The following is a 144179-nucleotide window of genomic DNA, read 5'->3' as shown; positions in this document are numbered from 1 at the left end:
TATGATGTGGGTGATAAGGCTGGTAAACTGCTTGCATGGTTGGATAAAAAGGAGAGAGCGAGTCGTGTGGTCCCGCTGATTGAGAGGATGGATGGTGTGCGTGTCACCGAGCCAGAAGACATTGTCTCTTGTTTCGCGGATTATTTCCGCGAGGTGTATTCCCCGGTTTCTCCCTGCTCGGAGGAGGACTCCCATGCCCTGCTTAGGGATATCGCGCTGCCTTCCCTTTCGGTGGAGGACAGGGTGTCGTTAGATGCCGCTCCTACCTCCGACGAAATTGCCCTCGCCATACGCTCGGTCGCCTCCGGCAAGGCCATGGGCCCGAACGGCATCCCTATTGAGTTGTATAAGCTGGGACCGGATGTACTGGCACCCCACCTCCGTGCGATGTTCCTGGCGGCCCACTCGCTGGGCTCCCTCCCGCCGGACCAACGTCTGGCTACAATCGTGGTGATCCATAAGGAAGGGAGACCTCGAGACCGGGTTACATCCTACCGGCCTATCTCGCTCTTGAATGCGGAGCCCAAAATCCTCGCCAAGGTGCTAGCCAACCGGCTGGTCGGCGTGGTGGGCGATTTGGTCCACCAAGACCAGTCCGGCTTTATTCCCCATCGCAACACGGCCCTTAATCTGCGGCGCTTGCACGGGGTGCTCGCGCGTGTCCCGTTTGTGCGGGAGCCGGCCATATTGGCGTCCTTAGACGCCACCATGGCGTTTGACACGCTCGAGTGGCCGTACATCTGGGCTATGCTGGCGAAGTTTGGATTTGGCCCGGGGTTCATCAGCTGGGTCAAATTGTTGTATTCGGGCCCATTGGCACAGGTGGTGGTGAATGGAAGAGTATCGGTCCCATTCGAGCTGGGACGGGGCACGCGACAGGGCTGTCCCTTGTCGCCGCTCCTGTTCGCGCTGGCCTTGGAACCCCTGGCGGAGTGGCTGCGGTGGCACCCTTCCATCCGTGGTCTCCGTTGGACCCCCGAGTATGAGGACCGCGTGTCCCTATACGCTGACGATATCCTATTGTACCTAGCCTCCCCGCGTAAATCACTGATTGTCCTGGTTGATGTTTTGCGCTCATTCGGCCGCAACTCAGGCCTTGTCATCAACTGGGCTAAATCATGTGTGTATGTGCTTTCCGGGGAGGCTCCCGTCCTCCCGCGGGGCTGTCCGATCCAGATTGCCTCGCAGGGGTTTCGGTACCTGGGGGTTTACATTACTCTGGACCCGGAGGCCCGCTACGAGCGGAATTTGCTTCCCCCCCTCCAGCGCTTGAAGGAGGACGTCGCGCGCTGGCGGCGCCTGCTGCTTTCGCCGCTCGGCCGGGCGGCATTGTTTAAGATGATGTCGTTGCCACGCTTCCTGTACGCTCTCCAGAATACTATGGATTTAGTCCCGGCGCGCTACTTCCGTGAGGTGGAGAGTCTACAGCGCCGCCTGTTCTGGGACGGGAGGCCGCGTATTGCCCTGGCGAAGTTGACGCTCCCATGGTACGACGGGGGGATTGCCCTCCCGGATATTAAACGGTATTACTGGGCCTCCCAGCTAGCTGCAATTAATCATGGCCTTTACGGGCCCGCCTTAAACCCGGCATTTGAAATGGACAAGATGCTCCTGCCTGGTGGCGACTATAATCGAGCGCTCTACTCTGGCGCGCCCGAACCCCGCCTGACGGGACCTACGCGTGTCATGGTACGAGTATGGCATGCGGCTAACGCAGCTATGGGGTGGAAGGACCGTTTGACCCGGGCATCACCGTTGTACGCGTCTGAGAGATTGGGCTCCCTGTGGACCTCGAAGGGCTTCGAGAAGTGGGACACGATCGGCATCAGTAAAGTGGGGGACCTCTGGACGAGGGGGGGATTTAAAACATTCGAGACGCTGCAGACGGAGTTTCAGCTGCAGGGCAGTGAATACTTTCGGTACTTGCAGGTCCGTCACGCGCTGGGCTCAGTCTTCCCAGACGTCGCCTCCATCCCGGAGTCTTCCCCCCTGGAGGATAGAGTGCTGGATGGCCATGTTCCGGACAGCACGATCTCCCTCATTTACAAAAAATTGATTAATGATCGCTCGGGCTTGCTGACTGGCCTCCGCGAGGCTTGGGTTGCCGACGGGCTGGAGTTGGACGACGAAGACTGGATTTCCGCGGTGGCCTCTCCGAAGGAGGTGGCCATACCGGCTCGCCTTCGCTTTGTCCAGCTTAAGATACTCCATCGGGTTTACATGACGGGGCCAAGGCTTCTGCGTATGGGCTATGCTGAGGATGGATTGTGTAAGCGTGGGTGTGGTGCTTTGGCGACCTTTTTGCATATTTTGTGGGAATGCCCGAAGGTGGAGCGATTCTGGCGTGGTGTGCATGAGGTCCTGCGAGTGGTTACGCATGTCGCGCTGCTGCCTGAAGCGAGGAGATGCCTGCTGAATGTGTGGGAACCAACTGACTACTCGGTTCCGCAGACGCGATGGGTGACTCTGGGATATATGATAGCTAAGCGTGACATTGCTCAACTGTGGGGATCCCAGAGGCCCCCGGCGGTGTCGGCCTGGAAAGAACACATGGATTGGTGCATGTTCCGAGAAAAGGTGGTGTATGTGGCGAGGGGTAAGCCTGGGGCATGGGTGAAAGTATGGGGCCCCTGGAACGCCTACCGCGGGGGTATCTGCGCGCCACCACTGCTGCCTGCGGCCTCACCAGCCCCGTCCCCTTAGTTGACTCCTTTCCATAGCCCCGAGCACGGAGTTCCCCCAGTCCTCGATCTGTTCCCTTTCCCCTCTTTAGACTCCTGCTGATGGCTGGGGTCCCCCATTCGGGGAGCACGTGCTGTTACTTTCGATTGCGGGTTGCCTTGCGGGTGTGGTTTTTGTGTTGTGTGTATAAAATGAAACCGTATTGTGGGGTCAGAGTGATGTGGCCCACGACGCCGATACCTCCTGATTTTGCTTCTCTGCACCGCCCAGTGTTCTTATATGAATGTCATATGCTCCTGTCATTCTAGCGGCCGGCCGGAAGGTTGTAGGCCCATACTTGTATATTTTTGAGATTGCAATAAACGGTTTCACAAAAAAAAAAAAAAAAAAAAACACTGGAAAGGAAGATTTTCACAATTTTTTGGACACGCTTGGTTGTTTTGACTCTAATTGTAATGCTTCCGATTCATGTTTCAATGATGCTAATGTTGAAGTAGATCCTGTTCTAGATGCTAATGTCGAGCCAGGTCCTGTCCCTGACATGAACCAAAGTATTGTTTCTGAACAATCTACATCTTTATATGACAAAGAGGTGATTGAACCAAGAAGAAGCTCTCGCATGAGACATTCACCTGTTAGAATGAAAGACTTTGTTCGATTTTAATTGTTATTTAAGTATAAGTATGAGCATACTTTAATGTAGTATTTACTTAGGTCTATGTTTTTTTTTTGTCCTTTTCCTCAAAAAGGGGAAGGTGTGTAGTGTTCTTCATACCATGTGATCCTGGAATGCTCCTGGCATTCTTCGGTCTGTGTTCTACTCCAGGCGATTTGTTAGATCTTTTCTTGACAACCGTCTGGATTGGTTGTTAAGCTGTCTTCGCATTGTAATAAACTTACCTGCATCTTACAACAACGTCTGTGAATTATTACTTCATATCTCTTATGCTGCCTGTGTCATTGTAAATTCTTTGGGTAACCTCACACTCTGTTGCTATGCTGTTAGTTTGCTATAACTCAATGCTTCAGGTTTTCTCTTCTTTTTCACTACAATGAATCCGAGTTGGGTGGTGTGGCTTCTGACAAGATTCATACACGCTGGAATACGATTCAGTTGAGGACAACAGACGTTTATTGTTCTATCCATTCCCATTTTACCCGGAGTGTTTCTTCTCAGAGCGGTGTTGTGGTACACTGTTGGAGCTTACATTAAAGGGAATAGAGGACCTTACATCGAACCATCATCCCCGCTGGTTGGCATCTCAAAGGTCAGTGACATTCTTCCTGTCTGGCCAACCCTGACACATTGTGAGTTACCTGTTTGAATCAGGCCTATTGACATGTATGTTTGAAGTATTTACAGATAAGTGATGAAAATAACGGTTTTAGGTGATTTGGCTTATTTTTGTACTGGCTGAGACATTAATATACTTGTGGTGCAGGTAGAAAACAAGCCAGGTGGCAACACTAGGGGTGACTGAGGCACTCTGAAGCCTACCCTCCCACAGGCCTCAGTAATGTTTAATTCCCAGTCTCACAATTTCAGACTGCAAACATTTTCAGTATTAATTATTTTCAACAAAATCGTTGTTAATTCATTTATCTTTACCAGCTCACAACTACTAACAAAGCCAGTCCTGTCTAGTGTTAGTGTGTATGAGTTGTTGTGTTAAATATGTGGATGGAATAACAGAAAGCTCAGAAAGGAACCACAATACTCGGCAAGTGGCACACTATAGGAATCACAGCAATTTCACTTTTTTTCCAAAAACAAATATATAGAGGGACCACGATCCGAAGGTATAGAAGCGCTTTACGATGAGCACCAGTTACAATAAAGAATAACTCGTACTTCAAAGGGTCCGCTCCCCCGCTTGGAAAGCGCTCCCCCGCCAAGCGCGCGCTCAAATTTACTTTCACTTTACTGCAGTCTATTGCCTCCTGTCACACGCGTCCTCCTTTCTCAGCTCTTCTCCTCTGGTTAGTGCGCTGATCTCGTCACACAGTGCAAGCCAGATGTGTTGGCTTCGTCAATGGCTGTTTATTTTACCTCTACAATAAAATAAACCGTATTCTGAGTGTTGTCGCTCTATTAGATTTAGATATTCTAGGGCACAGCAGCTTCAAACCTCATTGTGGCCCCAAAGCAGTTTAATATTTTTATGTTGAAATCCACTTTAACAGTGATGTGTCCAGGGTTTTATCAAATGTTTTTGCTGGTTTTGATAGATTTAGACCTAGCTTTTTGCAGAGACAGTTCTTGAAGAAACAATTTATAACTGGTATGAATAGTTTTATGGTGTTGCTTGCTGCCCGACTCCTAAACGGAGCGCGTGCACACCACTCGCGGGTGCACCCCACCGCTGCAGTGGAAGGCGCGTGCGCTTGTTTAGCAGAGGTTGCTCTGTAATCCATGTACAATATCTTTGTCTGCTTCCTATCATGTAACGCAACCAGCTGTTGAAAGGCGAGTCCCTCGCACTGCCAAAGAGCGATAAGCAGCCCTGCAGACAGCTGTTCTCAGCTTGTTGAACTTTCCATGAGTTCGCGTTTTGTTTAAACAGCGTGCTCTTCTCCCGACCGTTTGTTGACTTTTTTTCTTTTTTTTTGCATCTTTGATATAGCGTAAACTCGACCCGAAGGTATTGGAGCGCTGTACATGAGCACTGTTAGGATCCGCAATCAAGGCGGGGGGGGGGATACAGGCATGCAGCGGTGACACTACAAAGGAGACCACACAGACACTTGGATTGCTGGTGTGGACCGGAAGTCACCAACGACTCCGGTCCGTTTATTTTAAACCTTCTGGCCATGCCTGGCCAGCAGGTGATACATTGTTGATGTGCTGTTCCGGGTTGGGGTCTCCGTCCAACCCGCGCGGCCAACAACTAGACCGCTACATCCCATCCCAAATCAGTACGAAAAATCACCATAAAATTAACATACATAGTCATTGAGCCTTTGGTTGGGCTTCGGATGGGGTCGCAGGTTGTACCGATGTGGCTGGCTGTCACATCTTAGGTTCTCCGGCTCTTCTTCCGGTGACCCGTCTTCCGGTCTCAGATCCGGCATACTTTCTTGACTCACTACGTTCCTGCTTGGGCTACTGGTCGCGCTCTGGCTTCCACCTAGCTGACCCTGGCCTCTGCAGGGGACCTCCTCGACCATTGGTCTCTCTGTTCCGGAGTCAGGCACCTTTTTGAACCAGGATATGTTTCGAGTGATGACTTCCCCATCTCTCTCGGCCGTTATCGACGTGCCCTTCACGCCTTTGACTATCAACAGCCCTGGCTCATATGGAGTGCGGAACTTCCCTCCGCTACGACGATTTCTCAAAAGGACGGCGCACCCTGGTGTTATCGGCCGAACTTGCGCTCTCCTCCTTCTGCTCGCTCTTTCATTGTTAGCTAGCCTCCTTGCTTGTGTACCCGCTGGGTCATAGGGTTCAGGTTCCCAGTTGTCCGCTACGGGAATGTTTTCTCGCCTCTTTCCCGCTAGCATCAGTGACCACGGGGATCTTTGCGTGGTGCAGTGTGGAGTGCTTCGATACTCCTGCAGAAACCTCTGAAGCGCGACTTCCGGGTTAGACTGTTCAGCTACCGAAATGCGCAACACTTTGTTCAGCGTCCGCATGAACCTTTCGGCCTCCCCGTTGGCTTGGGGCCACTGCAGCGCGATCCTGTGATGTCTGACGCCTAGGCGCGCCAGAAAGTCTCAGAACTCACGCCCTTGGAATGGGGGTCCGTTGTCTGTCTTGACAACGTGCGGCAGTCCAAAAAGCGCGAATGTCTTGTCCAGCATGGGTAGGAGGTGGTCGAATGCGGTCGAGGGTAACACTTCCACCACGGGGTACTTCGTGTATCCGTCTATCAGCACGGCGGTCACCCGTCCATCGGGGAAGCTTCCGAAATCGAGGCTGACCCATGACCAGGGCGACGGGGCAGGCTCCTCTGTGATCACCGGAGCTGGAGCTTCCGAGCCTCCCGTCAGTTGACATGCCCGGCACCTGCGTACGAACTCTTCTACCGGCTCTTCGAGATTTGGGAACCAGACCATCTCCCGCAGCCTTGCTTTCATCCATCTAGTGCCCTGATGGCCCTCATGGGCTAGGGCCGTCAACTGCTCCTGGAGCGTCAGGGGCTTGACGATGCGCGACCCACGTAACACCACCCCGCTAGCTGCGGCGCTTAGTTCTTCATGTACTCGCCACACCTTTCCGAGGCGAGCTCGGTCTGTTTCGGTCCAGCCACTGATGTCCTGGAGAAAACCAGCCCACGAGCCTTTTCGTATTGCTTCCAGCACCTTCTTGAGGACCTTGTCAGACTGGGTATGCGACTCAATTTCTGGCACGGTCAGGGCTTTTGGGCACGCCCACTGAGTGTCCATGCTAACGAACACTTCCGTCCGTTGTTCTTGGTCGTGGGTTTCCTCTGGGGCTACCGCTGGGTGGCGGGACAAGAAGTCCGCCGGATTTTTGGCACCCGGCCTGTGTACCAGATCAAATTGGTAGTGTTGAAGCTGAATCGCCCACCGTTCGATCCGTGGCGGGGGGTGGGGTGCCGTCCCTTTGAACAGCGGGACGAGGGGCTGGTTATCCGTTACCACCCGAAAAGGGTGTCCACTCAGATATAGATGGAAATGGTTGCAGGCCCATTTTATGGCCAGCGCTTCCAGTTCAATTTGGGAGTACCTGGTCTCCGTCGCCGTCAGTGACTTGCTGGCGAACGCTAGTGGGACCCATGTCCCTGGGCTTGTCTCCTGGGCCAGCAGCGCTCCAAGGCCGACGGGGCTAGCGTCTACGATCAGCTCCGTTGGACGCTTTGTGTCAAAATAAGCCATGGTGGTCTTTTCTAACAACGTAGACTTCACCTTGCTGAACGCTTCCTGCTCTTCCAGGCCCCACTTCCACTCGCTGTCCTTTTTGGTTAGATTTCGCAACGGCTCTGCGACTGTTGCGAGGTTGGGTATAAACCTTCCGCAATATGTTGCCATGCCTAGGAAGCTCCGAACTTCTGACGCCGTTGTGGGGGCTGGAGCTAACTGCATTGCCTATGACTTCCAGGGATCCACTTTGACACCTTCCTGGCTGAAAATGTATCCAAAGAATTCAATAGTCTTTTGGAAGAATTAACACTTGTCTTTATGGAGCGTCACGCCATGCTCTGCGAGGCGGTGGAGGGTGGCTCTAAGCCGTCGGTGATGGTCTTCCAGAGTTGCTGAGTGAATGAGGATGTCGTCGCTGACATTTAAGACTCCTTGGAGCCCTGACAGGATTTCCCGGACTGCGTTTTGGAATATCTCGGCGGCTGATGATATTCCGAAGTTTAGTCTCTTATACCGTCTGAGCCCCAGTGTTGGACTTGGCCCTTCTGGCAGGTTCACTCCTGAACTTTTTGCTTTTATTGGTGACCTGGTGGTAGTGATTTTTGGTTTCTGCGCACTCTCCCTGTGTCCCAGAGTAAAGTGCGTGCGCACTCTGAGTGCATGTGGTGAGATAGGCCTGCCCTCCCATAGGAATGCATGGGGAATGTATGTGTCCCTGGTAGTTCCTGATGCGTGGGGTGTGCAGGCTCGAGTTTGGTATGTGCGGACTCGTGTGATCGAATGCTTCGCAATTATATATAATGCGTGATTATGTCATGTGCAGAAGTGCCACTTCTAGGAGTTGGCATATTAGTGTAAAAGGTGTCTGGCGTGTGATTGGCTGGAGCTGGCTGGTGAGCCTGGCTCCAGGAGTCTGGGTGGGTCTGCCCCAGTGGTGAGTGTGAGATTAGCATGCGGATGGCTAGGGAGGAGTGCATCTTGGACCTGAATAGGGCAGGGCTTTCCCCACACAATGCTGGCTCCACCCCCTGTGGTGCGACTGATGACCCTAGCCCTGCCAGTGAATAGAGTGAGGGGCTGAGCACATCAAGGGTGCTCCCCAACCAGCTGCGACTGGTTTTTCCCCTCACCCTAAACCCAGAACAAAGGGAAAAGGTGTATAAAAATGGGGCTGCGTCCCCACAGAGTTGTTCTCTGCCAGGATCCTACCTGAGGGGGGCTGCTGCTGCTGCTGGACCAGAGGACCGGCACTTGGACTACCTCCCTGCCTGGAGGCCCGGTGAGCTGGCTCAGGGTCCAGCCTTGCCCCCTCACCCCTGCCTGGCTACATGCAGGGGAGAACTTTGCTGGACTTTCGTTATTTTCCCCTAAGCGCTGGGAGCGCTTCATTTGTAAATCTCTAAGCGCCTGGAACCGCTGGACTGGTCTTCAGCGCTGAGAGCGCTTTCACTTCTGCCCTTAGCGCTAGGAGCGCTTTATTTCTGCAAGCCGGTGCCCACCCGGGGTTTGCCCCGTCTTTAAAGATTCTGAAGTCCCCTGGCAGGTGCCCACCCTGCCAGGGACGTTGCCGTGGTCTTTGGCGGGTTCCCACCCCGCTTATTTGTCTTAATTTCACGGCGGGTGCCCACCCCGCCGTATATTTCCTATTGCGAGGGAGCCTACCCCTCTTGCGGCCCGAGAATCACCGCCGCGGCCGGGGAAGCCCAGGAAGTCAGGCAGCGCTGACTGGGACGTGGGCGTGGTCTAAAACAGGAAGCGGACGGGAGCCTACCCCGCGCTCCTGCGACGGAGATCAGGAAGTGGCGCCAGCGTCTTGACGCTGCGCAGGGCTCCCGTGTGTCAGAGGTTAGCCCTGCGCCGGAAAGAGGAATGCCGCCGAAAGGAGGTGCCAGCGGGAGCGGGCGGGAGCCTACCCCGCGCTCCCTCGACCCAGAAGGACTGCCGGCCAATGAGAGCCTCCCTCGACGAGGTCTGGTGAGTGGGGCTCTGGCCTGGGGGGAGGCAGTGCTTCTCGAGCCTGTGAGGCTCCGACGAAATCACCGCATCGAGGGTGCCAGAGCGCGAGTGCGCTTCAGCATAGAGGGGGCATTTGTTGGACAGGAAAGAGCGGCCCCGGAAGGCAGCGGGCCGCTCCTACGTGGCCCCCACCTTTGTAAAAGAGCCGGCAAGGCTCCAACGGTTGTGGGCAGTGCATACTGTAGAGCGCTGGGGCGCTCCAACGCTCAGGGGGCATATTCGTTTAAAGAGCCTGGAGGGCTCCAAACTACGCAGCATTGTTTTGTTTAGAGCCAGTTGAGGCTCCAACGACGGGGACCAGGAGTATTTGTTCAGAGCCCCGTGAGGCTCCAGCAACTCGGGGGCGTTCTTGTTTTCAGAGCCCACGAGGCTCCAACGTTACTTGGGGGCATCCTTTTTGATGGAGCCCAGGGAGGCTCCAGAGGCACGCCGGTGCCCTAGCTCAGTTTCTCCAGTTGCCCAGCACTTAGTGGGCAACTGCCACATGTAGGTTGCGATTTGTGCTCCTGGCTTGCGCAGCCTGCCCTGCCTGGCCCTGACTCTTCTGGACACAGGGCGTTCTAGCCCCATGAGAGGCCGGTTGGCCTAGGGACTGCCACAGGTGGTGGCTAATGTGAGTTTTGCGCTATTGTTCCTAACCTGCACCTCTGAATGTGTCTTTATGCATCATGTGCCGTGTTCTACACCTCTGAATGTGATGCATCATGTGTAACGTGCTATTACCCCTACGGGTATTGTGATACTCAGGTGGTTGTTTGTTTTCTCCTAGTACAGGTGGTGCTAGTGAGGTCCTAGTTCCCTGCGTGACATTTTCCTAAGGTGTTTAGGGTTGCGTAGGTGGTGATTACCTGTTACCAGTGATTACTGGTTGTGTGCTACATTTTCTAATTTGTACTGCAATAATTTTATATCCTATGTTCTAAGAGTGCTAATTCCTGACAGTGGTCCACGTGGCCCTGTCCCCTGTACATATAATCCCTTGTAAATTCTGCACGTGCCTGTTGGCACATTGTAGAGTGTGTGTTCTTATCTAATGTGTTGGTATAATACAAAGGTTATTTTTATATAATACCTTGTGTGGAGTTTCCTTTGTGGTGGGCCTTGGGTTTTGTTGCTGGGTGCGCGCGCAAACGCTTTACACATCGCCTCCGGGATAAGCCTGACTGCTCGTGCCAAGCTACCAAGGGGGTGAGCAGGGGTTATCTTTGGCGTGTAACTCCCCAGCCCTGACTAGAGTGGTGGTTTCTGCCTGGCTTTGGCGCAAGCCCTAGCCAACCAGAAATCGCCATTTCTAACACCCAGGTGTGTTGAAAAGGTAGTTATGTACCTGCTTTCCTCGGCCAACCTTAACTGGTGGTACCCTGCATTGAGGTCTAGTTTCAAAAACCACCGGGACCCATTTAGATCCGCCATAATTTCATCCACGGTTGGCGTCAAATGTCTCTCCCGTCGGATCGCCTGGTTGGGCATGCGCATGTCTATACAGAGCCTGATTTGCCCCGGCTGCTTTGGCTTGTCCGCAATCACCATGGGCGACACCCATGGGGTTGGTCCGGTTACCTTCTCTATCACGCCTTGCTGTTCCAATTTGATTAGCTCTTGCTCCACTAACGGTCGTAAATGGAATGGGATGCGTCTGTGCCTTAGGGCCACGGGCTTCACCGACGGGTCAATGTGTAGTCGCACCGGAGGTCGTTTCATGCTCCCTAGCCCTTTGAACAGTTGTGGGTATAGTTCCAGGATATCTTCGGTCTGTAGTATTCTCACCGCATTTGCAAAAGTTACCAGGCTTAGGTCTTCCGCGGTGTGACTGCCCATGAGGATGTCCGCTTCTCTATCGACCACGTGGAACGTAGTCGTCACTTCGCGATTTTCCTTTTTTTTTTCTTTTATTCTTTTTTATTGAGAGTTCATAAGAACAAAATCATCAATACAGAACACATTTGTAGTAAGATTAGTACGGTACAAGGCACATAGGTGAAAAAACATTTTCCAAATTCATCAGTTCAAAACTTGATTATAAAATGCAAAGTGTAAAACCAAAAAAAAAAACAGACGAATTTCGACAATTCAAATCTCAATTGTAAAGTGTAATGTGCAATTATAAAGTGCGAAATGCGTAGGGAGAAACAATCTAGCAGACTATTAGTTAAGAAGATATAATTAAAATTAAATGCAGTCAGAAAATACAGTAAAAAGGACTACATTTCAAACACACTCCAGAACTTCTCATATTTCTTGAGTGCCCCAGATCTCAGTGCATATTTTCTTTCCCTGCCCTGGATTCGTAATAATTTTGCCTTCCAAGCCTGAAAAGTTGGGACTTGATCGGTTTTCCAGGACTGTAAAATAAGAGATTTGGCTATTAGAGAGGCTATGAAAATGGACTCATCATATGGAGTGTGGCTCATAGAGCAGCCTAGTACAGGAACTAAGTCATCGAATATTATAATGGCTTTAAGCTCAGAGGAGAGGTATTTTTCAATTTCCTTCCAGAATGGCTGGATTTTAGGACATTCCCAGACAATATGTTTCCAGTTCCCTTTCTCCTCACACCGAAAACATTTATCAACAACTAGGGGAAAGATACTATGGAGATAAGCGGGAGTTCTATAGATCAACCATTTATTTTAAAATTGCATGCGTCTAAAATTAGCGCCACGGAAAATTATTTTATTAAATTTATTTATCTTATCCCAAACAAACTTGTTGATTTCAATATTTTCCCTTCGTGATTTTCCGACTTCACTTGCACCGTCATCTTTCCTTTTAGTGGCAGGGGCGTCTGACTTCCATATGTGAGGATTTTTACCTTGGACGGTGTGAGTTGGGGTCTCGGGTTTAAATTCTTGTAGTGTTGGTTCCCCATCACATTGACCGACGCTCCGGTGTCAATCAGGACTGTGATGGCAGATCCTGCAATCTCAATTGCACACGTCGGTTGAAGACGCCGCCTCCGTTTTAGGTCGCTTGCGAACGAAATCAGTAGGCACTCTTCTTCTTCATCAGTAGACGGGTCTTCAAGGTATGCTCTGTGTTGTGGGGACCCCTTCAGCGTCCGTGCCGCGTAGGGTTCTTCAAGCGAGAGGTGTCTCACTGCTTTCGTCAGGGACCGTCGTCCGGCATTCCCTCTGCCTCGTATGCACCCTCGGCATACACTGGAGAAATGGTTCGGAATCCGCACTTCGAGCAGGCCTTCCCTCGGGCAGGGCACTCGTTCGGGGCGTGATCTTCTATTCCACAGTATCCGCACTGCGACTGACGCGGTCTTCTTGTGGGCCACCGCCCCCTGCTGCCACGCCCTGGGGTCTGCACTGCATCCACCCGTTCTGTCTTAATGGCCACTGCTGGACTTGCTGAGGGCATGAGTGGCGCTTCCATCGCTGTGGACCGGACCTCGGACAGGTCGTGTGACCGCGCTAGGACGAGCATGTCTTCTAGCGATTTGTTTCTGCACCCTTGGATGAGTTGCGCGTGCACCTCTTTGACAGGGTCATCTTCCGTGCAAGTGCTGGCTAACTCCCTCAAGCGTGCGTGAAATGCATCCATCGATTCTCCTTCTCTTTGACGGGCCTGCCGCAACTTGAACCGTTCATAATCGGGGTTTAATTGCAGGTCAAAATGGGCATTGAGTGCCCTTACTGCTGCGTCGTAATCCGTGGGGGCCCCTGTGTTTGGTAAATGCTTGAATAGTTTATATATCTCGTCCCCTGCGAAGTGTAGCAGCAGTGACCTCTTGACGGCGCCGTCCGTTTCTCTGGTGGCGGTGAAATAATTGGCCAGCTGCCCAACCCACACGTTCCACCTGGGAGATGCCGTGGCGGGATCAATTAGTTCGCTGAACGGCGGAAGCGTGCTGACCTGAGAATGCACCGGCGTGGGTGGGACTGCCGCTGCTGCTTGCAGTGGGGCTGCCGCTGCTTGGTCTGTCATCGTTGTGCCTGGCGATGCCCCCTTCTGGTTTGCTCGCGATCCTCAGTGCTTGTGAGGCTATGCCCGTGCTTGTGGGTGACGTGGCCTTGCTATTTACTGCTTCCCCCTCTTCTTTTCTACTGCTTTGTGGATGCGCTGCCCCCAAACTGGCTGAACGTCAGTGGATTGTCTCATTGGCCAGGGGTAATGCCTCAGCTGGTGCACTGGCTGTCGCCTTGCAGGTATACTCTCTGCATCGGCAGTTGCTCCCCCACTTATTGGGCTCTGGTGGGCCCTCCTGCAGCCTTATAAGGTCCCATACAGCTGAGAGGGATCACTTGACTTTGCCAATGCTTGATTGCCGCCTCTGATGCAGCGCATGCGCGTGAGCACTGCTGGGGTTTCCTCCCTCTCCGACGCGCTTCCCAAGGCCGGTGCAGGATCCTCAGCGCATGCGTGCTCTCTTCAGAGGATGGCAGGCTATCGCGCGCGTCAGGACACTCTGCAGGCGTCGTAGGGGCGCCGACTGGAGGGGCGCCGCCTCGATCGTCGCTGCAGGGACAGCGTGGACACAGGGCACACTTTCAACTGCACGCGGGCAGCGCCACACACGGCGCTTCGCTAGCGATGCGGCTCCACGCGACGTCGATCCTCAGTGCAGCCAGACCAGGGACCTCGGCGAGCACAAGTATGCAGCAGAGGTGAGGGCTGTGATCATCGCCACCCTCGTCGCCAGTGTTAGGATCCGCAATCACGCGGGGGGGGGGGTACAGGCATGCAGCGGTGGCACTACAAAGGGGACCACACAGACACTTGGATTGCTGGTGTGGACCAGAAGTCACGAGCGACTCCGGTCCGTTTATTTAAAACCTTCTGGCCACGCCTGGCCAGAAGGTGATACATTGTTGATGTGCTGTTCCGGGTTGGGCTCTCCATCCAACCCGCGCGGCCAACAACTAGACCGCTACAAGCACCGTATTTACATACATATTCAGGCACAGGGAGATTAAGTGATTTGCCCAGAATCACAGGATGTGGACACGACCTTGAGGCTCGAACCCTGGTTTCCTACACCAAAGTCGGCAGCGCAGCCGATGGACCACATACCCTCCCCCTCTCATGTTTGCATAAATAAACTACGGTAAAACCAACTTCTCAAGCCCGCCGTTCCTTGCTTAATGCCATTCTCTGAAGGACAGTCAAGCCTACTCCTGCCCAGACTCTGCCCCTGTAACGCCCCAGCAAAAGAGCAGCCGTCCCGAACACTGGCACTTCCACACAAACACTGACACCCCTCATTAAACACACACACACTCACACACACACACCAAACACACATCACACACACATACACATCACACACATACACATATCACACACATCACAAACACACACATCACAAACACACACACAGATCAAACACACACACCAAACACACATCAAACACACATACACATACACATATCACACACATCACAAACACACAAACAGATCAAACACATCAAACACACACACATCAAACACTCATAACTCTAAACCGTCACAAACACGCACCCAAAATCATTCTCGGACACAAAATAAACTAGCAGACACACACCATGAACAAACACAAAACTTCTTGGAGTAGCAAGTTCGTACAGTGATCTCGGAGACGGGCTCGTCTCCAGACCTATAGCAGAAATACACTGGCAGCAATTACACTTTGCAAGGAGAAGAGGCACGCTTGCGCCTGCTGGAGCGGGTTATGCAAAATTTTGTATACCCACCCCATTTTGCATGTCATTTTATTAAATAGATTAATTAATTAATTATAATCGTACTAATGGTTTGGAGTGATGTGAGAATAATTAACCAACCTCATTAATGACCGAAATACACGTGGAATTTGCATCTGCATGGCCTAATTAATTACGTGAATTAAATTCCTTACGCATACTAATGATAGATAAATAGAATGTTGCATGTTATATGTTGCTTTAGTGATGTAATTGTGATTCGTGCTTTATTTTGTAAGTATAAACCGCATTGAGTGTTGCTTTTGGCTAGATAAATACACACACATATGGGTATTAGCGAGGGAATAACATTTAATTAGTCATTTCTATGTATTAATTACGTTTTTGTGTTTCTTTGCTTAAGTTGACCATTTTGGCCTATCGAAAGATGGCTGACTTTGGTGCCTAACCCGACTGCCAACGCTGAACAAGGCTTGGGTGAAGTGCGCCTGCGCTGATAACAGATACACAGTGGCCTGGACCTGACCCCAGATGAACATGTACCCTTAAAAGTTGCTCTGGGATACAAGCCAACTTTTCTGAATAAACAATAATAATGCTACTAAAAAACCGGATAATTCAAGAACAATGACATCAGAGACTTTAGTTGATGAGAACCCTGTCAGACGATTCCAATGGACCAATCAGAACATTTGAAGGCCCGTTTTTGATACAAATTGTCAATGATTTTTACTATAAATTATGGTAGAATAGAGAGGTGTTGAGCGCGTTTTTCGATTTCCTGATGATATGCTGACGGAGAGGACGGTGACACTGCAGGACAGCTGTTAGCCTAAATCTCTGACGGACTGAATTTAATGCCCAAAATCCTGATGAACTCAACCTGCTAAATTGATGGGCATAGATTTGCGAGACTGCCAGATTTGACATAGAGGACGACTTTAGCCAGAATAGGTAAATATGAATGGCAACTTGATCAAATGAATGATTTAATCTGCAATATTAATATAAATTTGGATTTGAACATCTACAGAAATGAGTTGGGTTGTTTATTCATTGAAATGTGTTAATGTAAAGGTTAATTAGAGAATTAGGATTTCACTAAAACTACAACTAACAGATCCGTCCCGGTTGGGAGGATAATACCAAATGTGGAATCTAGGGCCTAATGAGTATTAGAAGGGTTTGTAGGTGTGTTGCTCATTAGAGTAAAGTGGTATCTTCCTCCCTCATTATTCAGCGCTTGGAAGGATAATCGCCTCTCGCACGGACTGATGGTGAGTGCGTGTTGGTGTTATGGGCCCCACCAGCGAATGAATGGATAGTATGCATGTGTGAGATCATTTGGTCCGTGGCAGTAGGGAGGGATTTTGCACTCCGCGCTGCATCAGTTTTTCTGGTAGCAGAATGATGGTTTGTTATTGTTTGGTTTAGTAATTATTGCTTGTACATTGCTTATTGATTTTGGTAAATTGATTGGAATTGATTTATGTACTAACACTCTTTGTTGAGTTGTGTTGAGTTTAATGTTGTTGGTATGGCTTCTGGGATGTAGGAAGTCGGAAGGTTGTAACGGTTCCGTAGTAGAGCAGAGGTAAGCACTGCTCTCGGGAAAGACGGAATTGTTGTTGCCCTGTAGGTACACAGGGGAAACGTGTGACAGTAAAGTTGCACGGGGCATTGTCTGGGTTCGATTCGGTGACATCATCGTGTGTTGCCATTAGAGACATTATATAGTGTGAGAGAAGTGTGTATGATAGCGAAGGTTACCTGTGAAGTTCTGGTCTTAGGTACCAGGGATCCAACTGGCATTCCTAAAACGCTTATCACTGGAAAGGTAATAAGTACTCTCTGAGCTTGTTAGAAGGACAAAGGAGAGGTAAGCGCTGCTTTGTTAACGTATCTCATGATTCTGTAGTAGGACAGACTGTTCGCTGTTCTCGGGAAAGACAGGATTCTGTGTGAATGTACTACATTTTCTGGTGTAAACGAGTGTGAATGTAAAGGCATTTGGGTTGATTGCGAAACTCTGGGTTTATTTCTCAGGAGCATTGGGTCTCCAGCTATGTGTCTTAAATACTAGAGAAACAAATAGCTAATGTTTGTTAGAAGGGTGAAGTAGAGGGATGTGCTACTTTATCAATGGAAGTAATGATTCCGTAGTAGGGCAGAGGTAAGCGCTGCTCTCGGGAAAGACGGAATTCTCGTGAGAAAGGTCTTTTTGCTGTTCTTTGGTTAGCGAAGCGGACAATGGAGATGTTTCTATGTTGTTACTAACAGAAGCGTAGAAAATTGAAACAAAAACTTACTGAGCAGATTTGTAAAGGAGGGGTAGACAGAAGCAGGAGCAGGAGCTGCCGCAGCGGCTGCTGACGTCAGAACGACCGCGCTGGGATTGGACAGTCGGTCAGAACTGTGAAACGCCCCAGATTGGTGTGTTAGTGTACGCCGCGCTAGGATTGGAGAAGAAACAGGGTGACGTAGACGCTCCTTATTGGTGCGTTAGTGTGAGTCGCGCTAGGATTCGAGGACTGTGACAGTGACGTAGACGCTTTGAATTGGTGCGTTAGTGTGAAGTCACGCTGTGATTGGATAAGATTAGCGGTACAGTTGTAAAGAGGGACTAGCGTTGCGCGAAAAACAAGAAAATGTATTACGACCCTCCAGAGAAGGAGAAGAAGACCTGGTTAGGGAGAATTAAGAAGTGGTTTAAGAAAGACAAACCAGTTAAGACTAGGGAAGGACAGTTACTTCCTCCTCGGAAAACCCCTGCATCCTTTATGATTACGAAATATGGGTATCATACTTGTATTTGGTTGGATAACTGGGTGAGATACACCAAGGATGACGGAGTATTAGCTTTCCCAGAGCATGGTTCATTTAATTTGGCTGTTTTAAGAAACCTGAGGGAAAGGATGATGAATTTGGAACCAAGACCTAGACCGACACAGTTTGAGGCTTTGACAGAATGGGAAGACGAAATGCATGAACGAGAAAGACAAAGAAGTGGTAGAGGATATAGGTATTGGTTTGGAAGGCCATACGGACACGAAACGCATAGTGATCGAATGAAAAGATGGCGAGATGCGAGCATGACTGAGGGTGTGTTCCCTGTAAGAACTGTAGGAGAGAATGAAGGTCGAAAGTGTGTAGAAAAGAGGCATAATTTGGAGTCGAGAGGGTATGGAGCGAATGAGTCTGAGGATGATGTTCTTGATGATATGTTTTATAAAAATCCACCACCGTATAGATCAGAACCAGAAATGTTAACTCCAAGTCCCCCAATGAGAGAAACAGTGCGAATTATAAAAACGAAACCAGAATCCCTAAGCTTGAGTAAAAACAGTGGTACCGGGGAAGTAGGAAAGGGATCAGAAGGAAGAACAGATGGAGAAAATTCAGTAGAATTAGCAAAAACAACTCTGGAATTAACTGAGAAAATAAGCGAATTGACCAAGAATCTAGAAGCAGTAACTGTTCCAGTAACAATAGGTCCAGTAATGCCCATTTTTGAAAAACAGAAGGACAGTGAGCATTGTTTGACAGTCCCTTACAGAAATAGTAACCCTGTAGAACAACCAAGAGTGAGACAGAATGAGAATCCATGGAGGCAAACTATGAGTGTAATGGAACCGAATTTTACAAATAATCCATTTGTAGATCAGAATTGTGCAGAGAGACGTATGACAATGATAGAGACAGTGTCAGAAACACAAAATGATTTTGGACACGGAAGTGTAGAAAAACCAGTAGGACCATCAACAGACGAGTTAAGTGAATGGTTAAGAAGCTTGCAGAAGAAAGACAAAGAATCCCAATCAATTGATGTGGCCAAGTTACGAATGGTATTGGAAGAGTTTATCGTAGGGACTATCCCGACAGAAAAATTGAAAACCTATCAGGATGAAGAATTATTATTTTTGTGCAAAAGTGCAACCTGGAGGGCGAAAAACTTGCATGAAAGGTTAGAAGAAGTAGCAAATGAAATGGGTATTGATATGGAAAAGGTAAAAGCTTTACAGAAACCTTATCGAGTAGAATTCACTGAAAAGGACATTGAGAACATGAACACCACAGGACGCATAGGTCAAATTAAGGACATAATCATTTTGCTGAGAAAATGGGGAGACGTGGATAAATGGAGAAGCAGGTGGTATAGAAAACACGATGATGCCTCAGATAAGACATTTTCAGCCTTTCCTGTGAGAGAAAAGGAGAAGGTAGTGACAGAGTGCCCTATGAGAGAGAAACCAGGAGGAGGATATGTACATGTTCCATGGACAAGACAGGATATGTTGTCATTTACAAATGACTTCCCTCGACTACGCGAAAAGCCCGTCGAGTGGTACAGACAGGTAGACAGATTTGTGAAATTGTCTAAAGTACTATGGATTGATTTGAATAGTCTATTTGACATAATAGTACCAGCAGACCTATGGTCAGAGTGTAAACTAATGATAAAATGACCAACCAAGGAATATCCAAGGGATCCTAAAACAGGAGCACCAGACCCCGAGGTAATGAAGAAGTATGAGCAAGTTCTGGTATTTTTGAAAAATAAAGTGCCCCCTAAAGAAACAGACTGGGTAAAAATTGATCGAACACACCAGGAAAGTAAAGAGTCAGTACATGCATACTATGAGAGGCTAATACAAGCTTTTAAGCAGTTTAGCGGAGACGAGAATCTGAGTGAAAAGGATTTGAGCCATTTTGTATACAGATTTGTATATGGTTTACAACCAGAAATTGGTGATATGATTAAACAGCATACGGTAGATTGGCAAAACAAGAAAATAGATGAAGTATTGAGACATGCTAAATACTTCAGTGATGAAATTGAAGCAAAACAGCGAAAGTTAAAGGAGAAGGCAATGTGGGCACAGGTAAAGGTAGCGGAGAGACAGGAAGCACAATTGGTGGAACAAGCAGGGACCAAGCCAAAATTTAACAATGGGAAGAACAAAAGGGAACATTGAAGAAGCTAAAAAGAAATTTCCGTGTCATAATTGCGGCAGGATAGGGCATTGGAAATCCGAGTGTAAGTTTCCTCCGAGTACTAACAATGAAAATCCATCATTGAACCCACAGGTGCAGCATGAGGTGAGTGGTCAACTGCAGCAACAGCAGCAAGTTGTTCCCCCACAGAATCAGGTGCCAAAGCCGCCTTTTCCACAGAGCAGAAACACACAGAAGTATAGTAGTGAATCGGGATTCTACAATGAAGAACAGGTAAATAAACTGCCGCGCGTTAGCGCTGTTTCGCAGTATTGGCTGCAACGCGATGAGAGTGACGCAGAAGAGAGCTATTGATGGTGCCGAAGGGAGGAAGAAGAGTGCGTACTTGGCGCAACTCTAGAAGTAGCCCAGACAGGACCTTTTGTAGATGGGAGGGTTAATGATGAAAATATTACTTTCCAAGTGGATACTGGTGCTACTCGGTCAACTGTTAGATCAGCTGATGTTAAGAATCTTCCTCTCTCGGATGAAACGATACAAGTAGTTGGTGTGTCCAACAGGCAAATTAAGACCTACCTTACAGAACCAGTGAAAGTCAGCATAGGGAAATTTTCAGAGATGCACCGATTTGTGGTGTGTGACACCAGTCCTGTGAATTTATTAGGTAGGGAGCTGTTGTGCAAAATGAATTGCACTATATTTTGTACTCCGGATGGAATAGCTTTTGAAATACCAGATGATGATGTATTGTATAAGATGACCCTAGCTAACAGAGAAAGTGAAGTTAGTGAAACATATGCTGTATTCAACCCTGACGAATTACCAAAAGAACTGAGAAACTCTGTAAAAGCAGAGGTTTGGGATTTCACTGGAGAAGATGTAGGATTGATGAGAAATGTAGATCCAGTCAAAATAACTGTAAAAGAAGGAGTAACGTATCCAAATGTTCACAGTACAGATTGACACCTGAAATAATTGAAGGTGTAACTCCTATAATAGAGAAAATGATCAGACAAGGAATCTTGAGAGAAATAATGAGTAGTCCATGTATTTCACCGATAATGGGACTGAAAAAGCCAAATGGGAAATTCAGGATAGTGCAAGATTTGAGAAAGGTGAATACAATTGTGGTATCATGTTGTCCCATTGTACCAAATCCATCAGTGATTTTGTATCAGATTCCCCATGATGCAGAATGGTACACAGTAATTTATCTGTGTCATGCTTTCTTTTCCATCCCATTGCACCATGACAGTCAGCAAATTTTTGCATTCCGGTTTGGTGAGCGTATTTTGGCATGGTGCCGAATCCCACAGGGGTATACAGAGAGCCCCTCAATATTCAATCAGTTGTTAAAAAGATCTTTGGAGAGTCTAGAAATGCCAGAAAATTCTGTACTGGTACAATATATTGATGACCTGTTGGTGGCGTCAAAAACACGTGAAGCCTGTGAGGTAGATACAATAGCCTTACTGAATCATTTGGCTGATGGAGGACCTAAAGTGTCACCTGCAAAACTACAGTTTTGTAAAAAGGAAGTGCAGTATCTGGGACACAACATTGAGAAAGGACTAAGGAAAATAACCATAGACAGAATCAGAATAATAAAAGGAATGAGAGCTCCTATGACTCAAAGTGAAGTAAGAATGTTTTTGGGAATGGTAGGGTACTGCCGTCAGTGGATAGGGAACTTCTTCTTGATTGCAAAGACTTTGGTGCGATTGACGAGAAGTGATGTAAAAGATCCCCTTGAATTAAGCAGAGAAGAATTGGCTGCATTTAGACAATTGAGAGATGGTTTGTGTGAAGTACCTGCATTAGGCATGCCTGACTATGAAAAATAATTTGAGTTGTATTGCAGTGAGAGAAATGGGTGTGCACTTTCTGTGTTGACCCAGAAACATGGAAAATTGAGAAGGCCAATTGCATATTTTTCATCAATGCTAGATCCAGTAGCTCTAGGTTTACCTGGATGTCTGAAAGCAGTGGCTGCAACATGTCGAAGTTTGGAGCAGAGTGAAGGAATTGTGATGGGTTATCCATTGAAAGTGTTTATGCCCCATGATGTAGCAATTCTGTTGACAAGGAGTCGTACTCAGTATATGACACACAGTCGGCTGACTAAGTATGAGAAGGTCATATTGGGTGCCACTAATGTGAGTCTTGCAAGATGTGTGAATGTGAATCCAGCAACATTATTGCCTGATAATGAGATTGTGGAGGTAAGAGATGAAGCTGATCATGATTGTCTGGATGTACTTGATTTTTGTACCAAACCACGACCAGACATAAAAGATGTACCTTTGCCAGAAAGTGATTTTGTGATGTTTGCGGATGGGTCTTGTCCGAGAACAGATGAAGGAGTGCTGAGTGCAGCGTATGCAGTATGCACAGTTGCAGCAATAATTGAAGCCTCATATTTGAAAGGAGTGAAATCAGCCCAGGTAGCTGAACTTGTGGCTTTGACTAGAGCATGCAAGATTGGGAAAAGTGTGAGAGTGACTGTGATAACTGACGGCCAGTATGGCTTCGGAGTCGTCCACGACTTCGGCCAACTATGGCTACAAAGAGGTTTTCTGACCTCGAGTGGAACTCCCATTAAGAATGCAGAAGTGGTTGGAAAGTTGCTTGAGGCGATACAGCTGCCTAAACAATTGGCTGTTGTAAAATGTGCTGCACATAGTCAAGGTGGTGATTACATTGCCACTGGGAACAGGTACGCCAATGACATGGCGCAGTATTGTGCACGAAATCAGAATTCGGTCAATCGGGCTAAGGAAAGAGAAATGTCTTCTTGCTCATTGATGTTCACTAACATTGTGGGAACTTGAGAAGAGGTAAAACAATTGCAGGATGAGGCAGGAGATGAGGAAATGAGACAGTGGGTAAAAGCAGGATGTGCCCCAAGGGAAAAGGAACATGTGTGGGTCTATAGAGATGGAAGACCAGTTGTGCCTGATAGCATGATGTCTACCATGGCACGGATGTATCATGGCCAGGGACATATTGGACGAGATGCTATAATCAGGTCATTTAAGCAGACCTGGTACAATGCAAAATTCAGACTTGTGGCAGAGAGTCTTTGTCAGAGATGCTTAATATGTCAGCAGTACAATCCTGGCAGGAAGACAGTAGTGAGTCTGGGAACAATAGGTCGAAAAGGAGGGCCTTTCACCAGAATGCAAGTAGATTTCATTGAGATGCCTCCCTGTAACAGAGTGAGGTATGTTTTGGTAGTAGTCTGCCTATTCTCCAGGTGGGTGGAAGCATTCCCCACAAGAAGAAACGATGGGTTGACAGTAGCCAAGCTACTGTTGAGAGAATTCATCCCCAGGTTCGGGTTCCCGGTGACAATTGAATCAGACTGAGGAGGACATTTCCATAATGAGATTGTAGGATAAATTTGTGATGCATTGAATGTACAACAAAAACTACATTGTGCCTACCGACCAGTGGCTTCTGGTGTGGTTGAACAGATGAATGGTACTATCAAAAATAGAATAGGGAAAATGGGTTTGGCCACAGGTATGAAATGGCCTGATGTCTTGCCTCTAGTACTCATGACAATTAGGGCCATTCCAGACAGAACCACAGGATTGAGTCATCATGAAATAATCATGGGACGTGCAATGAGACATGTGTTTATACCAGTCAACAAGCTGATGACAATTTCTGATGACATGGTGTTGGAATACTGTAAAGGCCTGGCTGACGCAGTTCATTCTGTGTTACATCAGGTTGGACCAGATGCCACCACACTTGAAAAGAAGCAAGCCCATGATCTGAGTCCAGGTGATTGGGTAAGGATAAAGGTCCACAGAAGAAGAAATTGTCTGGTTCCAAGGTGGGGAAAACCACGACAAGTCATTTTGACCACGACCACAGCTGTGAAGTGTGCTGGACTGAAAAACTGGATCCATGCCAGTCATACCTTGAGAATTCCAAATCCAGTGGACAGCACAGGAAAAGAATACTTTGATGAATCAGAATCAAGCACTGAATCAGATGACGAAGGGTCAAAGACACAAGGAAACTCTGAAAGGGGGGAAACAGAACAAAGATCAGCTTTAGTCCCCAGAAGTGTCGCTCTGAGAAGAAGATTGCAGATTTCCGAATCTAGTGATTCTGGAAACAAGCAAGAAGCACAGGGTTCCAAGAAGGAACACAGGAAAAAAAGAGGAAAGAGTACTGAAGACGCAACAAAAGAAAATCGTGAAAAGGAAGTACCAGATGAGAGACTGAGAGAAATTCCACCTGAAGTAACAAATCTAAGTGAACAAGGGACAGGTACAGAGAGAGAGGGACAGATTTCTGCGGAAGACCCCGAGGAGGTGTAGGGAACTGCAACATCAAGTTAGGTGAAGGGACAAGTAGCCAGCAGGAAGATTGCGTGCTGGAGACAAGAGGAGTGACAGAAGTAGGGAAAACAAAACAAGTGGTGGAAGAAGAAGTTGCTGAAAAGACAAAGCAAGTTGAGACAGAGTCTGAAGAGAGTGAAAATGAAATACCTGAAGGTCGAGTTCTAAGAAAGAGAGCTTGGAGGAATGAAAAGAATGACAAAGGAAGTAAAGTAAAAAGAGTTGCAAGAGATGATGTTTGGCCCAATAAAATAAGGAAACTGAGATACAGACTGACGCGAGTAAATTCACCGAGAGCTGAACAGGTGAATGAAGTGACAAGTCCAGAGAAATCAAAAGAAGACAAATTAACTGAAGACAAAGAGAGTAGAAGAACAAGGAAACCTAACCAGAAGTATAAGTCACCAGAATGGACGTACGTGGCTCTGCCTGAACAGGGAGAAGAGGCAGATAGTCAAGGAAATCCAGAGGAGGCTGTACTGAAAGTGGTTGAGGATGAAATAGAATCGGAAATCCTGAGAGTTCTCTTGTCCGACATTGGAGAAGAAGAAATGGAAGTTCAGGAAAATCCATATTTGAAAGATGAGAGGAGAGTGAAGAACGATGAGATGCCAAACTGAATAAGTTAAGAAAACTATTGATGAAGAAAACAAGATATTGAATTAAAAATAGTGACTGGTAGAACCAAATAGGTGTTAGAACCTTAGGTTAGAGAAACTAGTTGTGAAGTAGAAGAGGCTAAGTCAAAAGACACGGTCCATTTTAACAAGATGGCTAACATAGAAAGTAGTAAAGGTAGATGCACATTCATGAAAAGATGGTGTAAAATGTGTTGTTGTTGTACAGGATTATTAATGCTTTTATGGAGCTTCCTTGCTCTTGTCATTTCTTTTAAAGCCACTATAGACACTTTAGAAGGACATAGTGAGAATAAAACTAATATAGGGAAGATTCCAAAAGTAGTTCCAACTAGAATAGACAAAAATTATTTGCATAAAGACAGGTCAATAACAGATTTTTCTAATAATGTGTTTTCAAAATTATTGTATGAATATGTAAAGACAATGGACATACGGGTCTGCTACGTATGATTGCAGTTACCTGCATCTGTTTCTGAGGGAGTGACATATCATCACCTTCCAGCAACGTATGGTATAACATGTAGTGTGATAGCTAGTTTGTTTTATGAGACAGGGAAATTAGAATATTATTTTTCAGATGTAGATAACATTTTTGCGCAAGTGCCTTCTTATAATAAATTGAACAAAGTAAAACCTGCTAAGGTATTAGGTGAATTCTTTTTAGAAACAAATGAACTAACATTAGAGTATATTTTTAGAAACAATTTAACATGCAGTTTGAAGAAGGAGATAAAGACATTCTTAGACATGGTCGAGGAAAGGAGATTGAAAGTGCAAAGAAAAGCAGCAGAAGGGAAAGTGTAGAAAACAATCTGGGATATAGAGAAAGAAAAACATTTGAAAGGAGAAGCTAGTCCAACTATAGCTTTAGATTGGCCTCAGAAAGGGACATTTTGCATTCGAATGAATCAAACTGTGTATGATAATTATTTTCTAGGTAATAGTGAGTGCCATGTTACATATTGAATCATGGGTGGATGGGGATTCCAAGGTGGAAGAGATCCAGTCTTTCCTGGATTATATTTTATTTGTGGGAACAGGGCATATTATTGTTTGCCAGACCATTGGTATGGCACATGTTACGTAGGCCTGGTGTTTCCAAAAATCTTTCATATGGATAGAGGAGAAGATGGTGTACATAGCTTAAGTAATCATTTAGCTAGGACCAAGAGAGATTCTTGGGCAGAAATTGTAGGTGATATTTTTCAGGCATTGATACCAGCAGTGGGAATAACTCTGAATGCAAACAAAATTAGAAAATTGTCAACAGTAGTGGATCGCTTGTCAACAAGCACTGCTGGAGGATTTTTATTGGTTAATACTGAAATGGTTGCCATGCGTGCTATGGTAATGCAAAATCGACTTGCCCTTGATATTTTATTGGCAAAAGAGGGTGGAGTCTGTGGAATGCTGAAAGTTCAACATTGTTGTACTTACATTCCTGAAGAAAGCAAAGATCTGAAAACTTATATTAAGAATATTACTGAATTGCTGAACTTGCACCACTGGAGGTTGAAAGTGTTTGGGATAGAATGGGAAAGAAAATAGCTGCTATTAAGAATTTCTTAGTGAAAATAGGTAGTACTCTTATAGGTAAAATATTGTTTCCGTTAACATGTGTAATCTGCATAGTTTTAATGATAAGATTATGTTGTATCTGCTGTAGAAACAAGAAAAAAAAGAAAAGAATAAAAAGTGAAAATATAAAAAGAAAAGATAAGAAACAAGATAGAGATTTGGAAGAGATAACATTAGAAGAATGGAAGGAGAGTATGTATAAAATTGCAAAAAGAGAAGAAATGGGTGAAACTGAATTATGATTAAGAGCAAGAAAACATTTGAAAGATTCCGTAAAGACAGAACAAAATTTTGGGTGGTGTGGTGATAAAATCACCAAAGGGGGGATTGCTGGAGCAGGTTATCCAAAATTTTGTATACCCACCCATTTTGCATGTCATTTTATTAATTAGATTAATTAATTAATCATAATCGTACTAATGGTTTGGAGTGATGTGAGAATAATTAACCAACCTCATTAATGACCGAAATACACGTGGGATTTGCATCTGCATGGCCTAATTAATTACGTGAATTAAATTCCGTACGCATACTAATGATAGATAAATAGAATGTTGCATGTTATATGTTGCTTTAGTGATGTAATTGTGATTCGTGCTTTATTTTGTAAGTATAAACCGCATTGAGTGTTGCTTTTGGCTAGATAAATACACACACATATAAGTATTAGCGAGGGAATAACATTTAATTAGTCATTTCTATGTATTAATTACGTTTTTGTGTTTCTTTGCTTAATTGACCATTTTGGCCTATTGAAAGATGGCTGACTTCGGTGCCTAACCCGACTACCAACGCTGAACAAGGCTTGGGTGAAGTGCGCCTGCGCTGATAACAGATACACAGTGGCCTGGACCTGACCCCAGATGAACATGTACCCTTGAAGGTTGCTCTGGGATACAAGCCAGCTTTTCTGAATGAACAATAATAATGCTACTAAAAAACCGGATAATTCAAGAACAGTGACATCAGAGACTTTAGTTGATGAGAACCCTGTCAGACGATTCCAATGGACCAATCAGAACATTTGAAGGCCCGTTCTTGATACAAATTGTCAATGATTTTTACTATAAATTATGGTAGAATAGAGAGGTGTTGAGTGCGTTTTTCGATTTCCTGATTATATGCTGACGGAGAGGACGGTGACACTGCAGGACAGCTGTTAGCCTAAATCTCTGACGGACTGAATTTAATGCCCAAAATCCTGATGAACTCAACCTGCTAAATTGATGGGCATAGATTTGCGAGACTGCCAGATTTGACATAGAGGACGACTTTAGCCAGAATAGGTAAATATGAATGGCAACTTGATCAAACAAATGATTTAATCTGCAATATTAATATAAATTTGGATTTGAACATCTACAGAAATGAGTTGGGTTGTTTATTCATTGAAATGTGTTAATGTAAAGGTTAATTAGAGAATTAGGATTTCACTGAAACTACAACTAACAGATCCGTCCCGGTTGGGAGGATAATACCAAATGTAGAATCTAGGGCCTAATGAGTATTAGAAGGGTTTGTAGGTGTATTGCTCATTAGGGTAAAGTGGTATCTTCCTCTCTCATTATTCAGCGCTTGGAAGGATAATCGCCTCTCGCGCGGACTGATGGTGATTGCGTGTTGGTGTTATGGGCCCCAACAGCGGATGAATGGATAGTATGCGTGTGTGAGATCATTTGGCCCGTAGCAGTAGGGAGGGATTTTGCACTCCGCGCTGCATCATGCCAACCACCATGACACTATAAACACAAAACAATTACGGCAGCGAAGACAAGCCTCTCAGATTAGCGGGGAGACACCCCCATCACCCTACTATGCTAAACATTAATACTTTTATTTATACATATTATTTAACCATGATTATATGATTAATTATTGAGTGACTAGCAACTTAAAAATGTTAATTAATCGGAAGGTAGATCTATAGAATCAGAATTCATGTGGCATCTAATTACGAAATTCCGCAGATACTGACAAATGAACAATGTCTAAGCTAAGGCATCTATTAAAACGTTTAAACATTTAAAGTTGCAACCGAACCTGCACAGAGATGCATTTTCATTATGGCCCAACCTGCACATACTTTCGAGTTTGGCTAATCCCTCCCAGGCTTCCGTGCTTCATTTGCAACAAAAAATAAGCATGGGCAAAGCTGTGGCAATGTACAGTGGAGCTAACTGGCCTAAGGTCAGAATGTGGCATGGATTCCAATGTGGAATCAGAAGGGCTATCGTGGGGTTCTGGAAGTGGGAGTTGGAGAAGAGCGGTTGATGGATGAGGTGCCAATAAACCTACTTGCCTATTCTTTTGTCCTGCCTTCTACTTATTTGTATTCACAAGGACACCACATTTATTTGGCGACGAGCGGGAGTAAAGGCAGGAGTAAAGGCACCTCAACATCGGTTTGGCACTAACCTGGAGGGTTCGGTGTGGATCCTGGAGCTGATATTCGTGATCTCTGCGAATGAGGAGGCGTTGTTGGAGGCCTTCGAGACTGGTGACGCTCCGGGTGTGGCGCTGCGGATCTTCGTATGGTGAGAGTTTCTGGAGGAGGAGAACAGCTGGTGGCATCGGGAGCGCGAGACGTCTCCGTAAAACTGGTTGCTGTGAGCGCAAGACTTCAACGCGGAGCGCGAGACTTCAGCGCGTTCACCGAGGAGTCATGAAGGGAGGCGCGAGGCTTCTGCGCATGTGCAGGTGAAGTCATAAAGGAGAACGAAGGCTTCAGCGTGTGTGCCAAAGGGAGGCGCGAGGCTTCTGCGCGTGTGCGGTGAAGTCATAAAGAAAACAAAGGCTTCAGCGCGTGTCCCAGCAATTCCCAGGGGGAGGCTTGAATCGTCAAAAGGAGGCTTGGAGACAGCCAATGAGAACCTTGTTGGGGGCCATTTTCAGTTGTTGGGAAGATCTTCATTCATTTGTAAGGAAATACGGTGTTCAAAAAAAAAAGGAAAATACTGAACTTTGTTTTTTTCTTTTTGGAATCAGAGGGAACGTGCACAGAAATCATACTTCATTGGAAGTGTGTTTATAACTCTTTCTTCCCGTATGTGAGCCAGCTGGTCACAAGTACTTTAACAATTGATCGAAATTTTAGAGGTGTTTTGTGCTACTAAAGGTGGAGTTGGTCATATGTTAATTTGTTTGTTATTTTTATTTATTCTGATTTCATGTTGATATTGATAGCTTGGTAATGTTTAAGATTTAAAAAAAAAATCTATCGTCATGCAGAATGTAACGCAACCTCCGTTTTTTCTAACTAGTCCAGGTGAGCCGAATGTTAAATGGCAAAAGTGGAAGAAAATTTTTACGAATTATGCGAGGGTGTGTGGCACGAATCTCAGTGCCGAACGTAAACATTCCTTATTGTTGCATTGTCTTGGGGGTGAAGGTCAAGAGGTGTTAGAACATTTACCTGAGTTAAGTGCTTCTGAACAAAGGAACCTCAATGAATATGAAATATGTATTGAACAATTGGACCGTCATTACCTACCAAGGCTGAGCACGATAATGGAAAGGTACCACTTTGGTCTAAGGGGACAGAAAAAAGAGGAGTCGGTGGAAGAGTATGTTTCGGCTCTGTGCTTCCTCATGCAAATTTGGTCCTGCTGTGGAGGAGAGGATTAGAGATCAGTTTGTGTTGAGGTGTGCGCATGATGATATCAGGAAAGAACTCTGGTTGAAAGATGAACCTCCGCTCGAAGAAGTGATTACTATTGCCAAGCAAGTAGAGCATATGAGGAAGTGTGTTGATGAGTTGAATGAAGAAAAGGCTAAAATTGAAGAAAAGAGTAAAAGTACAGTGGTTGAAAATAAAGTAGAAGAAGTGGTATGCCAGGTACAAAAGAGGGAGATTAAGGGAAAAGATGCTAGTATGTCTATGCCTAGCAATGTAACCAGTTTTCCTGTTGGAGGAAAACCTGTGTGTTTTAGGTGTGGACGTTTTGGGCATTTTGCTAATTCACCATATTGTCCTGGACTGAGAGCTATCTGCAACATGTGTGGTCGGAAAGGACATTTCGCTAAATGTTGCAAGGGTAAAGGCAATAAAGATAACAGTATGACTGCCAAGCACCAGCCTGAAGTAAAGGTGGTCACATTTCAAGTTGATGCAAGCAAAAGTGATCATCCATCTCATGTGGTGGATATAGAAGGGGTACCCCTTAATTTTAAGTTTGATTCCTGTTCTCACCTGACAATAATTGGAGAGGATGTTTTTATGCAACATTTTGTCAACAGAGTGAAATATTTTAAGAGTGATCTTTCTCCCATGGGTTATGGAGGCTTACCTATAAAAATGTCTGGATATTTTGTGGCCACCATTGAACTTTGTGGGAAGATGATTGCGGGGAAGATATATGTTGCTAAGCAGGGTGATTCCCTTATGGGTTGGCCTCATCAACGTTTATTGGGGGTGTGGTTAAATCCCAATGCCTCTCCACAGGTTCAAGTACAAGCGGTTGGGGACACGTCCCTCAGGTTTGTAGAACAGTTTGCTGACATATTTAAGGATACCTTGGGGTGTCTTAAGGGATATAAACATCACATTAAAGTAAGAGTAGGAGCGGTACCTGTTGTGGCTAGAGTAAGGAGAATTCCGTTGAATGAACAAGCTGGCGTTCAGAAAGAGATAGATAAATTGATGAAGGCAGGCATAATTGTACCAGTTGAAGCTACAGAATGGTTGGCTCCGATAGTCGTGGCCAAGAAGGCTACTGGCGAAATTCGCCTTTGCATTGACTTGAGGGCTTTGAACAAAGAGGTCATAGTAGATAAGTTTCCCTTACCGAACATCGATGAGATGGTTGGTACGTTGGGTGGTGCGAAATACTTTTCAACTCTTGATTTGGCCTCAGCTTATCATCAAGTTGAGTTAGATGACTTCTCCCAGGATCTCACTGCTTTTGTTACCCCCATGGGTACTTTTAAATTTTGTAGAATGCCGTTCGGGCTTGTCTCGGCGGCTTCTGTGTTTCAACGAATAATGTCGCACATTCTCAGGGGCCTTGTTGGAGTTAAATGCTATCAAGATGATCTTTTGATTTTTGGGAACACCTTACAAGAGCATGATAGTCGGGTTTTTGCCGTCCTGCAACGTTTAAGGGAAGCGGGTCTTACTCTTAGGAAGGATAAGTGTAAATTTGGGTTGCAGGAGGTAAATTATCTTGGACATTGTATAACTGGACATGGGGTTTTTCCCAAGAAGGAATTGGTGGAATCCATCATGAATGTTTCGGTACCGGTCAACAAGGAAGAATTGCTTTCTTTTCTTGGTATGGTAGAGTTTTACAGTAAATTTATCCCTGGCTATGCAAGTAAAACTCATTGTTTGAGGAAATTGACTGTAAAAAATGCAGTGTTTTTGTGGTCAAGTGAGTGTGAGGAGGAGTTTGTCTTGATCAAAAAGGAGTTGAGTAAAGCGCCAGCCCTTCATGCGTTTGTGCCTAGCGATCCGACGGTTATCATGACAGATGCTAGTGAAAAAGGATTGGGGGCGGTGCTGCTTCAGAAGAAGAATGGAGTGGATTGTTTGATCGCTTGTGCTTCAAGGTGTCTAAGAGGGTCTGAAAGGGGTTATTCGGTTATAGAGAAGGAGTCTTTAGCCATATTTTGGGCTTTAAGGAAGTTTAAAAATCTGGTGTGGGGTGTGAAGGTTAGTGTTTTGTCGGACCATAAGCCCTTGAAGGAGGTGTTTTCTAAGAAAGGTCTTGACTCCATTTCTTCTAGAATAAGGAAATGGATCATTTCTTTACAGGAATTTAATTTTGAGGTTGATTACATTCCGGGTGTGGTAAATAGATCTGCGGACTGTCTTTCTAGGTTGGTTGATCTCAAAGAAAGCAATGAGGAGGATGGTGAGGATGATAATGAGGTGGTTAATGTGTGTGAAATCACAGATGGTACTGTTACCCAAGAGGATTGGATTTCAGAAATCAATAAGGATGATGAAATTACAAGAGTGATGGTGATGTTGGGGGAAGGTAAACAGTTGGAGAAACCCTGGAGATTAGTTTCTGATGAGCTTTCTGTGGTGGACGGCATACTTTCAAGGGGCACGAGGTTGGTTCCTCCGGTGGGTATTAGAGAGAAGTTGCTCAATTTTGCTCATATTGGTCATCTTGGGATTGTCAAGACCAAGGAACTGCTGAGGTTGCAGTTTTGGTGGCCTGGCATGGATATGGAGATAGAGAGGTTGGTTCGAGAGTGTCCTGAATGCTGTGCTAGTGACAAGATTTTGAAGACTAAACAAACTCCAATGGTGTGCAGGAAGTTACCCGATCATCCTTGGGATGAGGTTTCGATTGACATTGTTGGTCCTTTGCATGGGGTATGTGATACTCCATATTTAATAGTGGTTCTGGATTTATACTCAAGGTGGATAGAGGTAGGTGCTGTTAGGGATGTGTCTACGATGTGTGTCATCAGGTTCTTGCAGGAAATTTTCAAGAGAGAGGGTTTTCCTAACAGCATTCTTTCGGACAACGGACCACAATTTACCTCTAGTGAGTTCAAGGATTTTATGGTGAGATGTGGTATTCAACATAAAAGGTGTGCCATATATCATCCTGAAGCTAATGGTGCAATAGAAAGGGTCAACAAGACTCTTAAGGAGAGTATTCAGTTGGCAAGAGCCAGTGGGTTGAATTGGAAGGAATCACTTCAAGACAGAATTTTGGCTTACCGAGTGTCTCCTCATTCAACTACCGGGAGGGCTCCTTTTGAATTATTTAAAGGAAGGATACCTAATACTTTGTTGTGTCCTGGTTGGATGAAGTTAAACAAGGGTTTTGTTGATAATCAGGTAGGGAGGTGGAGGGATAGAGAGATAGAGAAGCAGGCTTTGAGGAAACTTTATGTTGATGGTAAGAAAGGTGCCCAATTTCAGGTGGTGAAGGTTGGAGATATGGTTAAGATAAGAGCTCCTGTGGGATGTCAACCTTGGTCAAAATTTACCAATGTAAGATCTGTGATTAAAGTGTTTAATAACGCTGTAAAAACAAGTGATGGGAGGATTTGGAACAAGAGTCGCGTGGTAGTGGTCAACCCTGTTGCTTCTGTTGGTCAGGCGGATAGCAACAGGTTAGTCTCTGGTTCTGGGTCCTCTGGTCTCTTGTCCTCTGGTTCTAATCAGTCTGGGGTCTTGAGGGGCATCCGGGAAAGAAGTCAAAGGGTGCGCAGACTTCCTGTTTACATGAAGGACTATGTTAGGTTATAGGTTGGTCATGCTAGAGTGTGTGGGGTTCATTTGTGCTTCGCCATGTCACATGTTTATTTTACTGTGATGCCTTTCTGTTCATTTTAGTAGTATGTTACAGGGCAGCTTATGTTTCTTTGTCCTGATGCTGTATGATGATTTTCTTGTTTTATGATTATTTGCAATTCTGTTATTATTATTGTTGAGGGGGAAGATGTGTGGCAATGTACAGTGGAGCTAACTGGCCTAAGGTCAGAATGTGGCATGGATTCCAATGTGGAATCAGAAGGGCTATCGTGGGGTTCTGGAAGTGGGAGTTGGAGAAGAGCGGTTGATGGATGAGGTGCCAATAAACCTACTTGCCTATTCTTTTGTCCTGCCTTCTACTTATTTGTATTCACAAGGCAAATATCTGGCTCTAATGTTCCAACGTAAGTAATATACACAGGCATTTGCAAAAGTTGCTTACTTGCATTGCATGGCCAAAATGCAGTTTATTTCATTAAAGCATGTCCCACTGGCTTCTCCTTTACCATGAAACATGTAATGAAACAAGCATTTGCAATGCAATAGGTCTCGCATATGAGAGAGTTTGAGCTATTGGCATTGTAAATGACAGTGCCTTTTATTTATGTTTTGAAAACCTGCAAGCGGTGCCTAAACACTTTGTACTTATAGTTGTTGCTTACGAGAAGCAAGGCGGGCAGTAACTGCGCCTCTTCTACTGCCAGCCTTACTTCTCGTAAGCAATGATTATAAGTACAAAGTGTGTGTTTAGGCACCGCTTGCAGGCTTTCAAAACCTAAATAAAAGGCACTGTCATTTACAATGCCAATAGCTCAAACAATTGCAAATGCGAGACCTATTGCATTGCAAATGCTTGTTTATTTAGGCATGTGAAGATTAAGCAATCGTTTTTTGTCTTTTAAGCCACGCCCTTAATTACTTCGCCCACGCCGTTTTTAGAGATCCCTCTGCGTCCCGTGCTACTTTTATCATCTAATTTAGAGCCCTGATTTTAGTTAAACGATTTAAATCGTTGCCTACGTGTAGTCCTACTTCTATGTCCGTTCTCACTGTGTTTACTTTTCAAAAAAATGACACTTTAGGTGAGACGTATAATAACATCGCCCGAAGAACCACAAATACACAATACGTCTACAGGGTGACATATCCCAGTGCGCGCTGGTTACAGCTAACATTAGCCATTGTGGGTGGACTAAAAATAGTAATCCATAGCATGGCCATCCATCACGGGCTAGCCTTCCCAGCATTCCAAGCCGACCGACAGCGCTGTTCCTGGATTGGCGGAGCGGTCCTTAATGCGTGACTACACCTACCATCAGGCTCCGGGAGCAGGCTTCTGCTTATGGAAAAGGGGACTTATTGTCGCCTTTTCTGTCTTCTCGGTATGCTTAGCACTCTGGTTCTGTGGCTTGTTCTCATCTGTGACAGTGTCGCTGTCCCTTTTTTTGTAGTTTATTTTTTTAGCGCCGCGACTATTGGAGCGCTTTACATGAGCACCAGTTATGTTACTCAAGGACACATTCAATTTATTTTTGGTATGTACGGGGAGATAAAGTGATTTGCCCTGAATCACAGGATGTGGAGTCGACCCGTAGTCTCGATCCTTGGTTTCCCAGCTCCAAAGTCGACACTCTAGCCGTGAGACCACATCCTCTCCCCAACCCTTCCAGTGGTTCTTGTCGCACTGCAACCTCCGGAAGCTTGACCCGCTATTTCCACAGTTTTGTCAGTGGACATTATTACCCCCACCCCCCAACCCCCACTATACCGGAGCATCAGCCATTGCGAGAATCCGGGTCCCGGAATACGAGCCTGAAGCCCCCACGCACAGCACCCGGACCCCTGCCGCCTGAGGAGCACTAAGAGGCAGGAAGGAGGAGCAGCCGTGAGCCTATGCACAGGTGAGAGGGGCTGATCCTGAGTGCCCTGGTAAATTGGTTTTTACTGGGGATATGTTCCTATCACTATCAGATGTTCAGAACGTGAACGTGGAGACTTTGGCGGACATGCTCAATTATCATGATCTCTAATTCTCAACGGAAGTGGCTTGTTAAAGAAGAAGCGGGCTTGCTAAGGCTCTAGCGAATGGCACCATCCTGAGGAAATTTTGGGGGTGGCGTGGGGAGCTATTATTGCATTTATTAATCACTGTTTTGTATTGTACTTCGTCTTAGTCTGAGGTTGCTTCAGATTCTCACAATCTAGTGATAGGTGGTTATTGTTTCCAGTGCGCACAAACGATGTGTTAATGTTTGAAAAGGGTACAGAGGAATCCAGTGCATTTGATAGGCGTTGGACTTTATTAATTACAGTGGAGCGAGAGATGTGTTTTTGAGCTGTTCTCATGATGGAGGACAACTTGATTGACTTGCTGACAACTCCAGGAAATATGTACGTCTTTTTTAAACAGAGGTTGGATGCGTGAGTCTGACGGAGTTTCAAATACCGTATCATACACTCTGTGCGTGAAGTAGAAAAATAGAAGTGTCAGTACTCTCCAATTAAAAGTATTATATTTCTCTTGAGAAGTGCCGGTACTCCCTCTCAAAATAAAAGTGCCGGTACTCCGTACTGGACAGTACCGGCCCATTTAAAGCACTGCCTAAACTGATACTCACAACTGTCCAGCTAAATCCTGAACTAGGCAAGTTTAACAAGAGAGCACTACCTTGTAATAGCCCTGAGGGGAAGTGGCCGCTATAATGTTACAGCTGACATAACCATGCCATATATAACAACAAGTGTGGTTGGTAGGTACATCAATGCACTAATGCGTAATTCGATGAATGAGTTCCTTGATTTCTGGTAAGTGTACGTCCAAACAGCTGCCCCGTACGGGGTCATAATGTGTGACATACACAGCGACGGTATGGGCCCATTCTGATGGATGACGCGCCTCAACATCCGCTCAGTTTCTTGGGGTGGCATGCTCTCTCTTTCTCGAGTTTGCAGACCCCATCAGGCGAGGCGGTGAACAAACAACAACACGTAGAAGGGGTAAAATGCCGCTTTAATTGAACAGATCTGGAAAAACCCTTACAAAACTAACCAACCTTACTAATACATTATAACAAACCTAACACGCAACCCCACCCCTCTAAGAAATCTTACCCCAAGCTTTGACTTTTCCCACCCCAAATCCTGTACCCCTCTGCCATGCCCTTCACGTTCCGTTGCTCCTCTTGTCCCTCCATCCCTTTTTGTCCTTGATCAATATCCCTGACCTTTCATTGTTCTGCCTTTCCGACCCTTCCCATCCAACAAATGCCTACTAGCCACTAACCAAGAAAACCCAAAGGTGTTTTCCTGCCCCACCAAAAAACCCAGTAGTACCTGCCTTGAAACTCAATACCACAGTTTCTAACCCAAAATGTGAGCGATATTCAAACACAACTCTGATGTAAAACTCATCCCCTAATAAATATAAATTTACACAATCCTGCCTAAAAAAAGGGAAACGTCCTGCACTGTCAGCATGCTGGAAAACAGAGATAACCGAAGACCATCAAAAACCTCTTTTCTCCCTGTTTACTTTCTTCCTCTGAATTTCAATTGCCCCTTGATTCTTGCTTCCTTGCTTCTCTCCAAAATCTCCTTCACAAGTAACTTACTGTAAATTGGCCTACGTCTGCCCAAATGCGCACCCCCTTCCCTCGCCCTAACCAGTCACAATTCTTCTACAAACCTCCCCTTCCATAGAGTCGTATCCCCAGAAAAACTTACTGCATAAGGAAATGCCAGTTATCTTACCAGAGATAGTCACTGCTGAAAGACCTGCATCAATCTGTCCCATTATAAAATGTACCTCATCATCTCTCTTTTGCCACAAAACCAAAGAGCATTCCCCTGTCCTGTTGGCACCAGATTGTACAAATTCGAACCAATCCTGTGTATAACCCCTGCGGATGGACAGAGAAATTTCAGAATCATTGCAACATCCTCATTCTTCCAGCAATCATAGATCCAGCGGCATCACTGTCTTTAATTCGTCCGCTCCTGGTGCAAGCCCACAGAATCCCTGCCACTATGAACAAGATAGCGCACCAGTTGTATAATTTTACACCCCCAAGACGTATCTTGCTTTATACTTTAGCTAACCCAAGAGGAAAATTCTCGACAGCTTCAACACTTTCTCATCCTGAGCTGTCTGAGAATTCACCAAATTAACAGCTGTCTGGTTATCAACGTGACAAATCACCCTTCTGTTGGCCAGCGCCACCAACAAAGTAAAGAATTCCAAAAAAGCAATGTCATGTTTTGCCGCCAACCAAGCCGTGGGCCACTCTTCTGCTGCCCAAAACAAGCCAAGACAACTCACCTGATGCATTAGAGAATGCCTGCATCTGCCACAGCCAATCCTCATTCGCAGACCACATGGTGACACCATTGAATTCCTTTAAGAATGAAATCCACATCTTCAAATCAGTCCAAGTGTTTCCTCGCAGCCAAACCCTATGATGGGGCAAAATTGCACCTCTCACAGTGAAATCAAGTCTTCTTGCACAAGACTGTTCCAACTTCACCACTCGGCATGCAAAGTTCAAATGCCCAAAAGGCACTGGACTTTTCTCCGCAGGCAATTGTACTTTCATCAACTGAGAATCCAAATCAATACCCAAAATGGTAGTACACATACTTAGACCTGCCATCTTTTCTGGAGCTAAAGAACCCTCAACTCCTACTTTGACGCTTGGAAAAGCTGCAACGTTTTCAAACAAACAACCACCAGAACTACCTCTGCCCACCATTAAAAAAATTGTCAAAATAGTGTGTGGCCTGACTCAAAACACTCCTGTACAAAACATTGTAAAAAAGTACTCAACTTCTCAAACATCCTATCCATGTAAATAGAATGATCACATTTTAAACCCAACAAAGAAAAGTCATCAGGATGCACTGGTAGCAAAAAAAAAGCAGACGGGATATCTAATTTCACCATTTCATCCTCCAATCTACATGACTGTACCAAAACAATGGCTTCATTCACTGAGGCGTAATGCATAACTTGATCTTTAGAAGCTATGAAGTCATCATCTGATTCACCCATGGGCCAAGATAAATGGTGGATTAAATAAAACTCGCCCCCAGCTGTTTCTTTGGAACCACACCCAAAGGAGAGAGAGTCAAATGAGGGAAAGGCCAATAATTAAAGGGTCCCACAATTCTTTCATTCAATTGTAGTCTGCGACCTCGGCCTCTGCACCAACTCCCATTTTTCCTCTTTGGACTCTTCTTTTGCTTGCACTTCTCTATGTAATAATTTAAAGACCTCAACAAATTCACCTTTGCAAATCCTGTCTTTCATCTGTTGTGTAATATGTGCTCCCAAAAGGCATCGAAATCCCAATGAATGGTAACTTTATTTTTTCACTACCCCCCCAGAAACACCCACTGTCATTAAGTGCCTTAAAAAGAGCAAAAGAATGATGGATTTACCCAGATCTCTTGACTGGGTGTGAAAAGTTGGCCTGGCATATGCTGGTCACTAGTTATAGTGGCCACCTTGTACCAGTCCAATTCGACTCTTATGGTGATGGGTTTAAAAGACAACCTTTAAAGAAAGCTATCCTAGTGGTAGCTGTGGAGAGCAGCCTTCAGGCTAAGTCTTGAAGGAGTGTTAAGCTTATTGTTTTACAATAGATAACCTCTTCTATGACCAAATGAAAGAGTATTCCACACAGGTATTTATATAAAATATATGTATTTATTCTAGACAGAATCCCACAGTCTCTTTATGAGGCTAAGGCAAAGTTACAATTCAAACAAGCATTGATAGATACAATAAATAGCACTGTTAACATTGGGCCCCAGGGGGGGACCAAACCATATACTAAAAAAGTGGTATAAGGACCACGACAATTCTACAGACAATGCCTAGGGCATTTAGGATCGCTGGCCCCTTTAGAATCCACCCCAGGTTATGAGGAAGGGCACCCACTGGAGGCGCGTGCAGTGGAAATAGCTGCTATCGGGATCTCCATTATATCCTATGGAGAATGTCGCGGTTGAATTTAAACAGATTAAAGACACTTCTAGCAGGAGTACAAAGGTGAAAACTTAGAGTTAAGCTTTTGAGGAGCCCACTACCACGAGAGTACCATGTACCACAGTTACCTGCCCCAGGGAAGCCGGGTGCATAGGTCGTTTTCGATGTCGGGTCGCGGGCTGATTTTCAATGGGAAAATGTACAAAACTGCTGCTAGCCAAAAGCGTTGATGATGCCGTGAAGATTGAAGATGTAGAGAAGAACCTGAAAGCAGAGGGGACAGAGTCTGGGTCACGGCAAAGTGACCAGGGAGCTCAAAGGAAAGAGCCCTTCAATGTCGGGTGCTTCAAGTGGAAAGAAGGGTAGCTTGGATCTGCAGCCACGGGCTCCGGGAGGCTTCAAGGAAGGCCAGCTTCTAGAGGGCGACTGTCCCACGTCGGATGAGGGTCGCTGCGGTGTTAATGTCCGGATTCGATCCACTAAGCCTTGGCAACCGCAACCCACGCAAGATGAACAAATCAGCTACTGGTGCAGACCCACGCGGTCTGTGAGAGGTCTCCTTTGGAGAGACTGTAGAGCAGGCCTGGAGCAACCAGGGGAACTCTTAAATGTCGAGATTGACCTCCGCTAGGGCCCACAAGTCGAGAGACAAGGGACCGCGGGAGGCGGCAATTTGGCGTGCGTAAAAGGGCACCCACGGGCCACCGGAGGGGGCTAGGGCGCTGGTCTTTGGCACAATTGCTGTAGAGTGGTTGGCTCGATAATGAGCCAAAGCACAACTTCCCCACTGGTCAGGGTCGTGTGCTATGCAAGAGGTGGCCGGTGTCCTGGGGTATTGGAGATCTCGGCACCCACGCGGTACACAGTGCTCAAACTTGTTGAGCACACTCACTGGCCTCTGGGATGCTCAGGAAACCCACCTCAAGGGCGCTGGAAGTCGACGAAGTCCACAGGAGCAGCGAAGTTCCAACCGGGTCACTTGCAGTGTTTCAGGTGCCTGCCAAGCCGGGGGGTAACTCCTTTAACCCAAGGGAGATTTCTTCAGTCAGCTGGGCAGCAGCTCGTCGAAGGTCAAGTCTGTGAAGTCCAAGATTAATCTGAGGCTCTGGGGCCACGTTATTCACCTTTATCCCCAAGATTAGGGGAGTGTCCAGAGTAGTGTCCACCAATGAGTGGTGAGGCGGGAAAGGGTGGCTACACCCTCTCCCCTTTGTGCGTTTCCCGCCTGGGCGAGGGGCAGGATGCCCCTGAACCGGTTCCAAGCGGTGTATGCAGAATGCAGGCGCTGTAGCTGCCTAAGTGCAACTCTGAAAGGACATTTGGTGCACCCACCCAGTTCCAATCCACATATCCTGTCTGGGGAGGTGCTGGCACCTCCCTGCCACAGGAGCCCTACTGTCCAGCTGCCGAGGCTGGGATTTTCCCCAGCAACAGGCAGCCAGAGTCGTGTGGGTGGCTGGTAGCATCCATTTTGTACTACATGTGCACTTTTAAATTGGTGTCTAAATTCTGCCGCTTTTCCCATATCGCCCCTCTAGCAGGGGGGAATCATGCCCTCATGCCCATGGCTGGACTGGGGGTATGATTCCTACATGTTTGACACCAAACACGATATGGTTCTATGTAGCCATTCTTGCGTTATCGCGATAGACTTATAATGCAGTTAAGAGTATATGGTATGGCTACACTACAAACAACCCAGCAATGGTTTTACGAAGGTTGCAGAGGGGCCCTACTCAGGTAGGGGTCCCCCCTCACACATACCTCAGCACCCTGCCTTGTAGGATTACCAAGGCCTGCCATAGGGGTGACCTATGAGAGTACATGTGTTGTAATGGGGTGGGATATAGGGTACCTATATCCCTGTAAGGGGTGCTAGCACCACCTCACCCAGACTACAGTAGTGGTCTGGTGGTGTCATTTTGTATGGCTGTCCCAGGGTGGCACAATAAGTGCTGCAGCCCTGGTAGGCCTACTGAGGGACCCATGCCCTGGGTACCTAAGGTACCATCTACAAGGGACTGTCAGGGCATCCTCCGTATCCAATTGGTTTGTACCTAGGGTACTCACATTAGTTTTAGGGAAAAAGCAGATAGGCTGGGGTCCTGGATAGCAGGATCCCAGCCAGACTAGTCAAAAACCACTCGAATACCAAGCAAAATGTTGGGGGCAACCATATAGTCACATTCCACCTTCCTACACTGGGGGTAAATGTTTTGATTTGTTCTGCATTCCGTCTATCAATTGTGTGTCTTTTGCTTTCTCGCCCTAAGTGCGCCAGGTATGCCCTGACGTGGGTCCTGGGCTCACTGTGCCACTGGAATCAAGCTATCCTGGCTGAAAAGGGGTGAAACCCTGAAACCCGTCCTAGGATGCTTGTTTCCGGCCCAGGGAGGACCTGGCTTGGCAGTTCAGGCTGGACTGTTTCCATGAGGCACAGGGTCAAGACTGATTTGTTTATGGCCAGGTTCACACTGGGGTGGCATGGTGAGCAAAAGAATGATGGATTTAACCCAGATGTCTTGACTGGGGGTGAATGTTTTGATTTGTTCTGCATTCTGTCCATCAATTGTGTGTCCTTTGCTTTCTCGCCCTAAGTCAGACCCCCCAGGATATAGCGGCATGGATTAGCAAATTTAGCGGCACAAATATGGAAATTTAGCGGCACAAATATGGGAATTTAGCGGCAATTTAGCGGCGTTTTATTTGGCAGTTTATCCTACAACAAACACAGCTCTTTGTTTTTTGAGTTATTTAACACCATGAAGCTATGTATATTTGGTTTATTTACAATGTAGAGACTTTATACACAGGAGGCATGTAGAAGGGAAGGAGAGAGCCATTCAAAATAAATTAAATAGGAGAAAGTTGAAAATTTAAGTCAAGGTTACATTTTCGTGCAGCGTTTTAGGAAGTTAGTGAATAGTTATTTTGCGATAGCCTACAATCTGTGGATGCGTAAACCTGTAGAAAGAGACAACGAACCATCTGCTGAAGGGCCCAATTCCATTGTTAAATTATGCTCTAAAAGAATGCGGGGCTACCAGCATGCATGATAATCTCCGTCTTGTAATGAAATGGCGATTTTCCAAATAAAGTGCCATGAGAATCTGAATTCTATTTAAGACACCGAGGCTAACATTATCCTACCTGCCCTCCCTGTGTGGGCATAAGGGATAAAAATGAAAAAAAAAGAGAGATATAAGTGGAATTATATATTATAAAATCATAAAATGTGTAAGATTATTTCACTAGCACCCTTTGACCAAGTCACCATAACCACACTCTCTCAGATGCATTGAATTAGTTATATAGCGCCACTCATACCAGTGTAGGGTGTCCGAGCACTTTACATCACACAGAGACAATCAATCATACGTGTGTAAATCAGTGTATAGGAAATGTTACATAAGCCAAAGGACTAAAAGTGTAGGAGTCACATGTCATCCATACTCGTAGGCAGTATAGTTTAAGAGTGCTTGGTGCGGAGAAGCACAAACGCAGAGTCGAAAAAGAAACAGCAGAGTTGGGAGTTTTCTTTAATAATAGCCAAATTAACTCTTTTTGCAACATTAATCAATGTTCTATTAATGTATACTTTGCGGTGTGTATGCAGTTCTGGGATGAAAGGTAATAGCTCGCTGTTCTATATTAGGACTTTAAGTTATAAATTGCAAGTAACAAAAGGATGTCTCTTTTGAAAGCAGTAACCTGCTGATCTGTTTACATCCTACGCATTCTGTAATCTACTTGGTACACATTCTTTGCAGCAGGCACATTAACCCTCTGCACTAACTTCACCCAAGTCAAACCCTGAACTACACAAAATGCTGATCTCTATCCAGGAAGATAATTAATCACAGGAGTTATCTTGACATTTATGTGAGGCCTGGTCATTGCCCGCGGAAAGAAACGCTGCGGCAGGTGCTTCAAAAGCTTAATAAACTTTCATTGACGGCGCCCCCAGGAAGCCAGCACCCTAAAGCCGGCCCTGAATCAGAGTGCAACGTATATACAATCTATAGCCCTTCTGCTGCGGCGGCCAGCACGGGTCGATCCTTCACTTTTCTACCGCTGCTGAAAAGAACTCAGGCGATATGGATTCCCACTATTGCCTGTGGAAGCAAATGTTAAGGGCGAGAGACGCCTCCCAGCTCACAGCAGCTTACCTGGGCCTCTGGGCCTCCCGAGACGACGACGACGATGATCCGACGATCCACCACCAGCCAGACAACGATACAATGACGATCCAGACCAGCAGCGCCGCTCCAGACCAGGTGAGTCGCGTCGTCATCGAGTCGTCAGCACTGCCTGCTGTGAGGACCCCCCCCCAACCCCCTTCTATTGGTCTATTGGACCCGTGGCAAGAGCCACTGGCCCAATAGAACAATAGAAGAGGAAGAGAGGCGGTTGGTCTGCTGTCTGCTGCTGGATGGGGGTGGGATGCCGCCAGGATGCCAGGATTTCGCGGGCACTTTTGTAAAAATCGCGGCATTTTTACAAAAGTGCCGATTTCGTGATTTTTTTGCAAATCGCGAAATCCTGGGGGGTCTGCTAAGTGCGCCAGGTATGCCCAGACGTGGGTCCTGGGCTCACTGTGCCACTGGAATCAAGCTATCCTGGCTGAAGAGGGGTGAAACCCTGAAACCGGTCCTAGGATACTTGTTTCCGGTCCAGGGAGGACCTGGCTTGGCAGTTCGGGCTGGACTGTTCCCATGAGGCACAGGGTCAAGACTGATTTGCATATGGCCAGGTTCAAACTGGGGTGGCATGGTGAGCAAAAGAATGATGGATTTAACCCAGATCTCTTGACTGGGGGTGTATGTTTTGATTTGATTTGTTCTGCATTCCGTCCATCAATTATGTGTCTATTAATTGCCTTCTCACCTGTAACCGCCGGCAAGGTTTCCAAAACCTGCTTACCAACATCGGTCTCTTTTATACCCGGCTGAGCCCCGTCAGCTGCTGTTTGAATCGCCATGTTTTTACCCAACATTTTACCCGCACCTTGCGGCCCAGACATGTCTGGGCTACAACCCACATCGGCTCTCAAAACCTCTTTGCCGTCAACTACTTTTAAAACTCCCCTACCAACCATGGGCTTACCTTGAGGATATGATGGACGCTTGGGATTAATCTTCTCCTTTCTCTTTTTTTTAAAAAGCTTTAAAAAAACCAATTTAGTTTTTTAGTCCTCGTTTACCTCTGACCTCCGTGACCTTACCAGCCGCCTGTACCTCACACCTTGCTGATTGCAGGTTTCTCCTCCCTGCTGGTACACCTGCGAGCTGGAAAGGCACAGTCCCACTAACTGGCATTGTCACTCTCTAAATTGGTCCAGTATTTACTGGTGACTGCTGATGTTGGCAATACAGGGAGCAAGGGATGCCCAACGAAGTCTTGAGAACTCCCGAGAGGTTTAATCATGGGACCCATTTCTATTGACAAAAAATATAAATATAAAATCTGAATTCTTAATGGTTCTCCCACACCTCCGCATTTGACCATCTTAATAAAAAGTCCCAATGTGCTTTTTTCCTTTCAGACTGAATCCTTCTCAGATCTAGCTTTGACATCAAAAAGACAGAGGTCAGCCACTCAACGTGCAAAGGAGGAGAATATTCCGTCCATTTTACATATTTCTCTCCTGGCTAAGAGTATTTATTTATTTATTTATTTTATTTTTGCGATTTTTACAGCGCGCAAATACCCAGGGGTGTCTCGGCGCTTTGATGATCAAACTGAACAGGTAAGGCAATTATTGTTCAAACAGCCACGTTTTGAGTTGTTTTCTGAAGCTAAGCAGTGTAGGGCATGTCTTGATACTGAGGGGGAGTGAGTTCCACAGTTTGGCAGTGGCAACTGTGAAGATTCTGTCACCCCAAGTGACCTCTTTTGTGCGTGGCACGTTGAAGAGGTGGGCTGATGAAGAACGAAGTGTTCTAGATGCTTCTAAAGGTCTAAAGGCGTGTTTCAGGAACAGAGGACCAGAGTTGTTAATGGCCTTGTATGCTATGCAGAGGGCCTTGAACTTAATGCGGCACCTCACAGGGAGCCAGTGGAGTTTGCGAATGGAGTGGGAGATAGAATTGTGTTTAGGGATGTTAAGCAGAAGCCTGGCTGCGGCATTCTGTACCAACTGAGGTTTTTTAAGCAACTTTTCCTGGGCGTTGAGGAATAGGGAGTTACAGTAGTCGGTTTTGGAAAATACCAGGGAGGTGATTAGGGTCTTTGCAGCTGAGGTTGGGATGAAGGGTAGGAGCTTTTTAATTTTCCTCAGGGTGAAGAAAGAGGCCGAGACAACATTATTAGCATGATGGTTAAAAAGAAGCCGATCATCAAAGATGACTCCAAGGTTTCTCACTTTAGTGACAGGTGTGGGAGGAGTGCCTAAATTGTTTGGCCTCCACTGAGGGGACCAACAGGGCTCCAGTTTACCAAAGGTCATGATCTCAGTCTTGTTGGAATTCAGTTTGAGACAGGAACTGATGGCCAACATTCCTTCTTGGAAATTGGCGGCCACCCTGTCTCCGTCCTGGTGTATTGAAAGGACTAACTGAGTGTCATCAGCATAGGTAGTGAGGCTGATGCCATGTTCCTTAATCACCCTCGCCAAGTCCGACCCATAGATGTTAAAGAGGGTCGGACTTAGCGAGGAACCCTGTAGTACACCGTAGGGAAGGGAAAGGGGAAGTGATAGAAAGGAACCTAGTTTGACATTGTGGGAACGGTTGTGTAGGAATGAGGCGATGAGATCCTTAGCTTTATGTACCACACCCATGGCTGCGACACGGTCGATTAGGATGTTATGGTCGACCGTGTCGAAGGCCGCGGATAAGTCCAACAACACCAGGACTGCCGCTCCTCCCTTGTCCATGGTGTGTCTTATCTCATCCGCTGTCTTGATGAGTGCCGTCTCTGTTCCATGGCTTTTCCTAAAGCCAAATTGTGTATCGTCCAGAAGGTTGTGGGTGTGAATGTAGTGTGATAGTTGTTGGTTCATGAGGTTCTCGAAGATTTTAGCTGGGAAGGGTAGGCAGGCAATAGGTCTGTAACTAGCCGGGTCAGTGGGGTCAAGGGAAGGTTTTTTTAACAGAGGTCTGATAATTGCTTTTTTCCACACTGCTGGGTAGATACCTGTTTGGAACATGTTGTTGCATATGTTGGCTAAGGCTGGTGAGATTGCCTCCGGAATGAGGTTAAGGATAGAGGGAGGGCATGGGTTTAGTGGTGAGCCTGATTTGATGGTTGTAATAAGATGGGAGATTTGTTCAAGTGTGACAGGCTGGAAAAGTGGAAAAGATCGGGTGATGGAGGAAGGGGTAGAGACAGAGGTCTTTACCATGGGTATGGTTTGAGGGGTGAATGCAGAGAATATGGAGGTGACTTTCTTGGTAAAAAAAGTCTGCCAGAGAATTGCAAAGTTCTTGTGAGGTGTTTTCAGGTGGGGCGGGAGGGTTGGCCAGATGGTTGACCACCTGAAAGAGCTTTCTGGTGGAATTTACTGCTGAGGTGATCTGGGTAACATAATAACTGCTTTTCTCAGTGGCTAGCTGCTGTTTGTATTTAGTAAGCGCGTTTTTGAATGTGATTTGGTCAGTGGGGTTGTAATGTTTGCGCCAGTTTCTTTCTAAATTCCTGCAGAATTGTTTCTGCAGGCGCAGGTTTTCGGAGAACCAAGGTGCTGACGGGGAGGTACGGTTTGGATAGGTTGTTTTCAGTGGTGCCTGATAATTTATTGCAGTATTAAGGTGAGTAAGATAGTTACTGGAAGATGTGACTGGATCGGTGTCAGAAGAGTCTAATGCGGTTGCAAGAGTAGCCGCTAGTTCGGGAATATTGATGTTTCTCCAGTTCCTGGACGTAACTGGTGCCAAGGGTTTGGATGGAGGGACCGTGGGTGATTTAAAATTAATGTGGAACAGTACCGCTGAGTGGTCAGTCCAGGTGAGGGGTAATTGTGAGGAGTAGGCAATGTCTGTGTTGTTACTGAATATCCCGTCAAGGGTGTGCCCTGCAGTATGCGTGGGTGCCACGACTAGTTGGATAAGTCCTGCAGCTGCCATGTCTTCCAGGAGTAAGGTCGTGTCAGGGTCAGTTTTGGCCTCTAGGTGGAAATTAAAATCTCCTAGAATAGTGAAATTAAATTTCCCAGCAGCATTCTTTAAGAGGCTGTTAATGTTAGCTAGGAATTTGGGGCGAGAACGTGAAGGACGGGAGACTAAAATCCCTGTGAGTGACTGGTTGCCAGAGAGGGTGATCGTAAACGAGAGTGCTTCGCATTCCATGTTGGGGAGGGGGGAGGTATTAGTGCGGAGGTGTTCTCTGTATATAATGGCCAAACCGCCTCCCTTTTTTAGTGGTCTGTCTAACCGATTGACACAGAAGCCAGGTGGAAGAGCCGCCATAAAGTCAGGGTCAGCTGCCGCGTCTCCCCATGTCTCTGTGACAAACAGTATGTCCAGAGAGTGTGCTGAAATAAGTTCCAAAATGTCAAGATGGTGTTTTGGGAGGGAGCGTGCATTTATGAGAGCCGCCTGTAGTGGTTTAGATACTCTTTGTTTGGGGGGAGGACGTGTGCAGAGTTTACAGATGGATGGTCCACAAATGTGTTCTGACAGAAGGAATTGAGGGGGAGTGTGTGATAGCAGTAGAGAGGGTCTAAGTGCATGCAATTGCGCGGAGCTGTAGATATGGTGGCGAGAGGTTGGGCCAGGGGGGATGGCACGCGGCACGGCCCAGGCGCGGACGGGCGCAGACGGGCATGACTCTGGCGCGACTCGCGCTGACGGCGCGCCCGCTGCGCACGTCCGCTGCGCTTGACTGAGTGCATCGCCTTATGTACCGGGGGGGGAGGCGGAGAGCTACACAGCTAACCTTGCAGGAGGTGGTGGCACACCGGAAGTGGAAGGGGGAGTCATCCGGGTGTGGCGCTCGTTCCCGCCACACTGCCAAACTTTAGGTGGTGGAGAAGTAGAACACGCCTTGTACAATTAGGTGAGTGATACAGCGAATTAAATGGTGACACAATGAGGTTCAATACTAAGTGCAAATATCTATTAAAATCAGATACAGTGATAACGATTAAAATACAGTACGCTGCGCTTCTGTTGCTAGGAGCAAGCTACCGTCGGTAAACAGGAGCGGGACTGCTGTTTAAAAACACACAACCTGAATTAATCTCAGGTGGTGATCTCGATCGTGGCTGTGAGCACGCTGATGCGCTCGTAAGTTCAAATTCAAACTACCTGGCAGAAGCACCCTTCACGTCTTATGTACCGGGGGGGGAGGCGGAGAGCTACACAACTAACCTTGCAGGAGGTGGTGGCACACCGGAAGTGGAAGGGGGAGTCTTCCGGGTGTGGCGCTGATTCCCTCCACACTGCCAACTTTTGGTGGTGGAGAAGTAGAACACGCCTGGTGCAATTAGGTGAGTGATACAGCGAATTAAATGGTGACACAATGAGGTTCAATACTAAGTGCAAATATCTATTAAAATCAGATACAGTGATAACGATTAAAATACAGTACGCTGCGCTTCTGTTGCTAGGAGCAAGCTACCGTCGGCAAACAGGAGTGGGACTGCTGTTTAAAAACATACAACCTGAATTCATCTCAGGTGGTGATCTCGATCGTGGCTGTGAGCACGCTGCTGCGCTCGTAAGTTCAAATTCAAACTACCTGGCAGAAGCGCCCTTCAGGTCTTATGTACCGGGGGGGAGGCGGAGAGCTACACAGCTAACCTTGCAGGAGGTGGTGGCACACCGGAAGTGGAAGGGGGAGTCATCCGGGTGTGGCGCTTGTTCCCTCCACACTGCCAAACTTTTGGTGGTGGAGAAGTAGAACACGCCTGGTACAATTAGGTGAGTGATACAGCGAATTAAATGGTGACACAATGAGGTTCAATACTAAGTGCAAATATCTATTAAAATCAGATACAGTGATAACGATTAAAATACAGTACGCTGCGCTTCTGTTGCTAGGAGCAAGCTACCGTCGGCAAACAGGAGCGGGACTGCTGTTTAAAAACACACAACCTGAATTCATCTCAGGTGGTGATCTCGATCGTGGCTGTGAGCACGCTGCTGCGCTCGTAAGTTCAAATTCAAACTACCTGGCAGAAGCACCCTTCAGGTCTTATGTACCGGGGGGGAGGCGGAGAGCTACACAGCTAACCTTGCAGAAGTATGGCATTGAAAAGAAAAGCCCTTGCTTGGCCCGTAACTTCACTGGTGATCCCAAAAACTATTAGAAAAAGGCTCAGTTGGACTTGAAAGCCTAGAATGGACGAGATCGTTTCGCCGACTTTAACCTAGAAATCGGAGATAGCAGGACATTCCTGAAACATATATATATCGGATGCTTTCTCCAGATTGCATTTCTTGCATCTGACAGGAGGTCCAGTCTTCATCTTCAACAGCCTTGGGGTGTTAAGTAGGCCCTATGAGTTGTGAACAAATGGTTTCTTCTCAACCAGGCAGGCTTGACTATAGAGAATAGAACGGCAAACTATGTTTGCCAAAGATGTTCCCAGGGTTCGTCTGGCATACAAACGGCTCACAGTTCCTCTGCTAGTTTTAAGTCCCCATCTATTGCCTCGTCGATGCTCCAATACAATGTGTAGACCTCCTTCTTTCCACTTGGTCTGCCCACAAGATGTTCTTGTAAAGTATTTCCTATACCAATGGGTACTTTCTAGCCCTGGACCCAGCTTTGGAGTTGAATATATTTAAATTTTAGAGAAGCCCCCTTCCAAGATAGTGTAGAAAATTGACCAGGGTAAAAGTATACCATCTTGGACTAAATCACCCCATACCTTTAGCTCAGCTTCCCTAAGTGGCTGTGCTAATTTATCCTTAAGGCGCCCTCTATCTCCTTGTCTGTGGATACAACAGTCTTACTATTGCCATCCTCAATTGATTTTATCAAATTGCGCGTCCTATCTGATTTTACTTTCCATGCTAATAACCTGCCAGCCCCTTCGCCATATTGAAAATGGGCTAGCTTTCTCGCTTCCCATTGTTGCATGACCCTCGTCTGGAGGATGGAGTCTAGCTGTCCCTTTAGTTCTTTCAATTGAGCCATACTCTCCTGCAGTTTCTCTGGTTCTGTCATACTGTTCATATCATCCTCTATGCTCTTCATTTCTGCTTCTCTTTGGGCAACGTCCTCTCTATATTGCCTATTTCTACAACAGACCCTACTCGTAATGGTCCCCCTTAAGTATGCCTTCAAGGAGTCCCAGACTATGGGAGCTGAGGCTGACCCCACATTTCGGCCCAAAAAATCTTTTACCTCGTGGCTCAAATTCTTCATCTCCTCCGCATTTTTTTTCAAATGTCTGACGGCGTGCATCACGCAATTTGGCTGCACTGTGGTATTGTATTTACGTAATGGGAGGGCTGGGGGTTGGATTGCTCCACGCAGATTGACTGTCCTGCGTCCTCCCATTTTTTGGTGTTCTTTGGTAGTCGCGCAGCATTTGAATCGCGCTGCTCTTGTCCCTTTACTGCGCCGGCCCTCTGCGATCCATCCCCATACTAGTATTATACGTTTAATAGGCATCATGGTCCTAAGGGTGACTATTATGAGGCGCTTATATGAGGTTATGGCTTCCCCTATATCTTCTAGATTTTTTGCTTTACATTGGGAGCGTACATTCAGGGTTTGACGCCTGATATGGCTATGCACTTCTCTTATAGGCTGTTGTGTTCCAGCCTACATTGGCTACCAGCGAGGAGTTGTTTGGTGATGGGATGTTTCGTCCATTTAGAGATATTATAGGTAAGGTGACATCATGTAATTAAAAGTGCAGGACTGTATGGAATTCTTAGACAGTTTGCTTTTCTCTCTTTATCCAGCATACTACATGCTGCCTCGGTGCATACCTTACTGAAGGGATTTCACTGACGGGAGTTAATTTTCTCCCCTCAGAGATCCAGTGGCGTTTTCCATCTCTCAAGTCTTTTCTCAGTAAATGGTGTTATCCAGCCTATCCCTAGACCTCCATGTGATTCACTGAAGGTATGTGCTCACTCATGAGGCTCTCTTTATATTAGCAGGTTATCATGCCCACGTCACAAATTGGCCATTAGTTTAAACACTTTTGGTGCTCTTAATACCTGACATGCCTTTTTGGGGCTTGCTTTATGGAATTGTAATTTTTTCTCTTTCTCTTATTTCTTTTAAGACCATTCCCTATATGTTTAATCTGAACCTCATTGCAAATACACTGTCGCAATTATTGGACTCCAGATTTGCGGGTTGTGCTTTGTAATTATTGACCAGCCGTGGCTCTTATACAGACGGCTCTTACAGTCTTGATATAATGTAAGTTTAGAGAAGTAGGATCCCTCGGTGCTATCTTAGCCTCATGTGACAATTGTTACCCATAGGGCTATTGACATTGCTTGTCGTTATTTATACTATAGATTTTGCCGGACGGGAAACAGCCTAAAGAACAGAGTTTTTCTATGTCCTCTTCAGCCAACGGAGGCTTTTGACTCCACCATTATCCAGTGGTGGATACTCGTTTTATTGACTGTATCTTGCTGTGTCGCGTGTTGTGTGATGTAATTGGAGGATTTTTTTGTCGAGAGGAAGTGATGATAACTTATTTGTACAGATTGGCCACTTACATAATGTTCCCTATCCCTGATGAGTAGATTCGTACTCTAATTTTGCTTCTGTTTCCTCTCTCCCTAGCTGCCTTTGTTCCTCCTGTAACCACTGCAAACGAATCATGTTTTTTTATCACGGGTAGCGAAGTGTGAAATATATGATTTCATTTGCGATAGACAATGATAAAAATGATAAAGATAAAAATGATGCTAGCCTTCGATAAACTGTGTCCCGGCTGGGACCTTTGGCCCTTTTAAGATTTTAATTATTGTTAAGGATTTATGTATTGCTTAAACAATGTAAAGAGAAAATCCAAAAAATCATATCTGCCAAACTGCTTGTTGGTCTGTCTTTGTTGAGTATAATGTAAATAGGCATTACTGCTGTGATGTGACCTAGGGTTACTTTTTAGCTTTGTCGCTATATGTATATGATGTCTTATATTTGTTGTAGGTGTTTTTATATATGTATGTTTATATGTTTGTTTCTAACAGCCCTGAAGAAGTCCTGTATTAGGACGAAATGCGTCGGCTGTACTGTATGTTTGAACTGGGCTCTACTTTTTCTACGCAAAATTAAAATGGAATAAAGAGAAAAAACTGAGGAATCCCTTTTCTCTTTTTATTGGATATGAACTTTATAATTTTTCTTACTGATCCAATTTTGTTGTGTGGTGCACCTGTGCTTTTGGTTCAAACTGTTGGGTTCCTGAGGGAACAAGCACTGTGACGGTGGGTGCAATTCGGTGTGCTCACGAACCCTTACAGGTACAGAAGGGATAATACTGTTGGAGTGATAATAGGTTAGGTGCTGGCAGTGAGAAGGTCCCACTGTTATTTCTAATTGTTTTTGACTTCATCTCCTCCGCATCTACACGAGCATCGTACGATCGAAAGTCCAGACTCTGCCACTCTGCCAGGTCTGAATCCAAGTATACACCCGAATGATCAGATAAATGTGGCGTCAATTAGCCAATATCCTTCACAATCCTCCTCAAACTATGACTGACCACAACATAGTCGATCCTCGATTTATGATGATATTTCCTAGGAAACTCCTAGCTGTTGGCCAGATCTGTCTCTCCAGACCCCCCTAAGTCCCAACTGCTTCTTCATTGAGTAGAGATATTCCCGAGATTTAGATGGTGTCATGGCTCTACTGTTCGGCGATGTGTCCAATTTAGGATCCAATACAATATTAAAATCACCTGCCATGATTACGGGGTCAGGGAAATCTAGCAGGTTTGCAAAGAGAGTTTTTAAGGGGGTGGGATCATCATGGTTTGGGCCATAATATCCTACCAAGGTGAGAAGAGACCCCAGGATGATCGCCTTTAAAATGACCCACCTCCCACAGGTGTTGACCGTAAAATCCACTAGACGTGCTCTGACTTGTTTTTTTATCAATACTGCCACGCCTTTGATATTGGCACTTTGGGTAGTACAGATCATATGTTCGACCCATTTTTGTTTCTTAAAAACCTCAATTGACTCATCTTTTGACAGATGTGTCTCTTTCAGGATGATAACTTGCGTGGGAGAGTCCTGAATGTATTGTAAAATGTTTGCGCTTCTTCACTTTACACGCATACCATTTACATTCCATGAAAGTGTCTGTACCATTCTTATGATGGTTTAACCTTCAGATACATATCGAGTTTAAAGGCAAGAGGTTGGCAGGTCCAGACCAAAATATTTAAAACTAGGCTAACTGGGACAACTAAGGTAAGTAAACAAATTAAGGTAAATTAGGACTTTTTTTGTTTTCTCCAGATGCTCCCCACCCATTATTTCCTTGGACTGATGTAAGTCCTATCTGCTACGCTTGCTCGCCTCCCCGTCCCCTTTTGTAGAGAAAATGGAAACTCCTAAAACCACAGTAAGCTATCATAATTCTCTTTATATCAATCTGTTACCATTTGTAACTATATGATAGGATAAGCTAAATGAATTAGAGTGATTTATCTTCACCATTAGCGCCATCCCCACGCCTTTGAGTGCTTTTTAGGTAGGAGGAAGAGTAGAAGAAAGAGACATTCCTGACTAAGCGTCACCTTTCTTAATACTCTCCAAAAGTGCGTCCGTCTCTTGTTGTGACCTTAGATTGTGCATCTTATTTTTGTGCATAACCCTTAGGGATGCCGGGAAATTAAGCTGGGCCACTGCCCCAAGTTTTTTTAAATCCTCAGGTTTTTCCCTAGCTCCCATTGCCTAGCTAGGGTGGTTTGTGCTAGGTCGGAACGTACTTCAAAAGAAAAATCCTTCCCCGTTAAAGATTTCGCTTTCAGGGCCATGTTTAGAATTTTCTCCTTCAGAGAATATGTATGGAAATTAAGAAGAATCTTCCTAGGTTTGGTCCTATTTGGGTTTCTTCTATATGGGTCCCTGTGTGCCCTTTGAATGTCTTTCTTTAACTCCCCCTCGGTCTCCTCGATGTGCATTGTCTTCTTTACTAGTCCGATAATACAAGATTTTAGATCCTCCTCCCCCTCCTTCCCCTCTGGGATATTCAGAATACGAAGATTATTTCTCCGGGAGTTACTTTCCAGCTGCTCTAGCTTATCTCAAACCTCCTGCTCCTCCTTTTTCAAAACCAGGATGTCTGCTTTGGCTAAACTGAGTTCTTCTTTTAATTCCCCCACGGAGCTTTCCAATGCCTCAGTTCTTGTGTTTAGGAGATCGATCTTCTTCTCTAATGTCTCACAAAAGTTTCTAATTTCAGCTTGGTTTGATTCGGACTCAGAGAACCCCTTTTTGATATCGCTTGAGAGAGTGCAGAATAGGGCTTCTAGGGATGCTGATGAGGCCACCACTGACTCTTTAGGATCTTTTTCAGCCACCATAAATTGGCCCTCTCCTGACACAGGGGGTACGCTATCCCTCTGGCTCTCAACATTCCCCTCCACAACTACTGTTTTTACTGGCTCTTGTGTAGAGAGATTTATTATTGGGGGACCCCAGAAGCCGCCATTTGCTCTGTGTCAGGTTCTAAAGTTAGCTGGACTGATCCCCCTCCTAAGCGCCTCTCCATGTTTTACGATATCAACCACAATAGGTTACACCTTAAAATATGACATGAGAGAAGGAGTGATCTTTGCCTTAAGCTCAGTAGATTTTTCCTAGCTTTCCCAGCCTTTACAGTCCGACCTTTTATCTCACACCTTTGCCGTTGACCGCGGCCCCCGCAGGGGGCCACTCGGCGCCTTAGTGGCCCCGGGGCCCCGGTCACCCCTCCCCACTCCCTCCTTCGGGGGGGGCAGGGACACAGACTGGTGCCCCCCTCCGTGTCAGGGCCGGAAGTGACGCGCAATGCGCGTCACTTCCGGGCCCAGGTGTGAGGGGGAGGCTATTTAGCCTTCCCCCACCCTCACTGGCGACCTCTTTTGTCGCCCACCTCGCCTTGACCTCACCGCATCGGTCCGTCGTCCGCGCCGTCTTCGTGCGCCTCCGGCCCCCGCGGCACTGTTGTTTGTCGTCGCCTCCACGCTTCTTGTTCTGGTGAGTCTTGCAGCACCCACTCCGCCCCAGCCCTGTCCCTGGGCAGTACCAGGTCGACGGGGCCCTGTGGCAAGGATCGCCACGGGCGGAGGGGGCGCAAGATGGGTGTATGGGGGTTTGGAGAGGCGGGGTTGGGCTAATGAGCACGCGCTGTTGTGAATTCGCTCGGACCGTTGCGGAAGTTGGGGAGTGCGGGCCACGCATGGCTGATGCCATTGAGTTGCGGCCCCGTCCCCTTGTGTCGATGGTTGTGCCCTGCAGCCTGCCTGCTCCTGGGCGTTGAAGACCCTGGGGCGGGCCTCGGGCCGCGTCCTTTCGTTGCATCGGGGGAAACGGGGCGAGTAGTGCAGGGCTGCCCTCGCGAGGGCGGCGCCGCCCACCGGTGGGGGTGGCGTCCAATGAGCTGCTGAGGCTCGCGATACTGACGACTGTATTGCCGGAAACGAAGGGGAAAGGGTTGTGGTCCGTCGGCTGCGCGGCCGCCTCTGGTGCAGTAATACAGAGGGGGCGAGACGCGAGGTCGCGTCCACATTCTGTGAGTCACTTAATCACTAATTCACTCAATTTCCCGTGCCTAATTATATGTACGTAAACATGTATTTAAATACGGTGCTATGTAGAGCGTTCGCTACGATGAGTTGGCCTAACGGCTAGGGCGCTCGACCTCGGACCTCGGGAACTAGGTTCGAGTCTCGGTAATGCCGCTGAACTTCCTGTGATTCGGGGCAAAACACTTAATCTCCCCGTGCCTTACAAAACGTGAATGTGGGTCCTCATGTAACGTAACGGGGGCTATGTAAGGCGCTGTAATACTTAATTGGTTTCGGGTCAAGTTCGCGCTATATAAAACTCGGCAAATATTTTCAATGCCTTCGGGTCGAGCTCGCGCTATCTAAAATATGCATAAAAGCGTAACCTATACATGAACCGAGGCTCATGTCCTCAAGGTCCGATTCTGGCACTATCGTACTCAGTATAGAAATGTTTTGTCTCAAGTCAGTGTGGCCTAAGGGACAGTTGGGAGCGGTGGGCGCAGCCCGGGCACGCTAGGAGCGGTGCCAGTTCCCTGAGGCTCGGAGAATGGACGGGAGCGGTGGGAGCATCCCAGTCCCATGGTGTGTCCTCCTGTGCGGGACCGTGTCCGCCCGTCGTGGCATCTCCTCACTCCCGCCGCACTGACTCAGGGTTCGCGGGCACGCTTGCCAGGGTCAGGCCCCGTGGCAGTGTCCACATCCGGCGACTCTGGGCAAATCACTTATCCCCCGGTCATGAGAAATAATGTTGTCGACGCTATGTCCAGCGCGGTGGCGACGGGGTCCGCGGGTTGCACTGCCGACTCGGTGCAGGAAAACAGGTTTCAGGGTTTGAGCCTCGTGGCCGCATACATACACGGCGACTCTAGGCAAATTACCTACCTCCCCGGGACCTAATACGTGTGAGTTACAATGCGATGCCTGTGCCCCAGGACCCGCGGGTCGACATCCCGCGGGCGCGTGTTCCGTCGCCTGCACCGCCGACCGGTGCAGGAGAGCAGGGTCCTAATGCATTGGCGCGCAGTTCCGGAGCAGAATACATAAGCCCCGTATTTACATAACATCACGGCACGGTGGTGATAGTATTGCCGAATCACTGCGCGACTCTAGCTTATGTTTTGCCCCGAGTCCCAGCGCGACACGCCCTCAAAGGTATTAGAGCGCCGTGCATGCCCCCATCCCCATCGACACTCTCGGGCACTCGACGCGACTGCGGGGGGGGGGCAGGATACGTCTCCACATAGGCACGTCCGCTTCCTCCCCTTCATTTACGAGCCCCTCCACGGGTGGGGGGGGTGCTGGAACTCCGTCAGAAATGTGTCGCTCGCCCTGCGCCGGTTACGTTTATGCCCGGCACCGCATGTCCCGGGGGGATGGCTTGCTTAGATTAATCCCCCCATAGGCGCCCAGCGGCGTGAGCCACTCGCGGGGGTGTTGGAAATGCATTGTGGGGGCTCACGGTGAGTCGGGGCCATTAGTACATAATTGTATACCTAAGAGAGTATGTGTGCACGGCCATCTAGACATGCTTGCCAGAGAACCAGGTCGAGCACTTCCGATACCTTGTTTCAATTGCTCTCCATTCTCTCTCCTAGATCGTGCCTGGTGTCCGGTTGACCGACGGGACCCGCTTGTCACTGGACAAGGGGGTAAGTGGCGCAGGGGGCAAATTACCTATACCTTCGGTTTGCGTTCGCGCTATTGAAAAACGCACAATAAGAACATTGATGTTAGCGTGTCACAGGGAAGGGCAGGACTTGAACTAGGTATCTTCACGGGTTGGAGCTAGGCGGGAACCCTAGGCGTACTCTCCCTACGTTGCCTGTGATATGTGGCTTATTCCCGGTTTGGAATGAGGGAAGGGAACTCTTGCCAGCCGGGGCCATCCCTTCATCCCACCCCTGCCACATTGAACTGGGCATCGGAGGGGTTTCGCGGCATCGATTAAACTATCCCCTGCCCAAGCGTCGCAGCAGCGTGATGCTAACAGTCACTGTGGCCTAATGTGGAGCGGTGTGGTGCGGCGGCCTTGGCACCCGACTTTGGAGCACAAAGCTCACGGTTCGATCCCCGGTGACACCCTCAGCCCCATGTGACTTTGGACAAGGCCTCCAATTCCACAGTGGCCCCCGGCGCATTGAGACCCGTAAGGGGGAAATAGTTAGCATTCGGTCCGGCCTCGCGAGCAGAGTAAGTTAAGGGGGGGGGGGGCGGCCGGCTAAGAAGCCGCATACCCGGTGCCGTGGGAGCCGGTAGGAGACTAGCGTGGGTTCACGGCCCCAATACACCAGCACTGCATGGCTGGGAGCTGCCTGGGTCCCCGCTGATCGCGGAAAGTGCAACCCCTGTGGCGCTCCCTGGTTAAGGTTATCGCCCCCCCCTCCCGTCGGCTACGCTGCCGTTGAGGGTGGGGGGGGCATGCAGTGGGCTGCGTGCGGCAGGCGCAATGGACCTGGCACGGGGATCGTTTAGTATGACACGAATCTTGTAAGCTCCCCGTGCTTGAATGTGTAAAGTAAATAAGGTGCTCAGGTAAAGCGCTCCAACACCTTCAGGTCGAGTTCGCGCTATATAATTCTGCAACATGTATTGCTGACTTCCTATAGGGCAGTTAAATGACACAAGTGCGTGCATTGTTCACATACGCGATTATGGGCATTAATAAACCCCCCGCACCTCAATGGAAAATCTGGTGCGGTGCTCGCGTGATCCGGTTGGGGAGCGGGTAATATGGTACGAATTTCTTAAGCACCCCTTGCGTGAAGATGTACTGTAAATACGGTGCTCATGTAAAGTGCTCCAAATGCCTTCCGGTCGAGTTCGCACTATATAAATATGCACCATGTAATTGCAGGCTTCCGATAAGGCAGATACATGATACCAGTACATGCACTGTTCACATCATGCGATTACGGGTATTACTAATCCCCCCACGCACCTCAAGGGTTAATCGGGTGCGGTGCTCGCGTGACCTGGAATGGGGTTCGTGTTCTGTGGTACGAATTTCTCACGCTCCCCGTGCCTGTACGTGTAACGTAAATACAGTGCTCATGTGAAGCGGTGCAATACCTTTGGCGGCGAGTTCGCGCTATACAATATGCAACAGGTATGTGCTGGCTTGCTATAAGGCAGATACTTGATACAAGTGCACGTATTATTCACAAGAATTGCTTGTGCCCACATTCGCGCGCATTAGATGATTACGGGCATTACGACACCCCCTGCACCCGAATGGGTTATTCGGTCGGTGCCTGTGTCCGGCGCTAGAATAATTTTGCGCACATTACGGTTTGAGCTAATCACTAATTGACCGTGCCCGAATAGGTATGTAAATACCTATGGCTCATGTACTGCACTCCCAACACCTTCGGGCGGGTCACGCTGGGACTCTGGGCAGATAATTTAATATCCACGTGCCCGATGATGCATGTATATACAGTGCTCAGGAACGGCGCGCCATTACCTTCGGATCGAGTTCACGCTGGGTTGCGACGCTGGGTAAAACAATGAATATCGCTGTGCCCGAATATGTATGCGAGATGCTGGACCTGGTATGCCTGGGTTCCCGAGGGTCGCGGACCTGGCGGCTCATGATCTCACTCCCGTGCCCGAATACGTGTGCAAATATGTGGATCATGCACAGCGCTGCCATACCATTCGGGTCGAGTTCGCGCAATATGAGAGTGTTAATTATTGCGAGGTTCGCGCAGTACGATCCTGACCCACGTGACCACGGGTAGCTCGTCTCCAATCTTTTGCTGAAAGGGGGCTTGGGTCGTTTGTCATTGTTGTTGTTGTCTCGACACCCACCCCCATTGCCTACGGCCTCGCGCTCCCAAGTGCATCAGTCCTTGGGTAGGTTGGACCAGAGTCGGGATAGTCCTAACGTAGAACGGTCATTGCCATATTAGTAACAGTTAAACACGGGTCGCTGCCGACAGGCTATACGAGGTATGCTTATGTCCGCAACTCTGCCCCGCCAACATGCTTATGTGGGCCGCCTTCAACTGTCACTCATAGTGGCACTGACATGGGGGAAACCACACATAACTAACTGTAACCTAGACACCCAGGTGGGTGCCTAGTCGGGCAGGGCAACGCAACCGAGATGGAATGGTAGTTATTATCTAATACTAAAGGAAGTCTGGTTTGAGCCTCTAGATGGGTGTAGATATGGGTGTAGCTCAGTGCCCCATTCGCATTGAATTCGGGGACGCACTGACTCAGCACCACATAGGTTACCGGCGTGATTGACCAAGTGGTTGCGGGTGCGCCGCTCGCGAGCAGATTTTAACCCGTGGTTATTTCGGTGTCGTGGAGTGTACCTCTGTCTTAAATCCACCGATAGTTCATTGTTAAGCCGATTAGCCTGCAGCACACTGAGCTGGGCACCATAACCAGGAGTTAGGCCTGCAGGAGAAGTAGCGGAAAGAACCATATAGGAATAGGTCCAGGTGTACTTTGGGGGGCATTCCACTGCAACCAAAGACAGGGAGCACCATGCCCTGGGAGCACGCGCGTTGCCCTAATTCTGAGGCCTGCCCATAAAGGGGCCGAGTAGCAAAACAATTAAATAGGCTCCATAGGCGGGCCTCGGGCCTTACAGCTGGGTGAAACCACCATCAATTGGGGATAGGCCCAGGTAAAATAGGGCTTTTCTTAATGTCTAGAGGACCATTGCGGTTGGGGGTATCCCCCACCGGATTCCCTGGTCGCGTACCACAGCTGCGGGAGACTGGGATCCGGTTTTACGGACACGTTACCGCGCCAGGGGCGCTGCCAGCAAACATACGGTGCTGCTGTCCCAGTAATTGGGGTGTCGGCGGGGCAATCGCAAGGGGACAGTATGTCAATAGTACATTTGACACGCCCAGGGTGCACTAAATCTCCACTTCAACGGAGCAGGAATTTGGCACCGCTGGGGATGCTCTGGGTTTGCGGTGGGGGGGCCCCCCGCCACCCTCCTTCTGAGGAGCATGATGGGAGGGGCGTAGTAGGACTTAGTCAATCCTCAATGCTTGAACTTTACTGACGGCGCGCAATGTTAAGCCAGACAGATTCCCGAAGCTGGTATACCTAGGGGGTTACATCACTGAGGGATCTGTAGGGGCATAATTCCCATAAGGAATAGGGGATGGTGGGCAGGGGCAGGAGTCACCCCTTGCCCACGGTCACGCGCTGGCAGCTAGGAGCACTCCTGTGCTCCAGGTTTAGCAATCAGAGGGGGCTGGCCAAAGGTTAAGTGAACCCCCTCTCGCCTTCATAGCCTAAGAGGGCAGGCCCAGAATTGTGAAGAGGGTAACCTGCCCGCATGGGGGGCGAATAGTTCTTGGCACATCTCCCCAGGCCCAACGGGTCCTTTATTTCAGCAGACCCTATTCCGATTAGGATAGCGTCTCGGGCCTTGGGGGCTTAGATGGGGCCATCTACAACACCAGGAGCTATAGCTCAATGGTAAGTCTTGGGTTCGAGTCCCGCAAACGCTGTCAAAGTGTCATAAGTTGGCAAAATTTCAAACTCTTCTTTAACCAGGAGCCATAGCTCAATAAGTCTTGTGCCTACGGTTGTAATGGTCTCACAGGACAAGGGTTCGAGTCCCGCGAGCACTGTCAAACTGTCATGAGGTGGCAGAATGTCAAACTCTTCTGTCTGCAGGGATGGTTCCCTTCCAGCTAGTTGCAGGAAGCCCTAGATAGGAGAGGTGCAGGTAAGACTATAGCGGGTTGGTGGGGGGCCCTGGCTGCGACGGTTAGCCGCCTCCAGGGCTGTGGCGGAGTTACAGGGCGATCTGGAAGCAGGCCGGTACAAAGGGTACCTCTGCGCGGCACCACGTGGTGCCTGAGCCAAAACGAGGAGCCTCCAGAGAGGTCCCGGAAGCCGGTCGGCGCCCCGCTAGGCCTGCGGGCGGTTGTGGGCCTGAACAAACGGGGGCTTGCTATGCGACGCTCCGCCCCGAGAGGGGGGGTGTGAGTAGAATTTCAACGGCACGTGATCGTAAAAAAGAATCACTTGGGGGGCAGCACTTGCGGGTCGTTCCCGTGCTGCCCGGCTCATCAGGCGGGCAGGTGAAGTAGATGGCCACCTGCCCTTGGATCGCCCGTAAGATAACCCACCTATTACATATACTGGAATTATGTAATAAACCTGCAGCATTTGTTACCCACTTACAACTGTTTCTTGTGTTTTTATTGGGTAACCTAATTTGGGGGAGGGGGGGAAAGCGGGGTGCCCCTGGGGGTACTATGAAAAGCGCAGGAGCTCCCCCCAACTCTAACTCCTGTGAGACAGTTTTGCGCAAGGGAGGAGGGGCATTTTCCAGCATCTCAGCCAAAAACCTTCTCCATTCTTGGGGCTTGCCTTTTCCCATTAGATGTTGTAGCTGAAACGTCCAACGGCGTTTGGTCCAGCTGGCCCTCCTATCTTGATTGCGGAGGCAGGAGTAGTTTGTGGGGTCCCGACCTCTCAGTCTCCTCTCCAGCAGCTGCTTCGCCGTGGTTGAGCTGACCGGCATGTGCTGCCACTGCTCAAACTGACCCGGAGGACACTGCACGCTGCTGCTCTGCGGCCTCTCCTCAGCTCCTGTGCGGCCGCCTCCCACCGAGTGGCAGCGGCTGAGACAGCCAGCAAGCAGATCACTGTCCGCCCCAGAGTCCCCGGAGTTCCACAGCACATACTCTGGTAAGGAGATATTTGTGAAAAAAAGGAATTCGGCAGAAACCAGTTCGAGGCTGTATATAAATACGGGGATGATAAAGTTATAATTATTGTGGAATATTAGCAGCAGTAAACGTTAGTTTCAGCGCAGGACACAGGACGCGGGAACTTCCGATGAGCAAGGGGCAGCTCACGCAGCGACTGCCATGTTCTCCCCGCCAATCTTCTCCTTTCTCTTGTCTTTCCCTTCACAATACAATACCTGACATTCCTTCCGTTTGACTTCACTCTAAAAAGCACCAGTACTCCTCCTTTTGTTAACACCTTGTCCGTCCACCCTGAAATGATCAAGACTCTTTACCACCAACCTCTTCCTCCACAATTTCTCCCTCTTCTAATAAACCTTTCTCTTCACAGTCTAAGTTATCATCATCAAAACCTCACATACCCCAAAAACTAGAATCACCCCCACTAGTGCTTGGCTGTTCTCCATCGCCAACTCCTCCATCCATGTCCAAGCATAGTCATCTTGTATCCCCGATGTCAAGCAGGTTGCTCCGGCCACTGCTGTCTCTTTGGCCTAGTGCCCAGGAGGCACCCAAGCCACCACCGGTGTCTGTAAACCACTGGCACTCTCCTCAAACGCAGTTTCTGGCCATTCTCCCCAACTCCTCCCAACCTTGATTTCTCACACAGAGGCAGCCCCTCAGCCACCCTAGGATGTTCTGTCACCAAATCACCGGTGTTAACAGATGTTCATGCCCAATGCCCTGACACCACTAGCGCCTGAAATCAGTCCTGTGCTATCCCATTCTGCTCACCTACCCTCAACCACCCTCCTCCTACTATTGCCTGTATCCTGATGCACCATGTCTTGCTCCACTTCCCATCTTTGCACTTTATTCAACATGGGACTTAACCAGTTCGGCACAATTTCCTGCCCAAAGGGAGAAAAAGAACATCCATCTATGACTTTTATTTGCCCCAATAAATCATTACCCCGTTCATTCATGAGCCCTAATTTCCCTTGCTCCGTGCCTGAATCCGATATAGTGATCGGACCAGACTCTCCGATGGGCGCACCCATCTTGGCAGTCGCTCCTAATTGGCTTTTCTTTAGGCTATCAATGGCACCAGCAAAAGAATCATCAACGTCACAGACGGGCATCTGTGATGTTTTAACAACATGCCCCCAACCTTCTTATGCATGTGCAATCTTGTCAAATAATGCTCTCTCTCCCTGCTCATGAACCACTGCCACCTCAGGCTGCTGCACAAACCGCGATTGCCTCTACAGACGGGCTCCCTCAACAACGTGCCTGACCTTCTAGCCATACGCCAAATGATACCGCAGCCAAAGTGGACAACCTATACAGACACACTTTCGCCAGAGACAGAATGCACCCGTCTGCACTTTTCTGCCTGAATTTCTTCGGTTTTGACATAGACGAAGCACAGGCCAGTACTGCAGCAGCCACTTCCCCAGAAGATGCCCTGTTTGGACGTTTTAAACCTGCATAGGCCTGCTCCAAAACTCCCACTTACAGCAAATTCCCCTCCATTCCGTGGGATTTTCAATGCCTCTACTACCGTACTCACACCTGCCATGACCTCAGAAAATGACAAAACAGTTAATCTTGTAAACACTAGAGTTCACTATTAACCCTCTGGCGTACCTAGATGACAGCTGCTAACCATGTCCTACCCCTGGGTGTGACAACAGCCAAAGAGGCATCCCACAAACTCCTCACAACTAATAAACCCACCAACCTAACCTGACCAATCGTGGAGCCTGGAGTGTTGTCGGAATGCACCACCACCATGCCCATCTAGCCCAGTCAGAGACCAGGCAAGCCCCCGTTAGCTCAGTAACCACAATAGACATCATTGCTCAACGCCCTGCAGCAACTGTCTTTTGTGGAATCATAACAATGTGAAATAGAACTAGAGGGCAAAGCAAATTATATGATTGCAAAGCAAATTATACAGTGACCAGAAGCGCCACCTGGGCCACAATCCTGCGAGGCATCGCTAGAAGAAGCTGGCCCATAGAGGGGCTCCTTGTCCAGCTGGTGTTCTGACTCCTCAATCTCATGCTTTATTCACCATCAGGAGTTCGAGCAACCATCCGGCATGGGGGAACAGCAGACAGTAACTATGCAGCAAATGGCGACAATAGTAAACATCAACAAAACACTTTGGGGCATATCTACAAGGCGGCGATAACAAATTATCGTCTCTTTTGCGGCCTTTTTCGGCCGAAAAGCGCCGATAATTTTATCACTATATCAGCAAGGTCACGCTATCGCGTGAATCCTTGCCTTAGCGCCTGTTTACTGAACACCCAGCTTTGCATCTCTAATGAGATGCAAAGTGGGCGTTCCTTCCCGAAATAACCGACATTTCCCCAATTACCAAGGGAATCACTAACAAGCATAGCGATAAGAAAAGTAGCGCCAACCATGGTTACCTCTACTTTCCGTATGCCTGCTTTAGTTCTGACTTAGCCATGTAATACAATGGGAGGTGGATTACATGGCTAAGACCACCCTGCCCTATCAATAAGGTATCGCCAGTCACAGTGTGATTATCACTGGATTTCCAGCGATAATCACACTGTTTTGCAGCTGACGCTTGCATTTCTATCGCTTTGGAGATAAGCGTTGCTGATAGCCTGCTATCTCCACGATAGAAAGCAGCGCTAGCCGGCGATAATTATCCAAGCGCTAAGTGCGCTTAGCGATAATTATCGCCGGCCCTTGCTGATATGCCCTTTGGTTTTTATGGCTGATGCTGCACTACTACATTCAGACAAGCTGAAAGTGCAAATCTCCATTCTGCAAACAATTGCCACTTTAATCACAAGGACTGATGGCAAATTAGATCTCCTAAACAATTTTATCATTCGAGACCAAGACTCAGCCCAAGTGGAAGAAAAGCAAGATCTGTATGCCTGTGGCCCAATAATAGAAACATTATTAACATTGACAGTAGTGATGACTACCTTCAGTGATTGCTTGAAAAAGTCAGTCCCCTCCCAGGATATCAGGTATGGGCCGGCTCGATACCAAAGCCATCAAAGTCTAGGAGTGCAAAACTGTCGTGTGCAACTTATCTGGTGAAGCTTTATCTTTTCATTAACCAAGCGTTAAATAACAGTTGGGCTATCCAGTGTGACAATTTTTTTTTCTTTCTTCTTTTTGTGTTAATTGGGCTTCTCTTCACAGGTACCTAACTGATGTTAATTTTTTGTACGTGGACAGACAAATTCAAAGTTCAACTTCATGTGGTGAAATATTAACTATTCTCTAAGTAACGATTGAGCTGTTCAATAAAACTATTTTTGCTTTCAAGGTTAATTTAGTTTCACTTCTCAGGTACCCGGCTGACCTATTTTTTATTTTTTTTTGGCAGTTTTTGGTTAATTGTGTTTAACTTCACTGGTTCCTTGCTGACTTATTATTGTTCAAGTGTATTTATTTTCTGATTTCTATTTTTGGCGCTCAATATGCAGAACGTACTACCTCCTCCTCCCTTTTTACAGCTTCCAGGTGACCCTCCTGTCAAATGGAAAGTGTGGTATAGAGCCTTTGGTAAATATTTAGGCGCTATAGGGTGTTCGAGGTTCAGCACTGAAAGGAAGCGTTTCATTCTGGAGCACAATTTGGGCTTCCAGTGGCAAGCTGTCTTAGAACATTTTCCGCCTTTAGTTGCTACTCTGGGTGAAGAGGAATTGAATGTATTTGATAAAGCTGTGGGCATGTTGGAGATGTAGAGAGCCGTATTGTTGTTGCTAAGCACAAGTTTTTTACTAGGAAGCAAGAGTGTGAAGAAAGCATTGTGTCTTATGTTGCTGCTTCGCGCATTCTCGCTTCGGAATGTGAATTTGAACACTTTACCTCTCAATTTATTCATGATCAAATTGTTGTACATTGTTGGGAGAAGAAAGTCCAAGAGAAATTACTAACTTTAAAGAATCCAACTTTAGATGAGAAGATTACCATTGTCAAAAGTAATGAGCTTTCTCAAAAAGCATCTAAAGAACTCAAAACCGAGAAGAATGTTATGGCTGTAGTGAAGGATCTTAAAGACCAGGGTGAAAAAAGTCAGATTGACAAAAATAAAACACAATCTGAGCAAAGAGGGAACAGATTTGGTTCCTCTAGGTTTGAGAGGAAAGGTTCTTATTCAAAGAATGTATGCAATAAGTGTGGTTTTCCATCGCATTTTCCCAATCCCAAGATATGTCCGGCAAAGAATGTGCCTTGTCATAAATGTGGGAAGCAAGGACATTTTGCCAAAATGTGTGGTTTCCATGGAAGTATAAATGTTGCATATTCCGAGGAACCCAAGAGTGATTCTGTATCGGAAATTATTAGCTCTCTTACTGATGTTGTTGTAGTTGTCAACGATGATTCTGAGAATTGTGTAGATCCCATTGTAGATGTGTTGATTGATGGGAAATGTCTTCACTTTCTGGTGGATTCGGGGGCACGAATGACCATGATCACGGAAGAGTTGTTTGAGAGCACTTGGGGGAATAGACCTCTGATCCTCCTGATAGAAGTCCTGTCTTATGAAGGGAGGAAAATTGATTTGACAGGGTTTTTGGTCACTTCTCTAGTTTTTAAGGATAGGCATATCCAAGGGAAGGTGTATGTGGCTAAAAAGGGGCTCAACATTCTGGGTTGGTACCACCAGGGGTTGTTTGGTATGACTCTGGTCTGGCCTGGTACTTCTGAACAGGTGTCGGTAGTTGATGAACAAACTGAAGGGGAGAGTTTTGTTTCCTGGTCTATGAAGTACCCCAATGTCTTTCGTGACAAGGTTGGTTGTGTTAAGGGGTTTAAACTTCTAATCAAAGTCAAAGAAGGCGCTCTTCCGATCAAACATAAATTACGCAATGCCTTTTAGTATCAGGGATGATCTCTCATTGGAACTTAAGAAGATGTGTGAGTCTGGAGTTATTGAACCGATTGAGTCCTCTCTCTGGTTATCTCCCTTGGTGGTTGCACGCAAAAAGAATGGTACTCTTAGGGTCTGCATTGACTTGTGCAGTCTCAACAGGGAGATTTGGGTGGATTCTCACCCTCTTCCCCGTATTGATGACATACTGTCGAAATTTGCTGGTGCTGTGTTATTCTCTAAGATTGATCTAGCATCCGCATACCATCAGGTTGAACTTGATCCAGCTTGTAAGCATGTGACTGCTTTTGTATCACCAGTTGGTACTTTCCAGTATAAGAGGATGCCTTTCGGTCTAGCCTCAGCAGCCTCAAAAGGTTTTAGAGGGTGTTACAGATACTGTTGTTTTTCAGGATGATATCTTGGTGGCTGGAAAGAACAAGGAGTCGCATGACAGAAACCTGGCTGAAGTGTTAGGAAGGTTGGAAAGTCAAGGTATTGTTGCAAACAAACTCAAATGTGTTTTCGGTGTGGATTCCATTGAATATCTGGGACATCGTATTTCAGGAGATGGTATTGTGCCAATGGAAAGTCTAATCGAAGCCATTTCTAATGCTCCTTCTCCCACTTCAGAAGAGCAGGTGTCTTCCTTTTTGGGCTTGTGTGAATTCTACACGAAGTTTATTTCTAATTTTGCTGCGAAGACTGTTCACACGAGGGATCTCCTCAAGAGAAAATCTGTGTTTCTTTGGGGTAATTCATGTCAGGAAGAGTTTGTACAAATCAAAAAAGAGTTGGGGTCATGCAATATTCTTACTCCTTTTGATCCTTCATTTCCCTGCACAGTGTCTGTTGATGCTAGTCTTGATGGACTCGGTGGTATGATCTCCCAAGTCAAGCAAGGAAAGAAATTCACGATTGGTTTTACCTCATTGGCTCTACGTCCGAGTGAGAAGAACTATTCGGTCATTGAGCGAGAATTGCTTGCGTGTTGTTGGACTGTTGAACGTTTCAAGTGTTTTTTGTGGGGAAAAACCTTCACACTCCTTACTGACCATAAACCCCACATTCCCATTTTGGAGGGGAAGATTGTCAAAGATCACACTCCCAGGATTGCCAGGTTGAGTTCAAAGCTCACCCACAGGCTAATGGTTTCATTGAGCGCAATAACCGCATGTTGGTTGAGTGTGTTCAATGGGCTGTTTCGTCCAAAGTTGACATCCAGGAAGCTGTCCAAAGTATGTTGTGGGCACATCGTACTACCCCTAGTTATATATCTGGTTCAAGTCCATTTGCTTTACTTCGGGCTAGACAAGCTTCTTTTCACATGTCCTGCTTGGATGAAGAAGTGGGGTTTGGTTTCTAAGTGCCAAGAGACACAGGGGGACACGCTTCCGAAACAACATTTTGATCAAGAAGTGTGCAACTTTAAATCCTCAGTTTCTGTGGGAGACTGTGTCAGAATCAAGTCTCCTGTCAATGTCCCAAAGGGTCTGTCAAAGTTTGGTTCTCCTGTCAAAGTAGATGCTGTCTCTCATTTTGCTGTGAGAGTCAATGGTAAGAATTGGTGGAATCTTTCTAGGATTTATAAGATTCCTGTGAAGGTTGTTCTGCAAATGGGTTTGGAGACAAGTAACAGTCTTTATGACCAATCGTTCCGAAAGAAGTCTGATCTTCATGTTGATTTGAGATATGTTCCTCCACGGAGGAGTGGTAGGACGAGTGTCCCGCCAAAACGTTTAAATCTTTGATGTGGCAGGACTATTATCTTGCTCTAACTTTCATATTTATCTTTCAGGTTTTTAACTTTATATCATGTTTGCTTTATGTTTTTATTCTTTTATTCTAAATGTTGGTGCATTTCATTTTTACTATTTTTATTTATGTCCTTTTCTTCTCTTTTGTGTATCTATGGAAAGAGAGGAGATTTTGTAGTAGTTTCTCTGTAGCTTGCTCTTCATGCATGCTGTATTCTAATGATGTCATTGTCATGACAATGGAATGCTATGCTTTGAATACCAGGAGCTGGTCAGTTGCTGGAAGCTGTGGAGATGAACAGTCAATAAAGTAGTTGTTCTCACACTTACCTGGCCCTGTGTGATTACTGCAAAAACCCTACTAAGAAGGCCTCCACGCCAGTAGTTAAGTCAGCCCAGGTGGATGAGGATGCGACCTGGAAAATTGGGGAGCTGCAAAAATATGCACTGATTATTTCCCTGATGACCACACCCCGGTTGAAAAAACATTCTGTCTACAATAGGCAATGCTCCTAATCAGCCCTGCCCAGCGCAGAGGACTTTACAATCACAAACAAAGTCACAATTAATGGGGGGGGGCTTGGCCAAGCAACATGGCTGACAGGACGTGAGCCTTCCGAGCTCCCGGTCTGTCCGCCCGTAAATCCTTGTTAAATCCTGTAAAACGGCTCGAAAATTGTTGTCCGCCGCAGGGATCGATTGCTGATGATCCCTGGAGTTCGTGGAGCCTAGTTGCAATGACCTGTGGACCCTGCGGCACCGTGGTGAGGAAGAGCGTGGATCGGGCCTGCTGGGGAACACCCTCCTGGTTGGGGCCTTGCTGCGTGCCTTTGGCGATCCACTTCTCCTTCGGGGCGGACAGTGACCATCCGGGAGCTGGATTGGCCGTGTGGTGATCTCACCGGGAATCGGAGGACCGTTAGGAGGAAGCCCATAGCGGAGCTGCCCGTGTTTGGCTCCCCCTGCTCGTGATTGAGTGAGACTCCCGGGCGCGCTGCCTTATTTCCGCGCCCGGGATCGGATGCTGCGGGAGGCGGAAAAAAAGACGCCGGCCTTGCGGGCTCAGGTAGGAGGGTCGGAGGTGGGCATGGCTTCCAGGATCGGGCCGGAGGAGAGGAGCCGACCGCTGCGGGCCCAAATGGCTGTTGGTCATGTCTCTACTTGGTGCACCCCCTGGCTGCATGGCTCGAGTGTGGGCCACAGACTGAAGATTCAGTGAACCGGGGCTGTGTCCCGTAGTGTGTTGGGACCCCCTTGCCCCTTGAGATCGCACATCAGTGCTGGGGCGGTTTAAAGGGACAGTGGCCTTCATCTGCAGCGTGCTGTGGCCCACTTAACCTGCGGCCTCTGAAAACGGTGGTGCACAGAGGACTGGTAGCGGTGGAGGGGGTAAGTGGTGGAATAGACTGCTGGTTGCGGTCCCCCCGTACCCTCTTGCACTATAAATCACTGCTGGACTGGATTGGGAGCAGTGGCCCTGAAAGATGGCGCACAGGCCCTGAGGTGGTGCCCTCGGCAGGGGTGCGGAGGCAGAACTCCACTGTCTGGGACCCAACTGCAAAATCTAACGCAAAGAAGACAGAGAGTGGTGTTAGGGGGTGAATAACAGATATAATTGCCTGGTTGCAATCCCCTATGAGCCAGTTGCACTGGAGGCCTGACTTTGGTGCCCTGCTGCCCTGTGGACTCAACACCAAAAAGACATAAGAGGAGGAACAACTGGAGGGGGGCACTTACCGGGGAATAGTGACTTGCACCCTGCTGTTTTAGGAACGTCTTACCCAGGGGGGCCCCTTCGTGCTGGAGTGCCCACTGGGTTGTCTTATCAGTGAACTCCCGAAGGGGAAGTATAGCGGCACGTATATCACACCAGTGGACACACCGTGCATATGCGACAGAGCTTACAATGGGCAAAGAAAAGTCCCAGAAGTCTTCGGGATCTAACGCTATTATGCAATATACCACCCCCAGACAACCCCCCCCAATGGTTGACCAGACAGACTGAAGGGATTGAGCTGAGAGAGACTCGGGGAGGGGCTGGGGAGTCCGGAACCCACCAGGGCAGAACTCATGGCAGTTATACATGGCTCCAGAAAGGCGCTTGAAGAACGAATAGATACTGTCTCCATAGATGTGAACCTACTAAGTGCGGACCTTCTCAAGGTAGCGGACAAGGTCACGAATGCCAAGACAGACATTGAGGAGTCGAAGGGTGAGGTGGTAACACTAAAATAACATGTGGCGCAGATGACCATGGCCACGAAGCCCCTGGAAAGTCGAACCAAAGTCGCAGAGCGGAGAGCAAGGCACAGCAAGATTCGGGTACTGAGTATACCAGAGAGGGCGGAGCAAGGAGCAGCTGAACAGTTCCTAGAGCGTTGGATTCGTACCCAGCTGTGCCCTGGGGGACTGTCAAACATTTTCGTGATTGAGAGAGTGCATAGGGCCCACGTCCCTCCCCCACCCCCGATCTATCATAGCCAAAATTCTCAACTGTCGGGACAGAGACTGTATTCTGAGGGCAGCCCGGGAACATCAGAACCTACATTACAAAAATAATTAAGTAGCTGTCTACCCGGATTACACAAAGCAGGTCCAGGGCCTCTGAAAGTCCTTCTTAGGAGCGAAACGCAAGTTGCGTGAGCTGAATCTGCAGTACATGCTCTTGTATACTGCTAAATTGAAGGTACTGACTGGGGTATGGTGCAGTTCTTCCACTCCCCCGGGGGAGGTCTGGGAGTGGCTGGAGAAACCAGGTGACGGGCTGCCACCAGGAGAGGCGCGAGGACAGAAGCGACGCTGGGGTACACACCCGGATAGAGACCACCGTCAGCGCAATGATCAAGTGTAATCGCAGAGTGTTTCTGAGCCATCGCAGTAGAGGATAACGGTGGGCGAGGATGGGTCACTGCAGTTGAACACTCCTGCGGTAGGTGAGGTGGACGTCAATGCGCTGGGGGTGGGGGCTGCATCTATTAAATCTGACTAACCGGATCAGTCTCCCCAACCAACAATTGACATTGTGCCTGAGACTTTGATGAGGACCCCCCTGAGGGAGAGAGGGACTAAAAGATGGACTATGGGATGTTGGCACTGTGAACTGTCTTAGGATCATGCCATGGATGTACGGTAACATTGTTTAAAGTTGTCTGCTGATGTGGGAGACCGCTAGTAGTTTGGGCGCAGTGGGGTAGGGGGATTGAGGTAACTCCAGATGTGAATGGACATGGCGGAGGACATAAGGTAACAGATCATGAAAATAGGAGAGTGGTAGACACATTGAAATAGCAGTGGGCCTATGTAGAAAGTTAAGGGTGGACGGAATGGGGACAAGAACATTGACTCTTTTGGACCTAGTGGGATGCTGTGTACATCCTGGCACGAATTGAGGGTCGGCAGAATCGTCCATAATGTTAGTTGAGTATTGTCCGTGGGTGGGGGAGGGGGGATTGTTTGGATTTTTGTTCTTGTGTTAATTTCAGTTACGTTCTGAAGAAGGTCACTACAGGAGTGCGATGAGTCCTGGCGCATGGCTAAATAGGTTAAGCGATTACTTGAATATGACACGTGCGGTAAAACACTTTAGTTGGAATGTTAGGAGGTTGGGTACCTGCACAAATGTCAGAGTCCTCTCATTCCTTAAAAGACATAACATAATGTTTGCATGCCTACAAGAGACTCATTTAGATGACGCTGGGGCTACACGGCTGGCGGAAAGGTGACGGGGCCAGGTGTTTCATTCATCGTATTTCACTTATGCCAGGGGTGTTCTGATCTAGGTGGCACCCGGCACTCCTTTCACTCTACAGTATACTGAGGCAGACGTTGAGGGTTGCTGTGAGAAGTTGGCCTGGCATATGCTGGTCACTAGTTAAAGTGGCCACCTTGCACCAGTCCAATTCGACTCTTATGGTAGATAGGTTTAAGACAACATTTTAAAGAAAGCTATCCTAGTGGTAGCTGTGGAGAGCAGCCTTCAGGCTAAGTCTCAGAGGAATGTAAAGCAGCTTGTTTTACCTTATAATCTCTTGAATTACCAAATGAAAAGACACCACACCGGTATATATATATAAAATATATATGTATTTATTTCTAGACACACTCTACTAATCTCTTTATGAGATTAGAAGTCTGGAACATATGCACAATTCAATGTTTCACAACAAATTAAGCACTTATATGGCTGGGGCCTAGGGGCGTACCAGACCATATACTAAAAAAGAGGTATAAGAAGAACGACTTGAGAAGGGAGAAGGCCTATGGTCTTCAGAAGCGCTGGGGCCTCACTAATCCACCCAAGGCAGGTAAGTAAAGGACCCACGGGAGAGGCATGCAGTGTGAGAACACAGCCGCGGATCCCAATAGACTTCAATGGAGCAAGTCGCGGTTGGAATTTTAAAGTTTTAGGATACTTCGGGAGAGTCTACAAGCACGTCACTTACAGGGTAAGTAGTTCGAGGGCCCACACACACAGGAGCACCGGAGTGCACGAGTTACCTCACCCAGGGAAGCCGGGTGCATAGGTGTCTTCTGGAGTCGGGTCGCGGCGTCGTTTTCAATGGGAGCCAAAGAAGACTTGCTGCTTGTGAAGACAGGAGAAGTGTCCGGTGGAATCCAAGGCTGTATTCTGAAGAAAGAAGACCTGAAAGCAGAGGAGACAGTGTTCAAAGTCACTTGCCAGTGACTCGGGGCCAAGAAGATGGATGCCCACAGTCGTCGGGTGATTTCAGGTGATCACGGGTGTCTTGACTCTTCAGCCACGAGGTCCAGGAGGCGTCGACTATGACCAGGAGCTAGATTCGGAGTGTCCCACGAAGTCTGCAGCTTACTGAGGTGTCGGCAACCGGATTGGAGCCAACAAGCCTTGGCAACAGCAAGTCTCGTGGAATGTGAAGACAGTCAGCGGTGCAGACCAGCAAGGTCTGAGGGACTCACCCAGCAATGGTAAGTCAGGGCAGGCCTGGAGCAACCAGAGGAGCCCTTTGGTTCGATGAAAAAGTCTTCAGGGGACCCACAAGCCAACCGGCAAGGGATCGCGAAGACGCCTCGTGAGGATTCACTTCACAGGAGCCCACGGTCACTCGGGACGAGGTAGGCCTCTGATTTTTGAGGGAAATCCTGTTGGAGGCTTGCACCACTCGTTGTCCAATACACAAGTTCGTAGAATGTCGTGAAGGCGTTGCACTCGACAATAGTGCACAGTACCCGGGTATTGCTGTTCCTCGTCACTCGTGGGTTCCACTCGCCTCCGTTTGCTGGGGACTCACAATGGCCGTCAAGAAGTCAGGAAATCCACTTCCAGGGCTGCAGGGAATTCGGACTCCGGCGGGAGCGGGAACGTTTGCGGCCATTGATGTAAAGTTTTGGTGCCTGCCAAGCAGGGGAGTCACTCCTTGACACCAAGGGAGATTTTTCAGTCTTCCAAAGGTAGTGGAACGTCGAAGGTCTAGGATTCTTCTTGTAGAGCGTCGTCCAGGGATATCTAGTTTGCAATGGCAAAGGTTCCCTATCTTATACTAAAAGAAAGGGAGGGACTAGCTCTATGACCACTCCTCTGGGAGGGTCAGGGGAGTGGGTGGTTACACCCACTTCCCTTTGTCCAGTTTCGCGCCAGAGCAGGGGCAGGTAACCCCTGAACCGGTTTGAGCTGGTATATGCACAGAGGAGCCTACTGCTCCCCCAGTGCAGGACTTCAAAGCACTCTAGGAGTGCACCCACCCAGCCCCAATACACTAAATCCTGTCTGGAAGGTGGTGACACCTCCCTGTGACAGGATGCCTATTGTTGGGCCTCCTCCACTGTGAGTTTCGGTCAGCAGCAGGAGGGCAGCCAGTGTCTGTGCAGGTGGCATCCATTTTGTGATGCCAGGGCTCTTTCAGGATTCTACCGTGTTTCCACAGTAGGTACATGTCTATCCCTCTAGAAGGGCGGGATCATACTCCCACACCAGTTACTGGTGTGGGGGTATGATTCCAAAGCGTTTGACACCAAACACGACCTGTTTTGATGCAGCCATCCCAGAGTTAGCATTTACTGCGAGGTTATAATGCACTTAAGAGTATATGGTTTAACCGCATCCACAAACAGCTACAGAGAATAGGCTCTGAGGGCTACAGAGGGGCCCTGCTCAGGCAGAGGCACCCCCTCACATGTAAACCAAGCACCCTGCCCTCAGGATTGATCGGGCCTGCCTTAGGGGTGACTGATAGGTTTATATGTGTGTGTAAGGTGAGATATAGGAACCTATACCTCAGTGAGGAGTGCTAACACTACCTCACCCAGGCTGCAGTAGCAGGCCTGTGGTGTCAGATTTAATCTGCTTCCCAGGGGTGGCATAATACATGCTTCAGCCCCTGGTAGGCCTGTGAAGTACCTATGCCCTTGGTACCTATGGTACCATATACTAGGGGCTCATAAGGTACCACAGTATCCAATCACTAGTGCATCTAATATGCACTCCAAGTTGTTTAGAGAGAACAGAGAGGCTGGGGCCCTGATTAGCAGGGTCCCAGCCAGACTATAGCCAGAAACCATTGTAAACATCAGAAAAAAAGTGGGGGCAACATAAGTGCGGATCCTACTCTCCTACAGTCGCTATGTACTGTTGAGGGTTAAGCTGGATGGGAGGGAACTATGCTAAACACCTATGCCCCGAATATTGATGAGCCCGCCTTTTTTGTGTCACTACAGGATTTGATTACCACGGAATTGGATACCCCAGTGTTGTGGTTAGGAGATTTTAACTGCGTGCTGGACCCTGATTTGGACAGATGTCCACCCAGAAGGGGTACCAAGCCGCGAATGACCAAGCAGTTGCAGAAGGTGATGCAAGACCACCCAACAGGGAAAATATATACATGCTTCACGCCCACCCATAATACCCATAGTCGGCTGGATAGGGTATTGGCGATGGAGTACCCTGCATTTTTGGCGGTGGAAATTGTCCACTTGCCACGGTTTCTCTCTGATCATGCGCCGGTGTCCTGCTCGGTTCCGTGGGCAGCTAGGGTTCAAGTTCCCCGCAGTTGGCGGCTACCCGCCGATATACTTGAGGATCAGGTTGATAGAGAGGCAATTTCAAATGCCCTGACAGAGTATATGTCTCTAAATTGTGGCACTGCAGGCAATAGAGCCACTGAGTGGGATGCAATGAAGGCGGTGGTCCGGGGGACAGCAATGGGATTGACATATGGCGTTCGGAAGCAATTGCAGTCCGAACTGCGGGATGGGGAGAGCTCACTGGCAGAGCTCCAGTTAAGACTGCATGGGCAGGATAACTCCCAGGAGCGTGAATGGACATTGCGTGAGCAGGTCGCATATACGTGGGACAGAGTGGACAAATATACGCCTACTAAATACCGACAAAGACTCCACGCAGAGGGAGACAAGTCCGGCCAAATGTCGGCTTGGTTCTTGTGAAGGGAACAAGCCTCCCCGATGATCACTAGCTTGCGCAGCCAGTCAGGCAAACTGGTCTATACCCGTGCAGGCCTGCTGGAAATGTTCCGGCTGCACCAGGACCAAGTGTATATTGGTTAAGGCTGAGTTTTAAATTCCATTCTTGGAGGGGCTCTCATTTAGGAAACTTTCCGAAGAAGCTAGGACAGAACTGGATGCGCAGATTACTGTAGAGGAGATATTATTATTAGTCAGATTTGTTTTGCGCATGGCTGCCCCAGCGACGGGGCGATAGTAGAAGCAATGGTAGAAATACCCAAAGCTAAGGCCCCAGGGGAAGATGGGCTACCAATTAAAAACTATCAGGCATTTTTAGTGAAGTTAGCTCAGCTGTTGCTCCAGGCATTTAATGAGTCATTTGATAGCGGGATATTGCCTCCAACGATGTGCGAGGGCAAAATTGTATGATTCCTAAGTTGGGTGTGGACAGCCAGGACCCAACGGCATACCGCACATTGACAATGATTAATACCCACATTAAAATCCTATGTAAAGTGTTGGCCAAACGTCGGGGACCACACATGTGCTACTTAGTTCAGGAGTACCAGTAAGGCTTTATCCCGGGCCGTAGCACGTCCATGAATATACAACACTTAGCGCTGATGGTGCATGATGCACAGGAGGGCCCTGAGGAGATGGCATTGGTCTCTATTGACCTCGAAAAAGGGTTTGATACAGTGGACTGGGGCTACCTATTGGAAACTCTTAGGCTATTGGGAGTTGGCCCACGGTTCTGCAGGTAGGTACAAATATTGTACACAAACCCAGTGGTCAGGGTGCGATTGGGTCAAAATAAGTCCTCGCAGTGGTTGTTGGGGCGAGGTACGCGGCAGTGATGCCCCCTGTCGCCACTGCTGTTTGCTCTGGCTATAGAGCCAATGGCAGTATGGGCTAAGCAAGACCTAGGTCGCTGGGGCAAACAAATAGTTAATAGCACTCACATTATCTAGTTATATGCGGATGACGTGTTGTTTTATGTCACGTCTCTGCGAGAGGCTATCCTGCAGCTGCTGGATCAATTCATAACCTTCTCGGGATTACGCATTAATAGGCGTAAATCCTTGGCGTACCCACAGGCAGGGTTAAAAGAATGTAGGGATGCAAAGGTTGCCTAGTCTGGGAGTGAGATGGGAGACGGACCACTTCCGGTATCTGGGGTGCAGCTAGCACATGGGGATGCAAACCTACTACAATTGAATATGACCAGAGTCCCTGCGGCGGTCAGTAGAAGTTTGGAACACTTGCCATTGTCCTTAATGGGCAGAATAGCGGTGGCAAAGATGGTGATGCTACCTAGAAGTCTGTACGTCTTACAGAATGCACTGTGTGCGATTCCTTCAAAGGCGTTTCGACAACTGAACTCTCTACTAATATCTATGTTCTGGGTGGGGAAACGGTGCATAGTAGTGCTACAGGGCCTTCCAAAACGCTATGAGGAGGGGGGACTTGGGGTGCGTATATTATGCGGTGCACCTCCAGCATGCAGTGCAATGGTTAGATGAGGGGGACAATTGGCAGAAGTGCCTGCTCAGCGGCCGAGTGCAACCAGAGACTCTGCCTGTTATTCTGATGGAGGGTGCAGGGCCATATGTGGTCCTACAGACGGCCCTCATCGGGCAAAAAGTTGTGGAACGGGTGTTGGGGCGGGCTCCATTTCACCCAGAACTGGCCATCTGGCAACTAGTCCCAGTACGAAGAATGGCGGACAATATGTCCTTTCAGGCTTGGAGGCAGGGTGGCTGCATGGTATTGTTAGATTTGTATGCAAATGACACCTTCATCACTTTTGAACAGGCATGCAAAGGATTTGATCTGGGCCCATGGCAATATCTCCAATATGCATGCCTGATGGAACTGGCTAGAGTTATGTGGCCCTCATATCCAAATATGCCCCAAACTACTGAGACCTTAGATAACCTGTCAACATGTGGCAGCGGGCGTAGACTGGTGTCATTGTTGTATAAGGCTTTGAGGGCGAATTTGTTGTCCCTAGCTCTTAAGGCATGGGACGCTTGGAACAAGGATTTGCAGGCGCCATTGCTGGAGAAGAGCTGGGTGAGAATATGTTCGCTAACGCGCAAGGTATCCTGTAATGCCCGACTGAAGTTATTGCACTATAATTTTGTGCAACGGGTATACATGACCCCTGTGAGGCTCCACCGTATAGATGCTAGTCGGTCGCATGAATGTCCCCGATGTCACAGAGCTCAGTCAGGGTTTATGCACATGACATGGGAATGCCTAGAAGTACAGAAGTTCTGGTTTAATGTAGTAGCAAGCATCCGTGAAGGGGTGGGAATTCTGTTAGAAGCTACACCAGAGCAGTGTCTCCTGGGGCTGGTCCCGCAACGCAAGAAACGGAAAATGGTCACCAAACTAACTCAATTAGCATTGGTACTGGCGAAGCGAGGGTGGCCATTTGCTGGGTGGTTGAGCGGGCCCCAGCATTTGAAAGCTAGATAAAGGATGTGGGTGAGTGTTCCCTGGCAGAAGAACTGCACATGAAGGCTTGTCGTAAGTATGAGAAGCTAGAGGAAGACGTTGTAATTTGGAGAGAGTTATGCAGGGATTTGTTGAATCCAACGAGGGCGGGAGCTGAGCGGGAAAGTGGATCTGTCAGTAGCAGCGACACATAGAGATTGGTGATTGGGCAACTTCCTAACTAAGTATACTGACACGTATATTGCTATGCCATTCTTTATAAATAACAGTGAAATGTGTATAGGACTCAGATGTATAATGGAAATAAGTTGAAAGGTATTACCGTGGGTAACTCTGTTGTAGAACCGCTCAGTTCTGTGTGTGAAAAATTGAATAAAGTTTTATAAAAACCTGCCCCCCCAAAAAAGTCACAATTAATGACCCGAAATCACCGGAAAACCCAAGACTGCCCTTTTCAATGAAAAAGAAGAAAAGACTGAAAAAAGTACACAGAAGTAACACTAATAGAAGATCGACCGTACTCCAATGGCTGCAGTCGGCCCAGAAGAGGAACGGGGGAAAGCTGAACTCCCCATATCAAAAGATAAAGGGGACTGCAAACCTAGACAAGAGGCTGACACAGGTGACTCGGGGGGCCCCTGATTTGAACCAAAATAAAGCCAGTAAGGAAGCCTTGGAGGTCATAGCTATAACAAACGATGCTGTGACCTTGGAAAAAGCCAGTGAGTCAGTGCGGCCTCTGGAAAAAGCCCCCCCCCTTCCAACTCCATCCACCCCTTCTACTACAGCCAACAGAGCTGAAGGAAATGTGTCCCACAGTCCACCCTAAGCCCTCAGGGTCGCAAACAACACCAAGGACTATAGGTTTGGGAGACTTGGGAGGGCTGGGCGACTTAGGCGATTCACCTGGCCATTACCTGCCACAAATAAGTACATCAGTAAAACAGGGCACCCCAACCGGCATGATAGAGAATTGAGGGGACTGCAAACCCCCAACGGCATCGGCAACAACCCCAAATATATCAAGTAATTGGGAAGGAAAACCCAAGGAAAGCCCTATCAGGATGGCCTACATCTTAGAAACTGAGAAAAATAAACCTGAAATTGATTAAATAATAACCCTTTACCCAGAATATGCATGAAGGAGAACATGGGATATTCTCAATAGAGAGAACTTCTTGAAATTATGTGCAAATATCCCAGGCATGGAACAAAACCGCTCTGCCGATATCGATGAAGTAGCCGTCCTGCTGCCAAGAATGGCGAGACCAATGAGCGCACTGAAATGATCTTTAAAAGCCCAAACCTAGTTAATGCAATGAGGAAAAGTAAAAAGCTGTTTGAACAATGGGGTATAAAACTTGTTGATCCTGTGTTAAGCAAATATTCCTCCTGCTTTCTGGAGTTAGATGCATGCATAAATAAAGGGAACGGTCAGGAAAGCGAATCAGAAAATAGGAACATGTCGGCCACTGGTTCAGTTCTAAGGGGCATTACATAGGGAAGTCGACCTCAGAAATCATGGAAGAGACATTAACAATTGCAGCAAGCTGATCTGGTGAAGGCCACTATTGTATAGCCCAATATAGCACTTAAGGATTGGGGATGGCCACCAAGTGCATTAAGTTCCCTCTCCTAGCTCAGGGCCCCAAACCACTACAAACCAGAGAAGGGGGCCCAGCCTGTTAAGAGCTCATGGAGGTCTAACTGACTAAAAAGTTAAGAATTAAACAGTCGAAGAGTTGCGGAGACACAACATTATCACACTCCAAGAAACATCGGCACTAAACTCTTCCCCCGGTCAGACTTTACAGTATATGGAACCCCGGCAGTGGCCTCACAGGTTGGGGGACACGCCTCCGGTGGGGTGTCAATCTACGTGAAGAACGATTTAAAGGCAACAACTCTGGTGCTAAATGTAGGAAAGGGGGACTATATCATCTTGAAAATAACTCTGACCTGCAGTGGGTGAACAAGGTCAATGCTATCCTTCATCTTAGATTGCATCTATCTGTATCCCATTAGGTCAAGAAGGGAATCCACCTTGACATCATTGCTTCCAATTTTGCAGGATCTCATCACATCAGATCTGGATGACGTGGATAATTATGGGCGATTTTAACACCAACTTAATGCAGGATGACTTGAACAACGGATCGATAGGTTTAAATTACGAAATTTTGGACATACAGCCAATCAGTGTGCAATATCAAAGGAGCAGTAAGCATGGCAAAGTGCTTGCAGTGTCATTAAAGCAACTGTGCCTGCACATCATAAATGGCAGAGTAGCACCGGACATTCCAACGGCCTATACACACATCTTGCTTCAGGATGGCTACCCTAGATTATTTGTGGGTGTCTGGCACACTTCCTTTTAAAAAAATAAAATACTTTTTATATTCAGCTTTTATCCATTTTATCACCCTTCCAATATATTAGCAAATCTTCAGCAGCAAGTATTACATAAATAAAATAAATAACAATATATCGAACAGTTGGGTTAAAATTGAGGTAAAAATAAAAATTCATCAATGCCACCTAATAATCAGATACAAGCAATACAAAAGATATTCCAACCCTACAGTACAATATCAAAGATTAGGCCCCAGGGTCACGCTGTATTGCCCTGACAGGCTATCCTTCTCCCCTTCCATTTGCAATCAAATATTCGCCCTTCTCCTAACACCCATTCTGATAGGGGCCCCATATCCTCCTTCCTTTTAGTTTTGCTTTCTTTCCCCTTTGTTCATAAAGTGCCTTTTCCAGATTTTACATTAATAAAAAAAAAACCCTTCCAATGTTGGAATGTAGGCGGTCCTGGTTATTTAACGCCCAACACCATAACCTGCGGTGAGAGGGAGATATTCACCTTAAGAATTTCCTTTAAAAATTAACAGAAGATCTGGACCAAGTCTGCGCCTGGTTCCTGACAGCGAGGGCAGCATGTCCCAGCCACCCCACCCCAACCCATTTAGCTATTTTGGCTGGGGTAAAGTATAAGTCAAAAATTGTTTTACAGTGTTGGGTTTGTAAATTAGATGAGCATAACATTGATCGTCCCATCTCTAAATATTCCAGAAAGCTGGAGCTAGCTATACTAAATCTCCCCTGCCATTTAATTTCATGTTTTTTCAGATCATCTGGAATCCCTTCTATGAGGCACCCAGATATTTGCAATATCGAATAATTAGTCACCCGTGTTAAAATCTCCAGCAGGGGTATACTGGAAAATCCAGCTAATTCCCTCACCTTCCTTCACAAAAAATCCCTGAGTTGTAAACATTTTTTTTAAAGTCTTGATTACCTATATTAACCCCTTCGCTGCTAGGCCTCCCCCCCCCCCCCCCCGTGCTAAGCCTTTTTTTGGCTATTTGGGGTAGTTCGCGGCTAGGCACCTGTAATTTTTAGCCAGAAATTAGCCAAAATACAGCTTTTTTTTTTTTCTTAAATGGAAAAAAAGGGCACCAGATGAAAGCGTCTGTTTTTTTCCCCTGCAAATGGTATTAAAAAGAGGTTATGGTGCTGAAATCGCCATCTTCCCAGCTTTCAGGCACAAGCAGACTTTTGTCAGAAACCTAAATCTTTTACACAGTTTTGGCATTTTTCTGGGACATAGCCTATTTTTGCTATTTTTTTGTGCTTTCCAGTTAATGGTAGAAATGGGTATGAAAGCAATAATGGATCCTGGAGAGCTATACATTTTGAAAAAGTAGACAACATTCTGAATTCAGCAAGGGGTCATTTGTGTAGATCCTTCAAGGTTTCTTCATAGAAACTAACAGTTAAATATAGGAAAAATTTTAAATGAGTTGATAAAAAACAGCCATTTGTGTCAACGTTTTCACCTGTAACTTCTTCGAATTATGACAGCTGTATAAAAGCAATATACCGTTACATTTGCTGGACCTTTCTGGTTGTGGGGATATATAGGACTTGTAGGTTCACCAAATACCTGACGAACCCAGAGCCAATCTGAGCAGCATCTTGCAATGGTTTTTTATTATGTACCGGGTATATAGCAATTATTTTGGGATAATGTATACCTGGAAAAATTGGTATGAAAGACGCCTATATATTTCTGAAATGGGAACAAAATATAGAATTTAGAAACGGTAGATATTTGCACATTTCCGAATTCGGGAGTACCCATACTAGCATGAGAATTATAGGTCATTTTTCAAAATGACTTTTTACATATTGTCTTTCATTTGGAAGGCAGAAATGCATAGAAAGTCAATAGGTAATAACAGTTGCTCTACAATTCTGAGTTCCCCTAAGTCTGCCGAGAAAAATGGTACCTCACTTGTGTGGGTAGGCCTAGTGCCCGAGACAGGAAAGGCCCAAAAAGCAAGGTGGACAAACCACATTTTCAGAGAGAAAAATGACCCTTTTTTTTGCAAAGTGCCTAGCTGTAGTTTTTTAACCCTAGCTCTGCCTAGGGAAACCCAGCAAACCTGTACATTTTTTAAAAGTAGACACTCTGGGGAATCCAGGTAGCATTCCTTATTCTCCTTTTACGCCCTCATTGGAAGATGCAAACACGATACATGTCGTTTCTTGGTAATGGTGTTGAAGAGTGTGTTTATGTATGTATACGTGTGTATGTGTATATAATATATAATCTCAAATTCATTTAGGCTCTTGTAGATCCCGTGAACAGCATTGGTGACTTTTGTGGGCGGGATGTCGAGATGTGGCACTCCCTTGACCAGTGGCATCATGTTGTGTAAGTCATTCAGGTGAAGCTGGGTACATTATGCTTCTTCCTGTGCGCTCATTGAATGCAGATTATACCATATTCTTAAGCATATGCGTGTGTGTGGAAGTGTAGATGAGGCCAGCCCGGCGGTCGGCCGAACGTTAGATTTTTATTGCTGTTGATGTTTTCATTCCTGTAATCCTCCTCTCAGGTGAGCCCGGCTGAGAGTATCTCTTCCCAGTGTACGGAGAAAGTGGGTCGCCGCCGCTGCTTGGCCTGGTTTTGCCACATTGTCTCTGCTTTCTCTTCCAGCCCGAGGGCAGCATCCTGAAGGACCGATTCATAAGCCTGCAGAATTGAAACCTTATTGAACCCAGGGAGCGCTCATCACGCAGTCGGCGCTCCCCCATCATGCAATTTGAGGTCTAGGGAAGCAGAGCTATCATGTTATCTTTCACAAATCTTATAGTCTCATGCCTCAGACAGCAGGGATATCCCCCAGGGAGGCACACATCACACATTCTCATTCACAGCAGAGCTATCCCTTCCCGTCAAAGGTCTTTTTATTCAGCATTATAAGTAAGAAAACATGATGTACAGTGGGGTATACAGAACCAAGAATCGAGTCTGACAGCTAGTGGAGGTTCAGTTGCATAAGGCTCCAGGTCCGCAACAACCCCCCTGTGGTCTTCAATGCTGAGAACCATTTTATACCTAGTGTTTAGATCCCGAGGGGGGACCATTTAAGTAACGATAAAAACAATCAAGGACCCCAAACCAGAAACCCCCCTCCCATCCCTCCTACCCCCAAACCCAGGTGGTGATGAAGAAATCAAAGGAGGAAAAGGACGCCGCGTAAATGAGGTAGGTATGCGTCCTCGTAATGGCAGGATCAAAGCTGTGCGTGAGGTAGCGAGCTAAATAGGCAGGACGTGATGGGGTGATCAGAGCCGGAAGAGGTGCATGGATCTCAAGGAGAGAGGGCAAACCGCCGAGGGTAAGCCACTAGAAAGATAGGATCCCAATGGGCCCCACTTAGTGTCAAAGGGCTTAGGGTTGTCCCGGAAGATGTCCGCCAGGCGCTCCATAGAGAGGATTCTCCACAACCGAGCATGCCAAAGCGAGAACTCCGGTGCGGGCTTCTTTTTCCAGGCAAATGCTAACATAAGTTTCACCGCCCCTAAGCATGCCCACAGAATCGATTTATCGGATTTAGTTTGGTGCTCCAGAGCAGGGTCCCGAAGGCCCAGCAATATCCCCTCCACCGAAGTCGGGATGGGGTACCCCAGAATATCTTAAATATGAGAGAGGATTTCTTCCCAAAAGGGCCGGATGCCCGGACAATCCCACCAGATGTGGTGGAAGTCTTCCTGCAGCACACAGCCCCGCCAACAGAGATCTAAGGAGTCCGGAAATATTCTTTTGAGTTTGGCGGGGTAAAGGTACCAGTCTAGTAGTGTCTTGTAGTGTGTTTCCCGTAAAGCTATTGAGTGGTTATATTTGGGAATGTCACTCCACAAATGTTTCCATTCAGTATCAGTGACCACCCGACCCGACACCTGCTCCCAGAAGGACATATAGCGCTCTTGGGGTGTGTGTAAAGTGGTAAGTAGTAAGTCATACAAGGAGGAAATCGCCCCCTTCAAGCTTCCTGCCTTGAGAACTAGTCGTTCTATAGACGTAAGTTCCCTGGTAGCCGCATCTCTAATATGAGGGAGGGTAGCCCAGTGCTTGAGTTGTAAGTAGTGATAGTGTTCCTTGTGGGAAATCAGGAATTCCCGTTTACAGGTGTCAAATGACCGCACTTCGAAGTTGTGGAAAAGATCTGACAGTTTCAGACAGCCGTCCTCTCGCCAACTATCAAAGGGTCCTTCTTTCATTGCGCTGGGAAAGGCCGGGTTGAAATGGATGGGGGTGTAAGGAGAGGGGAAAGTGGTCCAGCCCTCTCGTTTCGTGACCTGATCCCATACCGTGAGTGTGGTGCAAGTGGGTGTGCTGAGATATGCATTCGCTGGTCTGTCGGGTTTCGGTTTCTATAGGACATCCCAGATGGTTCGCCCCACAATGGCCCGGTCCATGTGCAGCCAATGTTTTTCCGATTCTCTCACCATCCATTCTAGTATTACCCTCAGTTGGGCTGCTTGGTAATAAAGTTGGAAGTCAGGGAGAGCAACACCTCCACTCCTCCTGGGACGCTGTAGAACCTGGAAGGGAAGGCGAGCTCTCCCTCCCCCCTGCCAGATAAACTTGGTGACCGAGGTGCGAAGACGCGGCAGGAAATACCGTTCTAACGCTATAGGAAGCGCCTGGAAGAGATAGAGAAGCTTTGGCAGCACCACCATCTTCACGGCGTTGATCCACCCCAGCCAGGAAATGTATAAGGGTTTCCATCTTTTAAAGTCCTGATTAAGCTGAGTTTCGAATGGGGGGGAAGTTCGCCCTATAGAGGTCTCTGATTTTAGGAGTAAGATGAACTCCTAGGTTGAGCAAGGAGCGTTTGGCCCATTATAGCGTAGTTTGGCCCCGTAGGTTCATCGCGGCTGCCTCTGAGAGATTGAGGTTAAATATGGAGGATTTGGAGAGGTTTACTTTGAAACTGGAGACCCGCTCAAAGTTGTGAAGGTCATCCTGCACCGCCCAGGGAGAGGTGGACGGTTCCAGGAGCGTTAAAAGGACAACGTCCGCGAAGAAGGAGGCTTTGTGGTTCGTGCCACCGAAGCGTATGCCTCGTACCGCTTCGTCTCACAATCGCGTGGCCAGGGGTTCAATACTAAGGGCAAATAGAAGGGGGGAGAGCAGGCATCCCTGGCACGTACCTCTGCTGAGGTCAAAGGGGAGAGACTTGTGCCCATTAACTAAGACTCTCGATCGCGGGAGGCAGTAGTTGGCCCGGACCATATTAAGAAACCCTTCCCCAAAGCCGAATTTTTGCATAGTGAGAAAGAGGAAGGACCAATCTACCCTATAGAAAGCCTTTTCAGCATCGAGTCCCACCAGGATAGCAGGAATTTGAAACTTAGAGACTTTTTCTATAAGGTGGATAGTGTGGCGAATATTGTCATGTGTTTGCCGACCCTTGATAAAGCCGGACTGATCCGGGTGAATGAGGATGAGCATCAGGTTCTCGTCTGGCAACCAAGATTGAGGAGGAAAGCTTGGCGTCTAAGTTAAGGAGTGCTATAGGTCGGTATGAAGTGCACAATTGAGGGTCCTTCCCCGGTTTAGGGATAACAGAGATGACCGCCCCGGCCATCGAGGCAGACACTTTAGCGTCTCGCGCTATGGCATTGAATAGGGAGGTCAACTGTGGAATCAGTTCGGCCACGTAACACTTGTAGAAGTGTGCTGTGAGGCCATCCGGCCCCGGGGCCTTGTGTAGTTTAAGCCACTGAATAGCTTGGCCGACCTCCTCTGACGTGATAGAGGCCTCTAACGAATCTGCCGACGCTGGTGTAAGGTGTGGGAGCTCCAAGGAGTCGAGATATTGCTGTTGCAGGGTACGGTCGGGGGAGGAACACCTCGATAGAGATTGCCATAGAAGGCTCCAAAGATCTTGGCTTTATCGGCGTCGTCGTGGGTGAGGCGTCCGTCTGTATCTAATATACCCCCTATATATTCGCGTTCCTGTTTTTCTCGCAGCTGGCGTGCAAGGTGAGTTCCCACTTTATCCCCCTGGGCGTATGAGGTCCGTCGCAGCTTGAGCAGGGTGAATTCGGCTCTATTGTTTTAAATGGCCCTAAGCTTGCCTCTCAGGGCTGTGAGCTACCTCTGCAAGGTCCGAGTAGGCTGTGCTTTGTGTGCTTTTTCGGTGGCCGCCAATTCTGCCTCCAAGGCCATGCGCTCCACCGCTCTCTGTTTATTGAGAGCCGCATTTAGTTGAATGCATTTGCTCCTCGTGACTGCCTTAAATGCGTTCTAGTTGTTTTGTGGGGAAGTATTGGCTGGATCATTAAGTGCAAAAAAGTCCGCAATAGCAACGCGCAAGTTGTCCCGGAGGGCTTTGTCCCTAGTGATGGCAGTGGGGAAATATCATCGAGCAGTGTCCGGTTTAGGTTCCCCTCCCCCCCAGGCCAAACTAATAGACAAAAGACTATGGTCTGAGATGGAAATGGAGAAAATCTGGGCTGCTCGGAGAGACCCCTGAAATGTTTGGCTGAGAAAGTTGTAGTCAATACTAGAATAGGTGCGGTGAGCGTGAGAAAAGTATGTATAGTCTCTCTAGTGTCTGGATTTAATGTTTGCCATGCGTCTAGGAGGCCCATGGTGTGGAATCTAAGCCTAAGGCTCTTGGGAAAGCAAGTGGTTGTCATCCTGTGAGTGTGAGAGCTGTCCATTGTATCGTGCCATGTAAGATTGAAGTCGCCCAGGAGAATTACTGGCCCCTCTGCAAAACCAGCTATGGAATCAAGCGTATTGGAGATGGAGGCCGCTTGTCCCATGTTTGGGGTGTACAGAGAAATTATGGTGCATAAGTTGCCCCTTAGCCTCCCCTTTACCATAAGGACCTGCCCCTCCTGATCGGTCTTTTTTTTTTTTTTTTTTTTTTTTGAAACCGTTTATTACAGAGTTCAAAGAATATACAAAGATGGGCCTACAACCTTCAGGCCGGCCGCTAGCAAACAAGAGGAGCATATGATACACACAGTAGAACGCATGCTGCGGCAAAGGGAAGCGGACAGGAGTTAGCAGCGTTGGTGGCCACACCATCCGGACCCCACATGACGGTTTCTTTTTAACATAAATAACAACAAACAAATCAAACCACAAGGCAACCCACGATCGAAAACAGCAGCATGTGCTCCCCTAGAAGGGGGACCCTACCAATCCATAGGAGTATCAAGGGGGGGAGAAGGTCAGGACAGGGACTGGGTGGACTCAGTGCCCAGGTACCGGAGAGCTAAACCGGCTAAGGGGATGGGGCAGGCGATGTATTGGGCAATAACGGCGGGGCACAGATTCCCCCGCGGTAGGCGTTCCAGGGGCCCCATACTTTCACCCATGTCCCAGGCTTACCTCTCGCTACATACACCACCTTTTCCCGAAACATGCACCAGTCCATATTTCCCTTCCAGGCCGAAACAGTCGGGGACCTCTGGGAACCCCACAGTTGAGCAATATCGCGCTTGGCCACCATATATCCCAGAGTCACCCACCACGTCTGTGGCGCCGAATAGTCGGTTGGTTCCCACACGTTCAACAGGCATCTCCTCGCTTCGGGCAGCAGCGACACACGCGTAACCACCCGCAGGACCTCATGCACACCACGCCAGAATCGCTCCACCTCTGGGCATTCCCACAAAATATGAAGAAAGGTCCCCAAAGAACCACACCCACGCTTACACAACCCGTCCACAGCATAGCCCATACGCACTAGCCTTGGCCCCGTTATGTAGACCCTATGGAGTATCTTGAGCTGGACGAAGCGGAGGCGGGCCGGTATGGCCACCTCTTTCGGGGAGGCCACCGCAGAGACCCAGTCCTCGTCGTCCAGCTCCAATCCATCGGCAACCCAAGCCGCGCGAAGATCAATCAGCAATCCCGAGCGGTCATTAATCAGTTTTTTATAGATTAACGAGATCGTGCTTTCTGGTACATGTCCATCCAGCACTCTATCCTCCAGAGGGGAGTACTCCGGGATGGAGGCGACGTCCGGGAAGGGGGAGCATAGTGCATGACGGATCTGCATATACCGAAAATACTCCCTGTCTTGCAACTGGAATTCCGTCTGCAGCATCTCGAACGTTTTGAATCCCCCCCTCGTCCAGAGATCCCCCACCCTGCTGATGCCTATCATGTCCCATCCTGATCGGTCTTAACCGCTTCTGGCTGGAATTTGGCAGAGGACCGAGAAAGCAGCGCAACCCCATTGTGTTTGGTGGTGTTCGATGATTGGTAAATTAACAGGTAGGCTCTATGACGGAGCTGCTTGTCCTCCGACCTTTTCAAGTGCGTCTCCTGGAGTGCCACAACCTCGAATTGCCTATCGGTAACATACTTCCAGAGTTTTTGCCGCTTTTGTGGCAAATTAAGGCCTTTAATGTTCCAGTAAACTAGCGAGATCATCCTCTAGATGGAAAACTCCCTCCCTTCCCATAGATCCCCCCCCCCCATAGATCCCCCCCCCCCCCCAAACTCCCCCGACCCCCACTGTGGCACCTATGTCAATCTGTCTACCACCCCGAGGGTGTCTGCACATATCCAAGAGATCCTTATCCGCCCATCATCATCACTAGGGGTGAGAAAGGGGCTCTGTATATACTGTTCCCAAATAGGTACAGGGTGTACAGAGTCCACAGTCCCCAGAGGTTTGGCAGAGGTTAAAGTTAGATATAACCTTACTCTCTAAAGTGGTAGCTTGGTCGAGCAGTAAGGCAGTATTTGAGGACAGTGTAAAGCATTTGTTGCACACACTCAGTCAGCAAATGGTCTCACACACTCAATAACTGAACTCTAGGCCAATGGTATATATATAAATAATATATGCTTGTTTTATTTTAGAACCAACAATAGGTATTAAAATATACTTTCTCAGAATGAGATGCTTTATATAAATACTTTTGCAGTATGCAATTGCCTTTTGTAGAAAGTTACAACTGGTTTCAATAGGCAACACAATTTTAAACACAATAATGCATTGAGTTCAATGGAAGTTTCAAGTTATTTACAATAGATTACTTTTGGGATTACTTTTGGGATTCCAGGACTGGATCCTAGATTCAGTCCTGGGTCGGTACTTAGAAACAAGTGATAAAAGTCGACTTAGTGACTGTTTTGATTTTTAGACAATATTTTGCTATTTTAAAAGTTGACCCTTAGAAAATATTTCATAGAAAACAGTCAATGATTCCCTATGGAAGAAAATTCAAGTTGCAGGTATAGTATGTTCTCGTTACTTTTGTAATCCAGTACTGGGTGCCTAGACTCAGTACTGGGACCTTTATCCAAAACAGGTAAGTAATTACGTTTTCACAATTTATATGATTTTTAAAGAATATTTAAAGTTTGCAGAAATCGACAGAAGAAATTTCACAGAAAAACAGTCAATGGTTTCTTATGGAAGAAAATTGGGTTACTGATAAGTACGGTTGTGAATATTTTTCAGGGTCAGTGCTGGGCACCAAGATCCAGCACTGGGAGCTCACCTAATAGCAGGTGAGTATTTTCGTTTTCGTTACTCTGCTGATTTTTGGTGAATATTTAAAGTTTTGAAAAGTCCACACTTAAAAGAAATTTCAGGAAAAACCAGTCAATGTTACCCTATGGAGAAAATTGAGTTATCGGCTTTCAGGTAAGTACTCGACTGGCAAAGTTAAGGTTCTGTGCACAGACACAAGGGTCTCCCAGGATCAGGTAGGTACAGTTGTTACACCCTCAGCGGCACAGGGGCAGCCGGGTGCAGAGTGAGTTAAGTGACCTTGGTCGGTGGCTGCTGACTAGCAGGCCACACGGCTGTGGGAGCTGGGCTCCTGGTCACTTGCTCAGGGCAAATGGGGAAGTAGATAGGTGCAAAGGTTACACTGCCAGGGCCACTCGGGCGGCTGGGTGCAGGGTGCTTTTGAGCCTTTGGGCGCTCAATTGATTTCAATGGGAAAGATCTGGTTTAGAAAAAGACTGCAAGCTCGGGGACGAAAATTCTTCAGGTGCCACCACCACTTCGAGAGGTAAGTTGGGTAGTTGGAGGATAGGTAGGTACCCAGGAGTTGGGCACAGGGGGCCGTGGGGTGCCGGAGTGCCTTTTGGTGTCGGGAAATCTTACCCTCTGTTGATCGCGGTTGGGGGGGGGTACCTGGTTCTGAGGCCGCAGGCGTCGTCAGGAGCGCAGATGGAAGTCCTTGGGTGCCGGACTCGGGGTCACAGTCGCCGTGGGGTCATCCTCGTGGTCTTTGTTCACTCCGGCACAGGCCAGGCTTGTCGGGTGCAGAGTGTGTACGGTTCGCTGTTCCGGGCTGATGCCAGGGATTAGAAGCTGATTTTGTGTAGAGCCTCTACTCATGGGAGTCCTAGGTGCTTAGAGCCAAAAGGTAGTCAGGTCCTCCGGGGTATGTGAGGTTGCTGGCCACAAGAGATGCCGGGTTGGAGCAGGAGCAGGTTCGAGGGTCGACAGGCCGGTAGGGCTGGGGCCAAAGCAGTTGGTGTCTTCCTCTTCTTAGCAGCTGCAGGGCAGGTCTTCTTTCTTCTTGCTCTTCTTTGTATTTCGGAATCTGGAATCTGGGGAAGGAAGGTTCAGGATGCCCCTAAATACTAGATTTAGGGGTGTTACAGGTAGGTGAAGGGCAGGGACAAATGGGTCCCTGTCCTGGGGTGGATACACCCCCTATCCTGCCTCTCTCCTCTGAGAGGGGGGCAGTAGCCTAGTCCTGATTGGGCAGGGCTTCCCATCTTCAAGATGGCGAGAGCCCGGAGATGTGCTTCACCTCGCCTCCCCCACCTGAGGGGTGGGGTTGGCAGGCTGGCACATCCCCTGTCCTTATTTGGGGTTTCCGGCCAGGTTTCCTTGCAGAGTGGGGGCTGCCAGTGGCAGCTCACAGAGGCGGCATGCCTTTGAAGCTTCCCCCTGCCCATCCTGTGGGAGGAGATCTAGCACCTCGTCCAGGATGTGCATTGTTGCAGGCCCAAGAGAGCAGGGGCTCTCCTACCCAGGGGTCCAGCAACATGTCTGCTGTGTGGCAGCCTAGGCAGCCTCCCAGACCAGACGTGGATTGTAGGTTAGGTTTCAGGGGGCATCTCTAAGCTGCCCTCTGGGGTTCTTGGTACATTAACCCCTTGAGTGCCCCGCCCTTTCCCCCTCCTGTGCCGGCCCTTTCATTAGCGGGCGGGGTCCATGACGAGATAGTCTCGTCATGGGCACAGCGCAACCGCACTCCATGACGAGACTATCTCGTCATGGGCACAGAAGGGGTTAAATCCCACACTGGCATCAGTGCGGGTTTAATGTGCTGAGAAGTTTGATACCAAACTTCTCAGTCTTCAGTGTTGCCATTATGGTGCTGTGGAATTCGTGTTTGACGAGCTCTCAGAACCATGTACTCTTAAATGGCAGCACTGCACTTACAGTGCCCAGGAATGGACCTGGGTACTGTAGGGGCACAGGGCTCATTATCCTGTGCCCACACCACTGGCATAGGGCACCCAACTAGAGGGGTGGCTGATGTATGCCAGGGCAGTGTAGGTGGTGGGCATGGCACACAGGGATGTGTGCCATGTCGACTCTTTGTTGCCATGTCGACTTTGTTTTGTCTTGTACCCAGAAACTCAGCCTGCAAGGGCAGTGTGTGTGTGTGTGTTAGGGTACAGGGCCTCTAAGGGTGGCACAATGAGTGCTACAGCCCTTAGAGGCCTTCCCTGGTCACAAGGCCCTGGGTACCTAGGGTACCATTTACCAGGGGCTGACATGTGGCCAGGGTTTGCCAATTTGGGTTTTAGGTTTTTAGGGAAGGAACATAGGCCCTGGGCACCTGATTGGCAGGAGTCCAGGGCACACTCAGTCAAAGTACATTCAGCAATTCAGCAAAAAGTGGGGGCATACCATGCAAGATAGATGGCACTTTCTCACACCAGGTATCCCCCCCCGCCCCAACCGGGTCCCCAACAACCCCATGAAAAGATGTGCCGGGGCGCTAACAGGCCCTTGGCAAAAAACATTGTAAAGCAAAGTAACATTTCGGGCAGTACGGTCAAGGCCCGTACCCCTGCTGCCATGCTTCAATATCACAGAGATAGTTGCGATAAGTTGGTGATCACAGTCATCTCAATATATCGTTGATCAGTGAGCCAGCGCATGAAGACCATAGTATCTTCGTGCCTGTCCGCCAACCCTGTGGGACCACACTGGAGTATGCGGTATGGGGAATTCAGCACTTCAGCGTAGATCAAATCCAAGACTTGTCACATGAGTCACTTTAGTATTGAGCCGTTCTTTGTAACCATTTGCCTTGATCTGGTCTCCTTCCTGGATCGGGGCTCCCCTATAGAGGGACCAGAGGTGTCCCCCTCCGTTGGTACCGGAAGGCCGAGGACCCGCAGCCCCTCGTTCAGCTCAGTCACATGATGAGATTTATTCCGGTATTCGAAGGGGAGACCAAAGTGATAGGGCCATCGGTATTTGATGTTGTCGTCCCGCAGTTTAGAGGTGATAGGCCGCATGGAGTGTCGACGCCCCAGAGTGGCTGGCGCCATGTCCTGAAACAGGACGCATTTATATCCCTGGAAGGAGACCTCATCCTTCTTCCTCGCTGCTGCCAGAATGGCTTCTTTCGTCTGGAAGGAGTGTACCTGCACTAGAACGTCCCTGATCCGTTTGCGTTCGCCAGTCTCGACAGGTCCCACCTGGTGTGCGCGGTCGATCTTGATCTTCAGTTGATGGGGGGGGCCAGCAGTTCTGAGAAGAGACCCACTACAAACGCCTCAAGATCAGAGCCCTCCGCCCACTCTTCCAGGTCCTGAATGCATATGTTGTCTCTTTGAGATCGATTCTCCAAATCTTCTGCCTTCAAAAGTAGTTGCTGCAGTTGAAACTGGAGCAACTGATGGTATTCATATAGATCCCGGGAGCGGGTCTTGAGGGCTAGTGTCTGTTCCTCCACCTCCAGCACTCGGGAGCCCACAGCGTCCACATCTTGGTGGAGGTTGGTCAGTTTTTCGGTAAGATCGGTTCTTAGTTGGTCCACAATTCCCTGTAGGTCATTCTTCGGCCGGGGGAGGATTGCTTTCTGAGGCTGAAAAGTAATTGGGGACCCTTTTGGAGGGTTTCTTAGGTGGCATAGGGGCAGTGCAGCAGGAGACACCGGAGTCCACAGCTGTGCAGGGAGTTAGAATGAGTTCCAGGGCTTCCCCAAGTAGTCACAGGCCCGTGCAATCAGAGAGCTGTTTGTAATCAGATGGGGCTGGCTACCATCTTAAGGTCAGGCAAGTGGTGTGGGGAAGCAACTCCCGGACCAGAGTAGTCCGAAAAGTCAGCCCTGACACCGTGGGGTGGCAAATGGAAGCAGGTGCCACACCTACCTCCACTCCTGCGTGCGTGTAGGAGCACTGGGGGTCACAGGTTCAGCTCAGGGTTCGGGCGCCATCTTAGCATCAGGCAGCTGCCTCGTGGTGACCTCTCCTGGCTGTTAGATAAAGAATCAGCTCAATGACCTAAGTGCGTGCAGCCTGATGAAAATATTGGTCTTCAGGAGCCCTTTTCCCCTTTGCTCCGCTGTGCATTACAGACGACAGGCAGCTCACTGATGTTCCCTCACGATCTTATAGAAGGTCCCCGAGCGCCGTGTAGTCAGCGCCGGCCCCTTCAGCCAACTGGCTGCCTCTCGATCGAGGCGCGACACAACAAGACATCTCTTCAAAGGTTGCAATCCCGGGGGCAAGCGACCCAGGCTATGTGAGCAGTGCTCATGAGGAGGGTGCCGAAGGCGGGTGGAGATCATAGCCCGTCGCGCCCCACGATTCACTCCGCGGCAAAATGGCGACCGCTCCGGACCCGCGACTCGCCGCAGCTGGTGGGAATTAATCTGCTCGCAGACGCTATGATGTTCCCCCCTGTGCGCTCCAGGCTTGCTACATCAACATGCTCAACAGGTACGCGCCCTTTCAAGTCTCCACTGCGCGGAAAAAGCACTTTGGGTAGCCACGGGGGTCCGGAGCTGAAGCGGCTCACGTCCGCTCAGCCATCTTGCTTGGTCACACCCCCCCGAGCTATCCCTTTCAATGACACATCACACTGTGTGAGTGAGGTACATGGCAGCAGAGCTGTCACCATAGCTTTCACAAATCTGACAATACGGACTTCCCACAGGGCGGCACTGGCACATATCACGCAGTGTACGCAGCAGAGCTATCTTTCAGACTAACACACTTTTAGGATCTCCATACTCGGAGAGAAATCCTTCGCTTGTCATTCCAGGCCTTCAGTAACTAATGATGTTCCAAAGAGGCCGCCCGGGGGCATCACTGGTGGACCTCGATAGGCTGGTCTTTCTTCAGCCCCCGAGGTCCCTGGCGCCTGTGACCCAAGCATGTGGAATCCAGGCGGCCCTTGGGGCATCTGATTCGTTTCTGTGAAGCCCCCTGCAACGTTTAATACTGTCTGGCTCCCCAGTTGGGGGGGGAGGGTGTGCAGGACAGTAGGCTTGTAATTGCAGAGTCTCAGTGAGAATCGTGCCTGTAGTGAGGGAGCTGTAGTGTCGTAGAACAGGAACAAACGACACAGACACTAGGTATGGTAAAGTGGAACTTTATTCTAATCACGTCTGCCTACCTTTTCTGTCCCGTTTCTCACTACCTTCCCTCGCCCCTCCTCCGCCTCCCTGCTATCTTTCCCCACCGTCATACTTCCAGTGTCGGTCCTAGTGCCCGACTCATCTAACTACATTACAGGAGCTGCTCTGCCGCTGACAGCGGCCCCCACAGGGGGCCACTAGAGTGGTTGGCGCCCTAGTGTCGCCTGGGCACCGGTCACCCCTCCCCGCCTCCCCTTCCTGGGGGCAGGGACTCCGGCCGGTGTCCCCCCTCCTCTTTCCTGCCCGGAAGTGATGGGAGGGGCGTCACTTCCGGGGCTCCTTTGTGCGAGGGGGAGGCTATATAGCCATCCCCCCCATGCTGGCGACCCCTTGTTCACCTCGCACGCCACATGGACACGCACCGTCTACAACTCGCGCAGGAGCTGACCCGATAGACGGTGAGTGCAGGCCTTGCCCCCCCCAAACCCCCCCAAGCCGTATCGCCCCTTGCGGGCGATTTAGGGCAGGTGGTCCAGCCTCGGCTGGAGGCTGCCGGGGATGGGGGGGGAGCAGGGTGCAGCTCCGGCCAGGTCATGCAGCCGGTCTCGCCGGGCCAGCCTGCGGCTGGGATGCGGTGTCCCCTGCAGCCTCGCCCCGTCCTGGTGCCCACCCTCTGTTTCGCCCGGGGGTCGCAGCTGGGCCTGGGGGTAGTGTGCCGCCCCCCCGTCCTGTGCTGCCTGGCCTGGTGTCGAGCCGGCCGTCTCTGAGGCGGGGAGCCCGGGGCCGAGCTGGGCAGGATTGAGGTGCTGGCGCTGCTTGGTACCCAACAAATAGGTGCAGGCTGTTCCCCCCCCCCCCCCCGTGCGCTGCGGCTCAGGCCTGCGGTGACTTACCGGGGAGCCTCTCCTGGGGGGAGGGCTCGGGTAACGCGCCGCGGGTTCCGACTCGCGCACCGTGTGCTGTATGGGTCTGCGGCCCATTAACAGAGGCCCTTCCAGGAAGTTACTGGCCCGGATGGCACAGGTTGTCACGCGCCGGATATAGTTCAGTGACTTAAAGCTCACCGCTGACCCCGGCAGTGAGCTCACGTTCTTGGGTTTGAATCTCGGCAAGGCAGGTTCAACCCAATTCAACTTTCTGAGGCTGACTAACACAATGAATACAATTAAGGACTGCTAAGACCGGCTATTTAAAACTTTTTCCCCGTACATGCACCACCCCTCCCCCGAGCCACCAACTAAGAATGGGTGCGTGTCTCGGTGTGCACGTCCATGGGGGCTTCGTTTTAGGGTCTCGCCCGGCCTCGCACTCCCTGGCTCGCTGATGGGTGCCCCCTCGTGCCGAGGGAGCGCTCGGGGCTGCGCCACGCGAGGTGCTTCCCTCCCATGCCTCTCGGGCCAACGGCAGGCCTCCGCCGCCTCACCGTCACCTTTTCCAATGGCGCTGATATGGGTCCTTGGCCCGGGTCGCGTCCATACCAGCGAGTCTGGGCTAGCAACTCGGGGAGGAATATGTTATGATAATACGGTGCTCGTGTACAGCGCACAACCTTGCAGCTCAGCCACAGCTTGCTGAGTCCCCCAGAACAATACCAGCTAGTCACTGGGAACTGGGCCCAGGTTGACTTCTATATCGGTGCGCGGGATGGGGTTGTGGCATGGCGCCTCCCATTGCATTGCACGGGCAGGCAGTGTTTGGTTGATAAGAAAGGTAGAGGTGGCAGACTTAAAGGCACATTTTATTGATCGGGGACTTTGGCCCGGGAAAATGTTTATTTGGTAGTCATTTCTTCTTCGGCAGTGCGCTTGGAATGCATACAGACAGAGTAACATTCCTGACAGGCGGTAGGTCGGCTGTTGGGGCTGCCTTCATTGTCTAGACACCAACTGCTGCCACAGGAGTGCAGTTGGCGCACACCAATGACTAATGTGCAGCCTTTTGCCTGCCCTCCGGGGTTGCAATTTAAAGGGTGAGCGACGCGGTACACGGGCAGTCGTTGGGGTCGCTTTGCACTGTTTTGGAACATTTTCCGCATTATTCATTTGGGGTGGCACAGAGCGTCTGATACCCCCTGCATACAACCGTGGGCAGGGGCGAAAGGTCTTTGCCTGAGATTGGACCCAGATATGATTCCAACTGGGGCAGCTTAATTTCTGGCATTTCGTGCTAGCTCTTTGGGAGTGTGGGATTTGTGCCTTCAACGTATGGTGCACGTCCCTTGTTTTATGGCCAGGGTTTTTTTTACTTCGAGCTCAGATGTCCCTGCTGCGGACACTGTGACATCGTGTAGCATAGGAACGGCAGGGGTCAGTGTCCCCCCAGGAATTAGCGTTTGCAGTTCGCGATGAGGGTGTACGCAGGATTGTGTGGCCTTGCCAGTAATTTAGCAGCACTTTAGTTGTGTTGGTGGTCTTAGCGCCTGACAACGGGCACCGGCGCTGTTGATGGTGGCTGCATGGGTGGCACTGGGGTGTAATGTGTTTCTGTAACTGAAGATGTGGCACAACGTTTATGCCTTATTTACGGTACTCAGTTGACGGACCCGAAGTGTGTTTGTGACGCCTTGTTTCCCCTCGGGCGCGGGGTGGGCGGGCTCATCTCTTTTCAGCCAGGACGCATTCGGCTGCCACACATTGGGGTTTCTGAGTAACCAGTTCCCGAAAGTTGAGGCGGCAGTCGGTATGCGGTCGTTTTGTCTTGAGAGCTGATGGCTGTTCCAGCCAGCAGGTTCCTGGAGGTTAGTGGCGCGCTGTTGAGCGTGTACGGGGTTTATTTACGCATGTCTTCTCCGGTTGTAGGACGGGTCTGGTTTTTGGCAGGGGATCTCGCATGAGTGTCTTTGAGCTTTCGCTAGCATGTCTTTCATGGGATGGCATTGTGTGAAGAAGTGCGTCCGTTTTCAGCAGCACATATTTCCTGACTCTGAGGATGCCCGTTCAGGTGGCACCCTCAGAGGGAGAGGTAGGAATCTCATCGTTAGGGGCAATGGCGCCAGACACTGATAGCAACCACAGCGGGGAGGTGCATGTGACCCACGGTTTTGTTATTGTTAGAGTTATTGTTTTCTTGACATACAAACACCCATTGCTTAAGGACTCATGATCCCAATTGCATTAGTCCTTGGGCAGGGCGGACCATAGAGGGGATAGTCCTAACGTTGAACGGTCATGGGGCTACGTTTAAGAAACATTGTAACATGGAATGCTGCCCACAGTCCAAAAGAGGTTTGCTATAAGACTGCAACTCTGCCCCTCCAATGTGCACATGTTGGCCATTATCTGAGCACGGTTTTAAGATGGGATTGACGTGTAAAGGACCAATCTACAGCTCGTTTGTCTTTTTGTGTGCATGTGTGGCTCATGGGGGGGGGGTCCAGGAGCCCGGGGTGTGCCAAGTGGCGCAGTCTCTTGGGCCACTATTAGCCAGGCCTATCAGTAACAGTCACCATTGTCCAACTAGTCAGAGCCATGAATTGTATGACCCATAGACTACCGTATACGAGTATGTTTGTGTAATTACTGATATCGATATGTCTTCCGCATCTGCATGGTTTGGTTTTGCTCGCAAGAAAGTGTCAGTCATAGGCCTTGAACTGTCACGCATAGTTGTACAGATATGGTGCAAAAATCACACATAGCAAACTGAAACCCGGGCAGCTATGGAGGGGGGGTGGCTAGCTCCTGGTTGGCAACGCAACTGAGCTAGGATTGCGGCTTATTTATCTGATGCAAATAGAAGCATTCATTAAGCCAAAAGATGGACTTGTAGCGTAGTGCTACAATCGTATTGAATACAGGGATGCAATGACATAGCGGCAAAATACTAAGCGGCACTACACAGCGCCCACTAAGGCTAAATTACGGCACAAAGTTTACCGGTGGAATGTGACGAAGTGGTTGCTGGTGCGCCGCACAGGAGTTAATTGCACACTGGCGCTTGGGACAGTCTGCCACGGGTTGGCGCTGTCTGTCTATTGTAGAGATGACCCAACAGGCATTGATCAATGCAATTGGCAGTAATATCACTGTTGCCAGCTGACCAAGCCAGTCGTTTAGTGTTGGAGGGCTTGGAATAGGCAGCAGTATCACGCTTGCACGAGTTTCAGGGTTGGTTGTGGTGTTACTATGAGGGGCAGCACGGCAGGAGCAAGGTGTGGTGCAAAAGGAAGTGGCCGCCTGACATGAGTCCTGGCATGTAGTTGCACAATTGTCAGGTGTTCTGTAGAACTGCCTTGGGGTATGAAGCGCGCGCGTATGCCGATTCTAGTTTTGCGCAATTTGGGTTCTCTATATAAGTTTCACCGTGATTAGCTCTAGGTCAGAGATTGTGTGTTACCCTGCCACCAGTTGGCATTGCGGTACGTCTGCCTTGGTGGTAACTGGACAGGGTATTTGTCCTTTGACTTTGAGGAGCGATTCATTCAATGCTTTTCTTCATGGAACTATTCTCGCCGACGTTATTTCAGTGGTTTGGATGGTGCCTTTGTCGCCGCCCCATCCCCTCCTACCACGTTCATTTCTGTGGAATTGGCCGCACCGCCGGGGCAGGTGGCACTGCACTCCCCGTGCTTTGCTGACCCGATTGGCCTTTACGATTTCTCTGGGATGCTCCATCACTAGGGAATATGTTTCCTGGCAGACGAGTTTTGCGTGGGCTTTCGGGTTGCTTCATTTAAGACCTATCCACCCGCGCTTTAGCCAGGGCGGTATGTGGGTGGTGTAGTTGTAATCTCACAAGTGTGCGGCGGTTCAAAAAGCTTGGTAAACACTACGTTAGAGCCTTATGGCGATAGGGCATTATTGACCATCAGCATTCTCAACATTCAGGAAAGGGCCGGTATTTGCACTGAAGGTTCCAGTCTGGTTCCCACAGAATTGTCTGCCCCCAGGGTTATCCTTTTATGGGTTAGAACCTGAGACGTGAAGGGGCATCTCCTGCTCTGGTGTCCCAAATACGTTGTTAGTCCACGCTGGGGTGGAGGTACCCTGAAGGTCCTGACTACTACTTGGGTTTCCCCCAAGCTATGGGATCAATCTATGTGGGACCACGAAGTCTACAGTTCTTGGGAAGCATCCAGCATTCCTTCAATCCAAGTAAGGGCAGTTAGCGATAGATAAGTATCAGCGAGTGGGTAACAGACACCAGCTCTTCAGCAACATCGTGCCCTGGGGGCACGCGAGCTGCGCAAACACAGAGCTCCAACGATAAGGGTGCCGAGTAGCAAAAACCAGTAAATAGGTGTGAGAAGTTGGCCTGGCATATGCTGTCCTCTAGTTATAGGTGACACCTTGTACCAGTCCAATTCGACTCTTATGGTGATAGGTTAAAGACAACCTTTAAAGAAAGCTATCCTATTGGTAGCTGTGGAGAGCAGCCTTCAGGCTAAGTCTTGAAGGAGTGTTAAGCTGATTGTTTTACCATAGATAACCTCTTAAATAGCCAAATGAAAGAGTAGTCCACACAGGTATATATATAAAATATATGTATTTATTCTAGGAATAACCCCACTAGTCTCTTTATGAGGCTAGAGGTGAAGATACAATTCAAACAAGCATTGATAGTTACAATAAATAGCACTGGAATCACAGGGCCCCAGGGGGGGACCAAACCATATATCAAAAAAGTGGTATAAGAACCACGACAATTCTACAGACAATGCCTAGGGCATTTAGGGTCGCTGGCCCCTTGTGAAACCACCCAAGGTAGTGAGGAAGGGGACCCACGGGAGACGCGTGCAGTGGCTAAAGCTACTGTCGGGATCTCTATTAAAGCCTATGGAGAATGTCGCGGTTGAATTTTACAAGTTTAAAAACACTTCTAGCAGGAGTTCAAGTTCAATACTTTAGAGTTAAGCTTTTGAAGGGCCCACACGCACGAGAGTACCGAGGTACCACTGTTACCTGCCCCAGGGAAGCCGGGTGCATAGGTCGTTTTCGATGTCGGGTCGCGGGCTGATTTGCAATGGCAAAACTTGAAGAGCTGCTGCTAGCCAAAAGCGTTGTTGTTGTCGTGAAGAATGAAAATGTAGATCTTGTAGAGAAGGACCTGAAAGCAGAGGGGACAGAGTCTGGGTCACGGCACAGTGACCAGGGGGCTCAAGAGAAGGAGCCCTTCAATGTCGGGTGCTTCCATGTAGAGGAGGTGTAGCTTGGATCGTCAGCCACGGGGTCCAGGAGGCGTCGAGGAAGGCCAGCTTCTGGAGGGCGACTGTCCCGCGAAGGATGAGGGTCGCTGCGGTGTTAGTGTCCGGATTGGATCCACTAAGCCTTGGCAACCCCAACCCACGCAAGAAACACAAAACTGCTACTGGTGCAGACCCACGAGGTCTGAGCGAGGTCTCCAGCAAAGAGACTGAAAAGCAGGCCTGGAGCAACCAGGGAAACTCTTGGAATCGAAGATTGACCTCCGCTAGGGCCCACAAGTCGAGAGACAAGGGACCGCGGGAGGCAGCAATTTGGCGTGCGTAAGGATGCGCCCACGGGTCGCCGGAGCGGGCTAGGGCGTCGATCTTTGGCACAGATGATGCTGAGAGGTTGACTCACAAATGGGCCAAAGCACAACTTCCCCACTCGTCGGGGTCGGAGCTGTGCAAGAGGTGGCCGGTGTCCGGGGGTATTGGAGATCTCGGCACCCAAGGGGTCCACGGTGCTGAGCTTTGCTGTGCACACTCACTGGCCTCTGGGATGCTGGGAAACCCACCTCAAGGTAGGAAAGAGTCGTTGATGTCCGTAGGAGCAGCGAGGTTCCAACCGGGTCACTTGCAGTGTTTCAGGTGCCTGCCAAGCAGGGGTATAACTCCTTTACCCCAAGGGAGGTTTCTTCAGGTAGCTGTGCGGCAGCAAGTCGAAGTTCAAGTCTGTGAAGTTCAAGAATAATCTGAGGCTCTGAGGACCCAGTATTCACCTTTATCCAAAGGTTAGGGGAGTGTCCAGATCAGGGCCCACCAATGAGAGGTCAGGCGGGAAAGGGTGGCTACACCTTCTCCCCTTTGTGTGTTTCCAGCCAGGGCAGGGCACAGGATGCCCCGGAACCGGTTCCAGGCGGTGTATGCAGAATGTAGGCACTGGAGAAGCCTACGTGCAACTCTGAACGCCATCCTATGGTGCACCCACCCAGTTCCAATCCACATAGTCTGTCTGGGGAGGTGGGAACACCTCCCTGCAACAGGATCCCTATTGTCCAGCTGCCGTGGCTGGAGTTCTGCCCAGCAACAGGCAGCCAGAGTCGTGTGGGTGGCGGGTAGCATCCATTTTGTACTACGTGTGCACTTTTAAATTGGTGTCTAAATTCTGCCGCTTTTCTCATATCGCCCCTCTAGCAGGGGGGAATCATGCCCTCAGTCCTATGGCTGGATTGGGGGTATGATTCCTACATGTTTGACACCAAACACGATATGGTTCTGTGTAGCCATTCTCAAGTTATCACGCTATCGCAATGTACTTATAATGCGGTTAAGAGTATATGGTATGGCTACACTACAAACAACCCAGCAATGATTTTACGAAGGTTGCAGAGGCGCCCTACTCGGTTAGGGGTCCCCCCTCACACATATCTCAGCACCCTGCCTCGTAGGATTAGCAAGGCCTGCTTTAGGGGTGACCTATGAGGATATATGTGTTGTATTAAGTGGGATACAGGATACCTATATTCCTGTTAGGAGTGCAAGCACCACCTTACCCAGACTACAGTAGTGGTCTGGTGGTGTCATTTGGTAAGGCTGTCCCAGGGGTGGCACAATCAGTGCTGCAGCCCCTAGTAGGCCTCTGAGGGACCCATGCCCTGGGTACCTAGGGTACCATCTACAAGGGGCTGATAGGGTGTCCTCAGCATCCAATTGGAAGGTACCTAGGGTACTCACATCAGTTTAGAGAAGAAGCAGATAGGCTGGGGTCCTGGATAGCAGGGCCACAGCCTGGCTAGTGTCATAAAACAGTCAATACATCAGCAAAAAGTTGGGGGCAACTATGCAGTCGATGCCACTCTCCTACAATAGGTTTAAGAGGCATGCCTCTGGCCTTACAGCTGTGTGAAACCACTATCATCCAGAGGAACGCCCAGGTGAGAATGGGGCGTTTCTTAATGTTCGGATGACCATTGCGGTTTGTGGTATCTCCCAGCGGAGCCACTGGTAGTGTACTGTAGCTAGCAGGAAACTGGGAACCTGGGATACCGACACTTTTACCTCGCTTGGTGGGGATGCGGTCAGCCAACATAGTGTGCTGTCGTCCCTATAACTGGGGTAGCAGAGTGTCAAACACAAGGGGACACTATGTCCATAGAACATTTGGCACGCCCAGTGTGTAACTAAAACTAAACTTCAACGGAGCAGGTAATTTGTCACCGCTGGGGTTGCTCCGGGTTGGCGGTGGGTACCCCCCTGCCACCCTCCTACCTGGGAGCATGCTAGGATGGGGTAAAGTAGGACTTAGTCAATCCTTAATGCTTGGACCATACCGCAGACAGTGCGCACTGCTTAAATCAGACAGATTCTCTAAGCTGGTATGCCTAGGGGGTTTCACCACAGAGGGAACTGAACGGGCATAATTCCCATAAGGAATAAGGGATACATGGCAAGGGGAAGAGAGCCCCTTGCCCATGGTCACACGCTTTCAGTTATGAACATTCCAGTGCGTCAGGATTTAGCAAACAAAGGAACTGTTCAAAGGTTAAGTAAAATCCCTCTCGCCATAATAGCCAAAGCAGGCAGGCGGGTGGGGGAGTGGTCACCTAGTAAGTGGGCTGCTGTGCCATAGATGGGTACGCAGGTGTTCAGGCACACTCGGTGCTAGGAGGACGGCAGCTAGGTGAGATCAGCAAATAGATGGGGCTTTGTGAGCCTGGGTGTCGGCATCCACCCCGCCCAGAGTTTGCTCGGGCTGAGGCAAGTGAAGCAGTGGAACTTTCCCGCATGGGGGTGAATAGTTCTTGGCACAACTTCTCAGGCCTAACGGGCCTTTTGTTTCAGCAGACACTATCTGACCCAGGATAGCGTCAAGGGCTTAGGGATATAGATGGGGCCATCTATAACCAGCAGGGATGGTTCTCTTTCATCTAGATTGCAGGAAGCTCTAGACAGGAGAGGTTGCAGGTAAGACTATAGCTGTTTTGGTGGTGGGGGCTCTGGCGGCGACGGTGGCCGCCTCCAGAGCTGTGGCGGAGTTACAGAGTGATCTGGAAGCAGGCCGGTACCAAGGGTACCTCTGTGCGGCACCATAGGGCGTGCCAGAGCCAAATCCGAGGAGCCTCATGGGAGGGTCCTGGAAGCCGTGTTGGCGCCCCGCTAGTCCTTCGGGCGGTTGTGGGCCTGAACAACCGGGGGTTTGCTATGGGACCCTCCGCCCCGGGAAGGGGCGTGAGTAGAAGTTACCAAGGGTCACGTGATCCTGTAAGAGAATCACTTGGACGGCAGCAAAGGCGGGGTTCGCCCCAGTGCTGCCCGGCTCATCAGGTGGGCAGGCGGTCCAGTTGGCTGCCTGCCCTTGAATCACCCGTAAGATAACCCACCTATTACATAACGTGTATGTAATAAACCTGCAGCATTTGTACCCAATCAAACTGTCTGTGTGTGTGTTATTATTGGGTAATGTATTTTGTTGGAGGGGGGACTGAGGGGTGCCAATGGCGATACTATGCTTCAGTTTCTCAATTTCCAGTCCGCGTCGCTCTCTCTTGTTACCTGGATGGACGAGGGGCGTGCGAAGGAGGATGCGTGGCTCGCCCTGCCTTAAGCAAAAGTATTGCCTTGACCGCTTGCCTGGGGAGGGGAACTGCCCACGTAAATTTAAAGACCGTTATATTGATACAGGATTTGTGAGATAGGATTAGCTGTTTTTTTTAAATTGTTTTTGAATGCATTTTTTTTAGGTTTAGGAAAGGAAATTTGTTGGGGGCGGGGGTGTTTGTAGATCACATAGAGGCGCTTACACTGCTGTCTAGTGAAAGAGAAGGCTTGCACGCCATGTCAAATCTTCCATTCAGCTCTGAGGTCCCTTTATAAATTTACATTTCCGATATGTGGCGGTTTCATTCTGTGTGCATTGCACTTTAGGTCTGTTTGAGGGGCGCTACTGCTACAGTAAGAGGCTTGCTTGAGGGGTAGGAAAGTGGCGGGACTAGGTAATGCGGGTTTTACTCCTGCATATCGGGGTTCAACAACATTCTTTACATTTTTGGCAGATCGCGTAATTTGCCCGTGCCTGTAAACGTGAACATAACATGCGTGTTTGTAAAGTGCACGTTCACCTCTGGGGCTTCTTGGCGCTGAATAACAGAGGTTTATTGTTACCCCCCCCCCCGCAGTGGTACTCAATTTATGTTTCATGCAAATATGTAATTTAAAAGTACTTGTATTTTTTATTGTCCCAATCACACGTACATCCCTCCGTTTTGTATAATCTAATCTCAGTTGCATACACAGCACCGCGCTGTGCCTGATATATAAGAAAATGTCTGTAAAGCTCTCTGTTTATCACTGCAACACGATCTATGTTGTGTCGGTCAGTGGTTTGCTGCAGAGGTAGTCTTCTGAGGAACTGCTTCAGTTGTGTGATCCTGGGCAGCTCGCACTGTATCACTGTGTTTAAGATCGTAATTCATCAAAGGGAAGAGTTGTTACAAGCACACTAAAATCAGTGCATATCATTGTGTGAAAATGGGACAGCTGAAATCTTATTTCAAGCATAATACCAGACAAGTTCGCTCCCCTTCCCAGCTCGGTAACTGAGTTGAGTTCTGTTCAGTTTTTTCAATCCTGTGGGAATATGAGCTGGATAAATTAAGAAGCACGTTTTGAGAGCTCTCTTTTTATTTTCTGGATACATGCAGAATCCTTGTGTATTATTCTATAGAACATTATTGCCCAGCTGTTGAGACTTTCTTTCTTTCTCTTTTTCTCTTTTTTTCTCTTTCTCCTCTTTTTCTCCCGCTCTCAGATTAAAAGGACGCAGTAGAAAATCTGTGGTGTTTGACCAAGTATTTCCCCCTCCTCTCTTACTGTACACGCAGGAACTTTACAAGATGCCAATGGTGTATCCACTGGTGTATCCATGACTGATCTCTGGTTTAGGGATTCATGCGCAAAGTGAGAAATATTTACATTAGTCATCGATATTATATTTCACTCTGCTCTTACATCTTTATGTCCCTGAACAAAACTATTCTTGTGTGATGTCCCTGCTGTCAGAAGATCCAGTGATATGCATATCTGGGATCACCTGCCGGGTGGCGTGTTTCTGTGCGAGGGACACCAGAATACCTTTCTTAGCATGTGTAGGACTCTGTAAGGGTAAAATTAAAAGGAAAGCAAGCATTTGCAATGTATTTACTCGAGTTTGAGCTATTCATATTGCAAATAACAATGACTTTTATTTTTGTTTTTGTTTTAAAAGCATAAATAAAAGGCATTGTGATTTACAATGCCAAAAGCTTAAACTCGCATAACTGCGAGACCTATTGCATTGCAAATGCAATATGTCTTGCATTTGCGAGAATTTAAGCTATTGGTATTGTAATTAACAATGCCATTTATTTATCTGTTTTCAAAACCAACACATAAATAAAAGGTTTGTCATTTGCAATGCCAAAAGCTCAAACTTTTGCAAATGCGAGACCTATTGCATTGCAAATGCTTGTTTTGCAAAGTACCTAGCTGTAGTTTTTGAACCCTAGCTCTGCCGGCACCTAGGGAAACCCAGCAAACCTATACATTTTTGAAAACTAGACACTCGGGGGAACCCAGGATGGGGTGACTTGACTGGCTCTCACCAGGTTCTGTTACCCAGAATCCCTTGCAAACCTGAAGAATTGTCAAAAAAAACATTCTCCTCACATTTCTGTGGTGGAAAGTTCTGTAATCTGCGTGGATCCACAAAATTCCACCCACTCAGCGTTTCCCAAAGTCTTCCGAGAAAAATGGTACCTCACTTGTGTGGGTAGGCCTAGTGCCCGCGATAGGAAACGGCCCAAAACACAAGGTGGACATACCACATTTTCACAGCGAAAAATGACCCTTATTTTGCAAAGTGCCTAGCTGTAGTTTTTTAAACCTAGCTCTGCCGGCACCTAGGGAACCCTAGCAAACCTATGCATTTTTTTAAACTAGACACCCGGGGATGCTAGGGAGGTATGGCTTGCGTGGATCTCCCAACGTTTTCTCACCCAGAATCCCCTTCAAACCTCAAATTTAGCTGAAAAAATCACGTGTGGAAAAGTTGTGGCATCACCGGGCTAACACAAATTTCCTACCACCCAGCGTTCCCCCCCGGTCTCCCGATAAAAATGGTGCATCACTCATGTGGGAGGCCTAAGTACCCGCGACAGGCAAGGGCCCAAAGCGTATTGAGGCGACATCAAAATTGCCTATCACAAAACAACCTGGTTTTGCAAGGGGGGGATCACCTGGGTTTTTGGCCCCGCGCTTGGTGGCCAGCTAGGGCAACCTACCAAACCCACACATTTTTTAAAACTAGACACCCGGGGGTTTCCAGGGAGGTATGGCTTGCGTGGATCCCCCAACGTTTTCTTACCCAGAATCCCCTGCAAATCTCAAATTAGCTGAAAAAAACCCTTTTCCCACACATTTTTGTGTGTGAAAGTTGTGGCATCATCGGGCTGACACAAATTTCCTACCACCCAGCGTTCCCCCAGGTCTCCCGATAAAAATGGTGCCTCACTCGTGTGGGAGGCCCAACCGCAACCCAAGTACCTGCGACAGGCAAGGGCCCAAAACGTATTGAGGCGACATCAAAATAGCCTATCAAAAAATGTTTTGGGCCCTTGCCTGTTGCGGGTCCTTGGGCCTCCCACATGAGTGAGGCACCATTTTTATCAGGGACCTGGAGAACAGCCACCACCCCTACATGAATACAAAAAGAAAATCCCTGGTTTCTAGTCTGCGTTCTGCCCCCGGGGGGGCAGATTGGGGGCTACTGCCCCATCTGCCCCCTAGGGGTGATGAAAGACTGTCATTTTGTTTGGGGGGGTGGGGGCATTGACATGCCCGTTTTGGGCAGCCCCCACCCTAATTTCAATTTCCCAAAATAAATCCCTGGCGTCTAGTGGGCTTTTTGCTCCCCCCCCCCGGGGGGGGCAGATTGGGGGCTACTGCGCCCATCTGCCCCCCAGTGGGGGCAGAAAGGCTGTCATTTTGGTGGGGGGGGGGTGAAGGCATTGGCATGCTCATTTTGGGCAGCCCCCACCCTAAGTAAAATTGCCCCCAAAAAATCCCTAGCATCTAGTGGGTTTTCTGCCCCCCCGGCGGGGCAGATTGGCTGTAATTTTGGTGGGGTGGGGGCATTGGCATGCCCGTTTTGGGCAGCCCCCACCCTAAGGAAAATTGCGGGGGAAAAAATCCCTGGCGCTAGTGGGATCTCTGCCCCCCCAGGGGAGGCAGAAAGACTGGTATGCCCAAAACGCAATGGGGGGAGCAAAGGCCCTTACCCAAGGGGCCGCTCCCTCCTCTCTGGCGCTAGTGGGTGGATCCCTGCCTGGGGATCGTCCTCCTGGGATGATCCCAAAGCAGGGATCCACTAGGGAAGGGTACCATTGGAAAGGGAAGATTCTCCCCTTTCTAACGATACCTCTCCCAAGTGTTTCGGTGCTCGGGAGCTGAGATAGCCCCATGAGCACTGAAAAACTGAAACTGAGTTTCAGTTTCGTTTTCAATGTAATGACGACAGCGTGCCATGCGTGCGATCGTCATTACACCGAAAACCAGGGGAGGGCATCGGGAGGTTGGGGAAGCTCTTCCCCACCTCCTGAGGCACAAAAATAAAAAAGTAAATCCCTCTGCTGTTTACAGCAGAGGGATTTCCTACCCCTGTCCTCATGACAGAATGGTTCCGTCATGAGCACAGGAGCACGGATGCTCATGACGGAACCATTCCATCATGAGCATTGAAGGAGTTAAACACAGCCTGAATCCCTTCAAATGATGCCATATGATGCCCAGAGAGCAGATCTCCTAACCTAGTTTATACGCAGACTTTGGTCCGAACTCCCAACAGTTCTCCGTGACCAATGAAGGCTCCGTGGCTAATCTGTGTTTCTCCACTGACTGTCGGTGAAGTAAATGATCAAAATCAAAACGTACTCCTTTGTGGTCGTGCTTTTACTCCAAGTCCTGTGGCAGCCAGTAGCTACTAGGTCTGTTCTCTGGTAAGTAATTCTATTTGGTTCTTGGCGTCAGCTGGTGCAGTGGTTAAGCAATCAATGCTTTCTTTAAGCAGTGAGTACGGTTGGGAATTCAGATACATTGACGCTGAATTAACACTCAAAGGTCATAGCTATATCGGTACTAAGCGTGCAGCCCTTTACTTACAAGTGCAAAACATACAATTGTTAAAACTGGAGTATATAGAGTCTCTGACTATTGTCAGAAGTAGAGAATCAATCGCAAACAGTTTTAGGTTTTTTTCTCTGTAACCTCAAATGTATTAAAGCCTATGGGAAGTAGTATACTGTGGACACTGGACTGGAGATCAGTGGTCTTCCGGAAACCTAGAAATCAGTTTGTCTTGTAACTAAGTTTCTTTAGTATGGACAATGTACCTCAATGGCTATTGGTGACAGATAACATGCTACCAAGTATCCAGTAAACCATTTTAAGTTTACACTTTTCCTAGTTTTGCAGCTCGGAGTCCTTGTACAGAGACTGCAGCAGGTATGCCACACCAAGAGTAGTAATCCTTGTGCAGTTGTAAAGGGAGAAGTAGATGGGACCTTGGGACGGGGCGATGGAGACAGGGACTTTATATTCGCTACACTGTGCAGTCACGCCACCCTCCCAACAGAAACAACACAATCATCTGGAGTCCCCTCCCATGTTTGAATTGTATTCCAGCTGTGCAAAGCATTAACACCTGAGCTAGAAACCAGATCTGTGACAGGGTACCTAAGAATAGAAGGCACAACAGCAATACAGCAACCAGACAGTATAAAATGTGGGGTGTCAGTATTGATCTACAGGGAGTCAAGCCATAGGGTTAGTGTATTGTCTTATGCCACACAGGTAGGAGCTGTGAAACTAATGCAGAGTTCACCACCTATAGTACAGACTCTTTAGGATATTCTTGATTTCAAATTAAGCGTTTCTTTTTGTCCATCTGGATCATGAACCGTTGTTTTGAGGCTGGGTTGCTACAGTTCAAACAGGAAAGACTGCTTAAAGAGTAGGACTTTAAGCACTCCTTTAAAGGTCTTGACATGGATTTGTTCTAATAGCAAGAACAATGGTGTTCCAGATTCTAAGACCGTTCCCTGAGAAAGCTTACCTCGAAGTTTCTGATTTTTTGGAATGAAAGTGGTTTTAGCCCTAGAAAGTCCATGGTTGGCGGAGAAGAGGAGCTTCCTGAAACTAGTAGGAATGGTTGAACCGCTATTTGAAGGCTGTCTGCTGGGATAAGAGGCTTGACACTCCCTAAGGAGTCTAATTTGATATGGGCTTATTTCGCTTAGATTGATTTATTCAGCAGGGTGACAGAAAATATTGTTTACCAGACAAATAAAAACAGGAAATATAAAGCAGTCCACATTTAATCTAAGTGCATTACTCTGGAGGTACAGTGTTACTTGTACGTCTTCATGTGCCATAAACCATCGTTTAAATAATGAATATTTTCAATGCCGATTCCCTTATTGACTTTCTCTATATCGTCTGCAGAAATCTTCATGACTCCAACACACAGGGCATGTTGTTTCCCTTCAGCCATGATCGCAACTACTGTGTCGGAGGCAGCAGGATATAATTTTGCACCGGGAGACGTCAGTTCTGGACACATGATATTAGCACCACTAAGGACAAACTTAATGGCTCCTTTGTCAACTTGCTGATGTGGTAAAATAAATGGGAATTTGTGAAGTAATCTCAGTGTTGGATAAAACGGCCCTTCCCTTTGTCTGAAGAAAAGCAACCATCCATTTACTGTTAATATTTCAATATGCTCATGACATCTCACTATTTTAACAGGGTCCTTCTTCGGCATAATTTGGTTAAGCCATGGGTCAATTCCTTTAAACTGATCTATAAGTTGATTCTTTATGCCCTTTATGACTGACGTTTTCAACTGAATGCAGTTGGACACATTTTCTTTTTCATCAAATTTCTTAAACATACTGGCGGCCGTTAAATGGCCAAGAGTGCTGAGGGGCGGGGAGCGCCCGGCTCAGTTGGGCTGCAGGGCAAAGAACGAGTGTGCAGCAATGGAATCGCAGTGATGAACCCACCCCCACTCCCTTATTTCACTTCCATGTTAGTGTGGGCTTGCAGAGTTAGGAGTATGTTATGAATTAATGCCAACGGTTTTGCTGTCTCCACAATGGATACAGTTAATAATATGGTGGAGAGAGGTAAAGAATTTCTTTATTCTTCTGGATGATCAGTTTGAGATGCTGGAACTGGTATCTATAATTTGTAGTCGCCAAGGGTCTTTGCAAAAAGATTTTTCAAGTACATCTGCTGGTTGTCTGCACATAGGAGAAAAGAGCAATTTGATGAATAAACCTAAAAATGTAATGGAAATGATGCAATCTTGGGGTACTTCTTGACAAAGAGGTGTCAGGCTGTAGTGCGATTTTGATAATTTTACTCTCTAGAAGCAGTTTGCGAAATTACTCTGACCATCTCAGAACTGTGCCATTGATCCCCTTCTGTTATTCTAAGATTTATTGAAGGGGAATGTGGTTGGCTGTACTAATTGCAGCGGACAGATAAGAAGTATGAGGAGGTATGATTCACCATTGTCCAGAAGGCTTAGCCCATCCTCAAATACTTTTGCGATTGCTGTCTCTGTGCGGCAGCCATCCTTAAAACGTGACTGATGGTTAACAAGAAGGTTATCATCTTCAATGCATTTTTGAGATTATTTGCTTCACAACATTCAGGCCATTTTGCTAGGAAGGGAAAGCTGGATACAGGGCTGGAATTGTTAAAAAATCAACAGGGTCTCCATTTGGCTTTTTGAGACGTGATCTGTCCATTATTGAGGCAGTTAAAAACGGTGCCGTGACTCAAAGAAGAATTGTTTATAAACGACATTAATAGAATGAGAGTCAAACATATATCTTTGAATTCTAATAGGCACAATCCTTTTTTCACCACTATTATTCATTCATAAGTAAAAACCAATTTTAAGAGGTTGCAATTTGGGTTGATACTGATGAGAAAGTTCATCCTGCACTAGAAATGTAAATGTGCAGCCTCTGATTGCAGGAAATGTGGCTGCAGGAACAAATCTTTAGTGGATATTTTATGTGCGTAACCTGTTTTAATGGCGGAAAGAAGTCAATGGCTCTATCCATTGTTAGGGATAAGGTCTTGCTCGGATGCCATTGCCTTATGTAGAACTGGTTTAGTTCCACAGGTCGCTGTAAAATTTGATAAAATGTATGGATTATCTAACCCTACTGTTTATGGCTTTGTGTTATTTCAATTAACTTTAGGAGCAGGGAGGGGATGTGGCCTAACAGCTAGACCTGCTGGCTTTGGAACTTGAGAGCTATGCTTGTGTCATGGCCTTGACTCAACATCCTGTGATTCTGGGCAAATTACTTACACTCTCCATGCCTAGCAAAATTTGTAATGTAATCTGGTGCTCATTTAAAGTGCTGTAATGTCATGGGCTACGTTCGCACAGTATATAAAAACAGCAAACAATAAAGCAAACTTATTTTATTAATGAATGTACATCACATCTCTCTGTGACTAACTATTTGTATTTTTGGGTTTTGAGAGCTGGGCCTCCATGTGGTCCATGACCTTAACTTCAAATAGTTTGTTGTGATTGTAATGGCTGTGATTATAGTTAACTAGTCAATACATCTTGAACTTGGCATAAGTAGAACATCCCATGGTGGTCTCAAGATCTGATGCCACTGGGCAGAATCATTATCAGAGTAGGCCAGAACAAATAATTGAGACAGTGCTTATGCCAGCTCAGCCAGTTTCCAGACATAGTGGATTGCCAGCTAAAACAAGAACGGGGGCTGGATCCACTAAGAATAACCTGATTAAAGGAGCGCGAGCTGGGAAACGAATTAGGACAGATGAATTGGAACTGGAAGTGGACCAAACTGAATCAGTCATCAACAAGGACGCAGAGACTAGTATTTCATCACCTTATTTGGCTGACGAGATCTTTCTGAAGTGGGCAGAGACTATGGTCTCTGTATTGCTGAACCCCCTCTTCTACAAATCATCTAGAATTGAGGAGAGGCTGACACTTATAGAGGCTGGTTGTAGATTGTCCCATACCTGTGCCTGTGCCGAAAGCTCGCAGATAAATAGTGCAGAGGGGCCGACAGCCCAGAATCAGGTCTTACCCGTAGCATCAGGGGATGCAATAGTTAGACACGACTCCCACCAGACTCCTGGGCCTGAAGTCTTGCTGGGGGGGACCGCTTTGCCCTCAACCAAAGGGGGGGGGGAACAATGTAACGCACCAGCATCAGCTTCACCCCTCGGGTAGCTCCTATCAGGGTCCCACCCCTAACATTGACAGTACCAACCCTTTACAAGCAGATCGTCATGAAAATACAAGGGTGCACACATCTTCCGGTTCTAGCCTCCCCAGTAACTTCCAAGAAGCCCAAAGTGGGAATGAAAGCAGAGTGGTTAGCCTAAGACAATCTAATAACAAAGTGCACTCCTCACTCCATCTCCCCCCGGCGGCAATGCCTTTAGTACTGGTTGTAGAGAAATGTTCCCATTTTGAGGGCGGGCCAAGTGGAAACTACTGTCCAGTTGATGGGCAAGTCACTTCATTGGCTGAATCGTTATGCAATGGGCACCGGCTATGGGGGCCACATCTAGCAAATCAAATCAAATAATCATGGCTAGAAGGGTAGGGTGGTTGGGCGTGTCTCCGAAAGTGACACAGGGTGATTGTGTTGTGATCAACTTTAATAATCCCTACGCCACTAAAACCATTCTCGACCACTTGCACAGAATTCCTCCTGTAGGTACGCAGATCACTGCACTGTCCATGAGCTACTTCTTCAGGCCCCTCTCAACAATGAGCTTGGAAATGCTACCTTACACAAGGCAAAATTTAGGGAATTATAATCAGATGGCCAACCAGGGAATGCAACTGGAGAATCGGTTTGCCCCCCTTTCTCGGTTAGAAACCTGTGATTGACTACCCAGGAACGGGCAACTGGAGCGGGCTTTATCCTCCCCCCCCCCCCCCCGGCAATCACCGCAACAGACAATGGCAGAGCAGCGAGCAATGGCTGAGCAGCGAGTCTTAGTACTGTTGATAATAGTGGGTTTTCAGATGCAATCAACATGGCAACATGGAATGTCGCAGGCATCTCCAATAAGCTTGGGGATTCTGACTGGCTTCAATTATGGCAGGATCGAGATATCTCCTGCTTTCAGGAGACACGGGCCACAGAGGAGACTTTTGTAAATGGTTATCGTTCTTATCAGACGAAAGCCACTCCGTCCCCCTCTAGTAGAGCGAAAGTGGGCTTGCTAACTTTAATTTCAAATACCCTAGCGATAAAAATAAAGTTGCTACATGATACCTCCCCATTCTTCCATCTGATTATTTTAGAGTTTGATAACTCTGATCAGTGGTTCCTAATAAACTTCTATAACAATTTTGGCCCAAACTTGCATAAAGTGCTGGACGAGGTGAACGGGGCAATCGATAAGGCATTGAAACTGGTGAATCAAAAGGCTGTCCTAAACATCATATGGTTAGGTGACTTTAACATACATCCGTGCCACCACAAATTAGAGCGGGTTTTGGTGTGGAGAATATGTGGGGCAACCCTGTTCACCACTTTTTACATAACATCTATGGAAACACTCTGAACATCTCGTCGAGAAATATGCTTATGGTCAATAACTTAACCACTGATAGTGATAATTTGTCCCCAACTTTCCATCGGGATCACAGGGAATCAACGATTGATTTCATACTGGTCACAATCCCTTTAAACATCAGATGTAGCAAAGTTACTAACCAATTTAACTCCTTTAGTGACCATGCGATTTTGTGCTGCGAGATCCAAACTATCCAGAGGGCTGCGACTACATCGCAAGAAATTGGTCTGTCTATATTACCTAGGTGTAATGGATACCAACTGAAGTGGTCCAAAATTGACAAACTGGAAGTCATACCTATCATAATTAGCAATTCTATACATAATATAAATATTTGTTTGGAAATTGAGATTCCACCCCAACTTGTGGTGTCTTCCTTTATAGAACTTTTAGCACACATAAGTAACTCAATCACTAGAAAAAAATACGAATAACACAAAAAAGACCAAGGAATGGTTTGATTCTTCCTGTGCAAAAACAATGAAAGCCCTTACTAAAGCTCTAAGCTGTATCCCTAGGAATCCCTCCGAAATTGCCATTTACCGTAGGGAATATAAAATGGCCAAAAAAAACAGGGAGAAGGTGCTTAGAGATGAATCATGGGCCAAATTAGAACACGCCGCGGCGTCAGGTAATTCAAAGGAGTTTTGGGGTATAATAAATGGTCCACACTTTAAAACACCAAACGATAGTGCACTTTAAGTTAATGTAGGAGAGGAGGAGCGGGTGGCTGATTCTGAAGGTATTTTTGCCCCAATTGCTTATCTATTTGTACCACTTCTGGACCCTCTCTTTTTTCCGTACTGAAGAAGTTAGGAATGGGATTGAGGCCTGTAGTGCTGGAAAAGCCCAGCCCCGATGGCGTCCCAATTGACTTTTTCTTTGAGTATATGGACATCTGGGTTCCTCTTGTAACTAATGTTTTTAACAAACTCGCTATAGCTAGTCCCCCATGTCCTGGAAAACTAGTATAATCATCCCAGTTTATAAAAAGGGAGACAAAAGCAACCCCAAAAATGATCGACCAATATCGTTAATTGATAAGATGGCTAAACTTATGGGCCGCCTTCTTCTGACAAGACTGGAGGCGTGGGTGAGGAGTAAGAACATTTTAATGGAGGCCCAATACGGCTTCCAGGAGGGAAAGGGCATGGCAGACCAATGCCTGAACCTCTCACTGATTATGGATAGGTTTGTAAGAGCCAAGGGTGGGAAGATCTATCTTGCCTTTATGGATTTGTTCGCAGTCTTTGACTGCGTGTCCCACCCTAGACTCTGGCAGATAATGGAGGAGATGGGAACCGATCAAGCATTGGTCGACTTCATCAGACAGCTGTACTCTGATGCCTCTTCATCGGTCCGCTACGGGAAGAATGGAGCATGTACCCGAACACTTGAGATCTTAAGAGGGGTCAGGCAGGGCTGTGTCCTGGCACCGTTCTTATTTTCCATCTATACCAATGGTGCGGGAAAACATCTTGAGGGCTGTAGGAGAGTAGGATCTGCCTCTTATGTTGCCACCACTTTTTTTTTTCTGATGTTTACACTGGTTTCTTGTTATAGTCTGGCTGGGACCCTGCTAATCAGGGCCCCAGCCTCTCTGTTCTCTCTAAACAAGATAGATGGAGTGCATATTAGGTGCACTAGTGATTGGATACTGTGGTGCCTTATGAGTCCCTAGTATAAGGTACCTTAGGTACCAAGGGCATAGGTACTTCACAGGCCTACCAGGGGCTGAAGCATGTATTATGCCACCCCCTGGGAAGCAGACTAAATCTGACACCACAGGCCTGCTACTGCAACCTGGGTGGGGTGGTGCTAGCCTCCTCACTGAGATATAGGTTCACTATATCTCTCCTTACACACACATTTAAACCTATCACCCCTAAGGCAGGCCCTTTCAATCCTGAGGGCAGGGGGGGTTGGTTTCCATGTGAGGGGGTGCCTCTGCCTGAGCAGGGCCCCTCTGCAGCTCTCAGAGTCTATTCTTTGGGGCTGTTTGTGAATGCGGTCAAACCATATACTCTTACGTGCATTATAACCTCACGGTTAATGCTAACTTTGGAATGGCTGCATCAAAACATGTTGTGTTTGGTGTCAAACGCTTTGGAATCATACCCCCACACCAATAACTGGTGTGGGAGTATGATCCCACCCTTCTAGAGGGATAGACATGTACCTACTGTGGAAACGCGGTAGAATCCTGAAGAGCCCTGGCTTCACAAAATGGATGCCACCAGCACAGACACTGGGCTGCCCTCCTGCTGATGACCGAAACTCGCAGTGGAGGAGGCCCAACAATAGGTATCCTGTCACAGGGAGGTGTGACCACCTCCCAGACAGGGTTTAGTGTATTGGGGCTGGGTGGGTGCACTCCTAGAGTGCTTTGAAGTCCTGCACTGGGGGAGCAGTAGGCTCCTCTGTGCATACACCAATTCAAACCGGCTCAGGGGCTACCTGCCCCTGCTCTGGCGCAAAACTGGACAAAGGGAAGTGGGTGTAGCCACACACTCCCCCGACCCTCCCATAGGTGGGGTCATAGAGCTAGTCCCTCCCTTCCTTTCAGTATAAGTTAGGGAACCCTTGCCATTGCATACTAGATACCCCTGGACGACGCTCTGAAGACGAATCCTGGACCTTCGACATTCCACTAGCTCTGGAAGACGGAAGAATCTCCCTTGGAGTCAAGAAGTGACTCCCCTGCTTGGAAGGCACCAAATACTGCAATCAACGGTCGCAAACTCCATCGCTCCCGCCGGAGCCCTTAGTCTCTGCAGCCCAGAAAGAGGATTTCCTGACTTCTCCAAGGCCATCGTGAGTCCCCAGCGACGCTGAGGCAAGTGGACCCCACGAGTGACAAGGAACCACAATCCATGGGTACCGTGCACTATTTTCGAGTGCAACCCCTTCACGTCGTTCTACGAACCTGTGCATTGGACCACGTGTGGTCCAAGCCTCCAGCAGCAATCCCTCCGAAGATCAGAGGCCTACCCCGTCGCGAGTGACCATGGGCCCATGTTGAGTGAATCCTCCCGGGGCCCCTTCGTGATCCCTTGCCGGTTGGCTTGTGGGTCCCCAGAAGACTTTTCTACAGTTCCAAAGGGCTCCCCTGGTTGCTCCAGGGCTGCCCTGATTTACCCTTGCTGGGTGAGTCCCTCAGACCTTGCTGGTCTGCACCGCTGACTTTTTGTCCTTTCCACGAGACTTGCTGTTACCAAGGCTTGTTGGCTCCAATGAGGTCACCGACACCGTAGTAAGCTGCAGACTTCGTGGGACACGCCGAATCAAGCTCCTGGTCGTCGTCGACACCTCCTGGACCTCGTGGCTGAAGAGTCAAGACACCAGTGGATCACCTGAAATCACCCGACGGCTGTGGGCATCCATCTTCTTTGCCCCGGGTCACTGCCAAGTGACTTTCAACACTGTCCCCTCTGCTTTCAGGTCTTCCTTCTTCTGAATCCAGCCTTGGATTCCACCGGCCACTTCTCCTGTCTTCACAAACAGCAAGTCTTCTTTGGCTCCCATTGAAAACGACGCCGCGACCCGACACTAAAAGACACCTATGCACCGGCTTCCCTGGGTGAGGTAACTCCAGCACTACGGTGCTCCTGTGGGTGTTGGCTCTAGAACTACTTACCCTGTAAGTGACTTGCTTATAGACTCTCCCGAAGTATCCTTAAACTCTTAATTTCCAATCGCGACTTGCTCCATTGAAGTCAATAGGGATTCGCGGCTGTGTTCTCACACTGCATGCGTCCCCCGTGGGTCCGTTACTTACCTGCCTTGGGTGGTTTCGTGAGGCCCCAGCTCTTCTGAAGGCCCTAGGCCTTGTCCCTTTGCAAGTCGTTGTTCTTAAGTCTCTTTTTTAGTATATGGTCTGGTACGACCCTAGGGCCCCAGCCATATTTGTGCTTAACTTATTGTGAAACGTTGATTTATGCATATGTTCCTGACTTCTAATCTCATAAAGAGATTAGCAGAGAGTTGTTAGTAATAAATACATATATATTTGATATATATACCTGTGTGGTGTCCTTTCATTTAGTAATTCAAGAGATTATAAGGTAAAACAAGCTTCTTTACATTTCTCTAAAGACGGCCTGAAGGCTGCTCTCCACAGCTACCACTAGGATAGCTTTCTTTAAAAGGTTGTCTTAAACCTACTACCATAAGAGTCGAATTGTACAGGTGCAAGGTGTCCACTATAACTAGTGAACACCATATACCAGGCCAACTTCTCACAAGAGCGCTGCCTTGGATGTCCCTGTGCTCTCTGACCATTAGCGGTTACCGACTTTGACGTATGCTGATGACGCTATACTGATGGCCCGAACTGCAATGGGGCTACAGTGCTTTATAGCGGCCTACGCGGCTTTAATGAATTCATTCGACTTAAAGATCAATCAATCTAAATCTTTTATAATTATAGCATGGGTTGGGAAACGCGACCCCCCCCCTGATTTATTATGGACTCTGTTAAAATTGAGGTGGTAGACTCGTTTGCCTATTTAGGTGTCCTATTTGATAATAAACAATCCTGATCCAAACTGTTAGAGGGCAGAGCAATGGGCATGCAGAGAAACCTAGCTGCGTTGGAATCCTTCTCTAAAAAGCTGGGAGCCAAACCGCTAATTCCTATGAAAAAAATCTATCATGCTAAAACAAAGGCAGCAGCGGTGTACGGGGCAGCAGTTTGGGGTTGGCCCCCAGCGACTATTTACAAGTAATAGAGAATACATTTTTTAAGTCTTTTACCTCGCTACCCCAGTCATTTTCGAATTATGTGCTTCGTATGGAACTGGCTTTACCCTACATTATGGACTCTATCAAAATAGCACCACTGCTACTGTGGCAGAGGGACACAGTCCCCCTGACGCAAAATCTAATAACTGTTTTAAAGTCAAATAACTACAGTTAGATGAGGTGGATAAAGTATGTTGAGTCAGAACTATCTGCACTTGGTTTAAGTCGCCTTTTTAATGATACCTCTACCTGCAAATCCCTATCCAAACGGGAATTAACTGAGACCTTTATTAAGAGAGTCCAATATCTAAGAAGGGAAAAAAACTTCCACACTCAGTCGGCACAGCTGTATGAACTAACCCCAGTATTGGAGGAGTATAGCTATTATTATCTGGCTGATGTTACTTTCCCACAGCACAAATATATTTTGCTTAGATATCGTCTAATCTGATTCCTTTGATGGTGGGATATCCAGGGAAGAAATAAAAACAATCAGAACTTTCCCTATGTCCGTGTGATAACTTATCTACACGGGATGAGCTTCATGTTTTATTTTTTTGTGGTTTCTACCATCAAGAAAGGCGTAATTTTATTGTATCAATTTGCAAGTGCTACAATTTTAAATATTGTCGTGTAGCACTGTTTTTTCTCAAATCATTGCAAAATTCTTTGGTGTGCTTTTCGTTAGCATCATTCCTATGGGCATGTATTAAAAAGAAGAAGCAGTTTGGCACATAAGACTACTTAAAATTGACCTACAAAATTTGTACTGTATTATGTGTATAGATTAAATCAATTTTTACTTAAACTGTATGGTAGCATATAGATATACATTTTTTTTTAAAAACATTTTATTGAAAAAGTACACATCGAGTCAAGTCGTTCAACATTATGACAAATACAGTTGTGTTGACATAACCCACAAGGCAACCTTATTATGCATAGTACATGTATCAGATCGAACATTTAAATCCATCACACCAACTTATAGGTTTGCATTTCCCCCCCCCTACAGAGATGGTGCCACATAATGAACATATTACCAATTTTAGTTACTCAAGTCCGGATCTGAGTCCTCCGGTGGGGGGGGGGGGCACACATGTTGCCCCTAAAAGTGTTCCATTTTCCCCAGACACGCTGCCATTTTCGGGGGCAGCCCCTATTAATAAAGACCGCCCTTTCCACAACCATGGCACCCTCTAGGTCGCAACACCACTGCTGATGAGACTGGATCGACGATGCCCCCCCAATGTCGCGCAATGTTCCTCTTTCCCTCCTCGGCGATCTGCAGCGTCACTCCCCTGGGCAATCGTGGTGGAGGGCCTTTTAGAATATATAGCACTGATTTTGCCCAGTTGATTGAATAACCGGAGACCCTACCATAGGATTCACAAATGTCGAGTAGGCAGTTAATGGACCGTCCCGGTTGCGTCATGTATAGTAATATGTCATCTGCGTACAGAGAGATACAGTCTTCCCATCCCTCTGTCCAATTCAGTCCTTTTATCACGAGGTCTCTCTGAATCCACACCGCAAGGGGCTCTAATACTAAGGCGAATAGTAGTGGGTAGCATATTTTTAAGATTAAGGTTTGGAGTTATCTTTTATAATGTCTTTTTTTTTTTTTTTTTAATGTGACTGTATAAATTGTTCGGACACTTTTATGATCTTATGTGTAAGATCGAATAAAGGATTTGATTGATTGATTGAGACAGAATGTCACAGAAGACCATCCATGAGGTAATTTAGTCCCAATACTTGAATTCAAGCTTCTGTACAGTGTTGCACCTGATCCCCTCTTTATGACTTCCAGACAAAATAATTGGGAAGCTCCGAGTTCTTTGTTAATCTTTTCTGCCCAATTCTGACTTAGACTAAGGAGAAATTATCTCATCACGTCTGCATTTAATGTTTTTCCACTGGTTGCTCCCCAAGCACAGGGTTACATTGAAAACTGTGTGCCTTTTGCACTATGCTGTGTATCAGTCTAAATTGAAGCTCCATAGGAGCAGACACCTGAGCTTGTGCCAACCAGGACACTTCATTTTGCATCTAAATGAAATTTAAGTTGTTTGAAGAAGATACCTGTCCTAGAGAGTACCGCAAATGGTCTAAGATCAACCCTTCCACCAAGCTTATGGTCTGAATTATGTATAAGGTGCACCAACTGTTATCCATTTTTTCCATTCTCTAGTGCTCCATGAGTTTTCTGAAGCAAATATGAATAATGAATAATAATAAATGTATAATGAATATAAGGCATTTATATAGTGCACAGCTATTCAAAAGTGTGTCCCGGCGCATAAAAGGCCCATAGAACAACCAGCTACACCAACTTCGATTGCAGAAGAGAAACAAGCATTTGCAATGCAATAGATCTCGCATTACTGAAAATTTGAGCTATAGGCCTTGCATTATTATTTGCAACGCCAATAGCTCAGACTTATTGTAATGCCTTGTATTGCAAATGGAGACTTTCTGAAACTACATTATGATGGACAACTTTTATTGTTGTCCTCAGAGGGTAGAGGATAAAAGGAAGGTGTGGCAAATGTAACACGAAAAGGGAGGTCAACATGTTTCAGAAATTAAACAACATATTAAAGATCTTCAAGGGGAAAGTTTGAAAGTGCCTGTTAGACATGATAAACTCCAACAACGAAGTTGACAATGCTAGTAACATGGGACATATTACAGAGCCAAAATGTGGGAAATTCTATATCACATAGGACTGGTGTTGGGAAAAGAGATACTGTGAGACCGTTCGAGCACAACATTTTATAAAATATTGGGGCAATGGAAACAAAATTTGGAATGAGCAAAACACAATGGGAGTTAAGATTGGGAAACTTAGAAGCAAGGTCAATGAATGCAGATAAAACAGACTAGGTTTTTGAAAGGTTACAACTGAATCTAAATAATGTAAAAATGATGCATTTCTATTGAAAATAAAAGAATAAAAAGGTGTTTGAAAAAACTGCTTGTGGTTTTCCTTATGTTCCTCCTTAATTTTAAATTAAATTATTAAATTTTATAAGGCCTGTACAAACTTTTATTGATAGGCTTCCTTATGTTCTTTTCGATTTTTCTGTGATTTTCACAGCATCCTCTTTTGCCTTCATCCAGTTTTAAACCTGGTTGGTCCAATGTTATTAAATTAAAGGCCAAGTCAGTCATGGAGTTCATAAATGTAAAGGCCAAGAGTAGTGCATGTCAGAAAAAAAATCATATACCGCTGGCTAGGGTGCCTCATGAGACTTTTATTCAATCCGTCAAGCTGCTAACCGTGCTGCAGTTCTACTGCCACTGGCTGTCAGTCTGGGAGCAATGATGCACCATCAGTTCACAGTTACAATTTAGGAGACAAGACATTTCTGAAAGCAGCGAAGAAGCAGAAACTGACATCTCTACAAACATCAATGGGCACTGGAAGGACGGGTGATTCCCAGACCTTTTAACACAGACCGCTGCAAAACAAAATAATTCTGTCTAAATCTAACATTTTTGTCGAGTCTGTCCATGGTAAACATTGCAATTTTATTGCTTGTATTGAAGGCTCCGTATTTGAATCCATCTATTTAACATCAGCCTAAAATGCTACAATAGGTTAGGTGTATGTACATGCAAATAAGACTGCCATAAAGCTTGAACAGACTGGAGGATCTTATAGGAACCGGCAAGCTACTGAAACAGTCCAGTCATTACACAAAGACCAGAAGGCAAACCTGGACAGTGCAAATGGATGATGGCTACTGCATCATTGAATGCTGAGGATGTTGGGCAGAAAAGGCTACAGCAGAAACCCGTACCAGAAGTGCTTACTGCAATGGGATTGCAAATATTAGACTGCTTGTTTGCAGGTTCAAAAATTTTTGCTTATCTGGACCATGCAGACTATAACTGCACGCGAGCAGCAGAGATTTAACGTAAAAAATTACTTGTTTTCAGCACGTCAACCTTGCTACGTGAGCACAAGGTTAGTATCCCTCATTGTTGGGGGGAGAAGCCAGAACATTTTTACAGGCACCTCCGACTTTAAGGCAAGCTCCATCAATCAATGAGCTTATCGTATTCTAGCTAGTGGCATTCATCCCAGTTTTTTTGTGGAGTAAATCATAGTAACGTACCTTCTTAATGCGAGCCGCAAAATGAGAAGTTGTAATCGCTTCCCATTGAGCCCCATACTGTGAAGATCCTCCGTCACCAAGGGGAGATTTTTGGCATCCTTATACAAACATAAACCATCTGGTGGGCTGAGTCTGTACGACATGCTATGTCCATGCTGCTGCGGCGCTCTGACGCAGTGGCAGTTGCCCGAAAATAGAGCGGGGAGCAGCGCAAACAAACAACAAAAAGTACAGTGGGCCAAGTCTGCACCGCACCTCATGGCCAGCAGCTGTGTTACTGGCGCAGCTATAAGGAAGCGAAGGCTGCCTGGTAGTAGAGCGGAAAGTGCAGGTGGAGTAAATCAAAGTAATGTACCTCCTTAATGCGAGCCGCAAAATTAGAAGTATTTTTACATGAGCCCCATACTTTGAAAAGATCCTCCATCACCATGGGGAGATTGTTGCCACCAATATACCAATATAAAAAGTACGGCGGGCTGAGTCTGCATGTCACGCCATGCCCAGCAGCTGTCTGGACTCTGAGGCAGAAGCTGCCCGGAAGTAGAGATAGAAGCAGCGCATACAAAGTCAACAACAAGAAGTGCCGCGGACCAGACGCAGAACGGGAGGGGACGGACCACGCATCGCACACTTAACATGAACATGCACATGGGCTGTCTGAAAGAGACGCCGTGAACGTGCACGTGGGCTGTCCGGGTGCCGTGAGCGTGCACATCCCTGTCCCCCTTCGGCCACCAAATCGACGACTATAGGTCTCGCCAAGGCGAGCATCGCCTGCGCTACGTCGCTAGGCGAGACCTAAAAAGAGAAAAGAAGGATAACATAAGAAGCTAAGGGAAACTCAATTATTGATTAAAAAGCAGAGTTTTGAGGAGTTTCCTAAAAGTAGCTAAATCTGACACCGCTCTCAATGATGCGGGAGGCGCATTCCAGACCTGAGCACCAAGGAAACCAAACGAGGATCCACCAGAACGGGATCGAGAAATTCTAGGAACCTCTGCCTGATACATAGAGGAGGATCTCCGAATTCTAGAAGGGACATAGCGGGTAATCCTTCCACAGAGGTACCTAGAACCCTTTCTGTGAAAGGCCTTAAAGAATAACACCATGGACTTAAATCTGATTCTATTTTACTGGTAGCCAGTGGAGTGCTCTGAGATGGGGGGGGGGGGGACATATGAGTCCTAGCTTTAAGCCTGAGAATGGCTCTGCCAGCGGCATTTTGTGCCACCTGCAGACGCTTGAGAAGATATTCTGGTAGGCCAAGGTAGAGTATATTCACATAGTCCAAACTTGAAATAATCAATGCGTGGACCACGAATTTCCTGCAGTCTAAAGACAGGAGTAGAAGGAACTTCTTCAGCATCCTAAGGAGTCCAAAGCACGTTCCCAACACTGAATGGACTTGGCCTTCATAGATAAGCGATCGTCTATCAAGACTCCTAGGTTTTTTACTGTTTGTTGTGCGGTGAGAGGTGGAGACATATCTTCCGGCCACCAGAATCTCCCGTCATCTGGCGGTGGGGTGCCGAAAAAGATGATTTCCGACTTTTCCGAGTTGCATTTGAGCTGGTTCAATTTTAACCACGCAAACACTTTTGAGGGACAAGTTTTGATCTTGGCTCCCTCAAAACTCCTCCCTTTGTCACAAGTGAAAAGGAGCTGTGTTTCGTCAGCATATGAAATAATTTTTGCTCCGTATGTCTCCGCCAGGACCGCTAGAGGGGACATATAAAGATTGAATAATGTGGGGCTCAGGATGGAACCCTGAGGGACTCCCACATCCATCCCCGGGATTCCAGCTGCAAAAGGAGGTGTCCAAAGTCCAGTTATATTGGTGAAGATCTGAAAGAGAATATGACCTTTATTATGTGAGGGGTGCAGGACTGCCGGAGCCAAATCAAGGATTCAATGAGTGTAGTGGCTTCCGAGTCAGTGGGAATATCCAAATGAAGGTTAAAATCCCCTAGAATCATGGAATGGTTAAAACGGAGGGCAAGAGGTGCCATCATCACGCTAATCGAATTCAGAAATGATTTACCTGGGACGGGAGGCCTGTAAATCAAAGCGCCAGCTAACGATTGTTGTGCTGATAAGGTGCATTGGAAGCCAAGGCATTCAGCACCCTCCAATTCACCAAGTGTGATGGGATTACATACAAATGTATCTTTATAGACAATCTCTATTCCCCCTCCTTTGCCGAACTGGCGATCTAACCTCAAGATCTTATAACCCGGAGCAATTGCCGTTGTTAGAGTAGAGCTGGAATATTGCGAAAGCCAGGAACAACAAGGAAAGTAAGGAACAAGTCAGGAGAAGATTCCTGCAGCAGATCAAAAATCTGGAGTTCATGTTTCTGTAGAGATCGTGTATGCAGTAAAAGGCTTTAAATCCTACTCCCAGGCCTACCTTGTCGTCACCCCATGCAGAGCAGTCAGTCTTCATGAGAGATAAGGTGCAGTGCATCGGCCGCCACTTACAGTGAGCACAGGTGTGGGTGAAATCTCCCCCAGGATCAATGCTGTTACTTTTAAGGGTCTCATCAAGAAGGAGTAAAGACTGCTTATCGTACCTATAATGCTCAGCGGGATCTTTAGTAGAACGGGCAGCATGCCGTGCGCCGTGCACTTCTGGGACGCTGACGGGCGCAGACAGACATGCCTTAGGCGCGCCTTCGGCAGTGCACTCTATAAATGTACCATGAAGATAATACATAGAAAAAGATTGCAGAGGATACAACTGTTAGACTGTCACTGGGTTTGAGATCAACAAGCCATGGAATTGACTTTTGATCACATGATCAAATGGCTTGGTCTAAAAATACATGGACTTCAAGTATATGAGACTAGTGTAAAAAAAAAGAGTAAGCCTTCATTGAAAGATCTGTGCAAGGATAAGGAACAAGTGAGACTCCATTCAAGGATATGTGGTCAGAGATGGGGAATGAGTAAGACTCAGCTGAAGTGCATGAACACAGCGATGTAGATGATAGCCCAATACGAGGGGAAGTGTGAGTCTCAAATCAAATTAATGTAGTGAAAGGGTAAAATTAAATTCTAGGGTATGAGGGAGTGATGAGGCAAATAATGAATCTTCATTGAACGCCAGTAATGGAGAACCAGTGAGTCTCTGCAATGGATTGTGCCCTGGGGTGAGGGAGTGTGTGGGAGAGTAACTGTCTATAAGGGCAGTATGAACTGTATGAGGGCAATTATGTGAAATTAATTTGAATCTTGACATGCATGATAGTGATGTGTAAAGGGGCATTGTTCTATGTGGATTAGTCTTACAAATTCTTATTTTATTTCAATTGATAAACCTTTTCCAAATCGTGTTTTCTAGCTCTCCGACCTGGGTATTTTTCAAAGATGGAACAAGGAGAACCGAATATGAGAGATCTCAAAACAGTTGGTAAGAACTACAGTATCTGAGTGTTTTCACTGATAAGTGCCATGATAATGTCTCTTTACTGTGGAATGTTCAGAGTGGGTGGGCATGAAAAATTATGTTAAAGGCAGCTTTGTAGGGTTAATAATACAACTACTTAAACTGACAAGTGGGATTTGCACACGGTCATCATTCTGAATATAACACGTTTGTTAAGTTTATAAACCTGTGAGTTTATCTAACAGAGTCTCGGTTACTGAGTATGTTTGCAGAAGGGAACTATTATTGAGGGGCTGGGGGTGTGGATAAAAAAACAGGAATGTGCCCATGACCTTTGCCTTTCCAAGTTTAGCTTGCTTGATCTCCAGTAGTACACAAATACCAATAATCTACAGTAGTCTAAAATGTAGCAGTTAGAGTAAAGGTTAATCTTAAGTTTTAATTGCATGCATTGCTCACCAGTGAATGACAACAGTGAAGTTTATATGTTTTTTGTAGACTTCCAAGCTCCAATGGAATGTAATACATTCTCCATGATATTGCTGCTTATTTAAATGATATGTATATGTATACTTTTGTATTCTCTCTGCAGGAAGTGTGATCTGTGAAGAGGCGACCATGGAACAGCACAATGATCTTACCATAGATCTATCTGAAAACTCAAGTTACCCATATCCCAACAAGACTACAAACCCTCCAAGTCCAATAGAGTTAAATCAAAAGAAACCCTTTCGGGTTGAAAGACCTTTAGCTCAAGCGGAGACGAAAAAGAGACCTTTTTCATGTCTGCATTGTGAAGCCACATTTACAGATAAGATTGGTCAAAGGGCACACCAGAAGACTCATCAGGCAGAGAAAGCGTTTCAGTGTCCCCACTGTAGCAAAGGCTTTGACCATGAGATCACTCTGCAGATGCACCTACAAGTCCACACCACACTCACTGCTACAGATCCAGGAAAGAAACTCCTTGCAGAGGCAGCACAGAAGGCAAAGGAGAAATTAAAGAAGAATAAAACCCTCCCAGGAGAGAAACGTTACAGCTGCACGCAGTGCGAGAAGACCTTTAACCTGGAAGCGGATCTGGACACACACCAGAAAATGCATACACTGGAGATAGTTTTTATTTGTGTGGAGTGCGGCAAGAGCTTTACTCAGAGAGCATACCTCAGGAAACACCAAAAAATCCACACGGGGGAGAAACCTTATGTATGCGGGATGTGCGGACGAGCCTTTAATCGCCAGGAGGTTTTAGTGGCACATCAGACAACTCACTCTGGGGAAAAGCCTCATAAGTGCTCTAAATGTGACAAACGTTTCAGTCGAAAATACACCCTCCGAAAGCACCTGAAGGTACACACAGGAGAAAAGTCATTCCACTGTTTAAATTGTGACAATACCTTTAGTCTGGAGACTGATCTCGAAAGGCACCAGCGAACACACACAGGGAAGGAGCCAAACAAGTGTTGCAAATGTGATGAAACCTTTTCCTATCAAGAAACCCTAGTAGCACATCAGGAAATACATTCTGAGCAGAAGCCCTCAGCATACTCATAGAGCAAAAAGAGTTGAAGTCAGAGGGGAAACATGCTAAAACATGAGTGCAGGACGTTCAGCTCTGCTTATTGCTGGAAAAGGTTCATTGAGAAGCACAACTTGATGGCACACCTTCGAACTTACACCGACGATGATTCCAATTACTTTGCTTAGTGTGACAAAAGCCTCAACCAAAAGCACAACCTTGAGAACCTCAAGTGGTAGCATGGCAGAGATGAGAAGTTTTCCGGTACTCAAAGCTCTGCACAGAAGCCTGTGGCCTCTGCAATTAAATGTCAGCGTGCCGAACACTGAGGCTGTGTGGTCTTCAGTCTACCTCAGGCCTCTTTAATCCACCGCCAGATACTCCTGCCCTTTTATCTTGCTCTTGCAGGTTCCTGCTTTCTCCCTTTAGATAGGTTTTCCATCTTTCTCTTCCTCTGTGTTTCCGCTTTGTGTGTATTTCCATGACATGCTATTGGTAAACGTCTAATGCAGAAAAATAAGTGCTGGTTCCCAAAAAATGAGTTCAGGTGGTCCCCACCTGTAACAACCGGCTCAAATTAAGCAATGCCTGTACTGAGGATGATAAAAAGACTTGACATCAAAGGCACCAGTTAAAACATACTGTGGGGGGTACACACGTGCGAAGATTGTGGGGAAACCTTCAGTGATGGGCACATCTTGGTCGACCACCAGAGATCTCATGGAGAAAAGGAACCCATTACATGATATTAATACAGTGAGAAGCTTGAAAGCCCACTTAAACTTTTGAGCACTAGTTTATCCATGCATCACACCAGTAAAATACATAAGGCATTTGAGCTTCAATGAAAAACCACCTGCTAAGCATTTAAAGACTTGGAAATGAGAACAATAGAAACGTTGGCAGAAGACTTGCAAATAGAAATTACTCTGCCATGACCAAATTAGTCACATTTCCAAGTTGTCTCCATTATAGTTAAATAATGGACAAAATCTTAAGCCATGTGCCTCCAGCTCTATTAACCAAGTTGAAGGAGGCCTTTTAAGCAACGTCCACCACAGTTTACCAAAATGATCTCCTTTGCTGCTCATAAAGGTGGCAGGTTTAAGGAAACGGGGTCCTGTGGAAACATTTGATGTTTTATTTTTTGTGGGATGATCTGCCACTGATTCCGCGACACAGACCTGAAAATGTTTTCTAAAAGTAATATGTACAATCTGTCTTAAGGTGGACAGTCTAATCAGGATCCTCTTATCCCCCTAGATCATATCCTTTAAATTGGCAGTAAACATACTTCTGGACAATCTGAAACTGTGTGATCTGTAATGCAAGGATTACATTGAGATGGAATGAAAATTGTGATCAAATGCTCTGCTTGAGATCCATTTCTGTTGTGTTGTGTAATAGCTGATGAATACATTCTTTACAACGATGAGTGGACACAGACTGGTAGCTTCAGCTGCTGTTTACTTAGTTACTCTTCAGTATGTACATTATTTATAATAATTACCCCACCACAGCAATGGTGGCTCACTGCTCAACCCCTGGCTTCCATTCCTCTGACATCATTAGAACCTACACCAAGCACCACACTCGCGGTATCATACCTGCCTGTAACATCAACTATATCACAGGAATATTCTCTGACGTGGAGAAAACTGGCTTTGCCAGAGTTCGCCCACATATTCTGTACAAAGCACAATGGAGGATATGACACCTCTCCCCAGTTATACACAATGGAACACTAAACAGACAAATCTTGTTGCATCCTTACAGATACACAGCAGACATCCTAAAGATACGCCGCTCCTTCCAACACACCCAAGGAACCATTAAGCCCACTAGATCAAATTCACACATACCCAGTACCTCTTCACAGAGACAAATAAATCGTAGAACTAGGTAGCGCTTTCACCCCATAAAATGGGGACAACAGAACCAAAAACGATAAAATATTTCTCAAACGAATTTTAGGGTAACTATACCAAACAAGCACACTGGCCGTACCTGCTAACGCAGGGGAAACGGGCAGAAGCAACTATCTCTTTGAGAAACGAAATTCATATTGTTGAAAATGCATTTAACTCTAATCAAGCACCATATACTTCTGCATGCGCAGCAACTGCAAGTATCGGTTCAGCTCTGAACAAACAGCAAGATCACTGCTATACTGCCCCCCAAAATCAATTTGAGAATAACAGGTACTAATTTCTCCTACACAATGGATGATCATTCCCCTGTGCAGGGATCATACATCCCAGAATACACAGGACAGCAATTTCATAGGTATCCTTCCAAACCTAAATTAATTACAGAATAATGGATATTAATTCAGATCTACAGGAATTCCTGCAAATATGAAGTAGACCCACCTAATCTTTTGTAGGCTTCAACTCTGAGCATGAGGAGTAAAATACAAGCAGATCAAATATACACACCCTTTCTAATGCAGTACCCTGCTGTACATAATCTGCTGTGTACAATTTGTGAGCCACCGTGAAGGAACTTTACAATTCTATTTAGGGCAAAGAGGCAAGAATTATGCATTTCATTCTTCATTGCAAATAACTAACACTCCCAGAAAAACATTTTCCAGAGGCCTATAGAATTTAACTTAAAAAAACTTGTGTGACCAAGGTAGCCAGGTGGTTAATTTGAATTCGTAGAAAGTCCTCCGTCTCTTAGTCTTTCTACCTCTTTTTTTTAGTATACATCTTGTCGAATAATTCCACATTTTCTACCACAAGTTTTGACCCACTTTTTTTTGGTTCTGCTCAGCTGCTGCCAGAAACGAAACTGCTTTAGCTTCTTCATTATTTTTTAAACATTCAGTATCCCACAGGTAAAAACTATTTTATGAAGAACATTTTCAGAATCTAGAAGTAGAATGTGGGGGTTTGACGTCTGAATGAAAGCAACAGTCATTCAGTAAGGGTGTAGAAATCTCTGAATCAGAACTGTAACTTTCCTTCATACAAACTAAGAAATTGTACATTATGTGGCAGATATGAAGGGCAGGATCATTCTATTTTAAAATATACCACTAGAGTCTACCACAGGTTCGAAAAAACATTTTAAAAGTTTGGAGCTCTCATGATTGGCAGTTTCCTGTTTTCTAACAAATAGACCTACAGACCTTGAAAGCCAAAGCCCCCGGGACAGAATGGGCACCTCAAAACAGAAGATATCAAACACAGCCTCCTGTAAGGTGCAGTAAACCTATCACATCAGAATAGAGGAATCCACTGAATCAAAGAATTTCCTAATAAAGTTGGCAACTGTATTGCTCGTGAGTACCTAACGTCACTCGCCAACTGCTTGTTTGTACTCTTGGAAGCAAAGTGCTGCAAACAGAGTAGGGTGATCTGAAAATGACAAGAAATCAGCCTGGTGATGGAAATGGCCCTTCCTGAAGCAGTAAATGCTATTGCTTGTGGAGTAAACACCCTTGTCACCAAAGCCAGCATCCTCACACAGAAACTCTCTTGCACAGTGTTAGGGACAACAATATGGATAGGCTTAGCAGACAGTTCCTTCCTGGATATCCGTTCGCTATCTGACCAGTTCTGTAACAAAAGAAAGATGTTGTTCATGTTCCGTAACTGTGAGTATCTAATTTTTGGGAGCTTTACCAGAGTAATCCCTTTCAAATGCGCACACACCAAAGGGCGTTCCTAATTGCAGTACCCTCCTACTAGAAAGTATCCCTCTGAAATAGCTCATATGTAGGATTTGAAAGCAGATAAAAAAATAAGATACTCTAATGGGATTGATTTTCCTTTCCATACACTAACTGTGCCATTAACTTCATGCTGATTGATATCTCTTATATGTTCTTCCTATCCCTGCTCTATGAAGAACAAAAGGACACAAAAAGTGGTAGATGGAATGCTTGAATTAACTTCAGCCACTGGTAATTACTTGGGGCCTCATGCCAGTCCAATGTTATTTTGCACATCATGCCACCTCAATTTGGACCCAGCCATATGGAAATCAGTCTTGACCCTTCTCCAGTTGGAATCTTCCAGCAAGAACTGCCAGGCCTGGTCCTCTGAACTAGAACACAAGCAAATCAGGACCGGTTGTGGCCTAGTTAGGGCTCATCAGCCAGGAATAGCTTGGTCCCGTTGACACTGTGCACAGGACCCACTTCTGGGCATATCCGTCCCAATAAGGGCGACACACAAAAGTGATGCATGGAATGCTTGAAATAATCTCAGCCACTAGTAATTACTCGGGCTGCCCTTAGTGGGACTGGTGTGCTCAGACATAAATGCCGTGCATACTGTCTCACAGGAACCAAGCTATACCTGGCTGGTGAGCAAGAGCTAGCTAGGAGAAACTGGTCCTCGGTGTACATGTGTTCTGGTTCAGGGAGGACCTTGCCTGGCAGTTAGGGCTGGACTTTTCCCAGTGGAGCAGGGTCCAGGCTGATTTGCATCCAGCTGGGTCCAACCTGAGGTGGCATGATGTGCAAAGGAATATGGATTGGAATGCGCTCGAGCAATTACCAGTGGCTAAGATTAATTCAAGCATTCCATACAATACTTTTTGTATACTTTTGCTCCATGAATGACCACGCCTGCTGCAAAAATCCCAAGACACAGAGTGTACCTTAAAAACCACTAGGCCATTGGGTATAAAAATCTGTCACAGATGCGGGCATGTAGTTCCTCATGTGGCACTCTTTAAACATCTCAAAATGAGGAAGAGGGATTGGAGAATGACAAGAATATTCTGGATAAAGCGGAAACCAAGCTTGAAATCTCCACATCTGAGCCACGGAAATCATAGCTACTTTTTAATGCTTGACCTGGGAAGCTACCTATTGTGATGGAGGAAATCTCCCTATCATCCAGGTCATGGAGAAAGGCACTAACACCATCGACCCGACTTCTGATGTCCAAACAAAGAAGACTGAATGCTTGTTTGTGACTGCTACAAAGATTCCAGGATCCAGGCTTCAGTTACTGTAGTCTTTCAGGAAACTACTTTCAGTCTGGGACAAAATTGGTTGTGTCAGGGAAATCTCAACTGTTACTCCTGGTCCAGCCAAAAAGTACCACATGTCTTTGTACATGCTCTGCAAATGTCATGGACCCAATGCAGTTGAAGTACTGCAACACAGAGACATCGGACCCTTTCTCAGGATAGGCATAGAACTGCAAAGAAGCCTGTCAAAACTTCCAGAAATGTAATGTGCTTTCACAATTCTTCCTCTTTTCGCCACTTTTCTTTTAGATGCCTATATATATGTCTGGCTCTCCAGCCCAGCCTGCTCACTTTCAACTCAATGACATTGTCTGGCATCACTCCTAAAATGCCTGATATTCTAGACCTCCATGTGGTCAACCACCGCTGAATTTCAATTCAGGCTTCCTACCACAACCCAACCTCTTACATCTATGAAAGGCCCTGCCTGAGCATCCTTATCAGCAATCTTTCCAAGATTCAGTGGGACCCAGGGAAATTTGTCTTGATGGGGGAAGTCAACGACTGCACAACCCTGCCCATAACTCTCAAAGCATACTCTACATCATAAGAACACTCTAGTTATTTTTTTAATGTCCACTAACTGGAAAGTCGCAGATACAGAATCCACCATATGTTTCATGAACTTCATGGTCCTTCTGAGATTCAGACTGGACTTTGACTCGACTTTCAGAAGGACCATGGCTTAAACAGTGCTGTCACTGGTTTCAGGAGCTTTGTAAAGCACCCAGGTGGTGAGCAACAGGCCTTGTGGGGGAAACCCTTAATTCCCAGATCTGTCCTTGTCAGTTGAACTGCAGGAACTTTCAAAGGGGATTGTAAACTCTTATCTTGAGAAACACATTCTACAAGTCCAATCTGTCTGTCAAGTCCCTCTTCAGCAAAATATCTTTCACAAGGTGAATACCCTATTTTTGGAGCTGTCTATATACAAACCAGGTGTTAAACTCTCACAGGCTTATTAAGGAAAGCCATACCTTTTTCTTTGTATTTGATCAAGAAGATGTTGCTCCCAAACCCCACAAGTGTAGAATAGCTGGTTAGATAGCCTCTTGGCCTTCTAATTCTGCTATCTCCTCATCTATAAAATTCAGCTTTTTAGGGAAAACAAACTGTATTTCTGGTTTTTAGAGTGTACCAGGCGTTCATAGAACAATAGTTCTATGAAAGCCCGGTACACTCTAAATAACAGAAAACTTGTACCATCATAATGACCCAGGCATTCATTGTTAGCGCCTGCAACCAATAGAGAAATAGGCTCACTTCCTCCTCTGCCATAATGTTGTAAAAAGAGGAAGAATCATCTGCAAAGCTTCTGGCACCCACCTCAGCTGGTGTCTGATTCAATGTCCCTGTCTGACTTTACTGACCATGGGGAGAAAGGTGTTTAATCACATACTGCCAGCTCCCTCCTCTCCTTGATGACAGCCCTCCTTAGTGGCTTTATCTGTGACTTTGAGCGGACAGATGCCCCTTTCAATATTCAACCCTCTACAAAAATCTTAGGTGCAGGCATGTTGCTTATCAGTGTCTGCGTTTTATGCAGTATAGTAAATGTTCGCACATCTTTAATTAACTGTTTCACGAAGAGTCAGCCCTTGGCAACAAAACCATCCTTTTATGGTGCAGGATCCCTCAGTTTGGAATCTATTCTAATGAAGATGGAATGTCTGTCACTCTGTGGAGCTGGCGCAGTTTCCATTTCCCAGAACAAACTGTACTTGTTCAGCCCAATTTGAGAGTATCTCAGAAAGCTGGACTGTGTTGCCACCTTGGTATTTCTAGACTTTGTATAGTCATGACAAGTTCTGCAGCTAACCTGGCAGAACCACCAAGATCTCAGCGCCCTTTTTAGGGTATTGTGAAATATCCCTTTGCAAGTGATCATTTTAAAGTCCAATTTAGGAATATTTTGGCCTCCTCTGTTGATACCTGGCACGCTGCTCACAAGATTAAATATCCAGGGGTTTGCTTAGCCTTGCATGTACGTGATCTGCTACCATGGGGGTAGAAAACCTCTGTCCCTAAAGTGACAAAGGTCATCCAGATTCTCTGTAGCCCTCTTCCTGTCCATAGGGTATTCTACTTTTTTCCCCATCACTTGATCTAATCTATCCTTTTTTTGCATCCAAGCATGACAGATGCCAATCTTGGAAATTCCTAGATACTTTTCCACACTGTCATAATATATTTTCCTCGTTCAATAGGGGTGAATTTGTGTCAAACTAATTGCTGAAGCTCACGATTGAAGAGTGTGACGTGCAACAGCCTGCTTTTCCTCTTAGTTTTGAAGGTTAAAACAATTACTTTCCCATTCTCCAATGATCTATAGTCCTAGATGGGTCAATTCTGGCTGGAGTTTTACCCTGTTGGGCTTTCATTGGTGAGCACACCACTTGCCTCTTTTAGTTCCTACCTCGTGCTATAATAGCTTACCTACAAATCGGTGTATGGAGTGGTCATTGACCTCTAAGAGACCTGAATTCAGGGTGTATGAGCTTTCCTCCTACATACTCCCCCTGTGTGAATGAGGCTGAATATGTTACTTAGCAATAGGTTGCAATACACTCCTTGTTTTAATTAAGTTAAAAGTGTAGTTGTCACAGGCAATCAGAATCACACCACTGCGGGTAACCAAGTGACAGCATAACTATTCCTAGAACAACAAACAGGAGGGCTGGCTGTGCCTGCACCAAATGTATTTGGGCTGGTGTTCTCTTTAGTGTATAGGTCTCCTTCTGCAGAAATGCCAATAGATTTCACAATGGTCAGTTAGGAACACAGCTCCCTTCTGTGATAGGGAGTGAACTCAGCTGACTCAGACAGTACATTTCTTCGATTCTTTCTTTCGACCCTTCTAATGGCCATTGACAGTGATGGCCTGCCTAAGTCCCACCTGTTTTTCAGTTTCATCAGCATGTTTGATATCTTTTTATTTGCTCATCTACTGTCCTCCCATTTCTACTTTATAATCTGCTACTCTGTTAATGAATATTTTAGGTGAAGTTCTCCTCTACTGTTCTAGTCTTATTATATTGAGTGATTTTGATACCATGTTAACAGTACTTCAAACGTTTTAGCAGACGATTTTGTTCAGATTATGAATTTGTTGGATTATTTTAACATGTAGATAGTCCTACACAAATTAAAGTCCACGTTTTGAATCAAATTTGTTTTTCCAATACTTCGATTTCTACTGTGCAACCTCTTACCCTTCCATAGACTAACCATTTTTGCTTCCTTTAACATTCATAAGAGGGATTTTAGCTTTCCATTCAAGTTAACCTACTCCATCTTATTTTTGTGACCCGATGAATGTCAATCTGAGCTCTGTCAAGTTGGCTTTGCAGCCTCTGACTGAAGCTGACTTGCATTTTAACACTGTTTTGGGAGCCTCACCTCTTTCTAATTCCTCTCTTTAAGCAACTTTGAATAATGAACACTCTAATGTTTTTGTAAATTACACTTTATTGGGTTTTATATTTTCATATATTCATCACAAATGTGTACTATGTATCAATTAATGAGCCTACGGCCCATAGTACATGTTTGAAATAGCAAGCAACATTAGAAAATTTAATATCCCCCAACTCTAAGGCCCCAACCAGTACATCTGCAGGCATTACTTATGCATCCAATATATTTGGTTGTGAGACTGAAGGTATAGCTGTCTAAGAAACTACCAAGGCTTTTCAGTGTGTCACTTGTCAACATCCTGTATATCAGATCCTTACTTCATCCCAACTGGTTACCCTTGTTGCCTTTGGGGTATACCTCCTGCTGTATTCTGCTTTTCCCGTAGCTTGGTGTCGAAATACATCCTCGGCCTTGTTTGCGAAGCTGGTGTTTGGACTAGCCGAGTACACTAATCCTTGTCTGGCTTTCCTAATCCCTGTTTTCAACTATCTGTAGGCTCACACTATTCTTTCCCGATCATATCTTATCGACTGGCCTTCACTGTCTCCTGCTAGCATTCTCTTGTGTCATGACTGCCCTCCAATACACACAAACGTATCTCGCCACCTGCAAGTTAGTTGTAATCTGTTAATGAATTAGTCCGGGGGTGGGATGACAAACACAGTTGGAGGAGAGGTCTCTTCGAGTCATCTGATACTTCTATTTTCGAACCTTTTCTACTGGCTCCGCTTTGTTTTCCACTTACCCTATTGGGTCTTTTCTTCTATGCTTGGGGCGTATGTCTTGTTAATAATCATGTATTGTATAGTATTTAATCTGATGCGCCACAGAGTGGAGTGGCAGTCTCCTGAGAACCTACTTTGTGTACTTCTAGGATAACTGTACTAGCTGCAGCTAAATAAATCCAATCTTCTAACGCCGACAGAGTGTCCCGTGTCTCTGTGTAACAAAGCAGGTGAACCCCGGAGACAGAGGGCGTACCCTGCGCCGCCAGGTCCAAAAGGTTCTGGTTCTTCAAGTGCTGCATCTTTGAGCCCAGTACTGATCCTGAAAATTAATTCTAACCGCAGTTACAAGTAACTTGAATTTCCCTCCATAGGCTAATATTGACTGGTTTCACTTGAAAATTCTTCTAAGTGTGGAGTTTTGGAACTTTAAAATATTCCTCTAAAATCAGCCGCACTACAAATTCCTATTTAGTCACCTGTTATCAGGAGAGACCTCAGTGCTGCATCTTTGAGCACAGTACTGATCCTGAAAAGTAATTCTAACCTTACTTATCAGTAACCTGAATTTCCTTCCATAGGATATCATTGACTGGTTTCACTTGGAAATTCTTCTAATTCTGGAGTTTTGAAACCTACAAATATTCCTCTAAAATCAGCCGAACTACATATTCCGATTTACTCACCTCTTTTCAGGAGAGACCTCAGGGCTGCATCTTTGAGCCCAGTACTGATCCTGAAAAGTAATTCTAACCGTACTTACCAGTAACTTCAATTTCCTTGCTTAGGCTAACATTGACTGGTTTCACTTGGAAATTCTTCTAAGTGTGGAGTTTTGGAACTTTAAAATATTCATCTAAAATCAGCCGAACTACGAATTCCGATTTACTCACCTGTTATCAGGAGAGACCTCAGTGCTGCATCTTTGATAACAGTGCTGATCCTGACAAGTAGTTCTAACCTTACTTACCAGTAACTTGAGTTTCCTTCCTTAGGATATTATTGCCTGCTTTTTCCTGAAAAAGTTTAAAAGTGTAGATTTTTTAAACTTACAAATATTCCTCTAAAATCCGCCAAACTACGAATTCCGATTCACTCACCTGTTATCAGGAGAGACCTCAGTGCTGCATCTTTAAGCCCAGTACTGATCCTGAAAAGTCATTCTAACCTTACTTAACAGTAAGTTGAATTTCCTTCCATAGGCTAACATTGACTGGTTTCACTTGAAAATTCTTCTAAGTATGGAGTTTTAGAACTTTAAAATATTCCTCTAAAATCAGCCGAACTACGTCCTCGGCCTTGTTTGCGAAGCTGGTGTTTGGACTAGCCGAGTACACTAATCCTTGTCTGGCTTTCCTAATCCCTGTTTTCAACTATCTGTAGGCTCACACTATTCTTTCCCGATCATATCTTATCGACTGGCCTTCACTGTCTCCTGCTAGCATTCTCTTGTGTCATGACTGCCCTCCAATACACACAAACGTATCTCGCCACCTGCAAGTTAGTTGTAATCTGTTAATGAATTAGTTCGGGGGTGGGATGACAAACACAGTTGGAGGAGAGGTCTCTTCGAGTCATCTGATACTTCTATTTTCGAACCTTTTCTACTGGCTCTGCTTTGTTTTCCACTTACCCTATTGGGTCTTTTCTTCTATGCTTGGGGCGTATGTCTTGTTAATAATCATGTATTGTACAGTATTTAATCTGATGCGCCACAGAGTGAAGTGGCAGTCTCCTGAGAACCTACTTTGTGTACTTCTAGGATAACTGTACTAGCTGCAGCTAAATAAATCCAATCTTCTAACGCCGACAGAGTGTCCTGTGTCTCTGTGTAACAAAGCAGGTGAACCCCGGAGACAGAGGGCGTACCCTGCGCCGCCAGGTCCAAAAGGTTCTGGTTCTTCAAGTGCTGCATCTTTGAGCCCAGTACTGATCCTGAAAATTAATTCTAACCGCAGTTACAAGTAACTTGAATTTCCCTCCATAGGCTAATATTGACTGGTTTCACTTGAAAATTCTTCTAAGTGTGGAGTTTTGGAACTTTAAAATATTCCTCTAAAATCAGCCGAACTACGAATTCCGATCTACTCACCTGTTATCAGGAGAGACCTCAGTGCGGCATCTTTAAGCCCAGTACTGATCCTGAAAAGTAATTCTAACCTTACTTATCAGTAACCTGAATTTCCTTCCATAGGATATCATTGACTGGTTTCACTTGGAAATTCTTCTAATTCTGGAGGTTTGAAACCTACAAATATTCCTCTAAAATCAGCCGAACTACGTATTCCGATTTACTCACCTCTTTTCAGGAGAGACCTCAGGGCTGCATCTTTGAGCCCAGTACTGATCCTGAAAAGTAATTCTAACCGTACTTACCAGTAACTTCAATTTCCTTGCTTAGGCTAACATTGACTGGTTTCACTTGGAAATTCTTCTAAGTGTGGAGTTTTGGAACTTTAAATATTCATCTAAAATCAGCCGAACTACGAATTCCGATTTACTCACCTGTTATCAGGAGAGACCTCAGTGCTGCATCTTTGATAACAGTGCTGATCCTGAAAAGTAGTTCTAACCTTAATTACCAGTAACTTGAGTTTCCTTCCTTAGGATATCATTGCCTGCTTTTTGCTGAAAAAGTTGAAAAGTGTAGATTTTTGAAACTTACAAATATTCCTCTAAAATCCGCCAAACTACGAATTCCGATTCACTCACCTGTTATCAGGTGAGACCTCAGTGCTGCATCTTTAAGCCCAGTACTGATCCTGAAAAGTAATTCTAACCATATTTACCAGTAACTTGAATTTCCTTCCATAGGCTAACATTGACTGGTTTCACTTGAAAATTCTTCTAAGTGTGGAGTTTTGGAACTTTAAAATATTCCTCTAAAATCAGCCACACTACGAATTCCTATTTAGTCACCTGTTATCAGGAGAGACCTCAGTGCTGCATCTTTGAGCACAGTACTGATCCTGAAAAGTAATTCTAACCATATTTACCAGTAACTTGAATTTCCTTCCATAGGCTAACATTGACTGGTTTCACTTGGAAATTCTTCTAAGTGTGGAGTTCTGGAACTTTAAAATATTCTTCTAAAATCAGCCGAACTACGAATTCCGATCTACTCACCTGTTATCAGGAGAGACCTCAGTGCTGCATCTTTGAGCCCAGTACTGATCCTGAAAAGTAATTCTAACAGTACTTACCAGTAACTTGAATTTTCTTCCATAGGCTAACATTGACTGGTTTCACTTGGAAATTCTTCCAAGTATGGAGTTTTAGAACTTTAAAATATTCCTCTAAAATCAGCCGAACTACGAATTCCTATTTAGTCACCTGTTATCAGGAGAGACCTCAGTGCGGCATCTTTAAGCCCAGTACTGATCCTGAAAAGTAATTCTAACCTTACTTATCAGTAACCTGAATTTCCTTCCATAGGATATCATTGACTGATTTCATTTGAAAATTCTTCTAATTTTGGAGTTTTGAAACCTACAAATATTCCTCTAAAATCAGCCGAACTACGCATTCCGATTTACTCACCTCTTTTCAGGAGAGACCTCAGGGCTGCATCTTTGAGCCCAGTACTGATCCTGAAAAGTAATTCTAACCGTACTTACCAGTAACTTCAATGTCCTTGCTTAGGCTAACATTGACTGGTTTCACTTGGAAATTCTTCTAAGTGTGGAGTTTTGGAACTTTAAAATTTTCATCCAAAATCAGCCGAACTACGAATTCCGATTTACTCACCTGTTATCAGGAGAGACCTCAGTGCTGCATCTTTGATAACAGTGCTGATCCTGAAAAGTAGTTCTAACCTTACTTACCAGTAACTTGAGTTTCCTTCCTTAGGATATCATTGCCTGCTTTTTGCTGAAAAAGTTGAAAAGTGTAAATTTTTTAAACTTACAAATATTCCTCTAAAATCCGCCAAACTACGAATTCCGATTCACTCACCTGTTATCAGGAGAGACCTCAGTGCTGCATCTTTGAGCCCAGTACTGATCCTGAAAAGTCATTCTAACCTTACTTACCAGTAAGTTGAATTTCCTTCCATAGGCTAATATTGACTGGTTTCACTTGAAAATTCTTCTAAGTATGGAGTTTTAGAACTTTAAAATATTCCTCTAAAATCAGCCGAACTACCAATTCCTATTTAGTCACCTGTTATCAGGAGAGACCTCAGTGTTGCATCTTTGAGCCCAGTACGGATCCTGAAAAGTAATTCTAACCGTACTTACCAGTAACTTCAATTTCCTTGCTAAGGCTAACATTGACTGGTTTCACTTGGAAATTCTTCTAATTGTGGAGTTTTGAAACCTATAAATATTCCTCTAAGATCAGCCGAACTGCGTATTCCGATTTACTCATCTGTTATCAGGAGAGACCTCAGTGCTGCATCTTTGAGCCCAGTACTGATCCTGAAAAGTAATTCTAACAGTACTTACCAGTAACTTGAATTTCCTTCCATAGGCTAACATTGACTGGTTTCACTTGGAAATTCCTCAAAGTGTGGAGTTTTGGAACTTTAAAGCATTCCTCTATTACCAGCCGAACTACGAATTCCGATTTACTCACCTGGTATCATGAGAGACCTCAGTGCTGCATCTTTGAGCCCAGTACTGATCCTGAAAATTAATTTTAACCTTACTTACCAGAAACTTGAATTTCCTTCCATAGGCTAACATTGACTGGATTCACTTGGAAATTCTTCTAAGTGTGGAGTTTTGAAACTTACAAATATTCCTCTAAAATCCGCCG

The 144179-nt window shown here is 47.0% G+C and overlaps 2 protein-coding genes across 2 annotated transcripts; one reads left to right on the top strand and one right to left on the bottom strand.

Annotated features, from left to right (window-relative positions):
• The first annotated feature begins 35212 nt into the window (after positions 1-35212).
• Positions 35213-139618, top strand: LOC146789941 (uncharacterized). The gene is made up of 3 exons (XM_085628242.1): positions 35213-35823; positions 128724-128792; positions 129361-139618. The coding sequence occupies exons 2-3, from the start codon at positions 128750-128752 to the stop codon at positions 130320-130322; spliced, it is 1005 nt and encodes a 334-aa protein (XP_085484368.1). The 5' UTR covers positions 35213-35823; positions 128724-128749; the 3' UTR covers positions 130323-139618.
• LOC146789942 (malignant T-cell-amplified sequence 1-A-like) lies at positions 112166-112929 on the bottom strand. The gene has a single exon (XM_085630151.1). The coding sequence runs from the start codon at positions 112793-112795 to the stop codon at positions 112250-112252; it is 546 nt and encodes a 181-aa protein (XP_085486277.1). The 5' UTR covers positions 112796-112929; the 3' UTR covers positions 112166-112249.
• Positions 139619-144179: the final 4561 nt, after the last annotated feature.

The sequence above is a fragment of the Triturus cristatus genome, chromosome 10 (genome assembly GCF_964204655.1).
Source record: "Triturus cristatus chromosome 10, aTriCri1.1, whole genome shotgun sequence".
Classification (NCBI taxonomy): domain Eukaryota; kingdom Metazoa; phylum Chordata; class Amphibia; order Caudata; family Salamandridae; genus Triturus; species Triturus cristatus.
Note: the sequence above shows the minus strand (reverse complement) of the source record. Positions and strands in the feature narration are given on the sequence as shown.

Excerpts from the sequence above, each read along its gene's own strand:
- LOC146789942 (XM_085630151.1), bottom strand. The coding sequence starts at position 112,795 with ATGTTTAAGAAATTTGATGAAAAAGAAAATGTGTCCAACTGCATTCAG.
- LOC146789941 (XM_085628242.1), top strand. The coding sequence starts at position 128,750 with ATGGAACAAGGAGAACCGAATATGAGAGATCTCAAAACAGTTG. Across the intron at positions 128,793-129,360 it reads GAGAGATCTCAAAACAGTTG|GAAGTGTGATCTGTGAAGAG; the intron begins GTAAGAACTACA and ends TTCTCTCTGCAG.